The 118,236-nt window shown below is 37.9% G+C and overlaps 4 protein-coding genes across 5 annotated transcripts; 1 reads left to right on the top strand and 3 right to left on the bottom strand.

Annotated features, from left to right (window-relative positions):
- The first annotated feature begins 11,921 nt into the window (after positions 1 to 11,921).
- Positions 11,922 to 37,412, top strand: LOC145768853 (uncharacterized). The gene is made up of 21 exons (XM_082580458.1): positions 11,922 to 12,020; positions 12,404 to 12,690; positions 14,723 to 14,823; positions 16,608 to 16,778; positions 17,219 to 17,394; positions 18,874 to 19,046; positions 19,466 to 19,825; positions 20,612 to 21,998; positions 22,575 to 22,681; positions 23,402 to 23,544; positions 24,126 to 24,196; positions 28,305 to 28,408; positions 29,428 to 29,528; positions 30,286 to 30,456; positions 30,982 to 31,136; positions 31,881 to 32,050; positions 32,539 to 32,925; positions 33,443 to 34,520; positions 34,985 to 35,085; positions 36,331 to 36,467; positions 37,004 to 37,412. Exons 1-21 carry the CDS (start codon positions 11,963 to 11,965, stop codon positions 37,086 to 37,088), a joined length of 5,523 nt encoding a protein of 1,840 aa, XP_082436584.1. The 5' UTR covers positions 11,922 to 11,962; the 3' UTR covers positions 37,089 to 37,412.
- Positions 37,413 to 39,225: 1,813 nt separating this feature from the next.
- LOC145768627 (uncharacterized) lies at positions 39,226 to 54,818 on the bottom strand. 2 transcript variants are annotated; one of them, XM_082580172.1, is made up of 12 exons: positions 54,236 to 54,818; positions 53,710 to 53,810; positions 53,367 to 53,512; positions 52,510 to 52,628; positions 51,543 to 51,594; positions 50,954 to 51,088; positions 49,250 to 49,349; positions 48,493 to 48,964; positions 47,835 to 48,040; positions 42,071 to 44,210; positions 41,719 to 41,793; positions 39,226 to 41,385 (listed from the first exon to the last, which is right to left on the bottom strand). In XM_082580172.1, the coding sequence occupies exons 1-11, from the start codon at positions 54,717 to 54,719 to the stop codon at positions 41,726 to 41,728; spliced, it is 4,023 nt and encodes a 1,340-aa protein (XP_082436298.1). In that variant the 5' UTR covers positions 54,720 to 54,818; the 3' UTR covers positions 39,226 to 41,385; positions 41,719 to 41,725. The 2 variants fall into 2 exon arrangements, with proteins under 2 accessions (XP_082436298.1, XP_082436299.1); XM_082580173.1 differs by having other exon boundaries at positions 49,250 to 49,346.
- An 11,231-nt stretch (positions 54,819 to 66,049) lies between these two features.
- Positions 66,050 to 78,376, bottom strand: LOC145768773 (cell division control protein 6 homolog). Its single transcript, XM_082580363.1, has 9 exons — positions 77,661 to 78,376; positions 76,642 to 76,841; positions 73,346 to 73,518; positions 72,240 to 72,389; positions 71,949 to 72,045; positions 71,445 to 71,616; positions 70,130 to 70,329; positions 69,568 to 69,708; positions 66,050 to 69,252 (listed from the first exon to the last, which is right to left on the bottom strand). Exons 1-9 carry the CDS (start codon positions 78,352 to 78,354, stop codon positions 69,166 to 69,168), a joined length of 1,914 nt encoding a protein of 637 aa, XP_082436489.1. The 5' UTR covers positions 78,355 to 78,376; the 3' UTR covers positions 66,050 to 69,165.
- Positions 78,377 to 95,699: 17,323 nt separating this feature from the next.
- LOC145768563 (importin-11-like) lies at positions 95,700 to 115,153 on the bottom strand. Its single transcript, XM_082580089.1, has 11 exons — positions 114,820 to 115,153; positions 107,567 to 108,297; positions 103,645 to 103,771; positions 103,248 to 103,341; positions 101,067 to 101,247; positions 100,058 to 100,230; positions 98,880 to 99,087; positions 98,500 to 98,723; positions 97,982 to 98,175; positions 97,443 to 97,796; positions 95,700 to 96,939 (listed from the first exon to the last, which is right to left on the bottom strand). The coding sequence occupies exons 1-11, from the start codon at positions 115,135 to 115,137 to the stop codon at positions 96,655 to 96,657; spliced, it is 2,889 nt and encodes a 962-aa protein (XP_082436215.1). The 5' UTR covers positions 115,138 to 115,153; the 3' UTR covers positions 95,700 to 96,654.
- Positions 115,154 to 118,236: the final 3,083 nt, after the last annotated feature.

Genomic DNA, 118,236 nt, shown 5'->3' with positions numbered 1-118,236 from the left:
CCGTCGCACCGCGCTGACACGTAGCAGAGGCCCTCATGCCCCAACGTGCTAAACGTTAAACACCCAACTCCCGTTCTTAATCGAGAACCTAGGTTCTTGTGTTCAACACAGCTCGAGCGCATGTGGCTACGTCTTGTTGCATGTGGCATGTAAGCAGGACACTTAAAAACATGTCTGAAGGTGGACACGAATATTGGCTTCCTTGTCTTCCCGTTTGCTTAAGCCTTAACTTAGACCTTCAGCCACCGGGCGTAAGCCTGGATACGACAAAAATGTCATTGTTTGTAAAGTCCTTGTTCTCGGCAGTACATTTGTGGGGTGGGAACAGGAAATTTTCATCCTTTTTTCATTACTTTTTTAGGGTTGTTTTTGTACTGTAAGCTTTTATCGTGTGATTCTATTCAAACTGCAGTGGCGGACCGAGTGGGTTTCTGTTTATGAAAGCAGTGGCATGGAAGGCTGATTTGAACCAGCACCACACGAAGTATAAAATTGATACTTTAAAGCCGCTTTAATTCATTTCAAAGTCACTCATATGATAAATATACAATATAAATCACTTACAAACCACAGCCTGTGTAAAAGGGCGTAGGCTATATAGGCTAAATAGTTTGTGCAGTATATCACATGTGAAATTTCTGCCAGCAACAATTTTACTCTATGCCACTCTTACGGCGTGAATTTTAATTTGGAACAGACCACACGATGTCGCACAGAGAAAAATTTTCACATTACCAAGGAATATATTTTGAGAGAGGAAATAACTTTATTTGCCAAGACCAATCAGATTCTATAATAGTATAGTAGTACACAATAAACTTACATCACAATATGTGTTTGTGACAGAAACATATGCTGCATAACGTTACGTCCATTTGACGTTGGGAAAGGCAGATTCCGATTCACAAACCTTCTTGAGGACACCGGTACTAGTTTTGTGTACCAATTATAGCGTTCTCCTATGAATTGGTAGATGTGCGTTTGATACCCAGCCGGGTCAAATCAAAGACCTTTTAAAGATGTCACCAAATTTTATTCCCGCTGAAACTCTCAGCATTGACGGAATGGGTTGATGGTATGCATGAAGTTCTTTCCAATCCAAAATACAATCATTGTTGATCTTGTGGATGTAATAAACACATCTTCTATTATCTTTCAGCATCTTTTCTCATTTTGTATTATCATCTTCCATCATCCTCCATAATCTTCCATCATCTTCCATCAACTTCAACCATCTTCCATCATCTTCCATCATCCTCCATCATCTTCCATTATCTTCTATCATCTTCAATTATCCCCTTCCGTGCAGCAACACAGCCAAAGAGAATTTGCAAACTTTAACCTTTTCATGATATCACAATAAAAATTGATGCAGATTCAACGTTTGCAGACGTCAAATCAATGAAAAGGAACAGACTTTAGTATTTGGGCGTGCTATAAGTTTCCATAACAATAAACCGCTATAAGTGTTATGATTACGACTATGTCGAAATGTGAATGCTGTAAAATTGAAAATTTTGCCGGGTTATCACAAGACAACAGCTTGACTCAACTAATTATCAACAAACGCCTTATAAACATTAATTTATGTTTTCTAGATGCATCATCCCATTCCCACCATACAAAATTGACTTAAGATGTGTTGTGAAGAGACATTAAACAAGTGAAGGTGATTTCCAGTTATCAGTGATCTATTGTCATTGTGTGCCTTTCGGTTTACAAATGTTTGGTATGACTTAAGTTCGCTGCATGATTTGCTTCATTATTTGTGCCTGACACGTTTTATTTTGCTTTATATTAAAACTGTTTTTTTTTTTCGCTGCAATACAGTATATCCAAATAATCATACAGTGTGCCACGCATTCTGAAAGAATTTTTATAAGCTTTGTGATAATAAACATTTTATTGCTGGACATATAAATCTTAGCTTTTGAGCTTTTCGTTCTGCTAGTATAATATTTATGTGAGTGAACATCAAAAACATAAGCAGATCTCACGTTTATGGCTTCACAATGTTATACCCTGCATGCTGTTGCTGTGTGTTGGATAAGAAAAGATTTTGCAAACGGAAATCTATGATTAGAATAGTACGTTTGTACTGTTAACTCTGTTGTTTTTCCTTCAAAAAAGGAAACAATACCCCAGCAGCAGACCGACTAAACTACAAATAGCAAAACAATGTCTTAAATATTGTAACAATTATCTGTTGTCGCAGCCTGCCACCAAGCTGATAATTACGTCATTATCTTACAGATATAAATAGGATCGGAGTTAGAATTTGCAAAATTATTGTTTTCCTTTTGAGGATTGTTTCACCTTCGATGAGAAAGTATTTAAGGTGTTTTCGTTCCTTAAGGCAAGCCCCACGAAAAGTATACACTCTGGCTATTTTAGGGTTAATAATTTTAGAGATGCATCGGATTCTCTGAACAACAGCGCCGTACAATTTATAGTAAACCTATATGTTAAATCTTGCAACGGCTTCGGCTTATTTCTCGGACACAGATTAAACGAATATAGCGACAGACTATTTCAGTTAAAATACATTGCGTGCGGCCTAACTCATTTTGAGCTAATCCAAACAAAAGCTTGTACATTACTCAGTCATACCACTTCTTTTTACTAGAAAAGCGTTTAATAGTAAAGGTGCGTCTTTCAACTTATTGGGATACCTGGTACAATAATTTCCGTTATAATCTGCGAGTATGTCATTCAGGTTAGGCCAATTACACGTGCAGTGATGTCATTGATGAAGGTTAGATTATTATTCAGTGATGGCAATTAGCTAGAATTGCTGTAAGAGTAAAATAAGCGACACGTTTCTTTTCTGTAGGCTAGTGTTGTGGATATGTTACTAAAATTTAAACAAGTTCTGTGATTAACAACTTAGACGCTATATGATAGATATGATTTCTGAAAAGCTAAAAATCCGGTTTCGCATTCACTATGTTTTAAGTTTTTAAATTTTCAGGTCAAACAGCACTGGTGGTTTCAAAACGTTTTTTTTAGAATATTTGTTGTTTTCAGAAATTATATATCCAAATTTCCTTGTGGTTATTAATATCAATTGTTTAGAACTTTAGATCAAATTGCCAGACAGCAAAGTCCCTCATTTTTACATTGATTTAACGCTTGCAGACGTTGAATCAATGTAAAAATAATGGGTTTTGCTGTCTGGGTTAATACTTTTCATTCCGAAAGTGCTCTACAACAAAGTAATTTACAACTGTTATGTTCGTTAAACAATTGTTAAAAACATGAACAAATTAATAAAGGCAAAATGTGGCAAAGAGTATATTGACTGGTTATTTGAGTTCTAAACTAAACTAAACTTATTTCATAAACGTCGGGTTAACAAAATAATTTTTTTTAAAGGATTTGTTGCAAACAAAAAATAAACTCCCGACTGCAAGTTTTAAAGGGTAAAAGTCAAGTCAATGCATGTATCTATCTATAATGGTGATATTTGTGTTTTGTTTAAGCGCAGCAGTTCAGTCTCAGTGAGTTTCAATATTAACGATTTTATAATATTTAGTGCCACACTTTAACAAAGACGCAGAAGAGACTTGGGCTTGTCTAAGGAAACGATATTTCTCGAGACGATCTTCCTCTATGCCTCTTCTCAATATGATCTTATGAAACAGGGTAAAAACTGCATCCCATGGTAAACTGAAGTTAGAACCGGTCTCTTCTATGTTTATACTTTTGTGTCACTCGTACAGCGCTTTATCATAAACGTGACCACTAACTCCGCTTTGGATATCTGCACTTACCCGGATAAACTTTCCAATTACGTCACAATATCTTCCCAGAAGGCCAATTGCTTGTGTGATTCTTGCAAGCCACCAAACAACAGCGTCAACAAGCACTGCAAACCCAGATGTCTGACAGCAACACCTTCATTTACAAAAATTACCAAGCATAGGGGCTTTCCCTGAAGCAAGCCAACGTCAGATTCTTATTTCAGAAAATTACTGATTTGGAACTTACCATCACTGCGGCTAATTACCTGCAATCAAACTTATCTACTTATTCACGACAGGACAGATCTTTCTTAAACATATTTTGCTGTTATCGCACAGTTACGTGACAATGTGTAAAGCATGGCCTTTTTTCGCTTTAGATTTGCCCCTTAGATGTAAATTTCGCTTCATTATAGTGTGAACGCGATAAATCTTGAAAGCAGTAGACCACCCAAAAGGAAATGAACTCCATTTTCTGTCTCGGTTGGAGACGTGTGTGCCGTTTAAGTAATAAACAAAAACTTTTCAAAGCTTTGCATTTGTTTTTCCGGTATTTTTTGCTATAGTTTCTTGGACACCCATTCAAGACAATTGTACCATATTTCTTATTATTATCAATATGTTCAACTGCTCACAAAATTTTCTCACAAAAGTTAAAGTTATAAATTACTTCATAACGTTTCCCGGGATACAAAAAAAATAATTCGTAGAATCATTGATTGAAGGTTTGTATTAAAGACAACAAAAGGATTTAAATGTAAAACGGGCAAACGTTTTTAACTCTGTGCACTTAGTCGCTTTTCATAAAGTTCAGTTCAGTAAGCCATAGTCAGCTCTAAGAAGGGCCGCAGGCATTTGTCTCTAGAGCAGGTTGCTGTTCATAACCATGATAGAAATCAAGAGCTGTAGTCGAAGGAGCGCCTTTCCGCAATCGGCATGGCTTCAAGTGTCTTGTCAAAAACACAATCACATGCTCTTGAGCGGTGTCGAATGCAGTGGCGTAGCCAGAAAAAAAATTTGGGGGGTGCCAAATATTTGATGAATTGAAGAGAACGACAAAGTGTTTGATTTAAGACATCGCCACTTGATGTGCAGTGGCGTATCCTGGTGGATTAAGCAAGGGAAGCAATAAAGCTGGCGGGGGGTTAGAGCGTGCCGAAGGCACGCGTATTCTAGGGGGGTCCGGGGGCATGCTCCCCCGGAAAATTTTTGCAAAATTACACTCAAATAATGGATTATAGCGCTTTCTGGAAACACTTTCAGAGTAATATTTGTATGAAATTTATAGCAGATAAACAGCTATTAACTTATTAAAGGTAGCTGTTACACACGAACGGGCAAAAACTGCGGCTAAAATTAGAGAACACAAAAAACTCAGCTACACAAAAACCCAACAGAGTAAGCGATTCTGAAATTGCTTCCACAGATTAGTTAAAAGAAGCATAAATCGCGTAAACTCTGCGCGATTTACGATTTGCAAAATTTATTGGTGTCTTTTTGTGTGTCTAAAACAAGTCTTGGGGGGTGTTAATAGCCAGATGTCTTGGAAAACGATATAAATTTATACAAATTATATTTTCAACAAAGAGTTCAACTTCGGAATCCAAACTTTGAAAATTTGGGGGGGCCATGGCCCCTTTCGCCCCCCCTGGCTACGCCTATGGTCGAATGGGCACCCTTTCGAACGTCGAACCGTGGCTCTTACCACTATAGGGCTATAGGCCATGCAGCCGCTACAAAGACTAAATCATTAAATAAACGAAAAGTAAAATAAAATTCACCAAGCGTTTGAAATTTGATTTTTGTTAAAGTTACGACAATTTGGTATCAAAGATATTCACTGTGGGCTTGTTAATTTTTTTGGTTGACTTGATAACAGTTCTATCAACAAGTTGTCACGGAGTCACTCATACCATCCCTATAAATATGGTATCTGTGAATGAGATTTTTATAACAATTCTAGGTAATTACGTTCAAAGAATATTATTCCAATCTTTATCGATGACATCACAGTCAGTGTGTTTGGCCAAACCTGAACGGGCTGCTCGCAGAATGCGATGGAACTCACTGTGCCAGGCAACTCAATAAGTCCAAAGACACACCTTCACGTTTAAAGGCGTTCTCTAGTAAGAAGAACATTTCTGAGATAATATAATAAGCTACATGTTTTTGATTTGAAGTGGCTTAAAATGAGTTAGGTTGCGCGAAATGTATTTTTAGCTGAAATATTCAACTTCTAGTTCTCAAACGATTCTCTTTCAATTTTCTCCAAAAAAAAAATCGAAGCCGTTGCAAAATTTAATTTACTGGTTTGTTATAAATTACAAGGCACTCTACACAGCGTTGTTCAAAGAATCCTTTGCATTTTTGAAATTTTTAACCCTAAAATAGCCAGAGTATATACTTTTCGTGGGACTTGCCTTAAGGAATGAAAACACCTTAAATACTTGATCATAGAAGGTGAAACAATCCTCAAAAGGAAAACAATAATTTTGCAAATTCTAACTCCGACCCTATTTATATCTGTAAGATAATGACGTAATTATCAGCTTGGTGGCAGGCTGCGACAACAGAGAATTGTTACAATATATAGGACATTGTTTTGCTATTTGTATTTTTTCCATGCTGAAGTTAGTGCTTTTATTTTGAAACAAAACATATCAGACTTTAACAATGTCACTAAAATTTCTGTACGATTTCTACAGGCATCTGGCCACATCACAACATCCCGAATCACCGCTTTAATTGAACATGTGCTTAAACCCACCAGCATAACCTTTTATCAAAGTGAAATAAATGAATTCTGTAGAGATACAGACTCCAGAATTGAACAATGAAGAAAATAAACGCTTACTGACCAAGTTCACTTTACAAATGCTTTATTACTCGACACTCAGCATCCATGAAACTGTAAAACCAGAAAATTGAATTTTACTCCTGATTATGATGTTTAATTCTATAGTATTATAAACAGGTAATTGCCGCTTCTAAAAAATATCATTTAATATTCAGCCTTAAAATTTTGAGTGATAAATCGCAACTTAAAAGGAATTATATTCAGAACGCGTTGCATTCGGTAAAAATATTTGGATTTGCTGTACGTGTAGGTAGAAAATAATATTGTGTATGCATAATATGAACCCTGCATTTTGTGTAAAATAAATACCGCACTCCAGTTTCTGCGTTGTAAGAAGACCCGGACATATGTTCGAAGGGGCCACGTTCTTTGTTGCTACGGCCCTGGGTGCAGCTTTCAGAGGGCGCAGGTCTTGCTTTTCGATTTACCAGTTTTGTAACTTTTCAAATCATTGTTCTTTGAATAAAATGTTTTTTGTAGTTTGAATATTGTCAAACTTTACTGTATATTTTGAGGGGTAAGCAATGATAACGGTCATGTGCGCGATCTGATACAGACGTTGACGATTGTGGTCTTGCAAACTTCTCTGATAAAAAATGGGAAAGTGGCGTGTATGTTTTGCAGCTATTTTTGCTCACGTGCATGAAACGCTCTAATGGGAATCTTTAAAGATAGATTAGGCCTTCAAGCTCAGTAGGATATCTGAAATTAATTTTTGTGCTGAGACTTGCTGACTTTTACTTGCAGTTAGCCAACTCAATTGTGTGGTGTGTTTGGTCATATGGTGCAAACTTTAATTTGACTTAAACCTCACAAACAGGATGGCTGTTTACTCCGTCGCACCGTACTGACACGTGGCAGAGGCTCTCATGCCCCAACGTGCTAAGCAAGCGTTAATCGCCCAACTCCCGTTCTCAATCAAGAACCGAGGTTCTTGTGTTCGACACAGCTCGAGACCATGTGGCTGCGTCTTGTTGCATGTGGCATGTAGGCAGGACCATGGCCACCTTGAGATGCGGCCTAATTTGTCACATTTTGCAGATTTTGATTACAGCTACTGCTAGTGCTTGACTGACATTTTTTGAGATGTTTTTACTTTTTTCGGTTTCCTAACGACATAAAGCTTTTTTGTTGCCTTGGGGAAGCAGTAGCAAATGAGAAAAAGTAAGTTGAAAGACGCAAAATCAGACTGTTATTGAAAATTAACAGTCTGACTAAAATCTACCAAATCAAATTTTCTTTGTTTATCAACATGTGAGGATGTTGAAACTTATTGTGTCATCTGGGGAAAAGAATAAAGAAAGCGTAAAAATCTAATTTTTAGAAAAATTTATTTATACGTTCGCCCAAAGTTAGAAAAACCTGAAAAATTCTGCAAAATGTGACAAATCATGCCGTATCTTTAGGTGGCCATGGCAGGACACTTAAAGACATGTCTGAAGGTGGACAGAATGACCCAGAATTCTGATGTTGATTTGGACGCATGTACAGTTCAGTTTGGCATGGCGCATTAGCGGTGGGATGTCGCAGCGGATACGGCGCCGAATATGTTCCTGACAAGACCGCTAATTGTAGCTACCATCGGATTAAAATAACTTTAATCAGAGATTTAACGCGCAACCGTAGCTTGTTGGAACCTCTGAGAAAGGATAGCTTGGTGACATTCTTCTGTGCACAGAAATAGCAAAGAAAACCGCAGCCTTTTATCAGGCCCATCAGATATGGGTTATTTATCAAACTTAGCAATTTAAAAAAAACTTAATTTCAGCAAAGCCAATGCACAACGTTTCATTCTTACCTGAACTTGTGGTTTAGCAAAAGTAATTTCTCAACATATGCTTAGAAATCTTTCTTCCACGATGGCCATTCAACTAGTGCTGTTGGTTAAAACAGTAGGCTATTGAAAATCCGCTATAAGAAACACAGGCTAGTTCAATGAGAGAATAGCGTTTTGGGAGTTTTAATTTACAAATGAAACACAGCACTCTTGATACTTCAAATCCTCCTGATTATTATAAAAACCCGTTTGCCTTCATTATATCAAAAGCATGAATGCAAAAGCAAAAGTTTCAAAACCAGTTTTGGTCGCACCAAGATGCAATTGTATAGGCCACGTATAGTATCCATCATTCTACAAACCAGTAGCTGTCGATCATCGAGTACAAAGTTCCTGTGCAAGTTATCGTTTTACCACTTTGAAGATGCAAGTTTTTTGAAGTTATTTCAACTTATCTCAACTTTGTGTCTCAACAAAAACAAATCCGCTTTCAAGTACAAAGTACAATGAGTATTTCTACATTTCTAAAACTTAAATAAGAACTACGGCCTCGTATTTAGAAGAGCTTTTGAACAGCACAATATGCAGTGAAAAAAAGCATTTGGAAGCTAAATTATAAATCAATCTTGTTCAGTCGATTTATGGTTTTTAAAAAAGGGAGTAATAAAATTTTGGTAACAATAATAAAAAAAAGATAATAAAAAAGAAAATAAGAAAAAACAAACCAGGCCACCTCTAAGTCACATCCATCATGTTGAATTCAAACGTAGAGTTTTCATAGTAATCAAATCCACATAATTCATATGTTTAAGAACCGTTACGACGATAGCTCCAATTATTTTTTGTTCAATCTTAAATGTTTTCTTCTATATTGCGAAGCGTGCGTGACCCAGAGAACGCGTTTGCATTTTGAGATTGTTGTTCACTTTTTGGTTAAAAATTCACTGTTTTAAACAACTTTGAATCCTGCCAAGATGGTTAATTTTTAGTATATTTTTTGCAAGTTTTCGTTTTTTCAAACAAGCAAGCAAAGCTTTTCCGTCCTAAGGCGCAGGTTTTATTCGGGTAAGTAAAATAGCAAAAGGTTTACTAAGATGGACAGACAAAAACGCCACAAGCAAGATAAGCAAATTTGTGCTTTCTGCAAGAAAAAAACCCTTTAAAATTAAATGACTAATTATTACCTCATGTTAAATTGATCTTGATTAAATTAGCCTTTCATTATGAAAACTACAAACAGTGCGAAGAACTAAATTTAATGTTTTTTTCATTCCAGACAAAAGCAAGTAAATGCTTCAAGCCACTTTGCCGGTGTAACGGTCCAGGAGTTACTGTGGTCTAAAGTTACCGTGCTGCTGCAGCGTGGTACTGTAGAAATGACGTCAGATCACAAATAACCAGAGCTGCCCGGCGCTTTTCAAAGCGATACAAAAACAAAAATTTTACAACCAAGTTTGATTGAGTAATTACTCTCAAACTACTGCATACCTTTTCATTTAAGATTATTTAATGCCTAAAATTGTCAATGTACCTTTTTGAGCAGTAGAAATTTCAATTATTTTCATAAAAAAATAATTAGTTATATTTGGCAACCCTGGTAACTCTTGGACTGCGGTCACTCCTGGACCGTTACAGTGCACCGGTCTCAGAGTTGGTATTGTTTATCGCTCTGTTCTTCATATGCCGTTGGCTAAAATGTGCACATACATAGGCTATTCTTCATATGCCACGTGCATATTTTCTTTATAAAAATAATTATCTGATTCATTTTTATTACCGAATTTTGTATCGCAATAACTAAGTCAGTGGCTTAGCGGTGAGAGTGTTCGCCTTATGTTCGGTAGACAATAGTTCGATACCCTGTTGGGTCATTTTTTTTCAATTAGAAAACAATTAGATCTAAATCTTCTTTCTGCTTGGCAGTTCGGTGAAAGGAATTAGGTTCAGGTTGATGATGTCCTCGCTGCGCCTCGATACTACATTATTTTTGCATATGTGCTGACACTAAGAGTAGCGCATATGTGTGATACGACATAAAAATACATTCCATTGTTCCCGGCTTGTTCTCTGCTTCAAACTAGAAGTAACACAATCGGATACGGTTTGTAAAGATATGATGTGCCCTGAGCTGGAATCGAACCAGAATCTACCACAACTAAAAGTAAAGAAGCAAGCCACAGACCTGGTATATTTTTGTCCATTGATTGCTTATTTTGTAGAATTAATTGACCTGTAAACTTCAAAGAACGTTGACCAATAAAATGTATGCATAATTGGATTGGTAAATGAATATGTCTGAGCAATCATGCCAAAGTGAAATGACTGCAAAGCTTGCATGCATGTGTGGAGAGTTTCTTCTTGCCACCAAAAATGACCTTGTTTTTGTGAAAGTAGTGCAGTTCTTATCAAATCTGTTTCTCGTTGTTAGGAGACAATCAATTCGCTATCAAGTTCAGTGATTCAGTGCCTTGTACGCGCGTCACCCGCATCATAGCGTTTGCACTCTCTTGTTTTTGATTGAAAAGCACCAGGAATAAAAATACTAGCCTGGGGGTACACCACGGCCATATAATAAGATCTTCTTGCTTCGTTTGACAGAGATCCACCAAAAAAACTTCAGTTGTATTGAGAGAGTCACAAAAAGGAGAAAGCTTAAACTTTCCCGAAGCTCTGACCTCACAGGCAATGATAGGAAACAGGAATTTCAAAACAATTTTAATCGAAACTTGGCAAATTATATGTGATAAATAATAAATAGTTTATCCAGCAAAAGTCTGAGGAGTATTCAATTGCTAAACTTGTTCTTTCCAGGGCTGTACTCTAAACCGATAAACGCAAAAACTAAAACTCCGGCAAACTAGACATATCAACATTTGTAACAAATTAATTCAACGTTTGTGGACGAATTTAGCAATAGTGAAAGAAAGTAACGTAAGACATCTAACTTGCTTCGTGAAAAAAAAAACAGTTGTAAGCTCTGATGTAATTATGACGATTACAAGTGAGCTATAAAAAAGTAAGCACAGCAAGATTCGAACCATGCATCGAGAGCTTTCAGACCTCGCGCAGCTGAGTTGCTCGCTCAATGTTCCAGGTCATTTTTACGAATATTGGAGGTTTTCAGCCAGTATATCATGTGCTTTTTACCCTGATTTAAGGTCTATAAACGTTGAATCAATGCAAAAAGGGAAATGATTTTCTGGATAGGTTAAATACTTTTAAACCAAATTTGTGGCCTTGAGCACATCACGATTAAGTTCTAATCTCATTCTTTTAAACTTAAAATATTTCTGCAAATCTTATACGTTTCCCTCGCAAAAAAAAATAGATTCATATTTGTTCACTTTTTAAGCAAAGCAGCTGATAATTTACAGATCAGACAGATTATCATAAGATCCTGTTTATGATGTTAGTGCTGCATTAAGATGGTAACAGAGGACAAGATTAAGATCTAATAAATTGCTTTTCTTACTACACGACAAGCGACGTTAATTGAGACGTCATAATAAAAATAACTAGAAGTATTGCACGAATGCAACTAAGTAGGCTATGCTTTTCAGGTTAGGCAATATCTAAATAGAAAATATGTTGCTTAGATTGGCAACCTTGTGCTTGGTTCTTCTAGTATGTTCCTTTTTGAAACGTGAGTAAGTTTTAATGAAATATAGTTATTTTATTTTCCTCTTTTTCATGCAATATCTTTCTTTTAGTCTTCACATCGCATGACTACAGTCTGAAGGCTTTCACTTTAGTCTGAAACTAACCCAAGTTTTACTATTATTGTTTTTCTTTTCAGAAATATGCAGTGAATCTTCTTAATCTTTTTAATGCATATACTGTATCGTCTAGCTTTATTTTTTTTTAAATCTGCAGACTATTTTATTTATAGTAATAGCGGTTAAAACTATTTTAAACTTTTGAATAATTTTACAAGTTTTAATTCGATCTATATTCTGTATTTCCCTCCCCCTCCCGCTTTGTGCTATTTTTCATTACTGCAGTTGAAATTGTGTATTTTTTTCGTAGCTGCCGTCAGTCAAAGGGATTGCAACGTGCCAGCACAAACTAGGATACTCTGCGGGGAATTAGGCGAAGGGCGAAGACTTTGTGAGGACAACGACAGATGTTGTTGGGATGAAACCGAAAGGAGATGCTATATCAGCTCTGACGCTTTACGGTCATCACAAACTATGGAAGCTTTACGAACGGCTGAACGCAGCTTTCGAGGCCCACCTCCACCATCGGGGGAAGAAACAGCCCGCGTTTTCACCCAAACAGCTGGAAACTTGGAACAGAGAGGACTGGTTTCTGGGGTAAAAATTTTTTTTTACTATTTTTAATGGTAACAGTAATGTGCAAGTACGGCCCGATAGCTCAGTGGTTATGCGCCCGGCTCAAGATCACGCGGGCTGGCTCGACTCTCTGGGTGTGCGCTTGAGCAACGCATTTCAGGACTGCTCTCTATTCAGCGGCACCTAGTGAATGGAATAATTCCCTGGCAACAACACTTCAACAATCAGAAAACTTCACTCTGTCAATCTCGGTAACAGACCCCTGCGTCAAGAGCCTCTACAAATATGCGAAATTACCAGGAATAAACCTATCAGGGCTTTGTCAGTCCGAGGATAAAGATTCAAAACCAAACCAAAACCAAACCAAATCAAAGTAAAGAGTTTTCACATTTTGTGTTTGACCGAGATCATCCCAGTGATAAATTTTCATTAAGAAGAAAAAAGTGCTAACATGTTTTTTTTCTGCTATACTTTTGGGTGCAAATGTTTTATCTGCGACGCAAAACATACTTAAAAAACAATTTTAAGGTTCAATTTTTTAGTGGTAATCATTTATCTTACCCACATGCCCAACCTGTTTTCTTAGTTACTCTTTTGGTGATAAAGCCACTTTATAGAAAAACATCCGGATAAATTAAATTTTATAAAATCCGCCACGTTTGCAAACAGGCAACCGAAACAATGTTGCGGGCTTTTTGTCTTGTCTTGTCAAAATACGTCATTGGCTTGCAACACAGCATGAAAGGCTCAAAAATTATTTTTTCAATTTTGTTTTGTAACGTAAAACTGTAATAAAAAAAACGTGTAGTTATTTCTTTGTTTTGAAAGAATATTTCTTTTTAAAAAGCTATGGTTTTCCTTCTGTGACATTCTTTTTCAGTGTCAGCATTTGGTGCCAACGAGACCAATAGACCGGTTATCTAGACTCTAGAGTTTAGGTTAGAACTAAGATTAAAAGAAATAAAAATGCAGAAAGAAGTTAAAGTAAAGAAACAGCTCAATAAAACATTCCTAAGTGAACACTTTTAACTTTTCGTTTCAGACAAACTGATGTGCGCTGTAGCTTCTTTTGTATCATTTTGTATCAGTGGCTGTACTGGATGAATGAATGACAATGACAAACTTTGAGTGTTTAAAAAGATATTAAAACTTTCTAGATTTCGTATTTTCCTTGCCCATGCATGCAGTCTTAAAAAAAAGTTTAGGGTGTTTGGTTCCTTGCCGGCCAATCATGTTATACCATAAGTTAAAACTTCAAACTTTTTTACACTGCAGCGTAGCCTTTGAAGCATCTCAAGTTTAACATAGCCTATTCGATGTGCTTATTTATTTGAATTTTGAAATATTACATATTCGATATGCTTGGTTGATCAAAACGCTGTACTGATGACACTCAAATGAACGAATCAGTACTAGGCCTACTGCTTGCAGTTAGATGTTCAGTATGTTTCACGAAACTTTAAGGAATGTACCAGCAACGGCCGATTAAAGTAATCGACTAATTAGTTAACCTAGGATCAGTTTGCGCAAAATTTGTCGATTAATCACGAATAGGAAAGTTTTAATCAGCGGATTACGGTGCGTAAGGAAACAAAAAGATTAATGAGAAAATTAATCTGCTTAATCGGCGGGTTTGCTTCATTGCTAAGTTGTCCACTGTTGGTTTATTCAACCAATGAAGTTAGATTCTAAACTTTCATATTCTAAGTTTTGTTACCTGAGTTTGTACGGCCACAAAACTCCAATTTAGCTCTGATTAGTTAAAAACATTTAATTTCAGACTGAAACAGTCTCTTTTGAAGCTAAATCCTGGCAGCTTCGCGTACTTGCAGAATTTGAAGGCCGAATCCCCGACACACGTCTGGTTGCCGGGGTTTACATTTCCACTGGGTGCTGCTAAACAAAAACCTTTGAGTGATTTTAGTGCACACACCGAGAGTTGAACCAGTGCTGTATGACCTTGCCATATTTTGTTTGTTCAGTGTTGATCCTTTATGTTTGCAAAGGCTTTTAGTGACGTGTCAATGTAACTTTGTAACACTTTATTTTCCAGCGAAGTATCGGTGAAGTCAATGCAAGAATTGCGCAACGTAATTTCTTGGGCTTGCTTATCGACTTCCCAGAATGTGCAGTGAAGACTCCTTTCTGTCACAGGTAAAAAATACCACAGCAGAACGAAATAACGCGCTTTTACGATTGCATCCTTCTCTTGAAGATGTATTAAGGATCGATTTTTTAGAGAAGCGTATCGAACAGTATATTTTTTGTCTTGATTAAGCCAAAGTAACTTTCAACTTGTCTGATCTGTGCAAACACTGAGTGCTTTACAAGTAAGGTCTGCTGTGTATTTCACACACAAGTCTTCACGTAGACATCACAACGCATACGGCCTTCAGATAGCAAGACTAGGAATGGTTAAAAACGTTTTTTTAGTCGTTTTTTTCGTTTTTTACGTTTTTTTTGTTTTTTATTTGTTTTATTTGTTATGTTCGTTTTATACACTATTTCTTATCGTTTTATACATTTTTTCAAGCCACAACTGTTTTTATTTATTATTACAAAAAACTGCAAAAGAAAGTGTTAAATTATAGCTGCTGCATAACTTATTATAAATTAGTTTGCTGCAGTTTTGACTTAGTTCAATAAGTCAGAAGTGTGGTCGCATGCTCAGCAAATGGTACCAATGAACCACCCAACTTCACGTGCTACCAATGATGAGGATGAGGACTATGCGGTCCCTGTGGTGACCATGTTAACAGTCAACCTTCTTTGTTGCTTGTCCTAATTGTTTTTATTTGTATGCCTAATTCTTTTATTCATTCATTTCTTCCAATGCACAAAAGCTATTATGATGAGTAGGCCTCACATGATGAAATATGTTGTTCTTTAAAGTCTAATTGGTGAATCTACAGTCTAATCAATTGATACAATTAATTTACCGATAAAAAAGAAGTAGACAGTTCCACACTAAATCGATAAATTCATGTTCTTTCAATTTAAATGTAGCCTAATAAACTTGCATTTGTCAATTTTAATGCGATACGCTATACTTTAAAAAAAAAAAATTATCACACTGTGCATTTTTTGGGATCATTGGTTGTCAAAAGAAGATTTTTATAAAAAGTTTTTATAGAAGCGCAGCCGAGCTTATGTACAGTATTATTATAAATCCATTCCTTTGTTGAGCGTCAAGCAGAAATAAGACTCAGTATGCCCTTTTTAAAACTTTTCTTCGGTAGGCTATGACCCGACAGGGTATCGAGCCCGCGGCTAACGAGAATAGCGGCCCAACAAAAAGTAGAACATATTTTCCAAAAAAAAAACGTATGTAGCCTTATTTTCAAAACAATAATGTGTGTTATAAACAAGATAGCTCTGTATGCATCACAGATCTGCGCTGCTCTCAGCGCTTTACAAAACAAATAGTGTCAGCGCAACCGTGTAGAGGCGCAGCCGGGAACATTATTACCCGAATCCATTTCTTTGCTGAGCACCAAACAGGAAAAAAGATTCAGTACTGCTTTTAAAAAGTCTTTTAATTTTACCCAATAGAGTGTTGAACCTATGCCCATCGATTCAGAGATGCGATAGCTACCGAGCCACAGAAACGGTTAATGCATAGTTGTGAGATTTCGTAACGTCAGGTGGCACTAGAACGCACTACGAAATCTACAAAGAGTAATATAGTAAAAATGTGAAAATCACTACTCTCCAGTGGTTTTTAAAAATTATAATCAGCGGTGTCTGCGCATGGTCACACACACATGTGTCTTGAGCATTTGAAACAAACATTTACCAGTCTACGCATTAGCTGCACGTGTCATGGACTGTATTAAGCAACTACAGCAAGTTTATAGCGATCGGTGTCGAATCAGCACCACCCGAGCAATATAGAGTTAATAAGATTTATTAACTCTATAAAAACTTATGTTCTTTAGATCATTTTGCAATCGTGAAAATCCAACCGCGGAATCCGATCCACTTGTGTGCTTGCAAGACCCGCAATGCTGTTTTGACAAAGACTTGTTTCTGTACAAAGCAGTTTTTGGACGAAACTTTATGGGAGGAGCTCCCGTGTGTTATTACGGGCCTACGTCATCACAGTACAGGTAGCAATGTAGCATGTAACTTTGTGATTGATATTTCAGAATATAATGATTTATTTTGTCAGAAAAAAAAAGTTTAACAGCACTAACACCCATTTCAATTGTTTTCAGATTAATTTAAAGTTACAAATAAGCGCGTGAATTCAACGTCTGCAGACGTTGAATCAATATAAAAATGACGGATTTTGCTGTCTGGGACACGTTGTTCATAGCATTGCACTAGTTTTGTATTTTGTACCACCACACTACTAACATTACAGTTTCATCATTTTAGATCCAAAAAAACTTAATCTGGTTGTTGTTTTAAGAAACATTGTATCACTTATGTATATTACCGTATTACAATAATTTTAAAGTTATAAAATGTAAATTATATAACAAACTAAAAATAGCCAAACATAAGATCGAAGTTACTCATTAGTCTACGCTTTATTCCCTTTTAGAACAGCAGCTGGCTTTATTCAGCCTTGGAATCCTTTCTTTCAGCCAATAGCCATTCAATTATTTGAAACTCTATTTGACAACACAATTGTGAATTTCCAAATCCAGGCTACGTGCGCACTCACCAATTTGTTAGGGGGGATCGTCTTCTTACAGACTCCTAAATGCGGATGGGAAGGTAAATATGAAGTCTATTTATACATTTAAGATAGTGATATCGGCTTTAGTGGCGTTTTGCTGTGTTAACACTTTTTCGCAAGTGCCTTCAGGTATTAGCATTGGCGAATTTCGTTGTGTGCTGAAGGCTAGTTGTAAAAACATTGAACAATAAACATTGCATATGAGCTTAAAAGAACCAATGCTGTAACAATATTGCAGACACAAGAAAAATATAGTTTTTTAGTTTATTTTTCTAAACTAGGTAGCAAGAATGTGGCGACCATTCTTAAACAGCGCATTCTGTACTCCGATTTATTGCTGTTGCATTAAGCCTATGTCTTTATAGCAGTTTTAATTGCGTATTATTCTACTTGCAGCTTTTCTTGCACACATATACACGGCTAATGGTGCATTGATAACAGTGGTTGCATTTACTTAAATTCTCTCTGTTTTTATTGCTTTTGGCATAGAGTAGAAATACTCTTGTTGTGTTAATAACCCACCATGCTATTTATCGTATGACTTCTCCCCAAGCATTGCGTTGCTTGTTGCAATGACATCATTGCACTTGACTAGGAAGCTGTGGTTCAAAAGCAAGTGCTGCAAACCGCTACTTCCATAGCGAACCCGAACCGGCCGTCTATCTTTTGTCATGAGTGACCCCAGGATGGCCGTTGAGAGGAAAATTCGGGCACGGTACCAATGAGATTCCCTGCCCCCAAATTAAGACACTTCTAAGAGAAAAGCACCATATCCAAAGAAACCCCGGTGGTTTGTACACCCCGGCCCCCTTGGAAAGGTTACGGGCCTCTAAATTCATCTCTGGCCCAGATCCAAAATATTCTTTGGGTCACCCTGCCAACGCTACTGAATCCCAGCACCAGCTCGCCGTGACGAAGCACCAGCTGCAATAGACCTTGAATTCTTGACCATCGCTATTTATCGGGGATTAGGTTGTTACGTTTAGTTTATTGCAAGAAAAGAATTAATCATTTGAAAAAAGGCAACTGCAAGACTGCACAAACTGAAAAGAAGAAGTCACTGTAAAATTTTGCTACAATTGTCTACTAAACACAAGACAAGTTGGGGTGTCTTATAGGCATGTAGTTAGCGTGCAAGCTGCACCAATATACTGTAGTGATCGAAGCGCATTATTTTTGCTATACCCTACATGCCAGTTGTGAGGTTTAACAGGTTTGGGTTAGCTCAAACCGTATCTTAAAATTATTACAAAAAAGCGAACCAGTTTTATCCGAACAGCTTGTTGCAGGCTACAAAGCGTAAACTGATTTGAAGACGTTTACAGGAGTGATATTTACAGCTGTGCCGTACATCAAGTTTGGGCTGTGCTGGTGCAAAGAGCGATAACAAAACGCTTTTCTTGGAACTCTTTCACAACTGTGTTTTACTGTCACTTCGAAATTTTGACGATAGACGCATTGTCACAATACAGATATTTAGATAACAAATCACATTGTAAAAAGACGTGTATTTGCAGGTATAACCAGACTGCAATGTCATTTGAAGGGTTGCTGTTATAACGATGACACAAATGAATGCAATTATCCAAGTCAAGGGAATAATTTCTTCGGTTTACCATCTTCTTCTGGGAATAGAGAATTTTATCCCGAGTTGGTACCCCAGCCTTATGACGACTTAACCTGTGATTCAGTAAGTTTGCAATTATAATTTGTAATAATTAAGCAAACAAAATCACACAAGCTAAATAAGATTAAAAATTTCATTATTTTCTTTAAAATATAAGCAGATAGAATTAGATTCCTTTTCATCTGAAGCTGCGGCCAAAATAGAATGAATTAATAAACATAAACATAAAGTTATGTCATTTCTGGATTTAGTTGAAATACGATTTCTTGGTGTTTGGTTGAATTTTATAACATTTTAACATACTTTTGACTAACATAATGTTTTCTAGTAGAATCAGCATACTACTTTCTTATCATGCAAAAATCATGCAGCTTTTTAGTATGCTGAAAATCAGCCTCGCTAGTACTCGTTTGGTATTGCAGATGGTGGCAGATTTGGTTCTCCATCAAAGCATTTCTCAATTATTATTCTTTGATTTTTAGAATCGGCCTGCGGCTTTTACACCAAACATATTCCGACGACTCCCTTGCAGATGCAACGTATCGTTAGACAATTTGCAAGCTTTTGTGTTTGGATGTCCTCGAGGTCAATGTTGCCCGAATTTCCTGGCCTTGTTTCCCCAGGTTGCGGATTTGTCCGCAATCAGTGGAGGCTTTTCCGCAAATCAATTGCAACTTAATCCTGCTTTCCTTTTATCACCATTCCTTCCGTCTATTGATCGAACCTCAATCGCCAGCTTCTATTGCCCCTACTTCTTTTTGCCTCTTCCGGGATTTCCGGATTTAACTGGATCGGTATTGAACTGCTGTAAACAGCAGCCTTGCTACCACCTAAAGAGAGGAGTGAGTAAATGTTGCTACCAGTATTTATTCTCTTACATTAATTAACAGAATACTAACAAAAACATGCAGAAGACCTTGGGTTGCAAACGTTAATTTAAAAAATTGATATTTTTTGCTGAACTTGATAAGCAAAAAAACGCTGAGCTTGAAGAAAAACATAAAATTTTCATAAAATAAATAGGCTATTTCGGTTACTTTGTTGTAGTAGAAACAAATTTATATTCACATCATTTCCAAAAATTTTGAAGGCTTTTCAAAAGTATTTGAAATGTCTTTCGCAATCGCTGAAAAATCACTTGCGTCATAGATGCAAAAAAATATGTTTTTTTACTTCGATTTTGAATAACCAAACACTTTTAAAATATTTCAAAAGCTAAACATTCTTCTTTTTGCATAATTAGTGATTGATATTCTTACAGGGTACGTAACGTTTTTATACACAATGTACATACTGTAATTTATCAATTGTGGTATCTCGCCGACTGTTAAATCATTGGTTAAAGAGCTTACTGTATACAATATTTATTTTTTGAACCTTTTATTTTATTCAATCTATGTAATAAGATTTAATGAAACACCAAAGATATTTTTATAAGTTTTTTATGCTTTCGATGGTGATGTGGAGTTTAACATGAAGGTAGTTTGAAAAACGTTTTTGTTTTTGTATTTTGAGTTATTTTTTATTTTGTTTTTATTTTTAGTATTTTTCTTGTTTTGTTTGCTAATTTTAGTGTTTTTATGTCATTTTTACTTTTTATTTATAATTTGTTGTTTTGTCTTTTATAGTCTGGAGGTGGAGGTGGAGGTGGGTTTCCTCCCTTTCAACGGGCCAATTGGGCAAATTGGGGGCCATTTGGGCCTTGTACTGGTCCTCCATGTAATGGTCGAAGAACAAGACAACGCCGTTGTTTAGGTTCCGGAAACTTTCCTTCTAACGCTTGTCAAGGTACCGCCTCCGAATCAGAAAGTTGCACAACGCCACAATGCTGTAACTGGAACAACTGGAGCCAATATTCTCAATGTGCCGGCCCATGTGGCGGACAAGGCCGTCAGACACGCACCCGTCAATGTGGATGCCCAGGCGGTCAGCGAAATTGTCCCGGTCGTGATCAAGAAACTGTTCCCTGCCAGCCCCTTTGCCCGGCCGAATGGACCCCTTGGCGGCCGGTTGGTCCTTGCAACGCCCCTTGTGGCCAAAGCGGCGTTGTGCTTCGGCGACGACAATGCAGACGAAATGGGGCGCCCGCAAGTGGGTGTCGGGGCCGCAGAGAAGAAAGAGTATCCTGCCAAGGACCGCCTTGCCCTGCATCATGGACCCCTTGGGCTTTATCAGGCCCTTGTGATGCTCGTTGCGAAGAGAGCGGTTTTCAATTAAGGAGAAGAGAATGTCGCACTGACTCTGGTGGGTTTGCTAACAGTTGTCCAGGAAGCAGACAAGATCGGGTTCCATGCACAGGTGGACCTTGTCCAGCGTCATGGTCAGTCTGGTCTCCATATGGAGCGTGCAATGCTCCTTGTGGCAGAAATGGTCAACAGACAAGAACAAGGCGTTGTCAAAGAAGGAACGGAGCGGGAGGAAGTAATTGTCCAGGATCTAACACTTCAAGACGTACTTGCCAAGGTCCCCCATGCCCAAGTCGATGGACCCGTTGGGGCCCATATGGCGACTGCACTGGTCCATGCTCAGGACCTCGTGTTCAGACCCGTACTCGAAGGTGTGAGAGGCCAAATGGGACCCCTGCAAATAACTGTCCAGGAATAGCTTCACAGCAGAGGAATTGTCAAGACATTTCATGCTATGCTTACACAGACTGGTCTCCTTACACTCCCTGCATGAGCGCTTGTACAAGACAACGTAGTCGATATTGCCGTGATACGAGAACCAACGATCCTGTGGCTAACAGCAATTGTGGTGGGAATACTGAACCTGTGCAGCGGAACGCATGTTCAGGGGGCACATGTGTTCCTCCACCTCCAGAACCGTGGGTATCTTGGGCGGAGTGGATAGATTGGACTGGATGCAGCCAAACCTGTGGAAGAGGACAAAGAACGAGAGAAAGATTATGTCTTTATCGAGGGAGAGCCGATTCGCCAATCGACAATTCGCTTTGTATATGCGCTTATGGACCTAACGCCGGTGCAAGCCAAGACCAAGCATGTAATAACAACCCATGTAAGTATAATTGCAATAGTGAATCCTTAACTTTGCTGTTATATCATGCTGCATTCACCATAGATATGGGTTGTTTTTACTGCTTTGCAACGTAGACACTTATGGCACAGCCTCATGGAAGTGCTACACTCAAGGTTGAAAGTTCTAAATCCATTCATTCAATGCTGAGTGGTTAAGTTCATTAACTTTATGTTCTATATCTGTATTATTGATTACTTTCCAATTATGTAACCGAGTTAGCTACAGATATGACAATTGATTTTCTCACCCAAACACACAATTTTACAATCTCATTTGCTTGACCTGCGTCAATCTGGTTCAAGTCCTGTTCAAGTATGGGAACCGCCAAGATTGAGCTCTCAAAGAAGCTTTATCAGTTCGAAAATAAAATTTCCCGCTAACATCAATATTTGTGCCAAAAAACAAATCCTCGATGTCAGTGCTGAAGTTGTTTTGGTTTGGGCGTTCTGCCACTGTGTCAATGGAAAACTTTGGGAAACCCATGAAACTCTGACAAAGATTTGCATTTATTGTGTAATATTCTTTTTAGCTTGACCTTGTGTAACATAACCGCAGGTGGCCAGAGTGACCAATACGTCTGGACAGCCTGGACTCCTTGTTCTCGATGCACGGGCGGTAACAGTCGACGATCTCGACGGTGCACGAGAGAGAACACTTCTCAGGTGTGTGCATGCGTCAACCATTCCATTGTTCATGTAGAAAAGTATAAGTGAAAGTGTGAATTACGTTATAAAGGACCTGGATTGTTAGTTTCTGCCTTACGCTGAAAAAGTAAAGCAAAATCTTTTTTTTTTTTGTTAAATAAACAATGCTATCCAGTGTCACACATCTGAATTCCTTGGTTTTTTTTGAAGAGAAAGTATTATCTTCCACGCTGTCAGCATACCGTTAAAACCTGGACTTTTTATTCTTTCGCAGCTTGCTTGCAATTAAAATTACCGGTGGACATGATAAAGCTTCTTGCAAAGGATTTGTTTTTGCGGTTTTACCAAACTGGTTTTACTACTTTAAATAGCATGGTTACAAGTCGTGATTATTCGCCTTTCTCTCACTCACAAGACCAAAAGAACTCGTTTTACAAACTTGGAAGAATTATCATGGCAGCATCTATACGTTTAGTTTGACAACGATAGCATACTTGCCCTGAAAGTGTTTGATCATCAAAATCGTTACTTTTTACCTTGGCTAAGGAATTTAGATTTTATAATCTTTAACGGAGCTTGTAACTCATATAAAGTATGCACATTTTACCTACAGAAAATATACTCTTGTAGGAAAACTACTGCATTTGCACGTTTTATTTAACCGATTGCTCACAAAAATGTAGCTTACTTTTGGGATTACATAATAATTATTTGTTTTTTTGTTTTTTGTACCATCAGCAAGTCGCATCAAATCTTTGCCCAGGAAGAGACACAGAAACAATCCCTTGCAACCCAAGGACTAACACTTGCATACAGTGGTCTGCCTGGTCCCAATATACAACTGTTTGTTCTTGCCCTGCTGGAACATTTGAAAGAGTCAGGTGAGTCAATAGTTCTTTATAATTGTTCGCTTCTCGTCCAACCTCATTCATGTGTTGCTTTTCGTGTAAACATTTTTAGAAGATACTTGAACATAACCACAAACTTCAGTTGTTATGTTTCAAAAATTATCACTCAATAATCCGTTTTTTTTTTTGGAAAGAGAGAATTTAACACCATAAGCAAACAAAGCCGAGAAAACAAATATTCTTCTCTATCCTTTTTCATAAATCAGTTTTTTCAAAAGCTTGTTAAGGGCTAAATTCATGGCCGAAAATATTGGCAATTTTTGTTATTGTTTATATCAAGCTAAATGTCGTATCATTGTTTAATTTTGTTTGCTTTTAGTTTAAAAAAGTACTACCAAAATTATAGTGCAAGATCGGAGTAAGAAAACAATTTTTTTTTTCTATTTTGCAAATCAAGAGTTTCCAAATTGCGACCCGTGAAGTAAGTTATTTTTTCCCGTCTGAAAACAAAAACATCGCCTGAATAACTGTAGCCTAGTGATTGGTAGCGTTTTATCAACAATAAAGTCTTTGTTTTTGTTAATTAGTGTTTGTTTAACATTTTTGTTTAATAGATGTCGCATCACTGGATCCCAGGAATGTGTCAACCCCGAGTATGAATACAGAAATTGCCCCCCGGGATCTTGTTAATTGGAATCCTCCCTGTTCATTCTATATAGATTATGGAGTGCGTTTTGTGGAGTACGTTACATAGCAACAGTTGCTGGTTGTTAGGAAAGACATTTATAACTTTCGTATTTTTTGCTCGTGATTGTGAAATATTTGTGCTCGCTTTATGACGTCAGTTTAATTGTTTTGACAAAATGCATCACCAAAGTTGATGTAGCCTGCATGTTGTGTTAGTTTATAAAGCGCAAAATAAAATACTTCGAGATATAAGCTTTTAACATTTTCCATGACTTTTAAATGCATAAGCTTATGAGTGTTTCTCGGCAGTCGAGTGTGGCAAGAATTGACAACGATGGACACTTGTTTTGCCCATGAAGCTGGGCTCATGGGCGAAACACGTGTTTTTGGGAAAAGTCTTGATGACTAGTGAGGAGGCTCCACCGATGTGGTTAGCGAAACACAATGCTCACTGTTCTATAATGAGTGGTGAGGTAGTGTTGACGCCAGGAAGATCGCTTCTTCTCAACTAAGCTTTTGAATACTAGCCAAGTAATTTTTGTGGGTTCATAATTTTTTTCTATTAAAAATTACAACCACGGTGAAAGGTTGAGTATATTTCCTGGCTCAAAAGCACTAGAACAATCACAACGTTTCCGTTCCGTCAGATAGATAAATTTCCAGATAAAATAAGTTTGTTGGAGGGAGGCACAGCTTGGTTTTCAAAGCATTTTAAGAAAGAATGGAGGCTACAAAAGGCTGTCTGAAAAAATAGTTAAGGTTTGGTTTGAAAAGTTTAAGGCCCGTTATCCAAACAAATCCTTAACAATTTTATCCTGTTTAGTAAAATACAACATCAGGTATATTTTCATTTATTTTTGAGAGGTAGTTTTTGTACTGACTGTCTGCTTGTTGCTTAAAAATCTCATTTAAGCGTTTATTCTCAAGGCTAATTACAACGTTAATGATTGCCCACCGCGCAATAAAATTAATTTGAAAACTTTTTATTCAGAATTTTAGCATCCAGAATGCTTTTAACTTTGAAACCCTTTGCTGATGCTCAGTTTGCCTCTGGCTACAGTTGTGGAGTATACTATGATGAACGACAGCCTACATGCTTTTTGAAGATTTAGGCAAATATAAGGCAAAGATAACTTATTGATACAAGATAGGCAAATATAACTTATTGATACAAGTAGATAGATTTTAAAAGGTTTCAAAATTTCAAAACTCGCGATGTAGGCTGAATAAACTATAATTTTAATGTGGGCAAAACCCGGTAGGCACTTTTACATCGATACGCGAAATCTTCCCTTCCAACGCTCTTCAATGAAAGTTTAGTTCACAAACGGAAACAAAATCTTCACTGACTGAAGAGACCAAGTTAGCACTATCCATCTTGATTGAATCCATGTCTACAGACGTTAAAACAATGTAAAATGGACAGACTTTGCCATGTTTTGGCTATACCAGTGATTGTTAATGGTGATATTTCCACCTTGGAGAGGCAAAAGCCTCTGTGAGAGCCTTAACGGATTCTCGACAAGTTAGGAATATTGCGAAACTTGTTAAATACACGCTGCATGGAACGCAATGAGATCATGAATTCTTTCATTTCTGACGTTTTATTTTGATAGATAAAGGGTTTTCAGCCGTGATGTCATAGTTATTAACAGGACCGTAGAGTGGATAATTTGGGTCCGGTACCAATTAGATCTTTGGGCCCCAAGTCAAGACATTTTTTAGAGAAACGCGTTATATCCAAAGAAAACTAGATTTCTTCAACTTTCCGGGCCCCGTGGAAACCTTTAGGGCCCTAAAATCATCCCAAGCCTCGTCCAAAGGTACATCCTGGACTCCCCTGTCAACGCTACCAGCCATCAAAGCAAAGAAATCGCCTTTCCATCAGCAAACGGGGTGATTTGTGATTGTACCCGATCAAAATGTCTCCAAATATCAAAAAGCTCATTGAAGAACATCAAGCTCATCCATCTCATTAAAGAAACACAATTTACTATGATTTTGACTGTAATAAATTTATTTGCAACTTTAGGTCTTTTTGCATTAAATGTATAAATTTGTGTAAGGGGGCAACAGTACATGAAAGTTTGAAAACCACTGTGCCAAACAACACCTTTTGTGGTGGAGCCATTTGTGCAAGGAAATAAAAGTACAGCGAACTGCCAAAATTCACGTGATTGGTTGATTGGTTTATAATCTTTATCCTTGGACTGACAAAGCCTTGATAAGGTTATTCCTGGTAGTTTCGCATACGTGTACCGGATTCGAACCGCGGTCCGCCAGTTGAGTAGCCCTGGTGCAGAGGCTTTTGACGCAGACTCGGTTACCGAGACTAACAGATGTGTCCGGTTGTTGAAGTGTTGTTGCCAAAAAGTTTTTCCATTCATTAGGCGGTGCTGAATGGAGAGCAGTCCTTAGAATGCGTTGCTCAAGCGTTCACCCCGAGAGTCGAACCAGCGCCGCTTTATCATGAAGCTTCTTCATTCACGAAGTCATGTGCTAACCAACTAAGCTATCGTATGAGTCTTGCGAAGAATTCAATCTCTTACAGAACACGCAGCCTAGAAGAAGTACTAGAATTCGTTGAAAATTGCCAATTGTAGAGACTTCTTATAAACGCTATTTCATATTTGCACCTAACTAAAGTCTATGAGTATTATGAGTAAACTTGGCTATACCTGAGAAAGGTGAGTTCTTTTTTGGTTTCGGTTTTGTCAATAGCAAAATTATGACAACATAAGGGATTCAGCTTTGAGATGGCCTAAAAACCGAAGCCCAAAGTTCCGGGGACGCTAGTCAGTCTGTTCCTAGGTTGAAGGAACCAAATCGATTTTCTGGATAACTGAATTTGGAAAATTGAAGTGTTATTCCATGTAGCTTATGTGGCAATTACCGGTGTGTAGAATATTGTGGCATTTATGTCGAATGACACGGGCGAAAAAAGCAACTTATTGAAAAAAAAGAATCATAGTTTTGTTGGAATAAGAACTTGGATTCCTCATTCACTCAACCATGCCACAAGCTTGCTTGGTGGTGACCGCGCAGAGTTAAGCCGATCTATGCGTATACGCTTGTGGTGAGCAAGGAAAGCTGAATGTGGTACACCATGCTTTAGGTAATAAAAAAAATTAAGGCAAACATAGAACCACAGCTAGGATGTAATCCAAACAAGGTAGAGATGAAAGAAATCAGGAACATTACATAAAGAGATTGTAACATTTAGAGTTTAATAATTTTGCTGATGAGCTTATTAATACAACTTTAGCTGTTTGTGAGACACATCATGTCAAGGACAGCACGAATGACATGGTCAGGGCTGATTGATCGTGGGAATTTTTACCTTTAAACTGAAAAAGCGTTTTTGAGAGTTTAATCCTCACAGTTTCGGATACTTGTAGGGGATTTGAACCACTAACGCATGCCCGATCACCGAAGCTGGATGTTACTTGAAAAATTAGTAGTCAGACTTTGTTAAATTAACAGTGACTTCAGAATTACATTAACACAACAGTACTATTCCATGTAGATTATTCACACCTACGATGTGGTGTTATCATTACAACTAACGATTACAACTACAATTATAACTACGGTGTTAACGGTTGGGAGCTACCGGGTTGAGATAACTTCAAATAGCTGAAGTGCGTAACTGAAACTTTTAATTCTGCTCTATCGTCACAAATACTTATTGACAGTCAGTCCTTATTTATTTCTTATCAAAGGATCTACGGTATACATACACACAATGCATTTCTGCTTTCTGGTTTTGAGTGCAAGTTTTTTGTTGTTTGAAGGTAAGTGCAAAAGATTTTAGCAGTCTTCCTCTAACTAGTAATGTTAAGGAAACAATATCTTGCTTAGTTTGTCACTATTATACGAATAATACGATTTTAATGGAGCCGTTCCTTTGTTGAACTATAAACAAGCAAACCAGGCAAAACCATGACGTTTATCTTTATATTAAAACAAAGTAAACATATAGAACGTTTGCGGTTATACACATCTAACCCTTGTCGAGTGTGTGAGAAACTAATTTATTGAAACAACATATCAGTGAATTGATCTTTGGTTAAGATTAATTTAAGATTTAATTAATGATTTTTTAGCTTCGTCTGCAACAATTCAAGCTGAGTATTTTCGAACTTTGTCGTATCTGCAAAGAGTTCCAAAGCCACAAAACTTTAATCCAGTTATTCGAGCTGCTCAAACAGTAAGTTTACTTTATAATTTCACATTTTGCCGCTTTTCCTTTTTTCTAGACATCATGTTATAGCAAAAGCATGTTGTTTTTGCTGTGACAGTCCAAATGAACAAATTGCGCTAATTGCTTGCGATCGATTAATTTAGGGCAACGTTATATTATAACTACCTACAAATAAAATACTGTCAGTATGACACACTGTTACAATTTGAATAAATCTGACATGTTGAAAATTGTGTCTACTTCGTTTTCTCTCCTCTTGTGGTGTATGGTGTGTTTATTGCTGCTTGAAAACGGATGAAATTCTTTACCATCTTCCGGCTTTGGTTGGTTTTAATGCTTATTTCCGTTTATTACTACCCTACTTTCACTCGCTGTAGCAAAAACGTCATTCCAATCTTTGTCAAACAGTAATTCTTCTTTTTGGCCACACGACAAAAGCAGTGCATACAGCAGTGGTTCTCAAACTGTGGTACGCGTACCACTAGTGGTACGCGGGAGCTTTCCAAGTGGTACTTTGCTATGCCACACTTTTGTTGAAAATGCTCTCAGAAGGCACCAAATTCAAAGTAATTTTTCAAAATTTTCTGGGGGAGGTCTCCCAGACCCCCCGCCGCTGTGTGTTGCCTTCGGAAAAGTCAAACCTCTCCTTTCAAAATTCCTGGCTATGCTACTGGGTGGTACGCAGCGCTAGTGAAAGTTGCTAAGTGGTACGAAATCACTAAAAGTTTGAGAACCACTGGCATACAGTATAAAACAGGTTTTTCTATACTATGGGTAACGACCCTAAATGGGGTCGCAATTGTAATTTTAGGGTTGCCAAACAAATTAAAAATGAACTTACATTCTGTAGATAACACTGTAAACTGTCTAACAAGCGGTTGCATAGAAAAATAAATTTCTTAAATGGGGTTGCACCAAAAAAAAGTTTGAGACGTTCTGGTTTAAAACACGAGCATACGCAAAAAAACAGGACAACAGAAATTATGAAAAACAGTTGTGAATTTTCTATTATGTTGTTTTTGTAGAGCAACTCTTTCATTGTACCACGAAACTTGAACTTTTCGATAGCTTCAATCTTCCAACAGGAGCGTCCGCAGTGTCCTGTTAGAGTCCCTTTTTGCCACAGGTAGGCTAGGTCTAAAAGACTCTAAATAAACCTTCCATCAAGTGGTGTCAACTTTAGAATAACTTTGTTGTTAGGCTACTAGTGTTTACAGTTATTTATGTTTTCAATTAAATGTTACAAAGCATTAAAATACAGTTTAGAGTTCTACTCAATGCTACATGAACAGTGGCTTGAACACCTTAAGTAAATTTGTTTGTTACTGTTCATGTTGATGATCACAAAATGTTGAAAGTACAATGATATGCGTTTATTGACGTACTTTTTGAATTTATGATATTTTCTGTTTGTTCAAGTCTTTAAATGAAAACGTCTTTAACAAAAGCTAAAACGTCTTTAAATGTTAAACCACTGTAAAACAAAAACTGGTGTTTCCGCTGTGAATGTACACAGTCTCTACAATTTCTTCTACTTTCTTTTTACAGCATTTTCATTCGCTCAAACGAACAAATGTGCAGTGGGCTTAACATAACATTTCTTCTTCCTCCGTTTAGGTTTTACTTCAACTCCAAGATAAATTTCCACAATGGACGTTTTCTTACACTATATCTTTCCATAACTTCCTCATACATTAAAATCTTTTCTCGTGTTCATGACTTTTTTTGCGTTTTTCGTCTTTGCGTTGGATTAGCCTACCTCTTTTTCTTTTCCCAATTATCAAATGCTGTATCCATTTCAAGGGCAACTCTTCTCTCTTCCAATCACATCTTAGCTCTCTTCATCGTATTCCTAGACTCTCATTTCCTTTTCGATGTTTCAGAACAAAATGCGGCCTCCAGTATCCCTCGTCAGAATCAAACCCTTTACAATGTAACCAGGATCCGTCTTGCTGCTTCGATGAGCACTTATTTGCTTATAAACGAATGTTTGGAGCATCCTACATGTCTGACGTTCCCGTGTGCTACCATGGAGCAACGTCTGTTCAATATTTGTAAGCTAGTTTGTTCAATTTGCTTATATTTGAAACTTTAAGGTTAGTTTTTTACTTTACAAACAATTTTTTTTGGTGATGCTAAAAACAATATTGTGCTTTGTGGTATCGTCTTAGGGGTGTATTCAAAGCATCGGGTAACGATTGTTTTAGCTAATCGCTTACGTTACGTCGCTACAAAAAAGCTATAGATGAACCTTTGAGTGGTAACTTCATTCGTAGCGGATTCATCAGAATACGGGTGTCATTATTTCAAAGCGATCCAATGTTGAATCGTTTGTGGTAAGGTTTTCTTTCCTGTCCAGGTTTATGCCTGGCAGTTGAAGATTAAGATAAAGTGAAAGAGACAGCATAACACAATCAAATTTTTGTCTACTTTGAAAAAGTCCTTTTGGATGTTGTGCAGACGCTTTCACTACTCAGCTACACAGCCAACAAAAATAATGCTCCTTGTCGACTTCTGGCAGCATGGCTCCATGAACAATATGCAGAGTGTAGCTTCATTTTATTCACTTTCATTTTAAGACAACTCGTAAGGCTGGTTCAGCCTTGGAATCCTTACTTTCATGGCATGATGACTGATGCATTTTCATCTTCATTTGGAACCTTCCAGCAGGGATCTTGTTCGTCCGGAAGTTTTCCGTTTTATCAAAATAACAATCTTGTATGTGGCTGGAAAGGTATTGACTTTCATCATTGTTTCACATAATATGTTAGTAAAATTAAACATGTGCTTTCGGAGTGTGAAAAAGAAAGCGTTCTTCCTGGCTATCAGCACAAGGCTGAGCACTCTCTGGTAATCTAGTACAACGAACATTTGCGATTTGCTAACCATAACAGTGTACAGTAGAAGAAGTTCTTTTATTTGCAGAACTTCTTCTTCTCTTCTTCTTCTTCTACTGTATACCGTTATGGTTAGCAGTAGCCTCCACACTAGCCATTTAGACCATCCAATCAGCTATATTTCTCGGTAGCCGATTGTAGCAAGAATTACTTCTGCTTACATTTTTGTTAAATCGTCTTGTTTAGGATATAGTGTAGTGATGGGTTTTGACATCTGGCTTCTTACAGAGAAGTTTTTGGTTTGGTTTTGAATCTTTAGCCTCGGACTGACAAAGCCTTGATATGTTATTTCTGGTAGTTTCGAATACTTATAGAGGCTCTTGACGCAGGGCCGGTTACCGAGATTGGCAGAGTAAAGTTTTCCGATTGTTGAAGTGTTGTTGCCAGGGAATTATTCCATTCATTAGGTGCCACTGAATAGATAGCAGTCCTGAAATGCTTTGTTCAAGCGCACATCCCGAGAGTCAAACCAGCGCCGCGTGATCTTGAGCCGAAAAAGGAACCCTAGCCTACAAGCTTTCCGTCTAAACTGAATTTCAACCTAAAAATAATAATTTGAAAACGAACGGAATGCTTTGCAGGTATAACACCAAGGGAGTGTCGACTGAAGGATTGTTGTTATGACAACGCAAGAAGTGAATGCGTTTACTCAAGCACATTCAATCAATTCAATCAAAATAGCAATTCTAACAACTATCGTCCTGAATTAAACACACAATTCCAAGCTGAGGCACAATGTCAGAGCCAAAATGTGAGAAAATTTGGATGCCTGACTATATCATGCCTTGAATCATAGCCTATAAAGAAAATTTGTTTGATAGATTAGGCTACAAACATCTTTTGCCATATGTAGGCTATTGTGAATTGTGATGGGTTTGCTGCATCCAACGAATGCTTATGTACAAATAACAACAAGACAAAAATAGCTGGAGGCGAAAATGTTACAATTTTTCATATGCTACAGCAGCAATTGTACTCACATTCATATGTTGAATAACCTCTCTCCGTCATTCTTTGACTAATACATTGATTTAATCATGTTCATGCTTAGTGCAAAACGTTTTTTCATTCGCGTTGTGGTAGAAAAGCGTGGGTTAAGTTGGTACTAGGCCTAACTAAAACTATACTTGGCAATCTGACTGTTTTGCAAGGGCCAAGAGCAAATCATGTCAACGATGATTACAGCGCTACATAAAACAAGTTATTATTATTATCAAACAAAACTAACTGTGTCTTTAGAATATTGGTAACAATGTCTATCGGAGGCTTCCATGCATGCATCCCGGAGAAGGAGTGGATGCAGCGTCAACACTCCTCCAGTGCCCACAAGCACAATGTTGCATCGACTACTCAGCAGCCCTGCCCAATACGTTTGGCCCCGCTCCACCAGTTGGCAACCCTTTCTTTCCATTCGGACAATCGACGTCAGGCGGTGTTAACAACATATCGTCAAATTCATTCCTTCTAGCAGCTCTAGCGTCTCAAACAAATCAACCTTCAGGCTTTTCAGGATTCGCATACCCACAACAGTGCCCGTATCTGTTTACTCCTATTCCAGGGCTGCCAGACTTGACATCATTTGCAATTGGTTGCTGTGAACGACATGCTTGCTACCACAAAAAGAAAGTAAGCCAAATAAGATACTGATTAACGTGAAAGTAGTTTTTTTTTACGGAAAGATAAGAGTAAACTTTAGTCCTTTTATTCGAAAGGTTGATTTTGGGCTTGACTCGTGACTTGACAATGTTTATGGTTTCCATTGCGTAGCAAGATAATGTGGTATATTAATGCCCTTACTTCCACATGTATCCACTACATACAACGTTAGCTTGTTAGGGAGGTATTTCTGATGTGCAGCATCGCAACAGTGTCTCTTTTTTGTGTCTGAGGGTCATCAGAAGATCTCTTTAAGGACACTTTCGAACCAAACTTACGGTTATCTCATCTGTGATTATGTCCTCAGTAATCTTGAGAATGTATGTTCTGTATTTTTTTTGTTTTTTATTTTTTTTATTTTAATTGCAGTTATGAAATATGTTTTACAATTTTACATTGAAAGTGAAAAGTAAATATAAATATTTTAGTTTAGTTTCAGATTGCGCAATTGCCAGGGCAACCAAGTGGTCCCGATTTTCATTCCCAGTCTCCATATTTCAACCAAGGCCCATCGATACAACAACCCTACGTTCAACCCAACCCCCCACCACCTCCTCCGTATGTTCCCCCCACCCCTTCAATGCAGCCCTATGTAAACCCTTTTCCTCCTCAGCAACCTTTTGTGAATCAAGGTCCTCCTCAACAACCAGGATATCCAGGATATCCTCAGCCACCCTACGTAAACAATGGCCCAACGGGACATAGCGATTGGGCCCAATGGAGCGGGTGGACGGCATGTTCCGTGACTTGTGGTCAGGGAAGGCGAAGTCAGCACCGAACTTGCAGAGGAAACAACAATTGCGTTGGTTCGTCACAAAGGTTGGAGGATTGCTACATAGCTGATCTTTGTCCACAAGGACCCGGTCCTCGTTCCTTTGTTTGGGAACAATGGGGAGATTGGAATGATTGTTCGGTAACTTGTGGATTTGGAACGCAACTTAAAGTGCGACAATGCGTGGACAAAACCACGCGTTCGGCAGCACCTGTCTCAAACTCTTGTGGTGACGACAGACTCATGATACAAGTTTGCAATGCGGGACTATGTACGAATTCATCTTGGGCACCCTGGTCAGACTTTACAGCATGCACAGCAACTTGCAACCGACCAGCAATTCAAAGACGAACTAGAGATTGCTTGGAAAATGACATCAAAGCTAACTACACCCAATGCACTGGTAGTCCGCAAAGTCGAAAATTGTGTCGCGTTACGGACTGCATCAGAATAAGCGAGTGGCAGGAATGGGAAGCATGCTCTGCATCTTGCGGTGAAGGTGTACAGCGGCGCGTGCGGCCCTGCTTCAACGACACGATCAAAGTTAATGGCAGCTGCTCAAACAATATTGTTGAGACCAAGAACTGTTCGTCACAATGTCCCACTAACGTAATAAGATGGGGCGAGTGGGGGAAGTGGGAACCATGCCCTGTGTCATGTGGTAATGCTTTGAAAAAAAGGTCAAGGACTTGTACTCTTGTTGGCCTCAATACAGTCTTGGAAGATTCGCTTTGCACAGATTTGCTTGACACTCCTCAAGAGCATCAAAGACAACTTTGTATTGAACCTTCATGTAAGACTGAGAAGTTGTTCTTTTAATAGGTTATTACTTTTCTTTAATAATTTTAAGATTTTGCGCTAAACACATCCAAGAGTTGTAACAGTAATGGAAGCATGCTATTACATCACTTTCAATTATGGTCTGTTGGCAACGTTAGGTGCTTTTTTTTAGATTAAGACTGCTGCAATACCGGTGGGCCTATTTGTAATAAGTTTTCACGTTTATAATCGAAATGGTAGCACTATGTCATTGGCAGTCTCAACTCTGGTACGAGTTAGTGCAATGGAACGAGTGAGTTGTTTCTATTTACTGCTGTGAGTTTTAACGTCTGTCGACATTAAACTATATAAAAGTGGCAAACTTTATTGGCTTGGATGATGTAGGCCTACCTACGTGATTAAAACCTTCCAATTGATTTGTTTTTTCTGTTTTCCGTAAAAAAAGTCATCAATTTAAATGATGTCGTCATGAAACAGGTTTTAAGTGGTCACCATGGTCAAACTACACCGAATGCTCCGTCACCTGTGGAAATGGAACCCAAACGTCTCGTCGAGATTGCTTGGATTCTAATAAGAAGGTAGGCACTGTAGTGCCCTACTGTAGTGCAGCGCAGGGCCCTACTGTAGTACTTCACTTTCTGTAGTGCAGCGCAGGGCCGTCTTGACCTCCCTCCGGCCGGGGAGGGCACAGCTGTTTAGGGGGTCACTTGTTCTAATCTGTTCAATGTGTTTTGACTGTTTAAAGCAGAAATAAGCTGTTACAGAAGCTCGATAAGACTGGTCAACACCATTTTTGCGGTACAAACTTTGAGAACTGATACAGAGCAATTTTCGGTGCTGAATCCGAATCTGACTTCAGATTTATCCTATTACGTCAAGTTTGTGAGATATGATAACAACAATTGCCAAAAGTGAAAGATTCGACTTAGCCTTTGTCACACATAAACACTTTGCTATATCTAGTAATCCGTGCTACTAGGTTCATAAATAGCTGAAGTTTTTCCCAAACTACAATCTGGATGTCAATTTGCTTCTGACACAAATTTATTAACCAAAAGTAATGACAAGCTGAAAGTATAACTGAGTGACTCCCCTCTGTCAATGTTTTGCATGAAATCACCAAGATTGAAGCAAGCATATGGCAATGCTTGTCTAGTAATCTTATTTAAGCCTTTTAGCTTGGTCAACACTAACCTATCGCTATGGCACTGCATATATTGGAAGTGGACGCAGCGTCAAATCTTCCATTTATTATGTCTATCAAATAGGTTGAGAGGCAAGCCTCCCACGCCTCCTATCCAACCTTCCTTTGTCAGACATGAAGTTTTGCACAGTCCGTTTATCTTACAAATTTTGCTTTGTTAAAACTCTGGTTCTTCCCCAACTATTTTCTGCATCCGCTACTGCATAGTCGGTATACTTACCTTTTTTTTCTCTAAAAAATGTTGGAGTTGTTTACTCTTTGCTAACATGAGGAATGTAAATTTTTCCCAACATTAAAAGAGTTTGTGGCGATGACTTAACTCTTTCTTGTCCTATTTTTTAAAGCAATCACTAAACATAGGGGCCCACTACAGGAATTCGGGGGGAGAGAAAATATGGTGGTTACACGGCACAACAGAATTCTTCCTGCCAAGCTACCAAGAAAAAAAAATTAAAAAAAAAATCTTGGATGGAGCAGCTTGGATGGAGCAACTTTTAAAAAACTACATGCTTCTCGTTATTTACTTGTTATTACAAACAAGCATTACTGTGGATTTAGCGGCATTCAAAAGTTATTTTTTTCTTGCTTATTTTAATAATATCATATCAATCTTTTTCAGGTCCCTGCAGTGCAGTGCATCGGTTCTGATAGAAGAGAGCGACCATGCCAACGGCCCACCTGCGCCCCTGAACAAACATGGACCCAATGGAGTCAGTGTACGGCGACATGCGGTGATGGAAATCAGCTTAGATTTAGGTAACGAATCTATGATCTTTACCAACTGCAAATATAAGACGAGTTTCCAACTACGTGCCCTTGAACACTGCAGTTGAGGTATCACTACTAAAATTCTTTCTCCTTGGAGTAAATCAACAAAAATCCCTCTGGTCAAAGTAAAAAACACTAAATCGTTTACGAATTGGTGTTAGCCTCATCACATTTTTAGGCCTAATGTTGAAGTAGGGTTACAAGACAGGCCCAATGGCATGTTCTTGTGTCACCGAGCTCCAAACAATAAACCATCTTCTTCTCTGTCGCAGTGCAACAAGAGGAGACTTTTCTCAACATACAGCTCTGTTGCAGAAGAATGTGTCAATCTGTGACGTAGCTAGCTATTATTATCATACAAAGAATTAATAAAAGAACAAAAACGTATTTAAGTAAGTTGTATTTGCGAGATCAACAGTGTTATTTTTTCACAGTAGGATAACCAGAAAAAGAGAAATATTTCCCCATCTGGCAACACTCATATACAAAAATGAACAATAACGTTTATTTTTATGCGTTTGCAGATGCATCCCGCAACAAGACGGAACCTGTGAAATATCTTCAATAATGTTCTACAAAAGGAAATGCATTGGCCTTTCAGATTGCTGAAGATTTCTCTCTCAATCATAGTCTGATGTACTTAACATGTGTGATTCACTCCTGACTAAAGCTACAGTTTAACCTAGACCACTTTACCTCTAGCAACCAGTCTAAGTTGCTAGATACTTTGAGTAAAACATGCTGGAGAGTTGTCCACTTAACACTGAATATTAATATATTATTCTTTGCATTGGAAACACCTTTGATTGTGCTCAAAGCCCGAACCATTCGATTGATGCAATGCACTTTTTATTTGTTATTCCTAGTTTTGTAGTTTAAATTACGCTTGCATTTTTGTTGAATAAAGTAAACTTTGTTTTGGTACAAAACCCAAACAGTAATGAAAAATAAGACAAAGGGATAGCCTTCCACCAAACAATTGTTGGACTGACCCATGATACAAGATGAAGTATCGGATACAACAGTTGGGAGGTGACTTGCATGTGCATAAGTTAACAAACCAAAAAATGAGACAATGAGTGATTCCTCAAAATATGCATCTGCTTTGCAACTTGATAAAAACTACCTATATTGTTGATTTTTTGTTTTTCCGTACCCTGAGTTTAAATCCTGCTCAAGTTACAAACGTGAGCGTAGATGTGACACGTTGTTGACTACCGAAATAAATCTGCTACCGGTACCGAAATCGATACACAAAATAAGCTTTAAATTTTGAAACTTGAAAAGTTCTGGTTAAAAAAATAGCCAGTATCATAGATGCTGAAGTTCGACGCTTTCAGCTATCTTCTTTAACGATTGATTGACGCATTATAGTTCTATATTATTATGACGATCATAACAACTTGTGTTGTAAGCTTGACAATACTGTTAGTGATCAGAGATGAGCTTGTAGATTGCCACACCCACAATAAACAACATCTGAATCACAATGACTGTGGCCGACAAATCCACAGCGTAACTCGCACCGATATGACGTCATAATGTAAAGCGAGTCAATAAACAATTGTTGGCTGAAGCCAAGTTAAACACTTCTTAGACGATTTTATCACCACGAATTTAACAAAAATGATTTTGATACCATCATTTTGAGACAAAACAAAATCACGCAGCGCTATCAAAGGAGATATCTCCACAAAACATGGGTTGGTCTGATTTATAGGAATTACTGGCCCCAGGCTGGGCAGAAGAATTGTGCTCTGCAGCGTGCTGCAATAAGATTGACTAAATATCTCCCCAGGCTACTCTGAATGCTTTGAAAAACAATGGCTGACATTTCGCTGAGAACAACGTAACTTTGACGGTTGGTTCAAACAAAAATATTTTGCTTTGAGGCTCATCGTCGTCTTGTTTTTATTACATTTCGTAACCTACAAAGTTTCCTGTTTTTTTTTCAATTTTCAATGGTTTCCGCCAAACTATAAGGTGATTCTGCCCCTCAAAAAATAAGTTATAGACCAATAATTCTAAACTGCTCCAAATTGTTAATGTAGGCACATTGCACAAACAGGGTTTCAGACGTCATTAACGGCCAGCAAATCAGTTCTTTTTCTACATCACATGAACGATTGCACACGTTAAATAAATGCAAACAAAATCCAATTTTGCTGGCGGAGACGTTGATACCGCCAAGGTCGTCATTTTGAATTTCAAAATATCAAGTCTTAAAGCAACCGTGTCCTGCTTGAAAAGCAAGTTTGAAGCGTTTAATTATTTCAATTTAAGAATAGTCCAAAGGTATAATCATCAGCTTATCAAAAATGGTCATAATTGCAACGCTGAACACCGGAACGAGCTGTGGATATTCAACTAATTTATGTTATAACAACCAAAGCAAAGTGGGGTGCTGTCAGATAGTGGTTGTTTGGTGAGTGCATGATTGACAATGCAACAGACTTCAGTTCGACGCCCAGCAAGAACACGTGGCTGTCATTTCTAAAAACTGTTCTCTTGCCTTCCCGTCCACTTAAACTAAACCTGTACCACCAGAAAGAAAGGAGTGTTCATATATCAAACATCACGTGACACCTAGGAGAAGATGTATCAAAAACGTCATATTACGATGCATATATGACGACGTAGACTATTAGTTGTATTTGGCATCATATGGGGGAGAATCTAAAAATCGCGTCATGTACTTTAACGACCTTTAAGAGACTTGATAAGAAAAATGTGGAGAGACGTTTAGGACTTGTAATTTATTTGAATCAAAAAACATGAACGTGAAGACAGCATCGCGACCATAATTGAAAGTACATTATAAACATTAAAACAAACATGATTCTCGAACAAAGATCCGGTACACCATAATCACGTCGGGGTATCTAACAGAGAAAGTGATTTCACGTACAGGTTTTTTATTTAAGTGACAAAACTGTACTTTCTTTTGTAGTTCTTGCTTTTTTAATTATTTCACCACTTATAGAGTTTACTCAGCACCATACTGAAAGAAGATCCTTTTCGATGGGCACCTTGTTTAATAAACGTTTCTCAAAGCCAACTTTAGTAAAAAAAAATTGTACAAAAATCGTAAAAGTTTGATACAACGGAGTTAAAACGGATAAAGTGTGATATTAGTTTGATGTGAAGATTATCTGCGGTATTGAGGTGCACAGTAACATAGGTTGCTTTGTATATACAACATGTGGCTGTACGAAAACAGAAGTCCATTAACGACAAAGGCAAGGGTAAACTATAACACAAATGTAAAAACTGCCCTTCAGTTTCTACTTTCTTAAATCTTGCATCAAAGACGTCGTCAGAGGACCAACTTTATCTATGCTCGCGCCCTGCAACATACTTGCAGGTGTGACGTATGTGCATAAAATGTACAGTGTTTGAAACACACACAACCTGCACTTGCATAATGTACATTGCAGGTCTGAAGACAATGTCAAGAAAATCCAACAAGATTCGTTTGCTGTGAACCCAGTGTAGCCTGTGGCTTATGACACACTTCGATGACTGCCAGATGAAACAAGCATTAAACAGATTTCTGCACATTTTTTCAACCATCAATAATGCTCGATTGATGTAACTTAATTCGTTAATACAAACCCAAAACATGCAGCGAGAAACCACAGAGCCCACAGGTTTGCCTCTGGCCAATGGCAATGCTCTATCAAACCCGCAAATCAGTCTTTTTTACGTTGTTTCAACGTCTGCAGACGTTAAATCAATAAAAAAGAGAAAGTTGCTGGCACAGCTATTACAGTAAATCCATTTCAAAAAACGGCTGCGACCAGCAAATGACCTCATCAAAGCCAGTTTGGTATAAAGTGAACATTCAGAATGCTTGAAATACAGAGAGTTCATAAAGTCCTGTTACAATTTGAAAATGTTGAGAACTGCTTTTGTAACAGGACTTTATGACCACCCTCTATACAAGCAACCCCAAGATGGACTACAATGTCACATTTCTCAATAATTGTAGTCACGTAGATTTTTCAACGATGATTTGAAATTGAAATAAATTAGTCCTCATTTTCTGTTGCACATCACCCAAGTTTATGAACCATTTTTTGATTGTGCTGACGTCAGAATTTGGCACTTTCTTGTAGAAATTGTTGGGGTTCATCAGCATTGTCATTTCCAAAAAATTATATAGCCACCATTACGCAATTTATCTAAAAAGAAAAATTAAACGTCTTCATGGAACTAAAGTAATGTAAGTCGATATACAATATAAAAATTGTTTTTCAAATAAGCTTTTTGCGTATGTCGTGTACAAAGCCTTGGCGTCTTAATTTATAAAAACAAAAAAACCCTAGCTATCATAACAGCTGTCATGATGACTCAAAAAACAACTGGACGGAAATTTTAAAGCCAAGTATCTCAGTTCATACACATTTTAGTAGCAAAGGTTGGCTTTTCATAAATAAGACTCAACAGTAGACCAAGACCTACTTTTCACAAGTATCGAATACAATTTACAAATGATAATAAACGTCAACGAAGCATAAGACAAGCAAAGATGGAACGTGTGCTGGAAACGACTCAACCAAAGCAGCAGGGAAATAGCTTCAAGTCTGAAGAAGGTTGGACGAAGGGATGATGGTAAATAAACAAGCGATACCACACAGTAGAAAAAAAATTGAAGAATGAAATAAACAGGAAAAAGACGTTAAGAATTTCAATAGCTTCTTCAAAGGAATGCATCTTCTTCAGCCCACAAGTACGAAGCACAAATTCCAATAAATAAACTGCTTCAACAATGACGAGCAAGAGCGTTATCCTCCAAGAACATAAGAAAGCCTATTCCTAACTTCCTCCTGATGATTAATGACCGACACGAATCCATAAAGAAGAGGCCTTGAATAGGCGGATGAACATCAACGTGTAGGAGAAACTGAAACCAAAATTGAAGATTTACTTAATTGAAAAAATCTTTAAACTGATAAACAAAAACACTTCTGCAGCTTTATCCTGGCGCTGTTTCGTATACTTGTACAGGTTTTGAACTAATGACGCAGGTAAGGTCACCAAAACTCCCAGACTAAAGTTTTCTTTTGTTGAAGTGTCGCTTGTAATGCTTAAAAAGCTACTTCAGCCGCTGAATAACAAAACGTGAATATCTGTAATGATAAGCATTGCAGCGTTCTATAAAGGAGCAATGAAGTAATTGTTCAATAGTACTGCATTCACTACGCTTGCTTGTAAATATGTGGTTTCATCGTCACACCTTTCTGTCACAAAGACACCAGCCAAGACTCATCAGGATTTAGACCCAGTGATTGCATTGCCTCCAGTACGCCATCTAACGGAATAAACAAATTAAAAAAAACACGTGAAAAAAGATATTAAAAGAAATATCAGTTAAATTGAGTTAGATTTTTTGTTTCAAATGTTCAAAACGCCAAGAGAGTTATATGTAAATCAAAGTATTCGAGCTATTTCCCAGTTTTTACACTGGATTGCATGAAACATAAGTCAAGAACAAACAGACTTTGTCTTATTCGATAAAACAACTCAACGTGTTATTTCACTGACTTCGTTTTCAATGGTACATAACACAAAATTAACAACCTACATACCTTCATCTTTGGAAGTCTTTGTGCTTTTATCTTTGTCATGGTTCGTAGTTGTTATGTGTGGCTTTGTTATTGTTGGATCTTGAGTTTTCGCTGAAAACACTTTGATGTCAAAATTTTCCACTTTCTCCAAATGGACATCCTTTGGGATCGGGGGGTTTTGTTGGCCCCCCTGGTCAATGTTACAAACGTCAAAACCAATCGCTTGGGCAATTTTTTGTTTTCTAAGATCAACGTTTTGTGTCCGAAGGGATGGAAGAGGTGGTCGGACGTTGACATCCTTGCTACACGTGGATGCGGTCTCATCAGCGCTGTTATACAATTGCATTATAATGTCAAGCTCACTTGATGTGAGAGGAGCACTATGGGAGGCTATGGGAACCGGGGAATCAGTCATGCGAGCTTCATTCTGTGGATTAGTAGAAACAGACGAAGGGTTTAGCGCTGCAGTGGCTACAGTTGGGTTGTTCTCATTGAAAATGTTGCTGTCCATTGGCCCGTTCTGTCCATTGACGGAGCCCCGAATTGCCGCTGAATTAGCTGCTAACTTCCGATGGTGTCCTGATTGGTCTAGAAGGCTTTCGGTCTCAGTGGTATCATCACTAAAATCGTGACTGTGGCCAGCAGATGATCCAGGAGTGTGGTCGTATATGCTGTTAGCATAACTTGCTACTATGCTCGCTTGGCCAGCTCCAGGAGACAGAAGTTTATCGTTGAAAGTATCTGAATTAGTCTGTGTAGGGATGTCCAGCGGAAGTTTGTATTCTTTAGCGTGAGAAAAATAGACGTTTTCTTTATGTGGCTTCACTTTCACAGGGACAGACGTATCTTCTAGAACAGAGTCACTTACTTCAATGGTATATTCCGCATCTTCAGTTGATGAAGAGGAGCTGCTGGCATTAGAACTAACAGTGTCTTCCGAAATAGTGCTTACATCAGCGCTGCTGTTAGAATCATCAGAAGACCTAACGCTTTTAATCTCGAATTTGTCCTGTGGCCTCTGTAGCATAGACTCTGTGATGCTTACAGCAAACGTACCACTCTCAGCCAGATCGTCGGTGGACGAAAAAAGCTTCGAGGCAATGATTGAATGTGTTATATTTCCACGAGCAGTTTGTGTTGGTGTCACAGTAGTTAAACTGCTCGTACTTTCACCAAATGATGGAGAATCGGCCGTCAAATGTTGATTGCTAGTCACAGCTTTGCCTTGTTTATCTTTTGTATCTACAGCATATGCCGAGCTGAGGCCCAAAATTCGTGCCGCTCTTTCTTGCAAAGTTTCCTTTCTCGTGGGAGGTGATGTGTCAGTCATCAAGCTCTCCCGAGATCGTCTCATGGCGTGCTTTAAAACTTCTTCGCTCTTTGCTTTATAAAGAAAGGAGTCGATTTCTGGAGAGGAGCTATAGTGAAAAGGATTGCTTTCGTCTCTATGAGAAGAGGCCTGGACATAGATGCTGTGAGGGTCACTAACAGCCGCGGCCCGAGAGTACCCACTGCGTAGGTCTTCTTGAGATACAAAACCTACTGTAGCTCTTCGGTCCAGCGATCCAGGATAGCTGGAAACTCTTTCAGATTGGGAAGAGGAGCGGCGATGGTTTCTCAGTCGTCTTTTCATGGTAAATGAATCGTGGCTATCAATTCGAACAAGTTTCCTAGCAACACTTTGATCATCGTCGCGCATCAATGGTTCGCTGTCCGAACTATCACTAGAGTGACTGGAAGTTTCTTCAATCGCTTTCTGATGTTTCAGGCCAAAGCGTTGCTTGTTGGTGGCTTGATCATCCATGGCGTGTTTGGCAAACTGATTTGCATTTGTATTGTTATTTGTGATATGAGCAGCAGCAAATTTTTCAGGTGTTTTCTGGGCAATAGAAGAATCGAGTTGAGATTGTTGAGGAAGAGACACTGATATCGACGATTGTGATAATGATAATCTTTCGTTTGAAAAATCTTGTTCCGATGACGAGATCACTCGCATCACTGGGTCCGGTTTGCTGTTGGAAGGAGGAAGATCTGTAGATTCCCTTTTAACTCCGAAAGAGAAATCCTTTGTGCTTTTAGATATAGGAGGAGACCCAGTCAGTCTGAACCAGGTTCCCGACTCCCGTTTTGAAGGATCCGCTTTTGAAGAAATGACTTGAACCTGAAGACAACACAACACCTTCATTGCCTGATCAAGAATCGAATGTTCTATAAAGCAAATCACTTTTTTATATTGATTCAAGCTCTGCAGACTTTTCATCAATATGAAAAAGGACTGACTTGCTTGATAAAATCACAAATCGAAATCAATTTGAAAAAAATAAACTTAAGTTGCTTGAAATTTTCAATCTGATATTTGTTGGTAATATTTCTCGCAGAGTGCTACGCTGCTGCGAGAACCTTTGGACACTTACTACGTCTCATTTGCAAAAAAAACTGTCAATTATTGTTAACAGTCACTCAAGGTTGAAGTTCAAGCTGACGTTTGTGATGGTGATGGTGTAAACTATGAGTGGAAAGATATGTTGTAGTGGGTTGCTCAAAGCGTTTCGTTGTTATGATTATCGATGAAATTTCAGATGACAATTCCTCTTGAAGCAAGGGGGCAACTGACCAGGGGACTACCAAACATTCTGACAAGATAAACGGTAATACTGGGGCCACAGGTAATGTTTGGGCCCACAGTGAGTCAAAATTATGGCCGATAAATGACCTTCAAATATCTTTGCTCCTAGGCATAAGCACATAGTTTTGTTAGTTTACTGCTTGTAACCGTGCGAAATACGTGAAAAAAACTAACTTTAATCAATCCATGTTTGCTCAGACAACGTAACCATAGCTATGTTTAGTGCTAAACGTAAAAAAAAAACATGACAAAACATCTACACAGAGGTGCTAACGACTAGACACAAAGTACTCTAGGAGAGAACTTTGGTAAACACTGTCTCGTCTTTTCAAGTACGTCCTCGAAAGCGAAAGTTCGCTCAACGAATACAGTTACGTTCTAAGTAAGTTTTACATCGTTAAACATAGAATTGAACTGGCCTACTCAGACAATTATAGAGCTAATCACACTATAGGTTGGGACTACATCGGGCTACGATTTGAACCAGGGTGTTCTCAACTGAGATCCAGGTTTCACGAATAAAACATGGATTATAATGTGTAAGATTGTTCACTGATATCAATGCAACTGGTTGTGATCTAAAAGCTTCAATCTAAATGAGCCTTTAAACGTAAAGTCGTGGCCGTTCTAAAGTTCAAACTTCTTTTTATTCCTGTAGCATAGATCCGTGATGTCAGTAATGGATGTTAAGAAAAGCTAACTTAAGCTAATGCACCTATTCCTTAACAAAACTCCCAAGCCCATCGTTTCCACCGTTTTTTTTGTCTAACACAGTGCTCTTCAACAGGGGTTCCGTGAGTTTTAAGGGTTCCTCAAGGGTTCCTCGTTTTATTTAGGGAAATTGATTTCCGGCTTCAGCATTTTGATGCGTCATTCCGATTTTTTACATCACTGCACCGCATTCACACTTCAAGTAGGCCAGTTTGTTAAACGAGGGGTTGACTGAAGTCACCAACCGAATAAAACATTGCTATAATTGTTGCGTCACTGGTTGTTCATTGTTATTCTATTAACAATAACGTTAGATGTAGCCGGTGTACAGATCACAGAAGTACAAGCAGACTGAGTAGAGACTTGAGCTGCTGTTGATCCTTTGTGAGAATAAAGTAAAAACAGTTTTTAACCAAATTTTTATTGTTTAGTCAAGCCAGATGAAACAAAATATCGGCTAAATTACAAAGACACTTACAAACAAATCATTCTGCGTACGCGACAAAAACTATCTCATTTTTTAAACATATGAAAAGAAGCGTGCACAAGCAAAAAGAGTCATTCTTAGGAGCAGTGAAAACCAATCCAGATATCTTGTTGACTTCATATCGACTGTCACATCATATTCTTAAAACAAAGAAACCATTTACTTTAGCCGAGGAAGTTATTAAACCAGCGTTGCAAATAGTAGCAGAGAAGCTCCTTGACAAGGAAACTGAACGCAAGTTACAAAGCATACCTCTGTCTGATACCACTGTAAGCAGAAGGGAATTTCATATGGCTGAAGATTTGTTGGAACAACTTTTATATAAAATCAAAAATGTTCCATGTTATGGGCTGCAACTGGATGAATCAACTGATATTGGGAGTAGAGCACAACTGCTTGTGTATATAAGAATTCCTGATATTGATTCATACAGCATTGTTGACGAATATTTGTGTTGCCTAGACTTGGATGTGAGCACAACTGCTGAACAAGTATTTAGTAAGCTCAACGAATTCTTGAAAGAAAAAGAAATACCATGGGAAAAGTGTTGTTCTCTAACTACAGACGGGGCAGCTGTGATGACTGGACGCTTTTCAGGAGTTGGTGTTCGTGTCATGGCAGTTGCTACTAACTGTGTATTAAAACATTGTATTATTCATCGTGAAGCTCTGGCTGTAAAACCGCTTAGTTCTGACAAGCAGAGAAAAACGGAACTAGAAATGGTTTTGGATATAATTGTGAAAACAGTGAATTACATAAAATGTGGTAGTAAAGGTAAATCTGCAAGAGTTTTTCAAAAAGTATGTGAAGAAATGGAGTCAGATAATGTCACTCTTTTGCTGCATACAGAGGTGCGTTGGCTATCTCGTGGCAAAGTTTTGGCTCGGGTGTTCAAATTAAGACAGGAAATATCAGTTTTTCTTGCAGAAAAAAATCATGAATATGCTACCAATTTTCTTGATCATGAATGGGTTTGCAAACTGGCATATCTGGCTTCAATATTCGATATGTTGACCACACTCAACACCAGCCTTCAAGGGAAAAGATCAGATATATTTTCCCAAGTTGGCCAAATTGATGGCTTTAAAAGAAAAATTGACTGCTGGGCCAATAAAGTTTCAAAAAATGATTATTCTCCTTTTCGGTTTTTGAATGAATTTCTAAGTTAGGACTCCGAAGTTGAAGATACAGCTGAAATAAAGGAATTAGTGTTGGAGCATTTGAAGCTATTGAGGAAAAATTTCAACCGCTACTTTCCTGAAAAAGAATCTGAGATTTTCCGTTTGCGAAAGTGGGTGGTTAATCCTTTCGTTTTCCCTTGCCAACAACATGAAGAACTCCTGGATATCTGCAATGATATTCATTTGGAGGAAATCTTTGAAAAAAAACGGAAAGGAATATTTTTGGATTTTTCTGTACAAAGAAGGGACAGAAATTTCAAAGGAAGCATTGAAACTATTGTGTCAATTTCCAAATACCTATTTGTGTGAAACAGCATTTTCTGCTTTAACAACAAGTAAGAACAAAAACAGAAGTTGCTTGAAGGGTGTCGATATGTGTATGAGAATTGCATTAAGCAACGTTGAACCACGATTTAAGAAGATTATAAAAGATAAGCAACAACAACAGAGTCATTAAGTGTCTGACTTTATAACTTTTGTAATAACTGTCTATGTTTTGAAATGTCTAATTATTTTTTGAAGTGTAGGCTAACAGTGTAATAACGAAATATTTAATTTTCTGACCAAGCAATTCGTAATTTGTAAATTTTTTTTAGTGGGGTTCCGTGACAAACGCGAAAGTACATGAGGGGTTCCGTGTTGACAAAAAGGTTGAAGAGCACTGGTCTAACATGATTTTTTTAATTTCTTTAAGTTATAAAGAATAGCATGAAGTTAAAAAATAGTAACTAATGCATTTACACTTCACAGCTATCGAGAATAACCATTTGAACAACCTACCTCGGCTTGATTATAAGCGACAGATGAAGTTTTAACAATTGTTCGCTTGGTGTCATCGTTACTTGTTTCTTCTTTATCTTTCGGAGAAGGTGTGAGTCTCGGCTTTGCTTTCGTGAGGCAAAACACTTTTCCTCCGTTAGTCACAAAGGAAGTCGCGACAATTGATTCCCGTTCAGACAACGTCATGATTGGAGGCTTGCGGCTGCCTGAGAATATTATGAATAACAACACTTTGCTGACGATGACCATTCGTTGCCTAGATAGGGTTTGTATTTGGTTCGAGATGAACAAATAAGACCCACCAGGTCCGCCAATTTATATGTTTGAAAAAACAGTTGAAAATTTAAAAAAAGCTCGCAGTGCGTGGACTTTATCGTTTGCCAACGCCTGGATCGATACTGTGGGAAAACAATGGTTTACTGTATCCCCAGCTGCTACAGTTCGACAATGTTTCTATTAAAATATGTTGAGCAACACTGTACAAAATAAATGTTATGCAAAACACAAAGTCAACGGAATTTTAACATAAATTTTGCTTTTTTTATGTACCGGTGGCCTGCCCTAAAGTTCTAGATTAAAATATGTTTAGTTTTCGAAATCAAAACAATTTCAAAAGTAGCAACAATCCGCAATGATTCAATGAATGTTTATCACAAACCTGATGCTTTCTGGTCTGCTGATATCGTTGTCGGTTGATCGTCTTTGTGCTTGTCCAATTTGTCGTCAATGAAAACCGCGCGTTTCGAGGCGGGTTGAAAGACCTTCACGCTTGATGCGTCATGCCTGGCAGACGACGCTGATGACGTGATCACGTTCACGATTTCTCTCACGTCGCTGCCATCAAGTGCGACGTCATTGCACGAAGAGTCGCTCAAAGACGAGCTGGAATCGTCGTAGGAGTCGGTGACGTCAGGGGAATTCCCTTCTTTGAGAACAAAATCGGCATGTCTGACGTTGTCCACGGTTATCTCTTGGTTGGCTTTATAGGTGAGACCTAGGGAGTCCCTCGTCTGGGCAATGTCGCTGTAAAATCCAACTGTGTTCTCCTGCGCAGAGCGAGGACTACTGACGGACTCCCTCGTCGACAAACCTTCTTCAGGAGGAGCGGAGCTTACCACTCGGTGTTTATCCTTTAAAAAAAGGCCTAATCACTTTTCAGGATTTTCTAAAGTGGGCCTTCGGTCTATCATAAATGGGAGTCTACAATATTGGTCGACTATTTTACACAATTTTGGTGAAATGTACGTTATAGTTCAGTTTGTTTGTTTTTTCTGACCATCACATCAAACGCAATACAAGCGACAAAATGCGGACGTTGAGACGTGCTTGAAAACCGAAATAGCTACAACTTCAAAGGAGTATGCAAGAAATCTGCTTTAAAACATGTAAAAAATTTAGAAAGAAAAGATAGATACCTTGGTTTTCCTACGCCCACGAACTTTTCCTTGCAATACGATGTCTTTGTCCATCAGGTCGATGTGGTTGTCAGAGCGACTGAGATTCGCTAAATTGCTTCTTCAAACAAGGAAAAATTAGACAAGTGAGTTATGTTGTAATGACAATACTGTAACTTTAGAGTAAATTTTAAGAGTATCTTTAGTTTAAAGTTTATGACAACAAAAGAAAAAAAACACCATAATATTTTAAAGACATCAATACTTGACTGATAGCAATATTCAACATCAATTTATTTACATTAATTCTATTTGAATAAGCAAGCTACTAGGCCATGATTGAGGAAAAAGCTTTCATAAAAACCTAAATTCAGTAGTCTAATGGATTCAACAAAGTTATGCTGCGAAAAATTTGTAACCAATATTTACTATAGTTGCAAAGATTTCTGCTACGATATGAAGATGTATGGTAATGTGATATTCTATATACTATATATATTATAGAGTATAATGTTCTATAATATATAATATAGATTCTATTTGAATAAGGATCTTCTGATGATCTCCCTTTTATAGTGAAACAAGCTGTAGAGGTTTTAGAGAGTAATAACTATATAAAATGTAATTTGTTCTGCTTGGCTTTTTTTCTTGGTATTGAGCACTTTTTGAAGTATTAATAGTATTTATTGTTTGTTCTATTATACATGATCTTGATGACCAACCAAGCTACTGTAGATAGGTTTCTCTCTTATATCATAAACAAACATGCAAAACCAAGTTCTATCCCAGAACAGGATCAGTTTATTAAAATGCATTTATTTTGTTGGAGTGCAACCAAAGAACTGGTTTTTCTATTCCCAAAGCAGCTCTTCGTAAATACTGAAGGGATTGCGTGTGGAAGTTCACAGCTGCAAACAATATGCTCATTGAACGTAAAAAGCGTCGCGTTTCATCAGCTTATTTTTGTTTATAACATAGAAATTACAAAAATTGTGTTTAGCAATAAAATATTCATAAAGGAAAGGTTTTTCAATAGGATAAAATTACAAAACTGCCCTCATGGAAAAAAATCTTCACAAACTAATTTGTTTTCATTTTCAGTAATAAAGTTCAGTTGACCGTTATCAAAGCGTTTTCAACATTGTTTATGAATATTATTTTTTGCATAATTTATTTAATTGTTTATAAAGCTAGTAGATCTCTGCACTAGCTTTTTGTGCTTTACCTTATGAAAGGTTTTACAGCCAATGTTTAGAAAACGAAAATATGTAAGTGCTGTGTAATTTACAACGCAAAATACATGATTCCTATATTCAATTCATGTTGCATCTTCAAAAATACCTAGCTAATTCAAAACAAGCATTATACGAAAATACATTTTAAATTCAACACATTATTGATTCTATTTGAATAAGGGCTGTTTGGGTAAAACAGATTGAGTAGTTTACACTGGTGTTGGACGCAATGGTGCAGACATGCTGCGCTGGGGCTTGGCAGAGAGTGCTGCTTGTGAGTGTGGTGAAATGCAGACAGCGGCCCACATTATCAAGGATTGCCGGCTATACAGACCACCTCATGGTATGGAAGGCCTAATTTCCATCGATGACGACACCAGGCAGTGGCTAACCAACGGATGCCCTGACATATAGCGACAACACGAGAGAAGAAGAAGTAGTTTACAAAATTTTTAGTCTTTTAATCAATAAATTCATGAACAGACCTCACCTATCATTCAACACGTCATCACTGGAGGGATTAGGTTGACCATAGCTGGTATAAAACTGCGGAGCCACGAAATACTGATAAGGGTAGGCAACCGGTAAAAACGGAGGCACACCGAAATGGACGGGTGATGAAGGGCTAAAAGAAACAAAAAAACGCAACCTATTAAACCTTTAAGGACAACGTTATGTAAAAGAAAAGCAAATAAGTGGTGTTAGATTGCAAAATGAAAGATTTTTGTGTAGTAAATCAAAGATTTCACGTCAAAAACTAGGACCCTCTAAAAATGACTTCTAAAGTAGTTGGTCATATGACCAATGCTCGTATCAAGCGGAATATATCGCAGAACGATGCTTTTACAAAACGCTATTTTCACATGCAACCGACTTTATTGTACATTTTGCATGAGGATTATAAGTTTTGGTTTGCAGCGTTTCTTGGCTTGTGCTGGAAGTTCAATGACGTTGTACATAGTGATGTTCTGGGAATTAAGTATTAGAAAAACGGCAGCCTGTTTGTCAAATCATAAAGAATCTTAACTCGAGAGAAGAATATTGTAACCTAAATACTGAAATCTTCAACAATACATCACCTGAAAGTATGCTGTGGGCTTGTCACTGGACTTGCATTGTCAGGAAAAAAAGCTAAATAAGAAATAAAATTATAACAGAGTAATTTTAATCGACTGTTGTTTAAGACGGTCTTTATCCTTGGATTAGAAAAGCTTAATCCTGGAAGTTTCGTAATTGCATGCTGTAGAGACCTTGAATCAGTGACGTAGGTCGGCTCACCGACGTTGACGATGTAAAGTTTTCGGTGGCTGCTGAACTGTTATGGCGGTGTGGCCTCTTTTAACCCGGTGTTGCCCTGTTATCGAGGATTGCCGTACCTGTCTCAATATTAGGTAAATGTGGTCCCATACTTGATTCAAGTGTTGGGTATGAGAAGATAAGGTTAATGTACGACAATATTCTTCACATCTATTCATCACGTAATGTGAAAGCAATTGCGGCACATTTAGGTCGTTGACAATTTTTGTCTACCCACATTGCACCACTGGGTGGTAAGCCATCATTGAAACAGGTTGCTCAATTGCCCATTTCGAGAATTGAACCATCCCCGTTTGATTTTGCAAATTTTTCACCTTTATCACTCTACGAACATTTGCTAAACCGTCAATTAACTTGTTTTGTGGAAAACACGATTTGCTGTGACGTGCATATTGCATAAAGGCTGCCTTGTTAACCAACAATTACCCGAACAATGATTGGAATAGCCCAGTAGATATAAGCTAAACATAAAATCTACCACACTTTTAAAAAATGTTTCGACAAAATTCAAGTTTTAACAAATGCGTTCGGCAGTCAAGTGTGGAAAGCAAGAATAACGATAGACGCCGTGGTCCACCATCAACCAGCCCTGGTCTCACAAAACTCTACGCTTGTTCCAGTCATTACTCAGCCCAGTGTTGGTACTTAGAAGAGACTCTTTCTTTCTTTCAATTATTCAAATTCTAGATATTTACTTAAAAAAATTGTGATGAAACAGAAAAAGCTTACTTCCATCAGGAAACACTGCCCCAACTGGTGATCCCATTCCATCTACAACTGGGCGTGGCTTTCCATTTTCGTCCAATGGGCTTTGAGTATACGGGCGAGGCAAAGAAGCATACGGATACCTGCATCAAAACATTTCAACAACAATCAAGATCAACTAAACAATGAAATGTAAAATAAATTAACCACAACGACACAATTTCGTCAAATATTTTTTTCATAATTTCTTCCCCCGTGAACTTCGAAACGTGCAGTCATTCGTCTTTTAAACGCTAAGCACAAGCGTACACCAGTTCTTTTTATTTATATTTTAATTGGCAATACTATAGTACATTAAAACAAAGGCGGTTTCAGGATCTAAATGAAATGTATTCATATAGAAATTTTAATACGTTCGACTGAAAAGTCTTTTTTACATCAAAATCAATATGTGAGTCAATAAAGACGTATGGTTGAACCTACTCTACAAAGATTGGATAGATTTTGTTATGTGATAACACTGTGATTTTGAAAGGTTCGTTTTGCTGCCACATTAAAAGCAGCAGTGAAACTTATAGCAAAATATTAGTGGGACAAAAATTATGCTGAAACTGGGATGGAACGCGCTAGCTCCCAGGCTTGTTGTATGGAAATTATTTCAGGCGAAAGTTTCGTCATGTGCAACGTTAATATCATGTTAAATAACTTACTTTTATGGCAATGAATCTAAAGTGTTGTAAACGATGCCATAGTGGGAGATATGCACCTGGCTGTTATTTTGAAAATCGTGCGTTCTCACATTTCATTACCACAATACCTTTGCAGGTATTAGCATGCAAAATAAGTGAAAAGTTACAATATGTTTAAGTGCATATAGTTACCCGTATGATGATTGCCAAGATGGTGTCTCCTGCTGCCAATAATAAGCTGCTGAATTAAGCCAAGCACCAACTTTCGAATTGTTGGCATTGGTCAGGTCTGGGGCACTTCTGTGACTCTTCTTGTGCTTTTCCAAATCGCTTTTTTTCTGAATTTATCAAAAGATATTGAAAAGTTGTTTTCCAGATTTTATAGGCTACAAATGTACATTGCATTAACATTGAAACTGCGTAACATTGTTAACTTTTGCCACTAACAGCTATGAGAAACAACCGATGTAACTACGATTGTGCAGTTTGTGCACACACTAATGTTCGTGCTGGTAAATGTGGAAACTTGTGTTACCTTTCTGTTACGAACGTTTTTTGCTTTTACTGCTGGATTTTTGTTGTCAACGTTTTCTTTTGCGGACGAAGAAAGTGTTTCCGACTTCTGTTTTCGCTTTTCTAACCAGGAAATCAAACAGTTCAATTGAGTGTCAAAGATTACAAAGTAGAAGCGCTGACACAACGCGACAGGTTTCTGTCAACCGCACACAGAACTAAAAATGGCACATAAATTTTTGATGGCAAGTGTAGCCTAACATTGGGATGGTTACACGGTTGAGAAGACAGTTTGGGCTTGGTACCAATGGTAGGCCCAGCTCCTCAAACAAGACACACCTAAAAGTCAATATGATTAAAAAAATGCGGTGTTTTCTTTCTTCTCGGTTACAAAAACATCACTACAAAGATAGGATAGGTAGCATATGCGTTTGACAAGCAACATTTGCAAAACATTGTTCTTATATGTTGGATTGTTGGTGCTGTGTAATCGTCTCTAAACCAAACAAAACAAAGTTAAAAGCCATTACAGTAACTAAGAAACTTACTTTGGTCTCTGCTGTTGTGATCTCTATGCTTGGAATGTCTATTTCTTCCTTTTGTGTCTTTCTCAGATTTAGAAGTCTGGTTTTTCTCTTTTGCCTTTTGGTCTCTGTGCTTGCGGGGGCTTTTACGGCGTGAGGGTGAGTCTGAATTACGTGACGAAGTCTTTTTCTTGTCCTTAGATTTACGATCACGCGATAAAATGTCGTCGGCACTGTGATGTCTGTGTTTGTGTTCTGGTTTCGGTTTATTGTGATTTCTGGGTCTTTCGGCACTTCTTCCTCGGTTGTCGTCATTGCAATCAAGCTTTTTCTTGTCAATAAAGCCAGGTACGCTGTGAGCCCCATTAACTGCAGACCTGGGTTGAAGGGGTTTGTTTTCAACATATGGCGCGGGAGCTCGATTGAATCCAGTTGCCCCATTCGGCCTAATTGCTACCCCATTATTTGCTTTGTACGTGGACATGTGTTTGCTTTCTTCAGCGCCCATTGTTAACTGGATATCAACAAAAGTTTACAGAAACATCCGCATTCATTACATTTCCAACATACGTTTTTTACTGTCATCGGATTATCATTGTAGCTGGTATTTACATCTACAAAAAACGTTATAGTTTATATGATACGTAAATAAAACGTCAAATCAGAACGTAATTTTTCTTGTAAACGTCCGAGAGGCTGTCTGTGGTATAAGTAGTGGTCCCAAGATCAAGTTACTTTTATTAAAATAACAAGATTAGCCTCCGTCTTCAAATAAGTAAGCACAAGCTTTCCACAAAAATACCTGCTAGCGAGGCTGATTATTTTGATATTATATCAATCGTAGCCTACACTAAATTGATGTATTGATCGTTATTCTTACTATCTGAAAAAGATCGATAAAAGGCAAAAACCTTCACGAAATCTTGTGGCAACATCAACAAAAGAAGGTCTCCCAAAAGAGTTTTAATGACGCAAAACAAGACCAGTTTTCATCGATTTTTCGTCGCCAAACCTCGACGTTATGTCAAAAGAACCACCTTTGTTTGCTGAGAATTAACGTGAAAATAAAAACAAGCATTGCAAATATAGCTTCAAACAGGGCTGTGAGTTTTTTCTGTACGTAATGGAGTAGTTTTGGATCTGACCTAAGTACCTTAGTACTGAAGTCACAAAATATATTTTTTAAGCAAGAATAGGTTAATGTTTTGCTAACCGACACTACAGCATACGGATGAAGTATTCAACAAATATGCTCGGTGGCAGCAGGCAGCAAAAGTGGCCTTTATTGCATCGTTTCAAGATCGTTTGATGTTGCTGATTGTCAAAGTAAATACGGTACCTATGAGAACCTTCTGAGAATCCCAAAAAGGCTAAAACAGGCTGGCAAAGTGATTTCGCTCACTTGAATTTGCCCTGGTTAGTATTTCACTTAGCATTGAGCGCTCTGTTTGTGTTATTAATAACATTCATCGTACGGTACATCACTTGATGTTTATGTAATCCACTCATTCACAAACCACATTGAAGCAGCATCACTAGAAAAGTTACACAAAATAGAAAAAAGAAACATTGCAATAACGTTGTGCAACATCACATTACAGTTAATGCTTCCATCGCAGGTCAACAGACGTTGAACAAACGACTGATTTGCTACCTGGCTTATTACCTTAGCACGTTGGAGTACTAGTTCTGAACTTCTCGCATCTCAAATAAACGCTTGGTTTATCGATAGATGACGACACATCAAGGCACTTTATGACACACATTTAAATGAGAATAAATATCTTCAGGTGATGGCGAACACGTAAATTTATGGACTTAACAACCGAAATGTGAGGATAATATCCCAGTCGTAAACACGTCACAAATACAATTGATGTGAGCCGCACCACATCCAAGTAACTGAAATAAGACACTGCTGTTTTGAAGCACGTTTGGACTGGAGCTCGGCATTCGTATTCAGCAATTCGATCACAGAAACCAGCGCAACGGCCATTGCACTGGCAGATGGCCTATGTGAGAGGGACTGCTTTGAACAATTTGACAAAATTAGCGTAGGCTACAGGTCCATTCTGCGTCTACCAGCAGTTTATCTTGGAAAAAGTACCAGCGGTATTAACTTTCAGTGTGTTACCTTTCGCTACTGTTCCTTACACAGTCCTTAGCAGATATATGCATTGCCTGAAGTCTTAAAGTTTGAGTCAAAGCTACTCTACACAGGGATGGAGAAATGCTAATGCTTTGTATGTAAGTTAGTTTTCAGCCTTTTTACCTTCGATTCTTTATCAACTATAGCAGTTAGCTACTGCAAATACACGGTCGATAAAACAATCTTCTTTTGCATATCGTCGCAGTATCGCCTGGCAATCTAATTGTGGTTGAGTTGCATTTTATGCATCTTTTCTCGCTCCAGAATGTTGCATGGATTCAACCATAAACGCTTTCAAATGCAAAATGAAGACGCTGTAGTTTTGCTTAATTTGAACAAAAAAATCATCTTGCAGTGACATGCACGAGAGATAGCTAGGACGTTTTAACAACACAAGAAGCCATGAATTATTTATATAAGTTATTTCAAAAACTACTGTCCTTATCACAATGCTGCTTAAATTTATTTTCACTGCAAATAATTTACGGTACCCTTGCAAAATAGTAGTATTGGCCACACATGTGAAAAAAGATAAGGGGAGTTTGCATCGTTGTAACTAAAACTGTGGTGACGAATGACCACAAGATAACACCTTTTCTAACTCTATTACCTCATACCTCAACATACTTTGAAAAACACCGTTTTCAAGATATTGTTAGGACTGATACAAATAAAACACTCGACACAACAGCCCATTGTCATCAGTCCATCCCCAAATAAAATCTTAGGAAAACATCATTGCACATGAGTTATGTACTTGCAATGAGGAACTGAAAGTCGCCAGTCGAGCGTTCCAACCGTAAAATTGCGATTCAAAAGGAAATATTTTTCCAGCATGTGAAAGTAAAGAAACGTTTTTATTGCTACACTGATTCAAACATTTCTAAACGCAAAAATCACTTATTTGTAAGGGAAATGCAAGAACAACCTAATCTTCACATTTGATGGGGCAAGTTTCATCACCAAAGTCAACCTTTTGTCAGGTTTAACGATATAATCATACCAAAAGGCATGCCAACTGCCAATTCTTGTGTCAACGTTGCAAGAAGCTCGTCGGCATACTCTTGACATAGTTTACACTTTACAGTTTACATGGTCAAAGAAAATAGCAAGAACCCACTCGGCTAAAGACAGAGCATGAGATATGAAGTATGTATGCGTTCATTATTTTGCAATAACAATTCAGTTTTTCGAACGTTAATGCCAACTAGCACAAGACACATCATTATTCAATCGCAGTAGCTGTACCATTGCATAATAACTTGATTGAGTGCTCTTAGTTATTCAAAATAAACAAAAGAAAATGCGCATTGCGGTTTCACTTTCTACCCAATAGCAGGAACTGTCATTCATTCATTCTGTTGAAAGAAGGACGATCTATTTTAATCCGAAATTAACACAAACACATTGCAGCAAATGGTTACGTTGTAACAACAAAAGAAAAAAATTGGAATCACGTCTAAAAACAACAATTTGTTAACTTTGCAAGCATAAATACCTGTTTTATGAACATGTTGATTCAATAAACTTACTGTAGCCTCCCGCCCTGCCTTATGTCACACCATGGTAACCAAGTCAAATGTGGTCCCATATTCAGTTTTCGAGCCTCGGGAAATTAGATAAGGCTCTCACTGTATTCTGCCTTCGGCACTAACGAGAGTTGGGTGGTTAGTTCTTTTCTTCTGTCTTTCCTTTAGCAACTACGTGTAGGTATAATACCACACTAATGACTAGATTTGAAAATTTAGGCTTAGTTTGTCAGCTTCCTGCTTTGGTGACACTTAAAAGACCAATACAAGATTATAAAAGAAGCATTTTAAAAATCTTGGCAAACGGTTGATGGGGTGTCTCAAACCGAAAACGCTTATTTATCTGTAGCCTACGTGCACTCACATTGCTTGTCCAAGAAAAGACTAGGTACAAGTTTAGAAAAGTATACATCCCTTCAGCACGACAATGACAATACGAAACGACCGCAAACAACACATAATTGTTACTTCAGCACGTTCAAATTACTTTTAACTACAACTTACTTGTTAACCGACAAAAGTTACCATACTGTACTGCCTGAAGTGCCTTACTTTAGCTCTTGAATCACAGCAAATCGAAGGCTCTAAGTCTAATTCGACTGTTTGTTTTGTATCAAATTCTAAGAGCCAGAGTGAGTAAAGTTTCACGTTATCTCAGTAAAATTAACCTACAAGCATGGCTTTGATCAACAACACCGTGAAGTAATTTCACAAAACCTTTCCTGATAGAATACAACTCTATGCTTTCAATAGGTTAATCATTGACATCTGTCTGTTGAGCCAATGACTTAAACAAATAAAAGCTGCTCTGTGACCTCACAATTGCTACTTTAACTTTTTCAACGACCAGCAACGTCGAGTATACGTCAAAATAACACAGCACCTTTGCATAGTCTTTACAAAAAGTGAATATCACGCTGTGTGGACAGTTGAAACAATAAAATCCATATTTCTCATCTGCCCTTCAACATTCATGGCTTGAAAATGTCGAAATAAACTATAAACTGAATCAAGCAATTACCGCGATTTGTGATTACCAGCGTATTGTGATCAGAAAACTCGACGTTATAAATTGCAGCTTGCCTGTAGTTTCTACATCATTGTTTTCACGTTATAAATTGCAGCTTGCCTGTAGTTTCTACATCATTGTTTTCAATTATCACCCTCTGTTATTATGTTACTCTGCTTACACTTTGTACGTGTTTTCAATATAGAAAATGACACAAAGTTTTAACAGCAGCCATCGTTTTCATGCGAAGAATGCAAATCTAATAAATTAAAGCTTTGATTTATTTAAAAATGGAAAAAAGATCACTGTGTATAAATTGGTTGACAAAACAGTAATGTTGCATCCAGCCAAATTGCGTCCAAATCTAAACTCTCATCAACCATTAAAAGGGTATCATCTAGGTGACAATTCCTGAATGACACGCTTCGCAAAGCACGAGTTTTTTATTGACAGTCATCGATTCGGTTCTGTGAGTTAGAAAAGAAACTGCGCAGAGCGCAACCGTCTTATTGAGGCTACATCTAGATTAGGGCCATAACCTACATCCATAGACTATAATAATGTGTAGCTTGTACGAAATATATTTTCATGTAGCACTAACACTCACTGTTTTTTGCTGTTGTTTTTCTTTGTGAAAGGACCAATTGATACGAAACAATTTGAGTGCTAAGACAAGGTTTGTCTAGAAAAGTTTCCTTTGGCTCAGTCATGCTACTATCAAGCTAAGCACGCCATAATCTCTAGCATTTTGCTTCAACTTCACGATCACATTCTGTACATTGTCGACGATGACTGCTTATAAACCCTGCTGCATGCGATTCTTAAAAAAAAAAACGTCTGCAGCGTTGAAAGTAACGCAATTGAATAAAAAAATCGATGTTTCGCAATCCATTCGATTCTGAGAACTGAGCCTGCCGTAGTAAATCAGTTCAAAGTCGAGGTCTTAAGACAAGCACTTCTGTTCACAACAAAATCCCTTAATTCTGCGTCACAAGGGCTCGTTCCAAAGGCATTGTTTACTAACTAGCACTCTGGCGGAGTCTGGCCTCACTGAATGCACTTCAATAAAAAGTTTTCCTTGTGGCTGTGCTTTTTTCAAACTCCTGTCAACTGATCACGTGACTCGACATGTTGACTGAGCAGGTTCGCAACTGTATTTCTGTGTACGATACGCAGCCTACCACACGTCCCAACCAAGGGATTGATGGGCAGTTGGGCACACTTTGAAAAATTGATGCGATTGCGACTATGTTATTGTATGACTATTATTATTAATTTGTGACTACTGTATTATGTTAGGGTTGTTAACAACAAACTTTTTTTCGTCAAAACGAAATCGTTCACAAGCAGTTTTATTCGAAACAAAATCAAGACAAAGGATATTGCGTCGAAACGAAACATTTTGAAACAAATTATTTTCTAAATTGTTTAAACGCATTAGATTTTCTGATTCTCTTCTTTTTAAAAATAAAATAGCCTAATATGAAATGTAAACGTGAAAACGTAGTAGCCTACCTATTTTCGATGCAAGAAAGCTATCAGTGATGACGATACCACAGCTAAAAAAGAGTTTCTTGGAGTGCATGAAAAAGCTTTCGTAGAGAGTTTGCTTTGTTGAACCATAGAGAAATAAAACAAAGTAACTTCAGCGAGTTTAACTAACATGATGTATTACATACACAATGTTTGCGTATGTAATACTAATACATCATGTTAAACCCCCTGAAGTTACTTTGTTTTATTTCTCTATGCATGAAAGAGCAAATCTAAAAACCGAATTCGCAAGGGAAGATATTAAAAGCTTTCGGGTTGACCTTCAAAATGAATATACAACCCTTTACAGAAAAGCGTTTTTTTTTTTACCCAATTTCCTTCTACATATTGCTGTGAAGTAGAATTTTCAGCAATGGCATCTATGAAAATAAAATATCGAAACAAGCTTGCCATTGACAATGATATGAGGTGCTGTCTATCCTCCACTCTGCCTAGATTTGACAGCTTAAAGCAAAAAAGCACTACCTACTTCCCATTAATTATACTTTTAATGGACATTTGAATGTAAATTATAACATAATTTTTATGTTTTATTTTTTATTAATTGATTGCAAGCTGTATTTTTTTTTGAAAAAGGGTAATTGAAATCCATCATGTTCTTTTCAGGGGTAACGATATTTAAAAAACGTAAGAACCATTGCTCGTCCTAAATCAAGGAGCCAAGGAGGACTTATAACTTTAACAGACGGTTATGAGATCGAGTTTAACTCTATTCCAGGGGCCGTGAGCCGTTTTTCGGGGGGTAACGAGATGCCTGAGAATCCAATGTATCCTTTTTTGGTCAGGAAACATTAAAAACTGTGTTTTTTCGCAATCGACCATTCCTCGATCTGAAGTTATTCTATTGTTCAAGCTTTCAGAAGTTGCAATAGTTTTAACAATGGAAACGCATTCGATATTTTTGGTGACATTCCCTAGTTACTTTTCACCTCGTAGTTCCTTTACGTTGCTTTGTGCCAACTAAAGTTAACCAGTAACAGGCCCGTAGCCAGGGGGGGTTCTCGGGGTTCCCGGGAACCCCCCCTTGAGCCGAAAAGGTCCACATTTTGGAGGAGGTGTAGTGTACATACGATCGCATGATCAGCTAGCTACCTATGATCAGCTGAAACCTTCCAGATAGTTCTGAATATGTTAATATATCGTTGCTTGTTTAGAACATGGGTCCGCAATACTTGTTGGCGCGACCCAAAAGACAATCGTTCGAAATCTTCGCGGCCCAAACGTTTCAGAAGCATATAATGTTGCGCAAAATCTTTTGCAATTTAATATCAACTTCAATACGGTCGTCCCTGCTTATTAAGCCTACATCGGGAACGCACAATTTTGGGCTTATTGTGCGGGGGAGAATTTTCTACCACTTCTGTACTTTCAGTAATTCAGGAATGGACCAAATTGGGCTTAATAAGCGAGTGGACCTACTAACTGTGGTCGTCGTCGTGTAAGCCTCTGGGGCCAAGAATCTACCCTTTTATCACCCCAGATTCACGACGTTCCAGGACTACACTGGAAGGCCACTAGAGAGCAGCCAGTCTTTGGTTTCATCTTCCAAGATGCGCAAACCTTCCACTCCGTTCTACAGTGATTGATGATGTGGTCTGCGGTCTGCTCCTCGGCACTACATTCACAGGAGGAGAAAGAGGCCATTCACCATTGATGCATCGTTGAGCGGAAAAGCCCGACGCCCGTACGAAAACTGTTGAGGCGCACCCATGTCTGTCTTTGTAGTGTCAGGCCTATGGAGCATGTGTCGGCGTAGGAAATGAACGAATGGAGTCTGGTAATATAGGCTACTTTGACTTCCGTTCAGAATTCAATAGATGGTCTGCCCAAGTAGCCACAGAGATGTTTTGTTCATCGTTGATCAGAATTTGAGCGGCTGGCACGAATGGGTGTCCTAATTGATTTCAGTCGACGGGGGGGGGGGCTCGTTTGAAGAGCAGAGATCTTGTGGTGGAGAAGATGGTTAGGCTTCAGCGTACGTCGACTGAGAGACAGAGTAGCTTCTTCACGACGAAGATCGGCGGATTGGATGCCAGCGAGAACGGGGAGATTGTCTAATGGTGTGGGACGCAGGCATCCGGTCACTGTGTGCAAGGTGCTGTTTAGGCTATGGCAGTGTCGATGTTGTGGCAGAGCATTGCAGCACCAAACAGGTGCACAGTAGCCTACTCTGATGAAGAGTAGACAAGGGCTAAGGCTGCTATAGCCTACGCAAAATGTCAGCTCTCGCCCCCCAGCTGAAGCCTGCCAGGCGCTTTAGCCCAGCGCGGATGTCATTTTCTTGCGCAGTGACACCAAATGGTGGTGGTATGTGAGCGATCTGTCTAGTGTCACCCTAAGATATTTTGGTTCGCGGCAGAAGGACAGAGGTTTTCCATTGTTCTGAACATGTAGCTCACGATCAGCTTCCCGATGTTTTAGGTGGAAAGACGAAACTCAGCACGTCAAAGAGTAGACCTATATATGATTGTATCTATTTTTGACATAGCCTACAAGTTATGTTTATAATAAGTTTAAACCCTTTTGCGCCCATTGTGGGTGGTCTCGCGATCCAAATTTGGGTCACGACCCACTATTTGCGGATCCCTGGTTTAGAACCTCGCATATCGTAGACAATTTAGGCTAAAGACAATTTGAAGTTTGTTGATCTATATAGGCTATATCATATTTCCTATGTTTTGATTGCTTGCTTGTGGACACGTCAAGAAGAAAGTGTTATCAAAAGGTCCATATTTTTGGATTTGGAAACCCCCCCCTTGAAAATGTCTGGCTACGGGCCTGCCAGTAACCACGCGATGGCAAAAGCAGGTTTTTCTGTAATTCTATGTCAAATATGAATTTGTCAGTAGACCTGGCCCGTAGCCAGGGGGGTTCTCAGGGTTCCCGGAACCCCCCCCCCCCTTGAGCCAAAAAGGTCCACATTTTGAAGAAGGTGTAGTGTACATACGACCACATGATCAGCTGAAACCTTCCAGATACAGTAGTTCTAAATAAGAGGTTTCTGGAAGATAAATGGAAGATTGAAATCATTTTCGTCCCGAACGCGTTAAATGACGAAAAATAAAATGATTGATTGTAGGCTACAATAGTGAAGTCTTAAAATTTGATCATTGCTGCGTCATAATGCCTTATGTTACGCTAGCGAATGTGACGTAAGTCGTATTTTCTCGGTTGCAGTAACGCAAGTCGTATTTTCTCGGTTACGTAAGAGAGAGAAAGGGAGGGAGAAACCTTTTATTTTGTCTGCTGCGAAATAGTAGGCTATACGGTACAAATATATTCAACAACAGACAAGAAGCAGCGAAAGACTATATTAGTCATCGAGTCAGCTGCTTCCAAAGTAATAGTTTAGTAAAGTAATAGTTAATCTTTCTTGCATTCTACCTTGGGAGCGTTCAAATATTACGTAACGCTGTTTTTCCAAATTTTTGACCCCCCCCCTCTCCCATGTGACGCCAACGTAACGTTTTTGTCAACCCCCCTCTCCCCCACGTGACGCTTTTCCATTACAAAGCCCGTTTTGCTAATTTATATCAAAATTATGACGTGGAAACACGTGCTGATAAAATATCTTGGTTTGTATGCACCTAAAGCTTACGTTTAAGACATGAAATTTTAGCTATATTATTTTTTTGGATTAAAACGTTATGTACCTACTGAAAACATCTAGTAGCCTACCGTCCAAAATGTTTCGATCCAAACCTTTCATTGTTTGGTTATGTATTGAAAGAAACATCATGTCACAATCAATGTGCGAGGTCTTGCGACGGGCTGCTTGTATCTCGATCGAGCGTGCTGTTTTGATTGTAAAATTCTTATGCTGTAAGTTATCATCGGTCATTATCCTGAAGTAACCTATGATTACGAAATCTGTATTATGTAACGTGTATTCTAGGTCATTCAATTGCTATGTGCATATCTAGAGTCTTCTTTAAACTTGCTTGTTTACGCCGCTCAGTGCAACGTGACCGAACGATAAGTTCGTGTGATGCAACATTACGTAACCTTCTCGAAGTTACTAGACCGAACAAACCTTTTATAAATAGTGGTGTAATTTGAGTAATGATTATTATGGGAGTTGTATTATGACGAGTTGATTATGAGAGTTGTGTTATGAGTTGTGGATTGGTAGTTGGTGCAGAAATTATTGTTGATTGAGAGTTGAAGAAATCGAATACAAGTAGATGAGAACTGGTGCTGATATAAATTGTGTTCGAAATTAGAGTTATTTGAGAAGCCGTTCGTTAAAAGTCCTTCAAGAAGTTAGATTATCATTTCACTAGTGGAACCTTTCGACCTTTAATTGACTGCTTTTCGGTTATAACCCATTAAAATACGTCATTGAACCTTTCCAAGTCTTTTTCCTGGTAAGAGATAGAAAGAAATCGTGACACATCACAAAAGCGCAAAAGAAACCGCAAGGAAAGCTAAACATCTTCGAATGGGGTCATCAATGCTTCAAAAATGTTTCTATATATTGGAGCAGTAGCCTACTCTCGATTGTGTGGTTCGAACTTGATGCATAATTGTCTTCTTCAGACTCGCACGTACGAATGTCTTCTACCTGTTGAGAGGTTTGTGTCAAAATCATTTGGTTCTTTAATGAACATATGTAGGCCTAGGCTATGTAACAGTCATAGGCAGTGGCGTACGCAAGATTTTCTGAAGGGGGGGGGGGGGCATTGACAGTAGCGTAGCCAGGAATTTTGAAAGGGGGGGAGTTTGACGACCGGCGGGCGAAGCTCAACGGCGTTTTCGCCTAAGACGACACCCAGCGGCGGGGAGTCTGGGGGGCCTCCCCCAGATAATTTTTAAAAATGTCTTTGAATTTGGTGCATTGTGAGAGAGCATTTCCAACAAAAATGTGGGTATAAATATTCCTGTAAAATGGTGCTGTCAGGTGGCATAGCAAAAGGATGAGATCATGTTTTCTTCGGCATTTTCGGAAATAAAGCGAAGTCTCTATGTTTTCTTGTTGCTAATTCCTGGCTGAGATGTTTGGTATTGGCACAACTCGCTCTTGCAGTTTTGTTTAAAATTAGGCAAGTTTTTTTTAGACTGTAAGCATCATTCTCAATATCGTGACGTCACACGCGTGCCAAAGGGGGGTTGTAACCCCAACCCCCGGCCATTGATATCCTAGTATGGTTTTAGTTTAGACTTTATCCATTTCTTTCACACTATAATAGGCTTACAGAACACTATGCTACATTGGCATACCTGGGGTGGGGTAGGTGGACTGGGCTATGTATTTCATATTGGCTTAGTCTATAGAACAACATTGCTAATTGCTTTGACAGTGCAATCCAAAACATATTAAATGCTTTAATCTACGTCGTTAACCCGCGTCAATGAAATGACTACTTTCTAGCCCTAACCCTAAGCCAACCAGCTGACAAAAAAAACATCACTTAATTTGCTTTCTATCATCTTCTTTTCGCCATTTTTTATGTCACTTAAACCGTAGCTTATGATTGGTTGGCGGTTTCATTCTAGTCAAGTTTAGTGGCAGAATTTCGACTTGTTAAAGTGGCTACCTTTTATAACGGAAGGTATGAGCGATGACACTGTCGTTTAGAAGTTACCAGCATTTCCAATTAGCCTATTTATTGTCAAGTCCCATTAAAATATGCCATTAGAACGGCGTCGTTGTTTTATACAAAATAGTACAATCAAGCCCTGCCATGTGGAGCCTATCAGTTGAGCGGCGAAAACGTCCGTATGTCGTTCAGAAGGACGTCAGTTCGATGCCTGATTGATCACTTCATGCCACGCTTGGAGGCGGAAAAAAAGATTGGTCTATTTGTCTTCCAATCCACTCAATCTAAATCTTCATCCACCAAGCATAGGCTCAGATGCAACACTTCCCGTTTTTCTGAACAGTGCATGCAAACTACTGCCACAACACAAACTCAATTACGTTGTTCGTTAAAATTATTAAATACAAAATGGCACTAAGAACAATGAAACACAATTTTAAGGGTACACAACGAAAAACATTGTTTTTGTATACTCGATAATTGAGAAACGGCCAAGCCCAGTAGCGTACGTAGAGGAGGCATTGGGCCATGGCCTCCCTCCAGATGTCCTAGTGCTGGTAGAAGATATTAAGGCGCTACTCTTTTTCAAAAAATATCACATTGAATCGAATGTCTCCCTCCGTTGCAAAATCTTGTATTCGCCACTGGTTAAGTTCAAATATTATGTTGCAACTGACAAGCCTATTTTTTTTCTTTACAAGTTGCTTAAAAATTTTGTGAAATATTACACAACCATGCGAAAATGTTAGACAACTTTAACAAATATCAATCTTGTGGATTGTGTAATCTTGTAGCAAAATAGTGAAAATACACTTATTTTAAAAACTTTCAATTTCAGAATAAAAGCATAAGATGTAGAAATCTACAAGGTTCATAAAATTACATTGGCCAATGTAAAAACAACATAAAAAATAATACATTGTTCGGTAACGGGGACATCACGGGATTAAAAATGGATTACCACAACTGTTCATTCATGTCGATTTTTTTGTATTGTGGCTATTTTTGAAAAAACATTTTTTTTTTAGAAATCTCTGATTTTTCCACACCGTCCATAGATGGCTTAATTGTAGTAACAAATGTTTGTTTACATAAACCAGCGGTTCTCAACCGGTGGGCCATGGAAAGATTTTGAGGTGGGCCACAGACCTATTTAAAAATTTGCCAGAGTTAGTGAAAAATTTAGTTTCATTTGTGTTACTATAGTTAATTTTACACATGTGTGTTTTGTTTAATTGTTTTGATTGCAGCATTGCAGCAACAATGAATGGTGCTGCTGTAGTTTGTTGCAGAATGCTAATTTCCATTCTAATTATTGAAATAATAATTTTGGTGACGTGGTGTAATCAATGCCGTCTGTTGCATAATATACGAACGTTGATTTTAAGCAACTACAACAGTGTGGTTCTTATAGGGAGTCACTTGGCTCCGCAAGGAGAAATTTTTAACTTAAAGGGAGGAATAATCGTGTTGAAAGGAATTGGTAAGAAATGTAAATCAAATGTAAATTTATCTAAGTAATCTATTAAAATGATTAATTTATTTATGAGTGAGCACATAGTTTTAGATCAACGTCGAGTTTTTACATTACTTTAGGATGTAATAGACCACTTTGTGATTACCATCAAGTCATAGCCTAACTGAAAGCGGTAGCCTACTGAAATTTGTGCAGAATGCAGATCTGTTTTTAGTATTTTTTTTTGTGAATTATTGTGGGGAGAAATTGACAATAGTTGTGTCTTTCAAAGAAGGAATTACGGCATTAATGTTGAGAACCACTGTAACTACAAGTTGGTCAATAACGTTCAGGAGCACGCATCTCATTGATGGACGGTATAATCTGTTTTGGAACATTTTCTGCTGTTTTTTTTTTGTTTTTAAATCTATTTTGCAGTTTTTTTCTTGCATAAAGAATTAATAGGCCATAAGAATTTTTGTGCAACGAAAATGGGCCACGAAAGAAAAAAGGTTGAGAACCAATGACATAAACAATATAAACATCCAAATATAAAGTGGCATATGGAGGGGTGGACATTGGGTCATCACTCCACATTTCCATTTTTTTTAAATACTTCATAATTTGACAGGCTGGAAGATATTAAAGTGTCACTCTTTATCAAAAAAAGTCGAATTGGATTGATTGCTACAATATCCTGCGTGCGCCACTGTAAATATATGTTCAACTTGCAACATTTATGAGAACAAAAGCGAATTATTAGCAAAAAATTTGCACTTTAAGGGTAGGGCATTTAAAACACTGAGAAATTGTTTTTACCCTCTCCTCAGTAACAATTGGGCGTTATTTAGTGTAACATGTCATGATGTCAGGTTATGCAAGATCCTTGCTGGGTACAGATAGCAAAAAACGATTAAGGTATTTTCAATATGAACCCAACTGGAATCTACCAACGATTTACAATGATACATGAATATAGACAGCAGTTGAATTGGCAAAACGTTTTGAGACACAGAAAATACTGTGTGTTAAGCGAAACTGATAAAGATTGTTTTGTAAGTAGATTTACATATTCAACACGCTGAATGCTGCATCATGCCAGTGGTAAGATGCATGCTTGTAGCCCAACTATACTTCACCGAACCCTATTGCAAAAATACATGTATTCGCACTCATTTCTAAGGCAACGTTCAATAACCCCTGATAGCTATAGTATATACCTGTGCAATGTGCAGTGCAAAATTCGTCACAAGCCTGTATTCAGCCCTACAAGCTTGGCACAATTCAAGGTAAAACACCATAAAATAGCAAACGTTTGAAAGCGTGAAACGTAAAACAATTAGCAGTACGTAGTACGATGAGTAAAAACGGCAGTCAACAGCGATAACTTTACAAAAACACCTAGCATAAAACAGTTTCAAACAAGAGTATGGTCATTCTGTTAGTTGACGTTGACAAAGTAAAAGGTCAAACGCATAGTTCGTAAAAGTAAAACTTGTGCAGTTTATGAAGGTGAAACTGTAGCTTTGGTGAAGCATTCTTAAATTTTAGGTGCAGCCCCCACATCTTCATGTAATCAACTTCAGCACCAAGAACGCTGGCTGCACAAAGAATCATCTAAATTGCGGAAGATCACACAAAGTTTGATAAAATATGGAGAGCGACTGCCAAAACTACAACTTTGTGCAACTCCAGCCATGGATTACGAGTGGCAATGCTACAACCCACCCCGTAATACAGAGTCCAGCAGAGCTTTTCCTTGAAACGCAAATTCAACGTCATTTTCTTGAATATTGAGCTTAATCTGAAAATGAAAAAGTTGCGATTGAAGTTGAAATACAAAGCAATAGTTAGTGTTGAAATCAGTGCCAACATTTTGTCTATTGCGTACCAGATAGAAAACATGCAAAAAACATTGAAGTGTTTTGTTGCTGTTATCCACTCATTCGTCAAGTACTGTCCAATGTTTTCATTTGAACGCAATTAGTCATGCCATCTTAGTACCTATCTACAATAACCTTTTTACAATACCTACAAATTTTCTTTAAAAACACATCATATATTAAACAAAAGTTGTATTTTGTGTATTTGTGAGCAACTGTTGCAGACCAGCTTTTACCTTGCTTTGTCTCATTTCCTTTAGCCTTTTCACAGAGATAATGCCACGGACTTCAACAAGGTCACATAGGGACACGAACTCGGACTGGCAGACGGATGGAACCAGACGTTTTTTGCATATTTTAGTGTACGCCTCATGAAGCTGAAACAAGAAGTCATCAGATACCGGATAAATCAATTGCTTATGGTCAAACTAATTTGATTCAATCTTAGCTACGCTACAAATCCTTCTTCAAATCAATAGAAGGTTGTGAAGCAATAAATAGACACAAGCAAATGAATAGGTCTTATTACATTCACCACACTACAACATTCATATGCTCAGTAAGACTAGTTTGTGCTTCTGTAACGTGGTCAATAGCGAGATGAAAAGATGTGATTTTTGCCATGAGATTTAAACAATAGTTGAATTGCAAAAGCATTGCCGCCACCACAGTGGTTTAAAAGTAGTTTGTTGTTTTTGATAAACAGACAGCAATATTCGTCCTTTTTACATTGATTCAACGTTTGCAGGCGTTAAGTTAATGTAAACAGGACGGGCTTTGCTGACTGGGAATATTCACCTTTCCCAATGCGGCATCTTTGCATTTGGTCTTTTTGCATAGCAAAATTAATGCGCAAATCAATAGCTTCTGCTGAAGAGGAAACGTTTCTTCAGTGTCGTCATTGCCACCACGATTACAAACACTTGAAGACTCATATACGTCGGCAATGACATCAGAAATCTGTTTTATGCCAACTTTCCTTGATTTTAATGATGCATCTGCAATAATTTTGTTTAGATTTAATAAGTATATAAACAGCCAAGCAGCTTGTTGAGTTGTGCTTGGGTTTTTCGTTTCATTTAAAGCAGTGGTTCCCAACCGGGGAGGAATTCCTCCCCAGGGAGGAATTTCATGAGTTCAGGGGAGGAATTTCAGTTATTGCCCGTTCGTGTGCAAGAGCTACCTTTAATAAGTTAATAGCTGTTTATTTGCTAATAAATTTCATACAAATATTACCCTAAAAGTGTTTCCAGAAAGCGCTATAATCCATTATTTTAGTGTAATTTTGCAAAATTTTTCCGGGGGAGCATTCCCCCGGACCCCCCTAGAATACGCGTGCCTTTGGCACGCTCTAACCCCCCACCACTTTTATTGCTTCCCTTGCTTAACCCACCAGGATACGCCACTGCACATGAGGTAGCGATGTCTTTAATCAAACACTTTGTCGTTCTCTTCAATCCATCAAATATTTGGTCCCCCACAAAAAAACATTTCTAGCTACGCCACTGGCCAACACGCCACTGGCCAACACCCCACTAAAAAACTTTCACATACCTTGGGTTCCGCTCGCGCAGAATGAGGATGATCGACACGATGGTTTTGAGAAAGCCAAACCAAAAACTGGCTTATCCGGTAATTTTTATAGACCGCCGGCTGTGCGGTCCCTGATCCCGTTTTTACTTCCGATCGGAATGAGGAAAGAGTCTTAGAACCCTAACATAATGGTGTCTATTACAATCTGGGGGAATTGTAGAGAAACCATTTTAATTAAAATTCTAGGGTTTCTAAAATTTAGGACTCCCTTTTTTGTTTTTAGTAATATGGGGAGGAATGAATAGTTCCAAAATAGGCAAAGGGAGGAACGCAACAAAAAAGGTTGGGAACCACTGATTTAAAGCAAAATCTATTCCAAACTTTGCACACTTCACACAAATCTCGAATCCATTTCATGCATCTTCCATACATTGTTTCAAAATTTATTAAATTTTCTCAAGCGTCCACTGAAACAGACCTTTACTAGTTGAGGAAGCTAATAATACGCCCAATAAATATGTCATTAATAGTGATGTATAACTGCATGCAAGTTAGCTATATAAATGTAACATATTTATACCTTTGTTCTGTTGTGAGTTCTTTGTAGAATTCACTTCCATGATCTCCACTGCTCGTCTGCAAACATCCAAGGCTTTTCGTGCATCACCAGACATAGCTGCCACCTTTCTGGCGCAAAACTGCATCGCTACAGAATCAATGACGGCATGCTTCTCATCCACATTCCCAGAAGTCTAAAAATCAAATTTGAGCATATACACTACAGTACTACCCAAGTACTAACATCAACTCCAGACAAACCAAGTTTGATAAATATAGCAAAACACTAACTGTTAACTCAATGAAGGCATTAATAAATAAAGTGACTTGCGTTCTTCTGGTGACTACAGGCTACTAGGCTACACTACATGATGTTAAGGATGATACCTAGCTTTCATTACCGACGTTTCGTCAGTCAGCACGACTGTCAGTCAGTCAACGCATGATTTAAATTCAGAACAGTATAATATTATACATTGACGTTTTTGGGTTACAAATGAAATGAAAAATCAAAAATGAAATGTACCTGCTGGACTCGAGCTTGCAAAATGTCTACCAGTTGATCTTTGTTGTAAGGCTTGAAATTGAGCAGCTGTGGCTTACAAGAAATATTTGCTTGCAACCTAAAAATACGTATATAATTGACAATATTTGCTTCTGTATGCAAACCTCATACCCAAATAGCACTGATTCTTTGCAAAATGCAACAAGCCTTTATGTATAAAACGGAGAAAAATAATAGCATATCTGGTATGTAGTGTAGCAAATACAGTATGACGTCTTTTTTAAAATGTAATACAAAACAATCTTAAATCACCTTGGAAGAATTCTATCTGTGAGATCAAGTGAATTGGCAATTCCTATTAGAACAATTCTAGAATTGGTGAGGGATGACCAGCCAAACATTGTGTACAACACTTCTTGATGCTTGCTATCCAATTGATCCATTTCATCCAAGAACAACAAGCTGTAAATGTCAGTACCATTAACAAAAAATATTAAATACCTTCTTCTTCAATTGCCTTGCCGAACCAAGCATTGACGGCCTCGGATGAATAATTAAACCAAGTATTCCAGTATTAAGCTCTACGATAAACTGTGACGCAACTAGATAAACTATATAGGTCACCACCGTTTCGAACGGCTAAACTTTCGCTACCTTCGCCCAGTTGGGCTCGCCCAAATGTCGCGTACCGTCTTATTACATGGCCGCGAAATGTATACAGTTGTGTCATGTTTTAGTATTTTTAAACAAAGATCTCGTTTAGATTACAATTGTAAAATTTCTTTGTTTGTCTTCTTTGCAAGCCATGAAATACGTTGCATTCTACAGAAGCACCACATCTCAATGCAATAATTTTTTCAGCTATTTTTGTTGAGATATATTCCAGGTTTCAGAGTTGTGTTGGATGACAGCATAAATATAGCAATTTAAAAATTTAAACGTTGTCTTAAAGCAGATATTTTTATTGCAAAGAATTGGTTTTATTTCTTGAAAGTTTGTCTTTGCTTGGGCTGTTCTCATGTTGAGTTCTGTTTCGTCCCTTGCATCCCAATTCACCATAGTGCCGACGTATTTGAATTTTTGGATCTGTTAAAGAATCGTTCCACTAACTGATAAATTACAAACAGGAGTTTCGGCTAAACATCATGTGACTGTATAAAAAGTTAAAAACTGTCCTTTTACAAACATACCAAAAAGCAAAGCTACAAGACACAAAAATGCTCTGAAAGATACTGCAGCACTTCCACTACTGAAGGTTGATTATAACATTTGCTGCACGTCTTGTTTGAGCAATGTAATTTGGTGGCACAGAAACATTTTTCATTTTACACTTTTTCTACTTCTCATTATAATTTCTGCATAGGTTTCATACGACTACTCATCATACTTAAATCTATCATCAAATAAAAGGAACATACATCATGGGGCCATCTTTAATAAGATGCTCTTCTACATATTTTAATGCAAGTCGGTGATTCTTAGATTCACTGCGTGTTGCACCCATTTCAGTAGCAATGCGCTCATAGATTTTTTGTGAAGTACGTAATGTCATGCAGTTGATAATAACTTGCTTTGGAATAACGTCGAAAATCTGCAAAAAAGAACAAAGAATGTTATAAAATTACAATTTATGATTGAACTATTCATTGAACAGATAGAATGAAATTATTTCTTCCCCTATTGCTAACACATCTCTAGGGGTGTGAAACTAATTGAGATAGTTTTGTCTTGGAAGCTGCAAAAGTAACCTATATCTCTCAGGCGGAATGGCCCGTTTCGGTGAGTCCGATTCGGTGAGTCCGATTCGGTGAGTCCGATCCCTTAACGGGGGATTTTTTCAATTTTTTTTTTTAAATTATCGGGTACCGTAGCCTAATTATCATTGCCGTTTTAGGGTTAGGGGTTTAGGGTTAGGGGTTAGAGGTTAGGAACTCACCGAATCAGACTCACCGAATCGGACTCACCGAATAGTAGCAGACCCTCTCTCAGGCCTCTAAACTCCTTTATTTTTTTGTCAACTATGCATGGGCTACCAGAGCTCTTTCCTGGCAGACAAATTCTTGCGCTCAACAGCCAAAATAACAAAAAAATCTGTGTTTTTAAAAACCTAATAATTAATATCGTCCTTTCATGATCATTCAGGTAACCAACTCAAACAAGGCCCTGAAATACATTTGTACTTAAGTGCACTGCTTTCCAAGTGGCCTAAGTAGGTGTAAAGCTAACCTTTAAGTTTTTATAGGTTAACGCTTAGCATTTTTGCAAAATTTTTATAAGCAATATTTCTTGTTGGCGCGTGAAACATTTTGCCTTGTTTATGAAATTTAAGTGCACTGCTTTCCAAGTGGCCTAAGTAGGTGCAAAGCTAACCTTTAACTCTTTCGCGACCACGGACGTATACACACGTCTTGAGGTTTTTGCCATATGACCAAGGACGTATCCATACGTCCAAAGGTTAAAAGGTGTTTCAAGCAAAAAAAATGTAAATGATGGCAGATCCATCCATAATCTTTACCTGTCCGTATTCATTCTGCTGTATCTCCTAAAAGCATTGCGCGCAGAAACGAAGTAAAATTTTTCTCATGTGCAGAATTGTTTTGGCATTCGATTAAACTACATATATTTTCATATTATTGTATCATGCTTGGGTAGTAAAGATTATAATGAAGTATATTTTTCTGCCAATTTTTATTTTTTTTAGAAATTAGAAAAAATACCGTTTGGCAAGTTGCTAATTGTACATTGAATGTTTAAAATTTTATTGCAAAGCTTTGCATCTTTGGGTAGCTGAAGATGTATGCTTTCATTTAATGTCAAGATTGTGCGTCTATGTCGATCACATGAGATATTATTACGGCGTAAACACAACAGGTTTTTGTGAAAAATGTCTGGTTATTTAGATTAAACGTCGTGAACTCGGTGGTTGCGAAAGAGTTAAGTTTTTATAGGTTAACGCTTAGCATTTTTGCAAAACTTTTGCTAAGCAATATTTCTTGTTGGCGCGTGAAACATTTTGCCTTGTTTATGAAAACGATTATGAAATTTCAGCCCTCGAAATTAGCTTCCATCTACGACGGCAAAAACATTGCCGTCGCCAAATCAACAAACTTTGCATTGCGGCGGCAATTGCCGTATGCTTTAATCAAACGAAATTTTATGCGCTTCTTCTTCATCGTGTGTCACACGGCGGTAGCCCAGAGCATCACGCATGCTAGTTTATGCGCTGACAATGCTCTTGTGAACTGTAAAAAGTTTACAACCTTATAAATACTGGCTTAATTACAAAAGTTATTCTTTCATCGAATGCTTATTTTTGACCGGTGTTGTTGCGAATATAAAAAGTGGTACAAAATTGGATAAATGGTTCTTCGGCAATAAAGAAAAGTAATGCTTCCGATCATATGGCATCGCGCGTTCATGAACGGGCAGTTTTGCGTCTTCAAGTATTCCAGTGACGACGCGACAACCTCATCCTCCGATGATTCCGATTCTGACTAGTTCTTTATCCAACAGACTTTGTGTTGCTCGCAGTATCCTAATTGTGTCGAAATTATGTTAGTGTACTGTATACGTAAATCGAGGCAATCTTCTCGCAGGGAGCTATTGATTTGTAATCGGTACCTGATTGAGCAATTAACGTTATTTCATGATTATTTAACGTCACTAGACGTAAAATTAATGTAAACAAACGTAAAATTCTTATTGGGCATTGTTGTTACGCGATATAACTCGCCGGAAAAACTAAATCGATTAGTGCTGACTCGAACGTTGAATCAACCCAAAATTAACTTACTTTACCCTCACCCCCCCCAATGAGTTATAACGTGAATCACCGTAACAGCGTGCGTATCGCTTCATCGCTACTTTTGGTGTTATTACATCACAACAAATCAAACAGTGCGGTCGTGATAGACTATTCGATTATTTTTTTCTCTTCTCGTTTTACATGTTTTGGTACAATTTTTTCATAATAAACGTTCACAGCAATTGCTGAGGCAATTTCATCTTTTGCCGTTTGGCCTCGTCAACGTTTTTGCGAAGTAAAAATATGCTAATTTGAAGACTGTGTGAGTGTTCACAGCAAGTAAAATAGTCTGAGGTGAGGTCTTGGTGTGATGTTTCTGCTGATATAAACTCACGCTGCGAGTAAATCAAACAGGAAGAAATTTTGAACAATTTTTGTCCGAATTAAATGCTCATTTTGCGACGGCATTTTTATTGCCGTAGCAGAATGGCCATTATGACGTTTGCGGCGGCATTTACCACGGCAATTGCCGTGTGCCGCCGCTAATTTCGAGGACTGAATTTAAGTGCACTGCTTTCCAAGTGGCCTAAGTAGGTGCAAAGCTAACCTTTCAGTTTTTATAAGTTAACGCTTTGCATTTTTGCAAAACTTTTATAAGCAATATTACTTGTTGGTGGGGAAAACATTTTGCCTTGTTTATAAAAACGTTCAAAAACAAACGCAAGTGGAGAAAAACAGTTTCAAATATCAACGCAGTTGAGAAATGTTGGCTTGTGGAAGCCAGCGACCAAATATGGCCTACCGGAGCAGAAGTTAGGAAGTTAATTTGACATCTTTTCAGCAGCCAAGGCTGCCGAGAACTAAGAAGCCTGATCTTTTTATTTACTAAAAACGAATAGGCTAGTCAGCATAATAGGAGTTGAAACAAGATATCCTAAAATTCATATGACATCACATTTGAACTACTACCTTTTTACTAGACAAGACATTTGTTAGACAAGCTGTTTTTCCTGTTCCTGGTGCTCCCGATATATACAAGCTTCCCGGAGTACGTGACGTTACACATTTTTCAATGAAAAATGTGATTTCATCAATTTCGGAATTACGTCCAACAAGTTGGCGAGGAACAGATATGTGCAATGCGTTTTTTAAATTGCTCAAGGAATCTTCTGGAAAAAAGAGACATTTTAACTGTAGAAAAATATGCATTAGGCTAATTGGGCGACACTAAAGGGCGGAAATGCAGAAACGCGGAAATAAGCCAAAATAACTTTAGAATTAAAACAGTCATAGTATTTAATGATCTCACAATTGCTTCTAAATAATATCTTTCAATGATAATTCAACATAAGAAAATGTTCGGTATTGAGTTGTGGCTAAAAATCGCATTTCCCCCTTTTTCCTATTTCAATATATTCCATTAAAGTTCAAAATTTACTCCAATAACTGTGGTATTAAAACAGTCAAAGTATTTAATGACCTCACAATTGCTTCTAAACAATATCTTTCAATGATATTTCAACATAAAAAAATGTTCGGTGGTGAGTTGTTGTTAAAAATCGCATTTCCGTCTTTTTCCTGTTTAAATAAATTCCTTTCAATTTTCAAAATTTACTCCAATAACTGTGGAATTAAAACAGTCAAAGTATTTAATGACCTCACAATTGCTTCTAGACAATATCTTTCAATGATATTTCAACATAAAAGTAGGTTCGGTGGTGAGTTGTTGTTAAAAATCGCATTACCGCCTTTTTCCATGTTGCAACATTTCATTCTTTCATGATGAAGTTATCGCTATGTTAAACAATATGGACGCCAAAATCGTATTTCCGCGTTTTCTACATCGGCATTAAATCGCTACTTCTGCGGATAATACGCCATTTCACGCCCGGCATATTTCCACGCTTCCGCATTTCCGCCTTTTAGTGTTGCCCGCATTAATTAGCCTATCACAAACAGGAGATTGCAACAGTATTCAAACTACCAACCTTGTGCAGATGGTTCAGATGGAAACAACGTTTTCCATTGTTTGGTTTGGGATAACGATTCATCTTCAATTTTTGTGGCATTGGAAATATTTTCTTTCTCAGTCTTTAATAACTCAGGACTTGTTTCAACACTACGGTGTTTTTTGCTTGGTGACGGAGATAAAAAGTTATTTAATGTGTTTGGAAAACACTTTCTTGGGCTCAAACACAGTTTATTGTTGACAGTTGCATCTTTTTCAAGAAGGGTTTGATGAATACTTTTTGCTTCACTCAAGACACGTTTTCTTGGAGATTTAATATATTTTTTTGCATGATCAGGTGATTTGCTATCTACCTTAACATTGAGACAATTCTGAAGAATTACATCACATTTCTTGGCAAGTGGTGAATGTAAGTTCAATGAGCGTAGAGGAGAAGAGAGATTATAGCAACTTTTAGTTTCAGGATTAATATTTTCTTTGTTCCGTCTCACAGAAGACAATGGGGACAGCTGATTAATTTCTTCAAGAACCAATTCATTAGTGAGAGAGCTTACGGACAGTTCATTTGGTGGATCAAGTAGTTCCAGTTTCTTTCTTGCTGATTTTTGTTTTGATTGGCTTTCATAAAACTTGCTTTTATGTTTATTGTCAGGTGTGCAGTAAATTCTTCCACTACGAGTTATTTTTCTTTCCATATTAGAATGCAAATGCATAAACAAATTTAAAACCTATTTCTTGACTAAAACTTGCAATAAGTTTAAAGTTATATATTAGGGTGGCTCTTATTTGGCAAAAAATGAAAAAATTTTGTGTGGGACACCCTTTTAAAAGGTGAGGTTGTCAGAAAAAATAACTCCTGCAAAAAATTTTTGAATTTGAAATTGATTTAGAGGTGGCCCTCCCCCCCTAAAGTTTTGCGCCCTCCTCCAAAATACCAAATCTGCATATCTCAAAAACTGCTTGAGCTAGAGATATGGTTTTTGTGTCAAAAGGTGCAGAAAGCATGATTTCCTATCTGCTTTCTGAACAGTGATTGCGTCTATCTTGAGTAGAAAAGCAGTTGTTTAGAAAAAACCCGTTTTCGGTATTCTAGCACAAAACAGTGCTAAACAAGTATTGTGGCCCAAGCTATTCAATAAACAAAGTTCATAAACTAACCTGTAAAACTGGTAAAGCAATAAACCAAATAAGTATTCCTAAACTTTTATGCATTCATACATAGCTAAAATGCCCGTTTTTTGTCATATTCCTTGGAGAAACTCCTGAGTGTGGAATCTGCTTTCAAGCTTCAGGTGCTATGCATCGTACTTGTTGGATGGCGAAGGCGATTTATGCAAAAAGCTTGGTCTGCATTTATGGTATCTGTCCGAAGAAAAGGTTGGACTAGCCTTGTTTGACTTTCGATTGTCTGTGGAAAGTGAAAAGCTAATGGTGGCAACCATGTTAGATGAAACAAGAGAACGTCCACCAAGGAGATCAAGCATCAAAGTAAATGCGTTTCTTAGCAATAAGGGTCTAGAACAGTATTGCACCTCTAATTCAAAATGGCTTCTTCAGTTGTTGGGTGAAGATGAAGCAATGATTATACTTTCAAAGGATCCTGCTCATTGGACTGAAGATGGTGCATTTATTCAAGCTTTACACATGGCGAAGCGACTTTCAGCAGTCGATGACAGAGCAAAAAGAGGAGTTGCTCTAAGTCTAATCCAGGATTTTAACAAACTCTTAACTGAAGATGAGTACCAACTTCAGTTTCTTTTGCAAGTTGTTACTGAACACAGGAAACTGTTTCCAAATTCCAACAAGAACAATATTGTCGATTCTTCTTCGTTGAAACCTTCTTTGTTACTCCAGGGGTCAAGAGGTCTGTCTTTTACCACCCTTGGGCAGTGGCGATGCGGTTTAGATGCTTGAGCAGGTGTTGAGCAGCAATTGCATTGATTCGTCATCCAGTTCAAGCAGACCACGCATACCATTTGGCGCAGTTACAGATGGTGTGGTCTGTGGTTTGTTCCTCTTTGCCACACTCACAGATTGCGGATGGAGCCATCCCTCATTTGTGCATTTTGGAGCGGAATAGTCTGACTCCAGTAGTCCAGTTCGCAGGCGGTTGAGCCGCACCCAGGCCTTCTTTGGCAAATTATGCATTTCGGTTGGATGGGGGCTGGTGTCGGAGATAAAACTTTAGAGTCTTGAGGAGTTCTTCTTCCACTCTGAGCTCCATTTGTTGTGCTCCCAGGTAGCCGCGCTGATGGATTGGTCTTCAGCGGTTTTCATCAGGAGTTGTGCGTCACATACAAATGGGTGTCGATTTCAGTTGCCGAGGATGCTCAATTGCTCGCTCACAGACTCGTAGAGACTTGAGTGGAGCAAGTGGTTGGGGTTCGTAGTGCGGCGAGAAGGAGACAGGATGGCTTCTTCGCAATGAAATTCAGGTGGTTGGTTGCCTGCAAGGACAGGGAAATTGTCTGATGGTGTAGGTCGCAGACATCCTGTCACGATAGGCAAGGCAATATGTAAAATATTGTCGATAATATCACTTCTTGCAGTACTGACCAGAATTATATTTTGAAATGAATATAGTTACCAGTGTTCCCTCTAAGGTGCAAAAATTAAGAAAAAAAAACGAAATTTTGTAGACGGTTTCGTGGTCACAAAAAAGGTTGTAAAATCAAGATTTGGTCAAATGCGTTTTTTCTAAATAACTGCTTTTCTACTCAAGATAGGTGCATTCAATGTTCAGAAAGCAGATAGAAAACCATGTTTTCTGCATCTTTTAACACAAAAATCGTATCTCTAGCTCAAGTGGTTTTCGAGATACGCAGATTTGGTATCTCGAGGGAGGGCACAGAACTTTAGGGGGGGAGGGCCACCCCTAAATCAACTTCAAATTAAAAAAAAAATTGCAAGAGTTATTTTTTCTGACAACCTCACCATTTGAAAGGGTGTCCCAAGCAAAATTCAAAAACTCAATTTTAAGAGCCACCCTATTATATATGGAACATTTTTTCATTTAAATTTTACTCTAGACATATCATATTGCACAGATTTTTCCAGACGGTCACTTCTTGAAAAGGCGTGCATTTGACAGAATAACAAAATTTTAACAAAATGAGTCAAATAGCCACCACAAACACTTTGGGACACTGTACAACACAGGGAATGGTAGAAAGATTTACAAGCTCAGCATTTAGTTAACAAAGTGGCTATATTTGGCCACTGGTTACCATCAAAGAGCAATGTTTTGTGGTAGGTGTTACTGTGGTTAGAGTTTTCTTTTAAGCCAAGATTTCAAAATTATTTATTATTACTAATAAGCAATACAAACTACACGACTTAATTATCAGAAACACTTCTCTACATATGGTAACTACGGTAAGTTTTAAAATGAAACAATGAAAACTACTAATACTACAAAAACTGATCAATGCCAAGCAAAAAGTCAAAGCAAATTAAATCAAATATCGTCTCTAATAAGCTGAACTATCGTAAGTCCAAATTTTTCAAAATTGCGTTTTTGATTGATTTGGTATCTTTATAGCCTATAGTTTATTTTGTTAAAGCATTGTAACTCTATCTACTTTAGTTTTGATGATACAGAACGATGAACTATCGTACATGAATGTACAGCAAACACAGCGTGAACTTTAAAATTCAATTTTCTCAAAACTGCATTTTTGGAGTTACGATAGTTCAGCTTATTAGAGACGATATAGTTATTACTACTTAAACCCTTGACAGCCTGTTTCACCTAAAGGAGAATCATCAGAAGGTCCTTATTCAAATAGAATAGGCCTATATACTTAGTGAAAAATTTGAAATCCACTTTCAATGCCAAGTGTCATGAATTTAATAACATCTATGGCAATTTAGGAAGTTATCTTCCTTAACCAAGACAACCATATCACCTTTTATAACGATTGTCTGTTAACAATGGCCAGTGTTGTACGCGTCATTGAAATATATTGACGGCGTCAGCGCGAATTGCCTAAAAACTTGACGGCGTAAAGTACTGCGTAAGCTCTTAAAGAAATTGACGGCGTCAGCGCTAATTTCTAGCGCTATTTTTTGCCAGCGTCTTATAAAACGGAAATATATCAACCAAGTTTAGGCTAACAATAGCTATAAATAAAGAGCAGGTGGGCATATTATGTTTTGAGACTGTATTGTAATTAGCTGCTTAGCTTATTAGTAGAGCCATTTTAATTTGACTTAAAAAAAAAAAATTTGACTTTATTTTTATCAAATTTTTACTTTATTTTAACCTAACGAAATTGCTTATTTATAGAGGGTACAGTTCTTTCTTGAATTGATACCACTTACCAAAACATAATATTTTGTCGATTTCAGACCCAAACGTAATATTTTGTCGAAAAGTCAAGGTGTTTTATGGATTATAAAAAGTTCGTTGTGTTTTATAGCGATAGAAAATTCTCCACAAATCTAACTTTTGCTGAAGACAGAAGACGATTTAGGTTGCTTAGGCATTTTTGTATTACAGAATGTCAGTAGGCCATTCCTAAAATCAAAACTGTTGATCTTCGAAAAGACCATATTTGTGAAGAGGGAGTGTTTTATAAAAATTATTTAGATACGTAACAATGAATAAACCATGGACAATTTGCGATAAAAGTTACTGCTGATCCGTGGTCATTGTGACATATTTCCTGCTTTTATGAGTTAATATGGTTTAACACTTTGCTCCTCAAAGGGAGGCCAGATTTGGCCCCCCCCTCATATTTCCTTTGATTATTTGAAGCACAGTAACGCCATGCACTTGGCTTTTCTTGACTTTTCCTAAAATTGCCAGGCGGTTCTGATGATATTAAATTTGATGCTAACAGTTGTGCAGTTTTTTTGTAAATTCAAGATTTTGGTGAATTTTTGCTATTTCTAGCTAACTTCCAGCAAAGCGTGAAATGGATTACATTGCGATAACAAGCCAAAAGCTCATAATTGCTTCGTGAATCCATATGCGCGAGCAGAGAGAAACGTCCTCTTGTTTTCCTTTGTTTGGTTTGACCTCAATAATACAAAGCGCGTTATTTCTTACGCTACAAAAGAAAAGCCAGTGATCACAAAGCTGTTAATTAGAAAAAATAATAGCAAACGTTTTTTGCGTTATCAGCTCTACAAAGAAGAATAGCAATCCACGATCAAAATAGTAGGCTATGTAGGCCACAAACTATTCAAAACAGTTATTTCAAGTAAATAATATTCATTGACGAATAAAAAACGTTACAATAAGAAATCTTGGGTAAAGGCACGAAAACCTGGTTTCGAAATGAACGTTCTATGGAAATACTCTCATTGACAAGCATTGCAATTGCGGAAATGTATGACTGCAAATGCTTTTGGGAGAAGCCGGAAAAATAGCGTTTTGCAAACAGTAATTGTGAGATACACTCAAAATTATGAGATAGGCTCCATTTACACGTAGCAGCTAACTCGATGGCGTCCCTTACCTGCTTTATGTCGCCTACTTGTTCTTATGTCCTGCATTATTGTTTCACCGTGCACTGTGTGTTGTTCCAAAGAGCGCAAAATAAAGATGATAATGCCTCATGTACATTACAAAATATTTTGTAATGTAGACAAGGCATAAAGTTAGGCGTCACATTAGACAAAAAACAAATCAGCTTTCTTGATCATTGATTCAACATCTGAATACGTTGCGCCAATGTACAGTATAAGAGGCCGGCTATTGTGAAGATCCGCCATTTATAAACGATCCGATTATACCAAACGTGAGACAAACTAGTGGATCAAAGAATGAATAAACAATGCTGAGGAAACTAAATCTAAGTGACGAACAATACCGATGTCTTCATTTATCTTGGAAAAATGCTGCCTAAACTTATCAACAAAAAATACAGTAAATAACGGCAAGGATCCCGAAAGCAGAATTTGCTCGACTTTGGCATGAATTTAGTCAGACATTTACAGTAATAATTCCACACATACAATAACGGGCTTTCAATGGCTTTAAGATACATAATAATCAACCTGGTTCTGGGCGGTTTGTGTAACAGCTTAGGGGAAGACACTACTTGAAATGATGCACCACACAAAAGATTTTCAATGAAGATTGAGTCTAAAAACCGATGTGGATTGTGCTTCACAATGACTTCAAGTTCAGGACAGAAAAGGCACAAAAATATCACGATGAAAATAAAGACCTTGTGGGAAATTTTCGAGAGTCATAACACGATGCAAATACCAAAAACGCGTAGTTTGCATGCTGGTCTAAGCTGGCCGGCAACCACAAAGGTAGATAATACAGGCAGTTTATAATTCGATAACAGCGCAATAAACATTATAAATACGTAAAAAATTTAACAAAACAATGAAAACAACTTTATTCTTTGATTTGTGGATAAACGAGGTCCTTAAAAAATTTTGACTTTATTGACTTTTGCGGGCCCTGTTTATTAGTTATTTCCTTGCAGAAAAACAAGCATTTCAAAACGTTTGTCTGACAATCTGCTGCGTTTGGGACGCATATTGTCCTTTCCAAGTGAAAACATAGTTATTTCCATAGCAGCGCTGGTTGGTATTGGTGTGTTGTATTTCAAAAACAAGTTCAAAACGTTTAGGCTACTCCGAAAGGTATCACTGTTCCAAGCGTGCTGTGATAGTTTAGCATGTAGCCTATAAATCTTTTAACGAGGTCCACTGCACCAATATTGCTCTTTTCATGGGCATAGAGCTCTTGAAATAAAGTATCTTCAACGTCCGCGATGCCATTCCTGGATTTTTCGCTTTCTGTCTCTGATCCCTCGTTCTCAATACATGGGTGATCACCATTTGGCGAACTTCTTCCGCGTGTATTCCAGGGAGCCATTCCAACCAACGCAAAAGCCGGTAATTCGGATGAGTCGCGTTGGCCAGAATACATTGTGAAACTCTTATTGTGTAACGAGATTTTCCATGAAAAAAAAATGACGCATAGCGCTTGACGCTTAAAATCGGCAAAATACTTGACGGCGCTATCACTTCTGTCAACTGAAAAATAAATTGACGGCGCTAGCCTCAGCGTCAACAAAAAGTTGACGGCGTCAACGTACAACACTGACAATGGCCAGCAGCAACAAACCCAACCAACCAATCAAGCTTACCTGACACCAATGACCAGGGATGCCAGCGACAAATTTCCAATAAACTTAAGATTGTGTGCTAAAAAAACCCAGATGAGGCAAAAAAAATCAGGTCCAGAAAATATGTAGTAAAGCGGTTAAAAAAACCTGCGTGTGCTTTCAGCACCATTTTAAATCATTACACAGAAGCCTCAGAAAGCTACAAATAGTACCGTAACACGTATATTAGGGTGTTGCAGGCGCCCCAACCCTCTCGGATTTTGCTTACCTTTTTTGTGGTACTGTGTTTAGCTCAGTAGATCACAAATATGAAGCTTCATAAATTTTCATCGACGTTTACCTCTACCGCCGAGGCCATTTTGAGGCCCACTTTTTGAAATTTTTCATGTATTTTGTCACTAGAGGGCAGTGTATAAGTTTTGCAATATTGGGAGTGCATTTAAAAGATGCTCTATGATGTTCTGAATTGTTTAAAAAAAAAATTGGAGAAATGGGATAAGTATATCCTAAAATATTCAAGTTTTGTCACTCATTTTTTGCACAATACTGCCCCTAGTGGTAAAAAGAAAAGTTAAAATATCTTGAAAACTACTCATCATATTGTTATGGAACTTGCATGCACCCCCCCATTTTCATGGGTAAGGAATTTGATTTTAGCAATATTTTTGCAAAATATTACCACTAGAGGGCGGTAGTTCTAATTTTGAACTATTTTCCTGTGAAAAGGCAATATTGTTGCATTTCTTGAGCTGTGCTTCTGAAGAATACAATTTCATGGTTTATGCACAACAAAATTTATTCAATTATAAAGAAACTGCATGCATGCATGTACTATATCAATAAATCCAAACAGGCAATGTGAGTCTTAGTTAACACAATTTCCGCAAAGGCAGTTGTGCATCTTCATTGTGTTGATAAACGACGTTTTCTAAGATTTGGTATCTTTCTTCAATTCTCCTCCACCACTTGAATATAGTTTTGCAGATTTTTTTCTTGTTTTGCTAGATGAAGAAAGTCGGATACCACTTTTACCCCTCTCTCTGCTGAATCATTACAGACTCTGAGTGCACTTATGATACCATTAGCAGAAGCATAGCCATCATCTATTTCCCACTTTTTTGGGTGTTTGACATGAAAAGTTGTTGAAATGTGCAAAAGTTCAAATAACATTTTGCTGCTGGCATTTGCATAGGAGCACAATGACAGTGAGTTACCAACCATTAACAATGTCTAGCAGCTCTGGCTTATCGTATCCATTACCAAACCTGTTTGTAACCTGGCCATGGAAACTTGCATTTAAACGCAGCAGAGTTCCAGCCAAAGCTTTTTTTTCATCAATAGTGACTTGTTTGTCTCATAGAACTAAGGGGATCAGCTCCCCAGTTACATACCATGTGTGCCTACCTAAAGCTTTTAAAGCAGCAAGACTGATAATTTTGTCTACTGCAGCATAGCTTTTGATGTCACTTACCAGTTGCAAATCTTCTCGGGGTGCTGATGCAGCAATTGGACAGTTGAACCACCATCCATTAAATTAATACAAAACTGCAAAGGTCAACAAATCACTCTATGTTTTGTATTTGTGACTTGGAAATGATTCCTTGCGGTAGAAAGTCTTGCAGCATTACTATCTCATAGCAATAGAGCTGCTTTCCCATCCACCTTGCTCGATGGACAGCAGAGAGAAATGCATGCAGCAGAGAAATGGCCTTAAAAGTTAAAAAAAAAGAAAAATTTAAAACAACAACACCCAAAAACTTTTTTCAAGCCATCTCTCTGCTGCATGCATTTTTTTTTCAAATAAAGCTAGACAAACCACTTCTCTGCCTAGCATGCAGAAAACATATTGGAGAAGTTATACTTTCTCATGTGTGGGAAGCCCTGTAAGTCGAAACGTCAAGATCTCCAGGCATTGAACTATTCGAAAGATTCCGGAACAAAGGATTCAATGCAACCCCACATGCTGCAGCTGTACTGCACACCAAAAATCCTCAAAAGAGTTGGGAGAATTTGTAACAACTCAAAGCAGAAAAGTGTAAGCACATAAAGCTTGAGAGAGATATGCAAAATTATCAGAGGGGTGATTACAAAGAACTTTTAGACCTGATGACGGTGTAGATTGGAATCAACAGTGGACAGTACAACTTCATGAAATGTGGAACAGTCCATCGAGCAAGGTGGATGGGAAAGCAGCTCTATTGCTATAAGATAGTTATGCTGTAAGACTTTCCACCGCAAGGAATCATTTTCAAGTCACAAATACAAAAATTAGAGTGATTTGTTGACCTTTGTGCTTTTGTATTAATTTAATGGATGGTGGTTCAACTGTCCAATTGCTGCATCAGCACCCCGAGAAGATTTGCAACTGGTAAGTAATATCAAAAGCTATGATGCAGTAGACAAAACTATCAGTATTGCTGCTTTAAAAGCTTTAGGTAGGCACACATGGTATGTAACTGGGGAGCTGATCCCATTAGCTCTATGGGACGAACATTCGAACAAGTCACTATTGATGAAAAGGAAGCTTTGGCTAGAACTCTGCTGCATTTAAATGCAAGTTTCCATGGCCAGGTTACAAACAGGTTTGGTAATGGATACGGTAAGCCAGAGCTGCTAGACATTGTTAATGATAACTCATTGTCATTGTGCTCCTATGCAAATGCCAGCAACAAAATGTTATTTGAACTTTTGCACATTTCAACAACTTTTCATGTCAAACACCCGAAAGAGTGGGAAATAGATGATGGCAATGCTTCTGCTAATGGTATCATAAGTGCACTCAGAGTCTGTAATGACACAGCAGAGAGAAGGGTAAAAGTGGTATCCGACTTTCTTCATGTAGCAAAACAAGAAAAAAATCCGCAAAACTATATTCAAGCGGTGGAGGAGGATTGAAGAAAGATACCAAATCTTAGAAAACGTCGCTTATCAACACAAAACTGCCTTTGCGGAAATTGTGTTAACTAAGACTCACATTGCCTGTTTGGATTTATTGATATAGTACAGGTATGCATGCAGTTTCTTTACAATTGAATAAATTTTGTTGTGCATAAACCATGAAATTGTATTCTTCAGAAGCACAGCTCAAGAAATGCAACAATATCGCTTTTTCACAGAAAAAATAGTTCAAAATTAGAACTACCGCCCTCTAGTGGTAATATTTTGCAAAAATATTGCTAAAATCAAATTCCTTACCCATGAAAATGGGGGGGTGCATGCAAGTTCCATAACAATATGATGAGTAGTTTTCAAGATATTTTAACTTTTCTTTTTACCACTAGGGGCAGTATTGTGCAAAAAATGAGTGACAAAACTTGAATATTTTAGGATATACTTATCCCATTTCTCCAATTTTTTTTTTAAACAATTCAGAACATCATAGGGCATCCTTTAAATATACCCCAATATTGCAAAACTTATACACTGCCCTCTAGTGGCAAAATACATGAAAAATTTCAAAAAGTGGGCCTCAAAATGGCCTCGGCGGTGGAGGTAAACGTCGATGAAAATTTATGAAACTTCATATTTGTGGTCTTCTGATCTAAACACAGTACCACAAAAAAGGTAAGCATGGTGAAACCAAGATTTAAATTTCATGGGGCGCCTGCAACACCCTAACGTATATACAGTATATATATTTATACAATATACGGTATTATACATGCTTATGTTGGTATGGTAGTTAATTACGTAATATAACTATATACAAAAACAAGAGCTTGGTAGGCCTATATGGGCTCACAGCAAAGATTTTGGTTTAAAATTACCTTTATGATACCGTAAAGCGTCTAGCTAGCAAGGTTCAGTGTGTGTTTAACCAAAATTTCTAAAACTGACTAGATGTATAAGTGTATAGGCTAGCCATTAAGGTTAGTTTTGACTTTTGAACTAAACTTTTTGCTGTGTGAGTTGTAGAGGAGAATCATCATGCCTGCTTACTGCTTACAGTTTGGTGTACAACTACGATAACTTGGTTCTTAGCAATAAACCCTGCTTAGCCTTTTTCATTTGAACATAATGTTGAAAAGAATAACTCAAATTCACAATAAATAAATGTTCAGTAACACAAATAGTTGTACTAGCCTACTCCAATTTTTAGTCATTCATAGTTTCATAAAGTTGGATCATTTCTTCAGCATCTTGTACCTCACTGACTGCAGTAGCTGATGCAAAAAACATTACCGGTACCTTATGCTAAGAAATTTATTCTCACATGAGTCAGTTCAATCATATATAGCTAAATATCGATTTCGATCAGCTAGAACCTAGATCATCTTCAGTTAAGCTTATTCAAATAGAAATTTTATTTTGAATAAGCTTAACTAAAGATGATCTAGCTTCTAGCTGATCGAAATCGATATTTAGCTATAGGCTACCGTATATGATTGAACTGACTTGTGTGAGAATAAATTTCTTTGCATTACAAGACATGTAACCGAGTTGTTCATATCAAGCATTGTTGTGGGTTTGACACCTGTCAGAAGATACTTCATTTTCTTGATACTGATACCTTATCATTTTTGTGTTGCAGTGTGGACCATTTATCGAAGATCCCAGTGTCTTAATACCGTGCAAGCTCTGTACAAAGTTAAAAACCAAAAAAACCTAGATTTACCTAAATTTGAAATAAAAAAACTTAAAACCCAGATGTGGTAAAAAAAACCCAGATCTAGATGGAAAAACCAAGCTCTGGCATTCTTGCCAATGACCAACAAATAATTGATGACAACAAATCTATCTTCGCGCAAACGCAATCCAAAGTTGCCAGATGTTTCAGTTCAGTTCAGTTGTTTTTTTATTTCTGACCATCATATCAAAACAATACACGTCAACATAGCAAAGGTCGAGAAAAAGGTAGAAGCGACAAAACGCGAACGTTAAAAACGTGCTTGTGACCGAAGTAAGTTATTGAGTTGAAAAAAAATTTGGCACGGTCGCAACACCTTCAGAAAAATTTAAGATATACAAAGAAAATAAAAAAAAAAGAAAATGTTAAAAAAACAAAAACAAATAAATTTAGGCTATAGCTTTATTAGCCCACATGGCTTTAGCTGATATATTTAAGATCAGTATGGACAGTTGCTATGAAGATCGGCCATGGTGCGTTATCAAGAGTGCTGATGGTCTTAAGGGGAACACGTCTTGATGCGTTTAGCTCATAGCAAGAAGAGCAAGGCAGGCAAAGAAAACCCCACAAAGAAATCCTACCACGGGCAAAGCCAATGTTTGTTTATATTACCAGCCCAAATGCCATCAAAAAGTAGCCTAATCATTCACAAGTTGACACAAGCTCAAAAATTCAAAAAAACAAGTTTTTTGGCAAGAAAAAGCATTTTCTTTATAAAATTTGGTTTGAAATGAAATAAAACTAAACGAAATTAATCAGCACAAAACTGCAACTGCTAAAATTTCCTTGCGACTTCCATGCGTAACTGGCAACACTGGTAGTGTCAAAAACCGCGCCAAAATAAATTTGGCGCTAACATTGCTATGAAATATGGTAACTATTTAACAAAAAGAAAGGGAGCAAAAGCAAAAAGAAAAGGTTGTGTGAGGATGGATTTTTCAAATAAAATCACAGATTAAAATGCCTTTCAGAATTGACATTTATTGCATTAGCACAAAAAATAAAAGTACTGAAATGAAACTTGTAGACCGAAACGTTGCAACCAAGCCGATTATATAGCTGCTTGACCACTTGACCAAACAAGCATTTTTTTCAATTTAATTTAAAAAGTAGCGGGTAGCGGGAGTGCGACTGAAAAAAGTAGCGCCTCTCCCGCTACTTTGGAAAAAAATAGCGCCGCTACTCCAGCTAAAAAGTAGCGCCGCTACCGCTACTTTTACCAAAGAAGTAGCGCCGCTACAAAAGTAGCGCGCTACTGCCCACTTCTGTGCAAAGGTGTCTTAAACCTGATAGCTAGCCCACATTAGATTTTTTTAAATGATGACACATTAGAAAATGAACAGAATTGTTCAAACATTGTTTTACCGTTGGCCCTACTGTTCGCTTATGATTTTACTGACGTTTCTTTTCAGTTCAATCATTTGAAAAACAAAGGTTTGCACTTGTAGCAAATCTTATTTTGAATTATAGGCTACCTAGAACTCCGGTAATGCCGACTTCGACGGTTTTGCAAGTTCAATTAATTTCCAAGTTTAATTTCTAACTGTTGCTGTTCGCTCACGATTTTACGCTTTCGAACAAATTTTTGTGAAGTTTATTTTTAGTTCAATCTTTAAAAAAATGATATTTTTAGCAAATTGTATTTTGTGTTATAGCCTACCGTAGGTAAGGCCTACCTAACCTATAGTGGAACTCCGAAGATGTCGATTTCTACATCAGTACTTGCAGATGCATATGGCCGATTCCTATGATTCTAACATTTGTTCAGTCAAGCGTTGCTTCAAATATCGTGTTTCACATGCCACAAACATTATCACTAAGAACCTGCGGTAAAAACGCTGCGCTATGCTTTATCCGGACAATTTCGCATACGGTACTTGTAGAATCTTTGACGGAGGGCAGGTAACCGGGATTGACAGAGTAACTTTCTGATTGTCAAAGTATCGTCTGTAAAGTATCCAATGGACTAGGTGCCCCTGAATGAACAGCTGTCCTTAAACTGGGTTGCTCAAGCGCACACACAGCGAGATGAGCCAGCGCCCCTTGATCTTGCGGTTCTTCCTTGCATAAAGTCGAACGCTAACCGACTGAGCTATCGGGACGGATTTCTTAACCGTAATAATGATTTATTCGCGCGTAATAGATTGTTTTACAAGTCAACGGCTAAGCTCTGGTGTTCCATGTATGAAGTGTAGGTTATCTGCTTGTCTATGGTGAGATTGAACTTTGTGTAGGACTCAATCACGATTCTCAAAGTTGGTTATGATGTTGCTAAATGCTAATAGTCCAGTCGTTGAAGGGTTTCACCTTGACTTAATTGGTGTAAAGCTGAAATTTTGTACATTGGTTCTTTTCATTGTGTACAATGACCAAAAAAAAATCCCCGTGAAAATTTTTTGGTGAAAAAAAGTTATCCGCTTTTTTCGAAATTCCGCCATTTTTTTCAAAATGGCGGATGTCCAAATACTGAATTATTCAATTTTTGTGAAATTATTGTTAGTGTTGGTGCTCATTTAAAAGTAAATTTCATACTGCAAGTATTTCACATTTGCAAAGTTGTGGTCCGCCGTGATTGCCGGAGGAAGTTTACGGATACACGGAAAAAGAGTTCAGGGAAAATGCCTGCAAAGAAATTACGATTTGTGACAAGGAAATTCAAGCTTCTGAAGCCTCCAGTATACTGCGTCAAAAGGGTGCTGATGGGATTAATGCTGCCAATACTAATAGAAGGGACAACACTGTTGCGACAGCTGGTCGAAAAGTACACATAGACTGTCGTAAACATTATAGGCCTACTAAGCCAATCGATGTACAGCTTAAGAAGAACAGAGAGGAAAGTGGGTTCTGCGTCACGAGGAAACGAAGTGTTCGAATTCTTGATGGCAATTTTCACAGTAAGACTCATTGTTTGTTTTGTGGGACTCGAGTTCTCACGGATAGACCTGGCTTTAGTTTTGTTAAAACAGATGTTTTTGCAAGGACTATATTAGAGTGTTGTGAGAGACGTTCTGACGATTGGTCATGCGCCGTGAAAGGTCGTATTGAATACTACGGTAGCGATTTGCATGCTGCAGACTGTTTATACCATCATTTTTGTAGTGTTACTTTTATATATGGATTTAACGTACCCTTGCAATGCGGCGGAGTACCTGAGGCAAAATGTCGAAAATTTGGGCGACCGAAGGATGAGGAACAGGACCAGGCATCTCTAAAAATGTGTTCCCATGTTGAACAGAATGATGAAGAACAGTTAACGATATCAGACCTCAGATCTAAAATGAAGGAGTTTTTAGCAAATGATGATTGCCTTCCTTATGGATCAAAATATCTGAAGACCCAATTATAGAAATAGTGCGGTGAATCTATTTATGTAAATGAAGGTCAGGGCCTTCATTGCATTGTCACTATGAGAGAGAAGACATCCGAAATCTTCCGATCTCATTTCCTAAAAACAAGGCATGAGGATGATGAAGAGTCACAAAGGAGAGAAATAATTAAAACTGCGGCAAAGCTCATCAAAAATGGTGTTCCATCTGTTAATGATCACTATCCAAGCACAGACGCACTCAATAATAATAATAATAATCGTGTTTTATTTGCCCCCATTGCGATACATAACATACAGTAACACTGCGATCACAAATGCGATAGCCTACAACAGACGACAGGAAGCAGCGAAGTGACATATAGGCCTAGTCTTCGAGTCAGCTGCTCCCCTTATTTTGGCTTGCCATTAGGCCTAAGTGTCTGTGCCGAGACACAGCCGCGTGCTCTGGAGCAGTGTCAAACCCACGTCCTTTCGAACGTCGCGCAGACGTTTTCACCACTCGGCTACGCAACCGACACTCAATCTCGGTCCTGCTCTAATGTAGCCCACTTGCCTGAAACTTTACGAACACTGTTGAGTTCCTTATTAGTAGGAAAAGACACAAAGCAAAATGTTGCAAGTAGGCCTATTGGCCAAGTTGTCAGACCACGAGCGGTGATTGCACCATTGCAAATTGGTCTTGCTGTTCAAGGACATCATTTGTACAGGTCGAGATTTCTTGTTGATAGTTTACAGTTTACACAGTAGCCTATGGGATATTGTTCTTCTTACGCAGAAGTCCTGAGGTTTGAAAAGAATGCAGCTGATTGTGTAGCGTCAGAATCCATTGTTCAAAAGAACATAGACCTACTCGAAAGTACAATGTTATTTGCAGCTGATAATGTTGATCATAATATTATCACCCTGGATGGGAAGGGGACTTTCCACGGGATGGGAATGATTGCTGCCTTGACACTGGGTCAGAAAGCAAACCGTGTGATTCCAAGGCACAACATATCACAACTCAACATCACAAAGAAGACTAGGATTGAAATCATGCAACTCCGCTTTGCCAATGAAGCGCAGAAGACATCACTGGCTGGTTATGTAGCCTACCTTTTTCTTAGGATCAAACCCTGAGCAATATTGTGAATGGTGTGGCCGAGGATGACGTTAATGTGCATGAACATAAACAAACGAAAAAATGATCGACTTGATCAGTAAAACATTTCGGGGTAGTCTAAAGGCTGCAAAGTGATCAATGCCCCAGGGGATGCTGATGTGCCGATTGTGAAGGCTACTGTTCTTAATGCAGTGTCACACTCGACAACGTTGATTGGAGAAGACACAGTTCTGTTGGTCCTGCTTCTTCATTATGCTGACAAGGAAAATGCTGACAAAGTGTATCAAAAATGGTGATGGGTGAAGAATTATGTTCCCAATTACTTTTTCTATATGCCTACACTGGATGTGACACAACATCAAGAATCTTTGGTGTGGGTAAGAAAATCTGTGTTTCACAAGCTGGTAAAGGGGGATGCTACTCTGAAAGACTGTGCCAATTACTTCCTTCTTCCAAAGCATGCAGCAGCATCCATTGTGAACAAAGATTGTCAAGCGATGGCTGTGATTTTTGGGGGCACGCGGACGGATTCCCTCTCGTCAGCACTACAGAGTACTAAGAAAAAAAGTAGTCTCTTCCCAATCATTTGTGACACCAGAACGCCTACCACCTGCTGAGTCATCGACAAAATTTCACCGTCTAAGGGTTTACTACCAAATAATGGTCTGGCTAGGACAGAAGAGTGATATGGAAACTTACGGGTGGGGTTGGAAACTGAAAGGCAGTCAGTTTGTGACAACAGAGTCGGACATGAATGCGGCCCCAGATTCCCTCTTATAGATTATCCACTGCAACTGCCTGTAGCACTGCCAGGTGTAGCTGTAGGCAGAATAATCTACCCTGTACCTCAGCATGTAGACAGTGCAACTTGATGCCTGTGACAATACGTACAATGAGTCATTACTGGATGAAGATGATGACCAGGACTTATTAAGCAACTGAATGTAAATAACTTAATAAGTGGTCTGCGATTCTTGTACTGCCAGTGTTTCACTATTGGTTTTGTTTCATATAAGTCTTTCCATTAAACTAATTAGTTAATTTCATTTTGAATTGTCTTATTGAATTCCTTACCTTTGAATTGTCTTATTGAATTGAAAACCTTAAACCTAGGGATAGACGCCAGAATTAGAGCTCTAGCATGAATATTAAGTGAATTATTGTCATTATACTGTTTTGGCGGCCATCTTGAAAATGACAACTTTCCGGTGCTCTGATGCTCCTAGATTTTTAATATATTATTCTTGATGAAATATACTAGAAAAAAACTTTGGAAAACCTTTTGTAGCAATTTTTTGGGGTCAAACCATATATTTACCTGACTGTAAGTGAACAAAATAATCGTTTTTGGAACAATTATACATTATCGTACCGGCAGGCTATTATATAATATTTTGTTAATGTCACTTCGTTTAAAGTCAAATATAAATGTTATTGAGTACCTACTTGCTTATTAATTGTGACAATGATAATATCATATAGTATTTTAAAGAAGCCATAGTATGACGATACTTCGAAAAAATATTCAAATTTTGTTTATCCGCCAATTTGAGAAAAAAAAAATGGCGGATTTTCAAAAAAGGCGGATAACTTTTTTTCACCAAAAGATTTTCACGGGGATTTTTTTTTGGTCAATGTACATAATCAACAGAAACAATGTGCAAAGTTTCAGCTTTACACCAATTAAGTCAAGGTTCGGCCCTTTTTTCGCTTCAACGACTGGACTATAAGCGAGCCGTCTCGGTATAAATAAGCGAACGAATGAGCCATATATGAAACTTGAAAGCAGATCAGCAAAATGCATTAGGTTAATTTGAAGTCTTTTTTTAAACAAAAATACCCCACTTTTCCACTTGAAGTTTGAAGAAAAACGGATACAACATATTAACCAGCACAAGTTCACAACAAATCACATTTATTTTGTGTTTTTAGCGCGAAGCTATAAAAGTGTTTTCAAATTAGATAAACCCCAAATATTGGGACAACAGTACGTCGTGTACAAAAACATTATATTGAAATTGCAAACACACACAAAAAAGTTATTCAAATAATCGTTAGCTTCATGACATTCAATAAAGCGGAATTCAAATTCCAAACGAAAATATGACGGCAGTAATAAAGGGAGCGACCAGGTGCTCGAACAACTTTGATGGACGCAAGCAAGTTTTTAATTTATAACAATGATTTTGAATAAAAGATAAAATCAACGAAAAATTTGTAAAACGTCATTTGTTAAATTACCAGCTGGAAGCACTTGCAATCAAATGTGAGCACAATTTGAGGCGGGAAAGATCCAGTGGTAGAATACGATAATTAGGCCATTGTAAGCGTATCGTAATGCCACGATATAAAGCGAAGACCACTATGGGAACGTTCAAATATTACGTAACGCCTTCGAGGGGGAGGGGGGGTTTATGCAAAGCGTTACGTTAGCGTCACATCGGGGGTGAGGGGGGTCAAGCAAAACGTTACGTAACGCTTTCGAGTACGGAATGGTAGTTTTTTGTTCTGAATTTGTAGTGAAAAAGCGTTACATGGGGGAGGGGGGGATTGAAAAAAGCGTTACGTTGGCGTTACATGGGGGAGGGGGGGGGGGTCAAAAATTCGGAAAAAAAGCGTTACGTAATATTTGAACGTTCCCTATGTGAATTGTGCAAAGGTTGTTTTACAAAATCTTTTACAAATTGAAGTGTTGTTATAAAAAAGTTCTTTTCCGCGAGTTGTGTGGTTCTTTTGCAAAGGCCCCTCCTACGCAATTCTTGTAGGCATCGAAGCGTGACGCTAACCTGCATTGCACGTTTCGAGGACGAACAGTCACGTGATGGAATGCATCAATGGAAATACAAAACTTAAAAATCATCACCTGTATAGAAACTGTGACAAATCTTTAAGAATTGCATCATCTACTGTTTCGTTAAGGAATTTGTTTAATGATTCTTGCCCGCCGCAACAGTTGGCCAAGTAGCCGAGTTGGTTTCTAGCGAAGTCAGGAAGTGAGGTTTTAAGATTTTCGTCAGAATGGATGAGTTTGCGCATGCGTAGTGCGTGAAAATTGTCACATTCTTCTCCAGCAATTTCGTCTGATGCATTGTGGTTAAAGATGACGGTATCTGCGCCATCATTATCACAAACGTCGTACATAACCTGTAAAGGCACGTCGAATAAGCATTTTTAAACATTTGTAAGACGCTCAGTCTGGAATGTTTCAGCTTAAAGCACAAAGTAAAAAGCAGCCATCGAGAGACTACAAGCACCTTAATTTTGTTAGTTTTGAATATTTAGAGAGAAACCAAGTCAGTGAATTAACATATTCATGGTTGATAGAAAAAGATTCCATAAATAAAACTTTAGCTCCATATATTATGATGAAACAACCATCAACAATTGTTGTCAACGACAAGCACATAGACTGTACATTACAAGTGTACAACCGTGAGAGTGAGTCTGCATTGCTATGTCTTCTGTTGCCACTAAGATCGGATTTGCAAAAAAAGAGTCAGAAAAAGTTGATAAGCGGTACCTTATCTGGCAGTCCAGGAAGATAGACATATTACCAACTCCAAGGGTTGCCAAAGCTATATATAATATTTGAAAATCCCTGGCAACTTCTTGACAACGACGACAAAAACTCCAATTATCAAAATTACCTGCAAGGATATATTCATGATGCTTGACACGGCCAATCGCACAGCATTACTCTGGCTGAAGTACATTAGCAGTGATAAACAGGCTAAAGCCACAATCTTTCTCTGCTCTCCTTCAACTATAGAATCGATTCTTCCCTCTACAACGACAAAAAACGTGCGAAATCCTTCTTCTGTTTGATATGCAGTTACTTTTGAAAGAAGATCCCAAAATGCATCAGGCATTTGAAAAGCAACTCTTGAGACTAAAACCACACGGGCAGCCGCTAAGGGAGTTCCATCTTCATTTGTCAATACGTGACGTACTGTGTCGCAAATGTAATTTTCAAAAATAGATACACAGCTCTTCGGTGACACCTGGAAATAAGATGCAAACTTCTCATCTGGATTACTATGATAGCTCTGAATATACGTATAAACTGGGGATTATATTTCATTTAATAATATTAATGATAATACTACCGTAGGCTACTATTAACTAATTGTCGCTAAATTTGAACCTTTTCGTTCTGATAGCACAAAATGTTTCCGGCATTACATACCTTGATAAAAGTTTCTATCAAACGAGTGACAATGGTCAGGCATTCATCTCTCACGTCTGTGATGAGGGATGATATGGCTTGGGCAAGCCTTGGGCCGTGCTCGCCGATAAAGAACCCTTCCCCGCCCAAAACAGCGTAACACTTCACGATTTCAAGACAATGCTTCAACGAGTCTGAACCGATCTCCAAAAGCCCTGATTGAAAATATTAAAGAATTATAACGATGGTTATGTTTGATGCATGGATGTGCACAGTGCAGTTCACTTTCTATCTATATTCCATTATACAGTACCATGACACATGACATGGCATAAAAAGATGGGTGGAATGAAATTACTTTACACATAGCATTTATACTTCTTGTCATGTCACACATATATTCTTTGAGGCTGAGCTGTGAAAACACCATTGTGTGTTACACAATTTGCCGTATTTCATGTTATGGGTCAAGTTGAACTTCATACAGGCTTAACGAAATGAATAAACCAAATTTCCAAACCATCATGCTGCGTTTTTACCGTATATATTATTGAAGAGTTGCAGCAAGTTTTCGTTGATGTTTTCAGTGTTTTGAAGAACTGCGTTCCACAAACCAAGGCCGTCCTCCACCAAATAAATATACGCGTCAGATGTGACGTCAGTACATGCGTGGATGACCCTATACAGAAAATTTTCTAAAGTCGAAGACCACTGACCCCGCAATCCGATAACAACGTTTATTAACGTAGATACGACGGCACATCTGCAAAACAAGGGGATTGCTTTATTTAATTTGTTGCAAAGAGATCATCGTGGTACAAGACTTCGTTGCTTGGGACCAATTATTTTCTCAAACTCCAGTAATACATATACACTATAGCATCATGGTGTGCAGTTCACGACTCAAAATTCCCTTCACCGTAACATGTTGTGATATTCCGAAGTTTTCCAAACCATGGGAAGGATTTCGGTCAGTTTGTGAGCACATGAAATAACGCGAGGTCCTAGCCTCTCGATAACGCAGCTCAGTACAAAGAGAACTCTCATCTTGGAATCTCCATTCTCTGTGTCTTGCAGCAGGAAGTACAAGGCATCGGTACACCTTTCTTGGTAGGGTGCAAAAGTATCTGAAAGCAAACAGTCAAAAAACGTAAAATACCAGAAGTTGAATGAGGCTGTTCTGGTGTAAACTAAGCTAAACTATTACAAGGTGTTTGATAATCTGCATTTACCCCAACGTTTCGACAATAAGACAAACTGACTTCTCTTCTGGGAGCTAGATCAGGTATTGACTACCTGTCTAGCATGGCAGAATCTGATTATCACCTGAAACACCTTGTGATAGTTTAGCTTAGTTTACACTAGAAGATTGGCTCATGTTATTGTACGTACATTACTGTTGACATCGCACTAAAAAGTCTTAGGTGCTCTATGAAAAAGACGTCGGCAGTCAGGTGTGCAAATTTCGGATTTTCTATAACACAGTGCCTAGATTTTTTGCACATGGGGGAGAAGGGTCATTTTAAAAAAATTTTGAGGACATCTATTTTGGACAGCCCCTTATTACTTATTTTTACTTTATTTTTTATATTTATATTTATTATTTACTTATTTGGACTTGCACAACTGCAAAGTTTGGCCTGTATCGACTGACTTTGCTTGCATAAATGCACTAATAAGTGAGCAATTCATTCAGCTGCCATGTAATTAAGTCATTCGAGGGTAATTAGCTGGTATTCAGTTACAATACGTTAAAAAGACTTGCTGATCACAATACAACGTGCTTGTTAGGGGTCTATAACCTCAGACAACGTCTATAGACGTTCAATCAATGTACAGAAAACGACTGATTTGCTGTCTGTGAATACGATTTCAATCATCCACAAGCAATTTGTTTGCATCCCGCATGGATTCATGCAAAACGAGAAAAAATAAATCAAAAAGGGGATACTTTATATTCAAACAGCATCCGGCAAGGATTTGAACACCGGGCTGGTAGATTCTTAAACCAACGCGCTGCCATAATGTCACGTTTCCCGCTTAAATTATAACAAAACAAGTAGAACTTCTCACGCAATAGTTCAAAAGACACGGTACCTAAATCAAGCTCAAAATCATCCATGACTTGTCGGAGTGCAGAAGATGCAGAAAGTCTGACAGCCATATCACAGTTATTGCTCAGTGAAGATATAACAAAGTGATACACCAATTCTTTGGTTTTGTTCAATGGCTTCACTTCCATCCAGGTCTCTATTAACCATAGAAGTTTTCTAAAAATGCAAAAAAAACAACATGAAAAAGTGATTTTGCTAAATACCAATTATGTTGTTTAATGTTAATCTATTGCTAAAACGGGTCTGCTACTATTCGGTGAGTCCGATTCGGTGAGTCCAATTCGGTGAGTCTGATTCGGTGAGTTCCTAACTTCTAACCCCTAACCTAAACCCCTAACCCCTAACCCTAAAACGGCAATGATAGTTAGGCTATGGTACCCAATAATTTAAAAAAAAAATTGAAAAAATCCCCCGTTAAGGGATCGGACTCACCGAATCGGACTAACCGAATCGGACTCACCGAATCGGACTCACCGAAACGGGCCATTCCGTGCTAAAACATATCGCAGTTTATTTATCATTAGCCTGAGAAAGTCTCTTTGGAAGTTTCACTTACAGCGATGTTGAACCACTGATATAAACCGGTCACTGAGGTTGACAGTGTGAAGTCTTGTTAGAATATGTCATCAGAAAACCATTCCGCCCACCAAAAAGAGAACTGCCCTTTAAGTATGTTGTGGAGCAACGCAATATTGAGAATTCAACAACCATTGCTTGGTCTTGCCACTGACCAGGACAGGCAAATTAATTCCAGATAATTTCTGAACCATCAAGCCATACAAAATTTTCGCAAACAAATTTTTACACAACTTTGATGTTTCTTGGCTCTTGGATTATTATAGCGTTACATTTGTTTGAAGAAAAGTTACTTGAGCAGTTATTAATAGGGGCTCCTCAAAGTTTCCCAAAAATTCTGAAATTAAATATTCCCATAACCATACTTGCATTTATCTGCACTTTTGCGATCTTTGAAGAAAGTATGACATATGTACCTGTGTATGATTTTGCAATACTTATGGTTAAGGCATTTCTGCAGGTAAGGCCACAAGTAATTTTGAAACCATTCCTCAAAGTCAAACTGATCAAACAGTTGATTGCAGGCCAGTCCGACGGTGGTGAAAACCGCATCAGTCATCACTATGGCACGGAGATCCATTGTTGTCTGCACGTCATCTAACAAAAAGAACAATGGAAACTGGCGGTTATATATGCTGTTCCATTATTATTGATCGGCCTAGAGCCCTAGATTGATCTAGATCAGGGGTGACGAACCTTTTTGCTGTCGCGGGCCACTTTGTCAATTACACATGAGTTATCGGGCCACACAACCTTTTAAACGTAACCTACTATGAAATCTTTTAGAAGCAACTCAAGATATTAATCATGAAAGTAACAAACGGCAGATGAAAGTAATAAAACCCACACAGTTGAAATTATCTTACGCAGAATCGAAACATACAACAGTAAAAAATAAAAACAAACCAACTTGAGCAAAAAGGTTACGGTAGAGCAACAGTAGCCTACTTGCACTGATAATGACGATAGTTTAATTTTCGAAGCGTTTGCTTTCATATGAGCATGATTTCTTCTTTTTTTGGCTCTCTTTTTGCTCAAGTTCATTCATAGCTTGTCACGCCAGTGTCGGAGCCAGGTAAGAGCATTGTTTGTGATGTTTTTGAGGTCGTTGTCATCACATGAAGGGCTAAGGGGGCAGTTGGTAAGGATGTGCTTCATCGTCTGATTGTCTAGGCCGCAATCACGCGTAGGGTCAGGAGTCATCTTTTGTCGGAAAAGGTTGCTTTTTATTTCTACCGACTCCGCAGCGGGCTCTATTTAGGCAGCACCACTCTCTTCTCTCAAGGGTGGGAGTTTGTTGAAGACTTTCGGAAGGACTTGGGATGGCAGGATGTTGTGTCCTATCGGGCTCAGAGGTCCACATTTCTAATCGTGCAGATGCCGCGCTTGTGTGTTCCAATGGGCATTAGTTGACTATTAGTTGACAATTTGCTCAAGTTGACTAAATGTTTCGACCATTATGCTCCGAAACAACAAATCAGTTAATGGAATTTCTTTTTCAAACAAAAGCCCATGCGAATCATACAGCTGAAGCTATCTAATGCAGCATTCAAGCATAAAATATTAAAAAATAACATTGAAGCATTGAATTTTTTTGCTTAGTGGGATTTTTAGAAAGTTTTTTGCTTGACTGAGCGTTCAATATTAGGTCGAACAGACGATGTAGCAACTCTCAACTACATACTACGATTTTCATCTGTCAGCCTCGACCTGTAACGACTTTTTCTAAAGTGCATTTCAGAAAAGAACTGTTTGCATGGGTACATGCTGCCGAAAACAGATGACCATTTGAGAGCGTTAGCTCTCAAGTTTGGAAACCCTTCCTTTGACAAACATACACGATAAAATTCAAGCAACGGCTTGTTCACATACATCGCTTTTAGCGTGTCATAACTCTGTATTTTTATGAGTTCAAGTTGTAGCTCATAGGGTGCAGAAGCAGGTGTAACATTGAAGGGGAAAGAAAAGACATAACTTTAAACCCTGAAAGTCAGTGTTTAGGGCAAGAAAATAGCAAAGGAAAGGTGTACCACTGTACCAGTGAAGGCATAAAACAGCTTTGAGATGTCTTTTGTGTTTAGGCTAATACATGAGCTATTGTCAAATTGTTTTGCGGGCCGCACAAAATTCTTTGACGGGCCGCATGCGGCCCGCGGGCCGCAGGTTCGTCACCTCTGATCTAGATCGTTTGGAATTGAATGCGGGGTCAGACAATTGGCTGTGTAATGTCACCAGATCTGTTTAACCTGTGTTTACTTGTATAGTGAGATCATTCTCGCATTCATAGAAGAGGAAGTTTTAGTGGACGGCATCTCATTAAACAAGACTCGCTATGCTGACGACAATGCACTCATAGCGACATGTCCGGAGGGTCTATAAATACTATTTAACAAAGCTACAGACTACAGACACTAATGCAAAATATACAATCCAATAACAAGAATATAAATTGCACAGTCAATCCACTAAACACCTTTGTTTTTCTAGCGACCAAGCATGACCTACCGGGGCTTTTTTCGGTTTTTGCCATGTACTATTGTAGAACTTAAAGGATAGGCTATGCAATCGTAGCCCCAAAAGAACATATTCCAACTTACCTTTCTGAATGGTAGCATTTAATGACTGTACAGTTGACATGACAAGAGGCACAAGTTGTTCCGAGTTTTCATGTAAAAAAGTGAGAAATAAAGCCTGCAAAACACACACGGAAGCAGTAGTTAATCAATTGCAGACAAGCTATGCGCAATATCATTGCCGATACCGGTATTTTCTGTGTTTCAAACCATGCAAATCATATTAACTCACAACAATATGTAGCCAAAACAGACATTAGACTTTTTCAGTTGTATGTACTAAAAAAACTCTGCAATGCACAGTACACAAATCAAAATTGAGAACAAAGCCCAAACTTATGTTTTTTGTTGTTGATTTGACATAAAATCACAAGATGATGCATTATAGCTTAAAAAAATGATACAAAGACTGATAAGTCACCTCTGCACTTGGTCGCAGATTGTATTTCCATGTCTCACCAATTTCCTCTGCACAAAACTCTTCTGCATCATTTTCCCAATTGTTAAGATCGTCCTCGGTTAGAGGAAGATATGAAAACACCAAGTTCCTGCAGGGAGATAGATTATTTCAGATTGAGGAAAAATCATATGAAAATATATTAAAGTAGTTGTTTCAGGGACAATATAATTAATATACTGCACATGCTGTGACCGTGCACACCCATAGACCATAACGCTTGTTATAAAGTTTGAAGCTTAATTAAGAAAAGCAGTGATTAATGTAACATTGGGGGAATGGAATGGTTGCATCTGCATGCTGACGAAATACCCACAAAATTTCACATTTAATGCAAATGTCTCATATAACTTTATCTGAAGTCACAAATGAAATCGTGTTCACATTACACAACCATGATATCAGTCTTTGAAATTAGCATATTTTTACTTCGGCAAAAACGTTGCCGAGGGCAAACGGCAATAGTTGAAATTGCCTCGGTAATTGCTGTGAACACTTATTATGAAAAGATTGTACCAAAACATGTAAAACGAGAAGCGAAAAATATTCCAAAGTAGTCAATTACGACCGCAATGTTTGATTTGTTGTGATGTAATAATACCAAAAGTAGCGATAAAGCGAGCAACGCGATCTTTTTCTTTTATTGTCGCACTTGATTCCAAGCATTGACTGCCTCGTGTATGAAAAGTTTCCAGGATTCTCTGTTGTTTGCTTTGTGTATTAGGTGTATGTTGGTGTTAGTTTTGTCGGTTTGTTGGTTTAAGTATGTTAATCTTTGTCTGCCTTGGGCACGCTTCCCTTCAATTTTGCCTGTGAGAGAGAGATGTTCTAACTTTCCTTTTCGCAGCACGTGTCCTAAAAATTGAAGTTGTTTTTCTTTGATATTTTTTAGAAGATTGTTTGTTTGTTTGACTTGATTTAAAACAGTTTGGTTGCTTTTTCTGTCAGTCCAGGAAATCCTCTGCATTTTTCGGAATGCCTACATTTCAAACCCATTTATTCTTTTATTAATTGATTTGGTAATTGTCCAGGTTTCTGAATTATATTTAAAAATTGGATAAATGTAACACTTCAATACTCTGAATCTGGTTGCGAAAGATATGTTCTTGTTGCATAATATTGTTTTCATTTGCTGGAAAGAGGCTTTTGCTTGAGCAATACGTATATTGAACTCTTTATCATCTTTGGCGTCCCAGTTTATTGTTGTTCCAAGATATCGAAAGCTTTTTACTTGTTTTATAGTTGTTCCGTTCATTTTAATTTGACAAATTGGAATTTCATTTTCTTTTTTCTTTGTGATTACCATCGTTTCCGTTTTCTTTTCATTCATTTCCATTCCAAATTCTTTACTTCTTTCATTTACTTTGTTCAACAAATTTTGTAGTTTTGCTTCCGAATCAGCCACCAAGACAGTGTCATCAGCATACCTCAGGTTATTAAAGTTACTTCCCCCAACATTTACGCCAGCTTCATCATCAAGACATCGGAGGATGATCTCACTGTATAATGAAAAAAGGCTTGGAGAGAGCACGCATCCCTGTCTAACTCCTCTCTTGATGGATATCCAATCGCTGATATTGTGATTTATCTTTATTGCTGCAATTTGATCAAAGTAAAGGTTTTGAATAATACGTAGATCCTTGTCATCAATTTGCTTCTGTTGTTGGTTTGCAGTAGCTTTTTGACGGTCCGGTCTGACCTGCAAACCATCAGAATTCGGACCGAGCGAGGAACCTTCCTTTGAGGGATAGGCCCCCTTCACGCTGTTTAGCTTTATTCTTTCATGTAAAATTTTCATCGAGGTATATGTGGCCAAGAGTTTACTGTAGTAGGTCGGCCAGTCCTGATCTACAGTGCCCCACCATCTTGGCTGCTTCGGGTTAATCCTCAGCATTACTAGTTCCGCCACGTAGAGGCGATGGTGTTGGACTTCAGGAACCCTATTAGATACGCACGCTATTATGGTAATTCACGTTAAATAACTCTCGGGGGAGGAAAGTAAGTTAATGTTGGGTTGATTCAACGTTCGAGTCAGCACAAATCGATTTAATTTTCCCGGCGGGTTATGTAGCGTAACAGCAATGCCTAATAAGAAATTTACGTTTGTTTTACATTAATTCAACATCGCTAGATGATGAAAATAACGTTAATTGCTCAATCAGCTACCGGTAACAAATTAACAGCTCCCTGCTAAAAGATTGCCTCGATTTACGTATAAGCTAACATAATTTCGGTACAATTGGGACACTGCGAGCAACACAAAGTCTGTTTGATAAAGAACCAGTCAGAATCGGTATCATCAGATGCTGTATCAGCTGGACGAGATAACGGAAAGCGAGGCGCAATAAGGAGTAGATGCTTACAATAATTTGACGGCTACTGGCGTTAAATCAATGCAAATAGGGCGATATTTCTATAAAAGATTCAATTCTACCAGCTGGGCACGTGTCTAAGCACCGGCGAAGTAGGAAGTAACCCAAATAAAACATCCAGCAATGGTAAGATTAAACCAACAACATCCCAGTCAGGTGTAGTCTAAGAAGATCAGTTTTTTTTGTAATCTTGTGGTCCTTACAAGAGCTCGTGTGGCTTAGGCATTTTTATTGCTGACGCTAATGCGTCATTTATGCATCTGCAATCACCTAGGCAATTGCCGACGCTAATTTCGAAGACTGGATATTAACCTTAAAGTGTTTATGTGGTCAATATTTTGAACAGATGCTATGAAAAAATTAATGCATAGGCAACAACTTTTGAATGTTTCTTGGCAGCCGATTGTAGCAAGAATTGACAACAACACTGTGTTTCGACCATGCCGAGAAACATATATATACGGTAGTTGATTCTTTGGATGGTCTAAGTGGCTAGTGCGGAAGCTACACTGTTATGGTTGGCGAATTGCAACTGCTCGCTGTACTGTCTTGTGAGTACGGTACTCAGCGATGTGCTGATAGCCAGGAGGAACGCTCCCTTCTTCACAACTTTTGAATTATTAGATTGTAAAATTCAACATTGTTACAGTAAAAACCAAAGGATTCCAAATTTATTAGAAATACCGGTACATCTACAAACAAAAATGTCATTTCATTGAATTAATTTTAATCATTTTTACGCAAAAACATTAACTTTCTCCTGGCACAGTCTGCATCTTGTACCATTTCAATTCGTGTTGAATTTTTATGATTAGGCTATATGAAAAAGTTCAATTATATTTTTGCAATATTGTTAAAAATGTAAAATATTATTATGATGACTGATAATCCAAAAGCATATGAGTTAGTTAAATTATTCTAAATACAAGACAGGTGATTCAAAGCAGGGCTGCACAACTCAAAATAGTACAACTACAAGGGCAGCAGCAAGAAAAACTATATTTCGCAAGCCACATACAAACATTGCTGTACAGTTTCAATAAAGTGACTATCGAATCACAGGTATTGTTCAGATAAAAAAAGCAACCTAAACGTAACTGCTGAAGACGGAATGGCCCGTTTCGGTGAGTCCGATCCCTATTCGGTAATTTTTTCAATTTTTCTTTAAATTATCGGGTACCGTAGCCTAATTATCATTGCCGTTTTAGGGTTAGGTGTTAGGGGATAGGGTTAGAAGTTAGGAACTCACCGAATCGGACTCACTGAATAGTAGCAGACCAGCTGAAGAAGCGTAGGCTACCACAATATCTCATTGTTGTATAATTATTTAAACAGGTCAATCAGTTACATATCTAAAATCGAATCAATAAGCCAAAAGTTGTTACTACAGAATGCAATCGTAAAATGTAGAGTAATCACTAATTACCTCATGCAAAGATTTCGCAGGCGGTATATTGTGAAGATCTGATTTCAAAAGTGCCCTCTTTATAATTTAAAAAACAAGCAATACTAACCTCAAAAGCTCCTTCAGACCTTGTTCAGAAATACAGGCATCAATATTTCCTTTGCTTGCAAATGCCTTTATAATGTTAATACAGTTGACAATGAAGCGTTCACATAAAACCTGTTTGTTTTCAGAATAAAGAAAAATGCAATGTTTGCATAATCCAACAATATCTACAGAAAATTGTTGAATAACATTTTCTGCATCATCAAAACTGTCCAGCAATATTTTGGTATGAAGAATCAACAGTTTATGAAATGTCTCATGAAATTTTGAAAAGTTTGGAGTTATTGCTTGAACAAAATTAAGAAGTGCTTGCAGTCCATTAACGACAGACTTCAACAACATCTGCTTCTTCTCTGTGCCCAGTGCTGGGAACATGCAACGGAGTCCTTTTAAGATGTTAATAAATTTTTGAACTAAAAATAGTAACTCTGGATACTTCCAATTGCCTGATTGCAAAGCTTCCACTGTTGTTTGGTGAAAACGTTCCCAAACAGAAACACAACATGGTAAATTTTTTGATAAATGTTCTTCAAATATTTTTCTATCATTAGGCAGACGTTTTGAACCAAGTTCTTTCATAACATAGTGGTGCGTAAGTAATACTGTATTGTCTCTCAACTCCATACAGGCTGGTTGCAAGTTCATCATAGATGAGATTAAAGCATCAAAAAGTTGTAGCCATTTGGAATCATATCTAGCAATCTTGGCAATGATAACAGCAAATTGTAGAGCAATCTAAAAGAAATAATATGCAACAATCAATACTTCATTGAATACTTAGTTATTACAATAAACTATATTTACTTTTTTAAGAAAAATGTTGCTGATATAATATAGTTACCATGAAACAAACTAAGGTAAAAGTTTGTAATACTATTGATGGTGAATAGTTATATTTAAAAGTGATTATGAGTGCTATTTCATATAAACATGACAAAAGATCAAAAAGGTAATACAGTAGTATCAGAAAAACCGGAATGGCCCGTTTCGGCTAGTCCGATTGGGCTGATCCGATTCGGCTAGTCCGATTCGGCTATTACCCTTTTCGGCTACAGCCCGATTCGGCTAGTCCGATTTGGCTGATCCGATTCGGCTAGTTCCCTATTGGGCTACAGTCTTTAGCGGTTAGTTCCCTATTCGGCAATTTTTTGAAAATCCAACGATAATAATCCTTCTGTAATCCAACAAAATCCAACATCGTTTCTTTTGCATTCCGACAAATTTAGCGAAAAATGTTTGAATTATTAAATTTCTTTTATAGTTGAAATTATCAAAGCTTTAGATGAGTGGGGTTTTGACCTAACCATTGAGATCTTAAAACTAAAAAGCGAATTAAATTTATTTTTGAACTATTAATGTTTGCTCAGATGAAATTGACATGTATCATGCGTCGCCGTCTGCATGCAAACTTAGAATGTATTAGAATCCTCAACTATTACAAAATTCTAAATCCAACGACGCCTTCTGTTTATTTACAGTAGAGAATTTTGTATTTTGATCTTGAAGCTTTAGATGAGTGGGGTTTAGACCTAACCACTGAGATCATAAATCATATTTATGACACCGGCATAGGCACCGACTTTTAATTTTGCACGGGGTGGCGGATAGCACAATATGGCAACCTAAAAACTTTCAAACTGCATGTTTTTGTTTTTTTACTAAGCGTGTTTCGTAGATGCAATTGTCTTTTCACACCTGATTTGTAGCTCGATTATTTACAAAACAACTTTACAACAAACCACAGGAAGTATGTCGTGAATTTTATTGTTACGTTGTCGCTCCGACATTTAACATTTGGCAAAAGTATTTTTGCGAACGGCAGCTCTGTCAATCCAACTGTTAATCAACTGGTCAAGTTGTAACCGTTAAGCTTCAGCTTGATAAACATTTAAAATTAGGATGTGGTTCTATCGCTGTTGCGTCATGGTAGATCACAAGTAGGTTTTTATGCGCCTGAGTGCACTACTAAACGATCGCTCCGCCTCGCAGGTGGTGGAAGGCAACGATAAGTATATTTTCACAATGCAGACCACGTTTGGAAGCATTAATGATCTTGTTTCATTGCTTGCAAATAGATCAAACAGTTGCGACAGTTGAACGCTTTTTCGGTGGCATCTTTAAGCTGAATAAAACTGGAATGTCGGGGAAAACTTTTACTGGACGACTTTTTGTAATTTTTTCTATGATGTAACAAGCAACTCCTAACTTATGTCAGACCAATAAATTCCCTCCTCAAACTTTTACAGGACAACTTTTCGTAATTTTTTCTATGATGTAACAAGCAACTCCTATGTAAGACCAATAAATTCCCGCCTCACAATTTGTCACGCATTGACACGCAATATTACATTATTACTGCATGAAGTAGATAACAAAGTAGAAATTAAAGCAAGACGTAGATGACAGTACACTCCAATTGAAATCGGAAAACAATTCAAAATGCAAAATCTTGAGTAATTGAAAAAGACTGCTTTATTATTGGAAATTGGCAGGGGGTGTAGCTTTCCTCGAATAGAATCATGTAAACGTGTAAATTTGCAGAACGTTAAAACTGCTACTTTACTAGGTGCACTTTTTAAATAAAAACTCAAAAAGTTTCAAAAATTGCATTTTTTTTAATAAAATTTGAAAATAGATATTCATTTAGGAGGTGGAGCTATAAATCATCGAGATAATTTTATTTCCAAGTATTTTATAGCTGGCATAATTTATAGCGATATTATGAGCAGTTTAAAATTTTTCAAAAAAGATTTTTGAGGGAGGCAATGGAAAGATCGTATTTTATTGATTAATAAATCCCATTGTAAACCTAACAATTGTAACAATGACTTATGAAAAGTAACAAATAATACGATCGCAACAAGGAAAAAACTCGTAGCCACGGCTGCCACGTGTTGCGTAATCTTCACGTAGCTTGCTTGATGTTACGCGAGTATCATGCTTGTGACAAAAACAATCATTTTCTTCGCAATACTGTATTGGTTCACCTCTTGCTTTACGTTGACTTGAAGCGAAAACCAATGATCAAAAAAAGATTTAAACGTTCGTTCAAATTACATTTATTTGCAGTAAGTAATGTAACCTAAACGGGGTGGCTGCCATCATGCCATAGAGGTTATGGGGTGGCGTGGCTGGCCACCCCGTAAGTCGGCGCCAGTGGATGCATTAGACATTTGCATTTTTGTAATGATTTTCAAGCGAAACAGAAGTGTTTTGTTAGTTGTTCGAGTGTGTTATTGTTCAAAATACATGTAAAAACTTAGATACGAGTTATTAATTAGAGATTAGCATAAATTTGATGCTATAAAACAAAGTCATATATTATCATATATTTCAAAAAATAAAGTCATATTTTTCAATTTTTTATGTAAAAACAAATGGCCCTAGTAATAAGTAATAGCACAACGTCACTATCAAAGCAGTTGTAATTATTAGGGTAGGCCAGTCCGTGGTGCATTCCCAGGTCCAACGTCAATGCAGGTGAACAATGGTTGCGATTATTACAATTGAACAACGCCAGTATTTCTTAAGCCCGTCTGGACTATATTGAGCTAGTTGAAACATGTAGCCATCATGTAGAAAAACCCCACCTTTGCGCTGCGTACTAATCGATTCCTCTGCCATGATCAAGTAACATCAACTGAGAGTCTAACGAAGGAACTAACCAAAGGAATTTCAGGTCATGTAACGCCGAAACCCAGGTATACTCTAAACTGCCACTTAGGTTTTAACTTCATCTTTTATGGCAAACGCTATTTGGCAACTGTCTTTTTTTCGTTGACACGTTTTGGCTGAGACTTCATCTCATTAACCCCTATTGGTAATCATGAAAACTGTTATTTTCATGTAAAACACATATTTTGAACGAACCCAGACATCAAAACGTCTGCAGACGTTGAATCAATGTAAAAATGACGGATTTTGCCGTCTGGGAAAGCACTCAAAGGTAAACACTGGATAAAATGCAAGAATGCAAAAGATACCATATTGTCGAATTAAAATACAAAATCCTCTAAATAAACAGAAGAACCGGACATACATTTCTCTGTTATCATTTTTAATGTAAAAATTCCTTTTGTGGTCCCTTTGTCTGAAAATAAAAACTGTGCTGTTGAAATTTCCGATAGTAGTTTTGGTCTCAATCTCATCAACATGATTCGGAGTAAGCTGTTTGTTACGTAATTCACAAGGCTAATTGTTCTGTGGAGTGACCATTCTGTTGCTCCGTTTTTTTTTTGGTAAAGTTATGAATATGGAACGTACCATATCACTAGGGATGTAACCGGTGTCATAAATATGATTTATGATCTCAGTGGTTAGGTCTTGACTCCACTCATCTAAAGCTTCGAGATCAACTATTGTGGAATAAAATACAAAATTCTCTACGGCAAATAAACAGAAGGCGTCGTTGGATTTAGAATTTTGTAATTGTTGAGGATTCTAATATATTCTAAGTTTGCATGCAGACGGCGATGCATGATACACGTCAATTTTATCTGAGCAAACATTGATAGTTCAAAAATAAATTTAATTCGTTTTTTAGTTTTAAGATCTCAATGGTTAGGTCTAAACCCCACTCATCTAAAGCTTCGATGATTTCAACTAGGCTATAAAAGAAGCGATATTACAACATTCTCTAAATAAACAGAAGACGTCGTTGTCCATTTTATGTGAGCAAACAGTTAAATTTAATAGTTCAAACATTTTTCGCTAGATTTCATTTCAATTTGTTTTTCTTTGTCGGAATGCAAAAGAAACGATGTTGGATTACAGAAGGATTATCGTTGGATTTTCAAAAAAATTGCCAAATAGGGAACTAACCGCTAAAGACTGTAGCCCAATAGGGAACTAGCCGAATCGGATCAGCCAAATCGGACTAGCCGAATCGGGCTGTAGCCGAAAAGGGTAATAGCCGAATCGGACTAGCCGAATCGGATCAGCCCAATCGGACCAGCCGAATAGTAGCAGACCCATAGTTGTGAGACCAGTTGCTTTATTGTATGGGATTAAAACAAAGATTGAAAACAATGTCTTAAGTAAAGAAGCAGTAAAATAAAAATACTCTGCTTATAAAAAATTCTATTTAGAACCGGAAAAATCTATGTGGTCTTCTTCTTTGTATGAACCTTCTTCACAACGCTACGAGTCGAGGGGACCTGCCTTTTACCATGTCTGAGCAGTGGCGGTGACTCAGTCTAGACTCTAGATGTTTGGACAGGTGTTGAGCAGCCACTGAATTGATTTGTCCTCCAGTTCACACAGACCCCGTACACCGCTTGACACATGGTAGACAGTGCAGTTGCAGATAGTGTGGTCTGCAGTTTGTTCCTCCTTACCACACTCACTGATTGCAGATGGGGCCATCCTCCATTTGTTTATGTTGGAACAGAATAGTGTGACGCCAGTGCACATGCGATTAAGGGTTACAGTGAGGGAATATAATATGCCTTGCAGATATCTATATATAGTAAGAGGAGCTAGAAAGTGTTTGGTTTATCTTTAAAAAAGGCTTGGTTGGTCTCAGTACGGTACATAACTAAAAGTATAAGCCAAATATCTTATTCATGTTGCAGAAAATAGTTTATAGTAATTTAAATAACACTAAGTTCATGCCAGCATTCCTGGCTTTTTTCTTCGCTGAGACTTTTCGGTCATTTGTCCAAAATGGCTTGAAAAAATTCGGTCAGTTTTTATTTATTTTGGTCCTTTTTCTGATGAAATTGAAAATATTTCCTTTTCAAGTAGCTGATACATTACACAATACACAGACCAATTTAGGAAAGAATGCAAGAAGTTGCTGCAATCTTTCTTTTGAATATGTATGATGATCTTAAACCTGCCAATTTTTAATAATATGGCAAGTGTTGAGTGCTTGTTCTCAGGAACAATTGGCATTGGTCAACAAAGCAATGTAAGATATCTTTCTATTAACAGCGTAACTCAATCTACTGAAATGTAATATAGTTAACTAAGTTTAACCAACTTATTAGAAAAATGTATAAAGCAGGCAACAATCCGTTTGGCATGCTGTGGAAAGGCTTCTAAGATAAATGCATTGAATTAATACAGAAAAACATTGCATGCAACTCAACAAGTGAGGTTTTGGTGGTCCAGGGACCAGGGAGGGTTGCTTTTTTGACTTAACCACCTTTGATATTTTGCCCTACTTACTGTAGGCTATATATACCTATATGTTGCTTCCTTATTATCACAAACAAAAATATACCACTTCCAGCCGCATAAAAACAATGACCATAGGCGTCGATTTTTTCTTAGAAGAGAGGAATTCTGGGTGGGCGAGAGTTTTCAAACAGATTTCATTGAATGTGTATGTTCGCAAATTCGCAATGGTTAGTCTTTCTCACAAAGACTGCGTTTAGCGTCGATGCAGCAATTAAACTTTAATAAGTTTGATGTTTGCTTTCTTGCGCCTTTGACTTTGCTTCATGTTTAACTTTTCAATAATGAAATGACAACATTGCGCGGTGCCCCAATTTATACCCAGCAACCAGTTTGTGAGAAAAGATTTGTAAAAAGCGATTGTTTCAGTACGTCTTTAGTTTGTATTGGTTATTTTATTGCCATGTTCATTATGATGTCATATTCATATTCCTTTACGCTAACCCGGAACTGAAGTTTGATTGTGACGTAACAAAAGTGAGACCATTCTGAGAAAAGATCAAACATGGCTTTCTCTCACCAGGAATTGCCAGCGTGTCGCAGTTGCCGTAACAACAACAATGCAGTGAGTACCGCATTTTTTTCAACGCAGCGTTGTTGCGAAATTGCTTTGTTCTGTCGAATACCTAGCGAGAGACATAGCGTAAAACAAGAAGTTGCGCTACAGTTGGTTGGATAATTCAGCGTTTAACAAAAACGGAAATAATTGTAACAAACACTTCATAAGTATCATGAAAACAGGGTGGGCGCCGCCCACCCGGCCCACCCTATTTCGACGCCTATGACAATGGGTGAATTCTTCGTAAAGCAATTCTTCGTAAGCAATTCTTCGTAAAACAATTGTTTGTAAACAGTTGTTGGTGAAATGAAATCCGTAAAAGAATTTTTCGTAAAGCATTTCTTCGTATACATCAAATCTCCATTGCATGCACGAATAAATGCTTTGGGAAGAATTGTTTTACAAAGAATTAAGTTTACGAAAAATTGCTTACGAAGAATTGCTTTACGAAGAACTGTTTACAAAGAAAACGTCGGACACCATGACTATGTATGCACTATGCACAAAAGTGACAATACCTGTGGTTCTGTTTCCCCAAAACATGACAATATTTCATTTCTGATTGTGGTTTTTTCAGCATTGGCTATTGGGGTAGGGCCATGTGTTCTCCAATGTTTTTCAACACCATTTTTTAAGCACACAGCAGCCAACAGCCTAATATTGCTTTCAATAATAAACTCTTTGTTGAGAGCAATTCTTAGCAAGCATAAATGATATCCTTTATTCTCTTCTCTTTCTTGCAAAGTTTTAGTGGCAATGTTGCTGAACTCAATGCTTGTCGCATCTTTCAATAACAATATTACTGCTTCAATTTCATTTTCCAATGACAATTCCATTGCAGTCAGAAATTAATCAAACATCTGAAATTAAAAGAACTGTTTAAAAAATAATTAACAGTTTTTAATTGCGGTATCATTATGTTATCAATAAATTTTCTACAAAAAACACCTAAATTGTTTATTGTATACCAAAGCCCAAAGGATTAGCATGTTACATACAAATGTACAATCGTACATTAACAATTAATGCATGTTAAACAACTTATTAATAAAAAAAATGTAGGCTATATATCAGTTCCTTGTTCATTTAAAGCTCTAGTGCTAAGGCCTATCCTTTAACCATACCAAACTAAAATGCAACCAGTCTTTGATCACATCATCCAAGATTTTGTACACTTTTGGCTTTATTTGGTGAAAGGCAGGACAATTGAATGGAATCCATATATAATTTAATAACATCACAATTGCATAAAGAGGAAATGCCACTGACACCCATGCAGTTACAGCTTAAATCAAGAATCTGCAACCAGTGGCCCACCGAGTTGTTTTGCACAGCCCAAATGGTATTTAGCATAACAATAAAAGTGTACTGCTGCATACTAGTCGTCACAAATTATATATATCCCATCATTTTCTGCCTTGGCAGTAGAATTGGATTGAGGCTGCCAATGCATCGAATGCATCCTAAAAACTTTGTGAATAGCTGAGCGCACTTTTTAATGTCGTTCACATCAAACCAAGTGTAATTTTTGAACGCTGAAGCTTTAGGATATAACAAATGCTGCCTTGCGATTTCACAATGCGAGTTTAACGCTCAGAAGTGTATGGAACAGTGCCATAAACCTTTCAGTTTTTCCCACACAGTTGGGCTTGTATTTTTTCAATTGGTGTATTTGGTTCGATTTGCGGTTGCTTGTTTGTGGACTTAATTTTTTGACTGAAATTGAGAATATTCTACTATTCTATAGTCGATATTCCGCCATTTCTCAATTTTTTCTTAGTTTTTTAATTAATAGTTGCATGAAAATATGTCACATAGTTGTTGCAGTGCAGAGAGCATATGCCACCACCGTTTTGGGAGTTTTCAAGTCTTTGGAAACAAATTCTAACGACAGGCATAAAGAAGACCTGCCCTGGCAGTAGAGCTGGGCGATATTGGTAAAATAATTTCGATACGATATTACCAAAAATAAAACGGTATTATCCAAGTTTTGATATTTTACGGCGAATCGCAAAGCACGGCTTTCTATAACTGCATGAAAAACATACTGAGCACTGGTACTGAAATGAACTACATTGCAAACAATGCTGTAATTTAACTGTCGCAAACTAAAGATTTTTGGACAAAAATGTCAGCATGTTGACATTGCAGGGTTTTAGGCACAATCTCTTCTTGGAAACAATTGAGCCACTAATGAAAACGGGTCTGCTACTATTCGGTGAGTCCGATTCGGAGAGAGCCTTTTTCGGTGAGAGCCCTATTCGGTGATTTTTTTGAATTTTTTTTTGAAAATTATCGGGTACCGTAGCCTAGTTAAAACCCCTAACCCAAACCCCCAAAAAAAAAACCAAAAACCTAACCCCCCAAAAACCCTAACCTCCAAAAAAACCCAAAACTCCCAAAAAAAACCCAAAACCCCCAAACTCCCTAACCCTAACCCCTAACGGACCTAACCCTATAACGGCAATGATAATTAGGCTACGGCGCGCAATAATTTAAAAAAAAAACTCACCGAAAAAGGTTCTCACCGAATCGGACTCACCGAATTGGACTCACCGAATCGGGCCATTCCGAATGAAAACACCCTTTCACTACTAACACTGGTGGCTTGAATGCACAGAAGTTTTCTTGCAACTTTTGCAAGTGTAGGAAGTCAGTGCATTAGCTCGCCACCATGTACAGATGCAGCTATCCTTGTTGATAGTTTTTGATGCAAAATAGAGATGCAGCTGTGAGTAGCAAAACAAAATAAAGTATCTACCTAGCTGTAGCTACCATAGGCTACAGCCGCTACACTATGCTACGGCCGCTAGCCCGCTACGCTATGCTACGTAAATTCAGTCAGCTTGCAAGTTTCCGATCGTATTTACCAGACTTCATCCTTTGCAACAATGCAACACGTGGGAATCAATAAGCAGGATTGCGTAATCACAAAGACTGCTTGTAATGCGTAAACAATGCACACATGTTTGAGGGTTGTCTGCGCATGCGATGTCAGACTGCTCGCAATGCGTAAACAATGCACGCACGTTTGAGGGTTGTCTGCGCATGCGTTGTCAGACTGTTCGCAATGCGTAAACAATGCACACACACACATTTGGCACACTCTGCGCATGTGATGTCTGTGTCACTGCGCATGCGAAAATGTTGCTATAATTTCAGTACATTTATAAACGATAAAATCGGAGCTTTGTGAATAAATATCGCTGCCGAAAAAATATCGTATCGTATCGAAATATCGCCCAGCTCTACCTGGCAGTGAAAAACTGTGGTAATTTTTTCATTTGTATAGATTTCTTCACAACAGTTGTTGCAAATATACCATCGTGGACTGCATCAAATTTCTTTCTCGGCATAAACTACTTTCATAAAAAAATGATACTAAATTTTCTTTAAAAAAAATTGATGCGGCACTCGTTAACATTTAAAGTTTCGTTTTAGCCCACCAGTAAAAAAGGTTGCACATGCCCAGCTTAAATGCACATAATTGGCCTGGGTCAGCAGAAAAGTCTAGGTGTCAGCATCTGGGTGGTGACTGATTAGATGACTGCTTATGGTCTTTCGCTACCGTACCAGGCCTTAAAACTCGTGTTTTTTTTCGGCTACTAAGAGTTCTTTTTAGGCGGCCAAATCTGCATGCTTGGAGGTCAAAATACAAATAACGATACCACAAGTAAATAGAATAAAACTTGCAACAATGCCAAAATGATCACTTAGCGTTGTTGAAGTCTGGGCAACATCCTGCAATAGAATTGTTGTACCACGCAATAACTGCTTTATCGGGATTGTAATCAGGTATTGCGGGACCATCTAACGACACTAAATTGTTTCAACTGCATACCGCCTTTCATAAAACCTGACCATTTATTTCGTTATAATGTCACGATTGAGGGTGTGAAATCAATAACCCACAGCGGAAACATTTCTCAACTATG

This window comes from Aplidium turbinatum, chromosome 4 (assembly GCF_918807975.1).
Source record: "Aplidium turbinatum chromosome 4, kaAplTurb1.1, whole genome shotgun sequence".
Lineage (NCBI taxonomy): Eukaryota > Metazoa > Chordata > Ascidiacea > Aplousobranchia > Polyclinidae > Aplidium > Aplidium turbinatum.
Note: the sequence above shows the minus strand (reverse complement) of the source record. Positions and strands in the feature narration are given on the sequence as shown.

What these genes read in the sequence shown, in the direction of transcription:
- LOC145768853 (XM_082580458.1), top strand. Translation starts at nt 11,963, where the DNA reads ATGTTGCTTAGATTGGCAACCTTGTGCTTGGTTCTTCTAGTATGTTCC. An exon ending in GGAACATTTGAAAGAGTCAG is followed by an intron (nt 23,545 to 24,125) that starts GTGAGTCAATAG and finishes TTTGTTTAATAG; the next exon opens with ATGTCGCATCACTGGATCCC. An exon ending in AGAGTCCCTTTTTGCCACAG is followed by an intron (nt 29,529 to 30,285) that starts GTAGGCTAGGTC and finishes TCGATGTTTCAG; the next exon opens with AACAAAATGCGGCCTCCAGT.
- LOC145768627 (XM_082580172.1), bottom strand. Translation starts at nt 54,719, where the DNA reads ATGGGCGCTGAAGAAAGCAAACACATGTCCACGTACAAAGCAAATAAT. An exon ending in TCGCTTATAATCAAGCCGAG is followed by an intron (nt 44,211 to 47,834) that starts GTAGGTTGTTCA and finishes TGTTGTCTTCAG; the next exon opens with GTTCAAGTCATTTCTTCAAA. An exon ending in AAAGACTTCCAAAGATGAAG is followed by an intron (nt 41,794 to 42,070) that starts GTATGTAGGTTG and finishes TTATTCCGTTAG; the next exon opens with ATGGCGTACTGGAGGCAATG.
- LOC145768773 (XM_082580363.1), bottom strand. Translation starts at nt 78,354, where the DNA reads ATGCATTTGCATTCTAATATGGAAAGAAAAATAACTCGTAGTGGAAGA. An exon ending in ATGTCTTGTCTAGTAAAAAG is followed by an intron (nt 73,519 to 76,641) that starts GTAGTAGTTCAA and finishes TCTTTTTTGCAG; the next exon opens with ATTTTCGACGTTATTCCAAA. An exon ending in ACAGATAGAATTCTTCCAAG is followed by an intron (nt 72,046 to 72,239) that starts GTGATTTAAGAT and finishes ACGTATTTTTAG; the next exon opens with GTTGCAAGCAAATATTTCTT.
- LOC145768563 (XM_082580089.1), bottom strand. Translation starts at nt 115,137, where the DNA reads ATGGAATTGTCATTGGAAAATGAAATTGAAGCAGTAATATTGTTATTG. An exon ending in ACTCTTCAATAATATATACG is followed by an intron (nt 98,176 to 98,499) that starts GTAAAAACGCAG and finishes ATTTTCAATCAG; the next exon opens with GGCTTTTGGAGATCGGTTCA. An exon ending in TCATGAATATATCCTTGCAG is followed by an intron (nt 96,940 to 97,442) that starts GTAATTTTGATA and finishes GTGCCTTTACAG; the next exon opens with GTTATGTACGACGTTTGTGA.